Source organism: Melanotaenia boesemani, chromosome 22 (assembly GCF_017639745.1).
Source record: "Melanotaenia boesemani isolate fMelBoe1 chromosome 22, fMelBoe1.pri, whole genome shotgun sequence".
In the NCBI taxonomy this organism is placed as follows: domain Eukaryota; kingdom Metazoa; phylum Chordata; class Actinopteri; order Atheriniformes; family Melanotaeniidae; genus Melanotaenia; species Melanotaenia boesemani.
The window spans coordinates 12,377,330-12,479,499 of NC_055703.1; the positions used below are offsets into that span (position 1 = coordinate 12,377,330).

At 39.0% G+C, this 102,170-nt stretch overlaps 7 protein-coding genes across 13 annotated transcripts; 3 read left to right on the forward strand and 4 right to left on the reverse strand.

Annotated features, from left to right (window-relative positions):
* Positions 1–5,477: 5,477 nt before the first annotated feature.
* snap91b (synaptosome associated protein 91b) lies at positions 5,478–28,426 on the reverse strand. 7 transcript variants are annotated; one of them, XM_041976340.1, is made up of 24 exons: positions 27,770–28,423; positions 27,368–27,655; positions 21,778–21,920; positions 21,344–21,419; positions 20,790–20,892; positions 20,560–20,653; positions 20,360–20,471; positions 20,153–20,259; positions 20,016–20,057; positions 19,459–19,532; positions 18,538–18,543; positions 18,198–18,203; positions 17,643–17,655; positions 17,420–17,553; positions 17,131–17,204; positions 16,986–17,000; positions 16,231–16,401; positions 13,957–14,061; positions 11,227–11,289; positions 8,993–9,064; positions 8,412–8,473; positions 7,426–7,509; positions 7,223–7,333; positions 5,478–6,921 (listed from the first exon to the last, which is right to left on the reverse strand). In XM_041976340.1, exons 2-23 carry the CDS (start codon positions 27,495–27,497, stop codon positions 7,247–7,249), a joined length of 1,773 nt encoding a protein of 590 aa, XP_041832274.1. In that variant the 5' UTR covers positions 27,498–27,655; positions 27,770–28,423; the 3' UTR covers positions 5,478–6,921; positions 7,223–7,246. The 7 variants fall into 7 exon arrangements, 6 of the variants coding, with proteins under 6 accessions (XP_041832274.1, XP_041832275.1, XP_041832271.1 ...); XM_041976341.1 differs by having other exon boundaries at positions 8,442–8,473; positions 8,993–9,079; XM_041976337.1 differs by having other exon boundaries at positions 8,993–9,079.
* Positions 11,296–13,942, reverse strand: LOC121633973 (clathrin coat assembly protein AP180). Its single transcript, XM_041976343.1, has 3 exons — positions 12,658–13,942; positions 12,345–12,419; positions 11,296–12,013 (listed from the first exon to the last, which is right to left on the reverse strand). The coding sequence occupies exons 1-3, from the start codon at positions 12,965–12,967 to the stop codon at positions 11,919–11,921; spliced, it is 480 nt and encodes a 159-aa protein (XP_041832277.1). The 5' UTR covers positions 12,968–13,942; the 3' UTR covers positions 11,296–11,918.
* Positions 28,427–30,194: 1,768 nt separating the features above from the next.
* On the forward strand, positions 30,195–35,276 carry pgm3 (phosphoglucomutase 3). The gene is made up of 13 exons (XM_041976128.1): positions 30,195–30,296; positions 31,764–31,972; positions 32,179–32,363; positions 32,456–32,523; positions 32,612–32,745; positions 32,883–33,078; positions 33,246–33,403; positions 33,478–33,561; positions 33,649–33,747; positions 33,837–33,956; positions 34,048–34,170; positions 34,345–34,518; positions 34,635–35,276. Coding segments are annotated over exons 1-13 (1,641 nt in total). The 5' UTR covers positions 30,195–30,295; the 3' UTR covers positions 34,725–35,276.
* A 163-nt stretch (positions 35,277–35,439) lies between these two features.
* ngs (notochord granular surface) lies at positions 35,440–39,951 on the reverse strand. The gene is made up of 11 exons (XM_041976130.1): positions 39,629–39,951; positions 39,280–39,445; positions 38,934–39,083; positions 38,682–38,801; positions 38,453–38,548; positions 37,913–38,047; positions 37,653–37,763; positions 37,454–37,564; positions 36,181–36,305; positions 35,704–35,988; positions 35,440–35,592 (listed from the first exon to the last, which is right to left on the reverse strand). The coding sequence occupies exons 1-11, from the start codon at positions 39,829–39,831 to the stop codon at positions 35,499–35,501; spliced, it is 1,596 nt and encodes a 531-aa protein (XP_041832064.1). The 5' UTR covers positions 39,832–39,951; the 3' UTR covers positions 35,440–35,498.
* Positions 39,952–41,043: 1,092 nt separating this feature from the next.
* ccnc (cyclin C) lies at positions 41,044–48,639 on the forward strand. The gene is made up of 12 exons (XM_041976129.1): positions 41,044–41,200; positions 41,556–41,662; positions 41,796–41,880; positions 43,764–43,833; positions 44,033–44,084; positions 44,185–44,240; positions 45,407–45,442; positions 45,552–45,643; positions 45,732–45,799; positions 45,903–45,982; positions 46,647–46,765; positions 47,157–48,639. The coding sequence occupies exons 1-12, from the start codon at positions 41,169–41,171 to the stop codon at positions 47,209–47,211; spliced, it is 852 nt and encodes a 283-aa protein (XP_041832063.1). The 5' UTR covers positions 41,044–41,168; the 3' UTR covers positions 47,212–48,639.
* Positions 48,640–49,799: 1,160 nt separating this feature from the next.
* Positions 49,800–61,115, forward strand: faxca (failed axon connections homolog, metaxin like GST domain containing a). The gene is made up of 6 exons (XM_041976466.1): positions 49,800–50,276; positions 52,676–52,811; positions 53,210–53,406; positions 53,680–53,897; positions 54,904–55,020; positions 57,360–61,115. The coding sequence occupies exons 1-6, from the start codon at positions 50,017–50,019 to the stop codon at positions 57,662–57,664; spliced, it is 1,233 nt and encodes a 410-aa protein (XP_041832400.1). The 5' UTR covers positions 49,800–50,016; the 3' UTR covers positions 57,665–61,115.
* A 3,341-nt stretch (positions 61,116–64,456) lies between these two features.
* pou3f2a (POU class 3 homeobox 2a) lies at positions 64,457–66,520 on the reverse strand. Its single transcript, XM_041976465.1, has one exon. The coding sequence runs from the start codon at positions 66,518–66,520 to the stop codon at positions 65,141–65,143; it is 1,380 nt and encodes a 459-aa protein (XP_041832399.1). The 3' UTR covers positions 64,457–65,140.
* Positions 66,521–102,170: the final 35,650 nt, after the last annotated feature.

Below are 102,170 nucleotides of genomic sequence, written 5' to 3' on the forward strand. Positions count from 1 at the left end.
TGCTATTTTGCATAATTTAATGTATAGATTTATGTGTAGGGCATTCGAGTCAGAAAATAACCTAATAGCTATTATGGCTAACCCAGTACGCAATTTTGTTACATGTTGTGGAACTATTGGCTAATTTGTATGTATGTAAGACAGTGAAGATTGTGGAAGACACTGTTTTTTTTTTTTTTTTTTTTTTTTTTTTTTTTTTTTTTCTTCTTCTTTTCTTTGTTTTTTGTTTTTTGCTTCCTGCTTTGCTGCCGTGCGGACGCTTCCTGCTCTGCTCTCCTTTCTGCTTGCATTTTTCTTCTTTTTTTCTTCTTTTTTCTTATCTTTACCGGCAAGAAATTTAGGAACAAGGACTCCTGGTCACTTATAAATCACTGGAACGAATATATTTTTTGATAAATTTAGTTGATTTCCATCGGAGAACTAGTGGAACGATGTCTCCTAACCCTGCAGTATCAGTGAGCTGCACTGAGTGTGAGCAACTTTCTTTGAGGATAACACAGCTGGAGAAGAGGATTGAAACACTGCAAGACATTCGTGTGAATGAAGAATTTATTGACTCTGTAGTAGCTTCTGTACAAGCTACTGAGTTGTCAAATGGATTGAGTCACATCTTCATACGCGAAGGCATGTCGAATGTGGAGCCTCCCGCTACAGACCTGGCTGATACACTTCCCTGGATGTGTTCAAATGACATTGGAATAGCTGAGGAAAATCCCAAACCGGACCATCAGACTGATCTCTCCTTCTGGAACACTGTTGGTGCCAGACCAAAGTCATCAACCCCGGCCAGAACCTGGTCTGATGTTGTTCGTCGCAGAGGTAAATCCAGCAGGAAATTTAAAGCTCCAGCACTCACTCCACCATCTGAAGTCTCACTGCATAATAAATATGATGTGTTGAGTCATATTAAAATGAATGATGATGAATGTAATGCAAGGATTTATCAAAATTCAAGAAATAGCCCTAAAACTCAGCCCAGGGCTAACCAGACCAGGAGGAGAGGCCAAAATCCCACAAACAGGAGGACTAGAGAAGCTATCGGCACCTCCACACAAAAACAAATAGACACAATTCTGATTGGGGACTCCATAACACAGCATGTCAGGATGGCAAAGACGGAAAATTTAACACTTTTTGATACATCAGTCAGGGAACTGACAGAGATGTTGCCGACCATTCTGTCTTCACATCCAGATGGTATGAAGATTATTGTCCACACAGGGTCTTTTGATATTCTGAGGAGGAAAATTGGCTCTGAGATCCTGAAAAAAGACTTTTCTCTGCTGTTGGAGAGACTGTGTCAGTTGGGAGCACACCATGTTTACATTTCAGGACCCATTCCTACAGCGGGTAAAGGAATTGAACTTTTCAGTAGGCTTCTTGGCCTGAACACATGGTTATCAAACGCATGTATCACCCATGGGATAAAGTTCATTGATAACTTCAATATCTTTTGGAACTGTAAGGAGCGATTCAGACCTGATGGTGTGCATCCAAATCTAACTGGATGCAGATTACTTGGTGCACACTTGCGTCATGCTGTTGGGACGGCAAACCCAAACATGAGTGTACAGATAAGAGCGAAGGACACAGCAGAGAAGCGATCAACTGCCAGCTCTCCCCCCTCACCAGACCCTCTTCTCCACATCACCCAAGGTCTTAAAAGGATGTCTCTATCCAGGTCTGAACCCCAGCGACCACCATCTACCAAGAAATACAGGGCTCCCCCCCCTCCCCCTCCTCATCCTCCTATTAGATCATCTGTCCTGACCGAGCAGGGCATGGGAGGAGGTTCCCAGAGCAGCAGAATTCACAACAAAGATAACATGCCATGATGCGTTCAGGGTCCTTGCTGTAGTTTTGCTACTACTGACAGCTGTTCTGAGATCAAGCCTGGACCCAGTAGGATTCCTGTGTTAGTTAGTAAAATAAGGAATCGAACACGGTCAGCTTGTGGGGTGAATCGATCTAATCTGTTAACTGTACCTTGTATAACTCAGAATACAACAGAGACCAGTGTAAACTTCATAAAGCTAGCTGTACTAAATGTTAGATCTCTGTCCAACAAGTCACTGTTAGTTAATGACTTCATCATTTCTCACAGTTTAGATTTTCTTTTTCTGACAGAAACATGGTTAACAGAAGACACAAGTGCTACAGTTCTTAATGAAACAGCACCCCCTCATTTTAGTTTCATGAATAAATGTCGAAACGGGAGGAAAGGGGGAGGAGAAGCTGCCTTATTTAAAGATTCATTCCAGTGTAAAGAAATGTCATTTGGTGATTTTACTTCTTTTGAATATCTTAGTTTTATTTTAAGGGGCATTCCTAAAATCCTATTTCTAATCATCTACAGACGTCCAGGACACTGTGTAAATTTTATTGATGAATTTTCTGAATTATTGTCGGTTATCTCTACTGATTTTAACCATTTCATCTTAACTGGGGATTTTAACATTCACATAGATAACATGACGGATGGTAATGTCAAGGAATTTTGTTCCATATTGGACATGTTTGGTTTGTGGCAACATGTTAAACAACCGACCCACATTCGAGGTCACATTCTGGACCTGGTTATTTCAAAGGGTGTTGATATTTCTTCTGTTGCGGTCACTGACTTGGCCTTGTCTGACCATTTTTGTATTTTGTTTGATTTACTGATCACTCAGAATGTTCAACCAACCTGCTTCTCCGTTAGGAAGAGGTACATTAATGAAAGAACAAGTGCTAAGTTTGTGGAGGCCATAGCTATGTTACCAACAACCAGTGCAGAGTCAGTTGATGGACTCCTGGATAATTTCAATCTGAAAATCTTGAATGTAATGGATGCTGTTGCACCGATAAGAATCAAGAGCAACTTGAGCAAACAGAAAACACCATGGAGAAACACCCCTGTGGTTACCAGCCTAAAAAGAGAATGCAGAAAAACTGAGCGGAAATGGCGGAAAAATAAACTTCAAATTTACTATGAGCTGTACAAACAAAGCCTGCGTAACTATAACAATGAGTTGTGCAAGGCCAGAGAGCTGCATTTATCTGAAATGATTAACAGGAATGTCAACAATTCTCGCACTCTGTTTGCTATGATTGAAAAACTTACAAATCCTCCTAAACAGATAAGCCCAGAGCTCCTTTCCACTGAGAAATGCAACCAATTTGCAAACTTTTTTAGCCAAAAAATTAAAACAATTAGGCAAAATATTAATTCCACACAGTCAAACAAGAAAATTAGTCTGTGTCTAAAACCCGGAAATAATTCTGATGTCATGTCACAATTTAAAATGGTGAATTTAAAAGTCCTACAAGAAACAGTTTGGCATTTGAAATCAACAACATGCACTCTGGACATGATACCATCCGACTTTTTAAAAACAGTTTTTACCTCAGTAGAAAGTGATCTCCTACTGATAGTTAACAGCTCACTGGCATCAGGCATTTTCCCAAGTCACTAAAGATAGCTGCTATTAAGCCACTCCTAAAGAAAAGGACTCTAGACGCCTCTATAATGAACAACTATAGACCTGTCTCTAACCTCTCTTTTATTTCCAAGATTATTGAAAAAGTTGTATTTCACCAGCTTCATGACTTTTTAAATGAAAGTGGAAATCTTGATAAATTTCAGTCCGGCTTCCGACCTCATCACAGCACTGAAACAGCTCTGGTCAAAGTGTTAAATGACATTAGGTTGAATACCGATTCTGGTCAAGTATCAGTCCTGGTTCTGTTGGATCTCAGTGCTGCGTTTGATACTGTAGATCACAGAATCCTGTTGCACAGGCTGGAAAACTGGGTTGGACTTTCTGGAGCGGTCCTTAACTGGTTCAGGTCCTATTTAGAAGGCCGGAGTTATTTTGTTACGATCGGCAGCTATGAATCCGAGCGAGTGGCCATGACTTGTGGAGTCCCCCAGGGGTCAGTCCTTGGACCTCTTCTGTTCAACTTGTATATGCTCCCTTTGGGTAAAATATTACAAAACTATAGCATTAGTTATCAAAGTTATGCAGATGATACACAACTTTATGTGTCTCTGTCACCAGATGACTGCAGTCCAATAGACTTAATGTGTCAGTGTCTGGAGCAAATAAACACCTGGATGAGGGAGAATTTCCTACAATTAAATGAAGATAAAACTGAGATTATTCTGTTTGGTAGCAAAGAGAAGAGGGTCAGCATTGGCAAACACCTGGAGACTCGGGCTCTTAAAATTACCAACCAAGTTCGTAACCTGGGAGTGTTGATAGACTCAGATCTGACTTTCAGCAGCCATATCAAAGCTGTTACTAAGAAGCTTTTTACCAGCTCAGAAACATCAACAGAATTAAAAGTTTAGTCTCCCAGAAAGACCAAGAGAAACTCATCCATGCATTCATCTCCAGTAGACTGGATTACTGTAATGGTCTTTTAACAGGACTTCCTAAAAAGAGCATTAAACATCTGCAGCTCATCCAGAACGCTGCTGCTAGAGTTTTAACCAGGACTAAGAGATCTGAACACATCACACCAGTTTTAAAATCTTTACACTGGCTTCCAGTCAGTCACAGAATAGATTTTAAAACCCTTCTGATCATTTACAAATCCCAGAATGGTTTAGGCCCAGAATACATCTGTGATATGTTCAGAGAATATAAACCTAGCAGAGCTCTTAGATCCAAAGACTCTGGTCAACTAGTCCAGGCCAGAGTCCAGACTAAACATGGAGAAGCAGCATTTAGCTGTTATGCTGCAAACAAATGGAACAAACTGCCAGTGGAGATTAAACTTTCCCCAAATGTAGACATTTTTAAATCCAGGTTAAAAACTTTTCTTTTCTCATGCGCCTATGCATGAAATCTGCACGGTAACTTTTTTTTTTTTAACTTATCTTGCTTTTAATCATTTTAATGTAATTTATTATTTTATTGTGATTATGTGTTGATTATGTGTTGATGCCTTTTACTATTCTAAATATCTGTAATGTCTTTGTTTTATGTAAAGCACTTTGAATTGTCCTGTACATGAAATGTGCTATACAAATAAACTGCCTTGCCTTGCCTTGCCTTTGTTTTAGATTTTTGGGATCTGGACCCCCCTGGGTCAGTAAAGAACTGACTTTGTGCCAAATAATTAGTTGTGAGATGTTCCACCAAGGGGCTTCAGCAATGCACTCTTCATCAAGATGCTGCTGGCATAATATACAAACTGATCAAATACTTTAATTAAATAAAAAACAAACAAACAGGCTAACAAAAGCTGAACAAAAGTTTCAACAATTGATGTTCTGTCTTTGCACTGTTTGTATTTATAAATGCAACTTCTATGAGTTGCAAGACAGTGCATTCTGTTTGTTTACATTTTAAACAGGATCCTGACTTTCTTAAAAATGGGGACTTGCATTTCTCCGATGAGCATGTTTTTATTTTGTTATTGACCTACCAAGCATACATACCAAGCTGACAAAATAGGAAATAAATGTAAGGGATCAACAATTTCAATTAGTGTATTTGTCTTTTATTGCATCTCATTTTGACTCACATGCAGGTGGGAGGGAGGATGATACCATCCATTATAAAAAAAAAAAGAAGAAATAGAAAGAAAAAAGAAACAGCCTTCATATGTATACTTAGCAAACATTACTTATCCACATACTTTTTGTTTGATGAGTCATAGTCATCTTTATTTTTCTTTTAACACATTGTTAATGCCACAATGGATTAAGATACAGTCAATTTTTTTAAAATAAATAATACACAGAAACAATCCAGCTTACACAAGTGCTTTACAGTGAGTCCCTACAATTTCAGGTGCAGCGCATAAGCAAATGTACTGCATCAGAAATGAGCCATAAAGAACTGAGGCCTCATTCAATCACACTTACTTCTATGTCCCTGTCATTGACTCCTCTTGTGGTGAGACCAACACAAGAAAAGAAGCCTTTTTTTAGAGCACTAAAATGCATCCCAGATTGACCTGTGTTGCATGCGATGATGCAGTATCACTCCACACCAGCAAAGGGCGCAACAAAACACACTCTGGGTAACACTTCCAGCCAATACCACTTCTTATTACTGAGAAGTATGTACAAAGAAAGAGGATAAATTTGTCTACTTGCCTTTTTTTTATCATTCAAGGTAACTAAAATATAGGATAATTTTTTCTCAGAATAAAGATTAAAGAAAATATGTGTTTAATTTAAAATAGTCCAAAATGCATATGTCAGTTTGACATACAGTACATAAATTTTTGCATGTTTTATACCATCCCTAAAAAAACATAAGGAAAAACTGAAACTGAACACTGTTCAAGTGCTCAATGATGAGTCCAGATTTCCAGTGCAAGTTGCATTATGGTACATTTGGAATTTGCCAAAAACTTGAAGTAAACAGGTGTGAGGATGAACGGCCAGGTAGATATGGGTACAACCAAGTCCTTGATGACATTAAACACAGCTCATATTAGATTGGACATTAGGGGTAGAAGAGTGGGAGTGGGTCGGCGGGGTAGGGGTGGGGGGAGGGGATGCCAGTGAAGTTACACCGAAAACAGTTCACATTTAACAACACAGTCCTTGTCTGGGAGATGCGCAAAGAAACCAATACATATCCACCATTCCAAGACCAGCTGATATGCCAAAATCCAGGATGAATCTAAATACACATTTACTGTTTTTTTTTTCTTTTCTGTTGTATATTAAGTAAAGTTTAACACTGAATTACACACACACCCACACACACTTTAACGGAATTTAGTTTTCTGTATCTAGGGTTCACATTCACAGTTGTGCTACAACATTAGTTAAGGAGGGCTTTTTTTTAAGGAGGAGTCAAGACTAGAAGGAGGTTAAAGGGCAAAGATAGAAGAGATGATGGCTGACTGGCTGAAGGGGTGGGAGGGGGGAGTGCAGACATCCACATCCACAGAGCTCCAGACACAAAGACAAACCTATAGAGGAGGGAGAGAAAATGAATTATGATTGTGGAATACTCCTAGTGAAAAAAAGGTTTAAACTAAATAAATTAAATTAGGAAATGTATACTGTATGTTGCAGAGGATTTTGTTTTGGAGCTTGTGGTCTATGTGCTTACACAAATCTATAAAATCAATAGCAAAATTCATGAAGATACATTTCAAAATGTGCAATGTCTTTCTATTTAGTTCAGAAAAGGCACATAGGGTGCTCGCAAGCATGCAAATGTTTTAACCTGAATAATTAGTTACAGTTATGATGAAATGGTACATTTACCTTGGGGTTTATAGGTCAGGCAGTCTACATGAAATCCTTGATATTTAGATCATCCAGAGCATTCCTGGGTGGTGGGGGCTTTCTGGGGCTCTGGGCCATTCCAGGAGACATCTGTGGGTACATGTTTTTTAACACTCACTCTCCTTTTCAATGTATAATATTGTTTAATCATATGAAATCCACTTAGGTGTGAATAATATTACCGGAGCTCCTGGGGTCACTCCGGGTGCAGGGAATCCTGGCCTGGCCATGGGCATCATTGGTGCTCCAGTGACTGGAGCCCCGGCCTTTTGTAGACAAAAATGGAGGGATAAAAAGAAAGTAAGGCAAAATGTCTGCCATCGAATGGATGTGTAAGGGTCACCTAAAGGGCTGATTGTCCATCAAGCTCCAGTAATGTCAAGACTGAACATTACTGGACAGGACCGGAGAGGTCATCTTACCATGGTGAAGCTAGGGTGAGTCCCCATAAAAGGAGCGACACCCATGGGTATGGTCTAAAGGTATGGAGGGGAGGGGATGGACAGGAGGAGTTGGGATGTTACTGTACCACATATAACACAGAGTCGATGAAACACAAACACATTAAAAAGGTGCAAAACACATTTGTGTTTTGTGGTAACACACAAATAATGTTGAAGACAACCACAACAACACTACAGACAAGAAACAGCACACAACAAAAACCCTTACTGTAACTATAAAGTCATATTCTTTATTAATACATGCATAAAAATTTAGAGGGCAGGGGAAGCTTGCAGCCTTCAGACTGAGTCTGCTGTTACCAAAAATGCAAGTACTGAAGGTTCTCAACTGAGAAGGGAGAACCACTTGGCTTCTCTGAACTGTCTCCATAGGGATTGAAAGATTATATATTTATTTAAGAGAGTAAGAAGTTGATTTGGCAATAACCTATTATTTGCCACTTCTTTACGCCAATAGAAATTCCAAATTATTGGCTACTTTCAATTGATATAGATACATGTCTTTGTTTGTTTGTATTTGCTATACAATGTAAAACATAACATCTTGTTTACTTGGATTCCTCACTGTCACATCCTCTGAGCTTAACTATTACACCTGGAACCTCTAGAGCCAGATGAAGGCAATGCTTTGAAATTGCTGCTACAGGTATGTTCAGTCTGCCATGCGGCTCCACTCCATGCTATAAGACACAGACAACATTTACCATGGGAGCACCCCAACTGGGGGGAGCTACCTGAGGGGCCGCTGGAGTTCCCATTGTGAGGTCTTAAATAAAGAGATAGAGAGACAAGTACTGCAAAATCACTGCTTTCATTAACATTGGTATTCATTTTTACTGGAAAATTAACTCAAAAGTTGAAAGAAAGGGACAAGGAAAGCATTTGTTTGACATTTTGGAGCATGTTCTGCTTTCTTTTACAAAGGTGAGTAGACTGAGGCTTCAATGAAGGTATGTTCAGTTCTGGTCCTCAAGGGCCGCGATCCTGCAGGTTTTAGTTGTTTCCTGCTTTAAAACACCTGACTTACTTGGACAGAACTTGACAACACACTGTTCAACAAATTCCTTTCATTTTAATCAAGTGTGGCAGAGCAGGGAACCATCTAAAATCTGCAGGACAATGGCTGTCGATGACGAGACAGCGATTAGTTTAGCTTAGCATACATATTCTTAATCTTTATTGAAAGAGTAACTGTAGTATGTATTTAATTTTCTACTTGAAAATATACAACTGTCATCTCGAAATGTCAAACAATTCCTCAGACAAAATCTAAGTTACTACTTACTACTAGCCATATTAGCCATGGAGGTGTCAGCATCACCCGCCTGAGGGGTCACAGTGGGCTTCATTACATCACCTAGACCATCAAATACTACAGCAGGGAGAGGCAGAATAAAGGAAGGAAGAGGACAAGGAAGGGAGATGTTAGCATCCTACAGCGCGAGCTATCCTCACACTCTATCATAACTCAGTAGCAGCCCTCCTCACTACAGGGGATTACCATGACAACCAATAGATGTCTCCATGACAACAGGAAAAGAGAAAAGAATTGGAATGTGGACTTATGTGGAGCAAAGGGATCATCACTACTAAATTGTGAAATGATCAAGTATTGTGTTTTCAGATAATGATAAGTTCTTCTTTGTGTGAAGATTTTCAAATACTGGTGTAATATTGTTGTAATAGTAATGGCAGACAATAGGAAATTTAATCTTTGCAGTATTACATAAGTATGTGGGATAAATATACACATAAATGAAACACAGACTGCCCACTTTGTGCCAGTAAAAATAGTGCTAAAAATGTAAACAGTGTAAAGAAAAGTATTTCAGTGTTTGTGGTCACATATTTATGGTTGCACAGAAATCGCAATGAGGATCAACAGCACTGCAGCTAGAATGAAGGTGTGTCACATGCTAAGGAAGAACTAAATAATGCCATTTCACACAGCTCTTTATAGCTATAAAACATCAATCTTTTGGTGGAGTGGACAGTGCAGCTGAGCTCACGTTGAACCACTGCAATGCAGTGCACTGTGGGAAATTAGTGTTAAAGAGCAACGAAACTCACCCAATCGAATGGCAGGAAGCAAGCAATGAGCCAGCCCAAGAGCCAGATGGAAAAAGAGAGCAGGGAAAATTGAAGCAGAGAAAGAGAGGATAGCAAAAAAATAAAAAAAAAGAAGAAGCATATTTGCCAAGGAGAGATAAAAAAAAAAAAATGCAGGTTTTAGAGATTTAAAGGAGCAAGTGACACAGAGACGATCAGAGGTTATTTAATGAATAGAAAGGGAAGGAAAAGAGTGTTAAGCCTTAAAGCAGTAATATTGCAGACCATAATATAATATGGAACTAGTGGTGAGAAATGAGATGACCAGGTACCCAGGTAAGCAGAGGTCTGTGTTGCCATGGTAACATTTGCATAGTTGAGAATGGCAGCAGAGAAAAATGAAGGAATTCCCCAACTAATGACCTGAGTGGTGGTATGCAAATGAGGGGATCCAATAATGATGTCAGCATGGCCATATATAGACACAATTTAAATCCAACAAATGCAGCAACTTTACGGACACCAAAGAAATAAACAACAAAGTGAAACTTACACTTCATTAAAACACCACTGTAGAGATTGTAAAAGGATAATGTAAATACCATGAAATACCATGTCCAAAGTGATACAGTGATGATAACTGAAGGACAATGATAATGCGTCACACAGCAATGAGACGTATATAGTTATATACAAGGACAAATTATGAGCCTGTGAGCCTGTCAGACCAGATTAAAAGCACCCAATCCTTACCAAAAGTATATAGCAGGTGAGTAACAACTCTCATGTGCTGCTGCTCTTTGAAGAAAAGTGCTATTGATTCTGGTTTAGTTCACTATGAGCATAAAGAGAGACAGACTCCTCTTGTCTCTGACCTTCTGCTACATCTACAGTGAGGTTTTTAAAACCATTTCACTATACAAGAAACTGTAGAAAATTCTCAAATAAAGTCAGAAATGCAAGTTCCTTTAGCTATTTATAATGACTCACAATGACTGTAATACAACAAAATGTTGTTGTCATGAAGTTAATGTGTGTGCAGCTTTAACATGCTGGAGAAAACAAAGGCTACCAGGGACTATCTATAGAAATCATCTCTATGTTTTTAGCTCTGATTAAAAACAAGATTTTTCTGGCTAGTTATGGTCTGCTTGCAGGCTGAATTAAAAATGTAAATGTTCCACACAAACACTGCAAATTATCATATGTACAATGCTTTGATAGAAGATATTGCTACATAATCAACATCTGGGTGAGATATAAACATCCATTTAGCATTTTTCTTAATCTTTAGTAAGGTCTAAATAAAATATAAATATAAAAAAGTAGACCTAAAAGACACCTATTAAAATTATTCTAAATTTTAATATATATTTCCATTTCAGTCACTGAATGGAAATATAGCAGTGAAATGATGGAAACATGTTGGCCTTCGGCAGTACACATGCAGATTTGTGTGTAAGGATTTACCTGACATCAGCTCAGCATCAGAGGCAGCAGGAGCTGCAGATGTGGCATCTCCTCCTGTGGACTCTGCAGCCGGTCAACCAAAACATGACCAAACCATTCCATGCCAGGTCATAAAAGGTTGAGCCGTTTCCATCGCAGCATAAGGGTAAAGAAGGGTAATAATCAGCCCTCGCCTTCAACACTAGTAATTCCAGACAGAATAGTTTGAGTTAGAAATGACAGCTGAAAATATGAACAAACAATCACAAGTTTTTTTCCAGCAAGTGTACATAGAAACAGCCTTTTCGATTGAAAACACATAATCACACTCTCACATATGCTTTAGAGTATCCTCAATCATTTTCAGGTACAAACATTTTAATTTAATCTCTGTTCAGAAACTAGTGTAAGAATTATAAATGGAGTAAACATTTTAGAAAAAAAAGTTTCACTTAGGCCAAAGTCATTACTTTCAGTTTACAAATAAATGGACTATTTCAACATGACCAAGCTTCATTTGAGGTCTCTGCTTGTTATACATCCCAAAGAAAATGTCTAAAAACATTATAAAAGGACAAGGGTAATGTTTCTATAAGTTTAAAGCCTGTATGTATGACCATGAAGGAAAAGAGATGAGAAGGATTTGCACCTTTCTCATCTTCTGTTATTTTAATAAACCAGAGAAACTGAGTGAGGGCAGGCAGTCATATTAGTTACCCACCACCAAACAGGCTCATGATGGCTCCTGTGTCAATTTTGGGTGGGGGTGCTGAGGAGAGGATGGGGGCAGGGGAGCTGAATACATCTGCTAGAGAAGGCAAAGGTGAAGGTGCTGTTTAGACCTCAACACACACTTGAACAAATGCACTCAAACTATGGACAGTGATTCATTATGATGCGCCATCAGTCATGGTTTTAATGCACGCAGGTCATGCAGGAAAAGAAAAGGGAGGTAAGAGTCAATTAGTAAATGTTTTAGACAGCTCAATAGCTTTTAGCTGATCCACGAAAAAGCAATCCATTCTCATCTTTTCTGTTCTCTGATCAAAGCCAAGAATAAAGCTTAAAGTTGAAGACAGTTAAACAGAATAGGAAAATAAGAACGCACACAAGATGGCAGACTGGGTGCAAATGGGTACCTTCTGAAAACAAATCTGCACTGGGAGAGGGATCCACTTTGGGGAAGCTTGAGTCTGGCATGGAGTCAAAAATATCTACAAACACATGCACGCCCAATAAAAAGGATTGGTAAAATGCTCAACCTTTAAAAATGTCAGTGAGGCTCATACATGGGAAAGTTGCAAACATATGCAAACAAATTCAATAAAAAGAGGTGTGAGTACAAGAGAGGAGATACAGGTTGCACCAGACCAAGGAGCTATATAGATGCATGTCAATAAGAAAAAAAAAGAGTGATATGAATACCAAACCACGAGCATCTTTAACATTTACCGCTGAAAAGGTCAGTCACAGGGCTGGTGGCATCTGACGCTGAAATGGTAGCAGTGGTAGTAATGGTGCTGGATGTGGAGGGGAAGAGCGGTGAAGGGGAGGGGGAGGGCTGGGGCACCACAGAGCTAAAACAAGCATCCTGGGAACTGTTATTCTCCACTGTCATCATGCCAAAAAGATCAAGGCCTGAAGATGCAGTGTTGGCACGGCCGTCTGAAGGTGCAAAAGGGTCTTTAAGGAAGATGTGGGTTCGGGGGTTGGGAAAGAAATGTGACAAATGGAAAAGAAGTGGAATGTTAGACACTGACATCAACACAAAACAGATGACTATGATGATTTAAACACTCGCTGAAGTTTGAAGCAATTTTAGATGTCAAGATTCTTATTATCAAAGAGACGTCAAATTGGTTGCTTCCAACTATGGCAGTCAGCCTTAAAGAAGGCTGACTGCAACAACGCTAACACATTATGTTCTTTTAAAGCATTCTCTTTGCACAGCACTGTTATGTATGTTTAATGTAAAAGAAATGCTAATGCTGCAACAGACATAAAAGAAGGAAAGAGGAATGGAAAAGCATAATGAAATGAATGATGGGAAACATGCAGAGCTTCAACACACGCCTGCTGTCAAGTAGAACAGTTATGGCTAAAAATAGCCACTTTGATGGGGGGAAAGGAAGGGAATCAGCTAAGGGCAAATAATAAACATAACTTTAAATCAACGAATCACGACAAACCTGTAAATGACAGACCATAGGTGTCTGCCCCCATGAAATAGAGTTCACTATTTTTCTTCTTCTCTGATAAGAAACTAGCCAAACCTTTCTTCATCTTTTACCATTCCAGACATTAACAACGAACAAAGATATTGCCTTGAAATGTGAACTCCTGATCAACTTAAGACCAGCAATGAATACACGCTTACACACAGATATAAGCTGTCTACATAACCTGTAGGAAACTTCTTTTAGAGGAGAATGTGTAAAACCCTGAAACACAAACACACTGAATCAAGGTAGCCATAGCTAAATAGAAATCCTATCTTCATGATTACATGCTTTAGTTTAATTCACAGCTAATTTGTCATAAGACAAAGGGGTGTATTTTAAGCCAAATCCTCATCTTTTCCATAAGTGGTATTGCTGGCTAATTTTGCAGTCAAAACAAACAGAGATCCAGTTCTTAAAAGCACAAACTAACTCAGTGGTTTGTTACAGTTTACACATGTATACCACTGACTTGAATACAATCACACTCACTCATTTGCACAAACAAATACACAGATTTTCAGTCACCCACCAGCTCCAGTGTTGGCAGCTGGGGTGGATGCAGCGGCAGCACCACCCTCTGTTGCTGCTGCAGAGGCCTCAGTAGCAGGAGCAGAAACAGGTGCTGCAAAGGTCTCTGAAGTTTACACAAACCCGGGATTGGAAATGGCAAGAAAAAGTTGAGGATAAAAAGATTGAAAGAGAGAACAAGTTAAGAAATACTAGAAGGAAAGTATCAAACGAGGATCATGTAATTGAGTAGAAAAAAGCAGCATTTGCTGCATTAAAGGGTTAAAAAAGCAGTAGCTTACAGCATCGTTATATGATATAGATGGCTGACAGGTGAAAAGACAAATGGAAACAGACAGGAGGCACTACAGCAAGGATTAATCTACTGCACAAAGAGCAAAATAAGCCAGCAATCTACGAGTGTTACAGCTGCCATCTGCGACTGTAGCCACGTGGTAGGGTTTGATAGAATTGCTTTTCACTGAGGTCAAAGAAAAGCATGTCCACCTATCAAACAAGATGCATGTGGAGAATGAGTGCAGCGGTATGTCAGCCAAATGGTGAGAGTGCAGAGAGTATTCCTGGAGGAATATTTAAATTAAATGTATGTGAGTAGAAGAAAGAAAATCAGATTGTACTTATAGGATACATCTACTTGGAACAGAGTAAAAAGAATTGTACTATTATTATAAGCTATTGTTATTTTTTTATCTTTTTTTTATTTAGTTAATTCATTCATTTTAGTAAGGGGAATTTCATCCCAAAAGTCCCAGATGAAAAAAAATAATTGTCCAACACAGTTTACAACAGGAACTTGCAGGCTTTTTGAGAGCAGGCTGCACCTTTCTGTGCTTTTAACTACTGAAATTACATAAGCAAAACCACATTTCTACACTTTTTTGTTTTGTTTTGGGTACAAAAATAAGTATAAATCCCAGATAGCTAACTATTAGTGGTCTTGAGTGGCAAAAGTGAAGCCTTTATTGTTGATGCATAAAGTGCTTTGGTGTAATTTTTTTTATGTTTACACTTAGTTTTGCAATCTTTTGCGCATAGCATTTAAAGCAAAATAGATAAGCTGGAGCAAAATACATTACAAACTGCACTGGTGGGTGTGGTAGGAGTAATGCTGGTGTTGTGTTCTTCATACATGCTCAACAGATTTGATACTTGTTCCTATTTCCTGTGGGAAAAGCATGTTTTAGGCATCCGAATGTGCTTGTGATAATTTTTCCCAGTAAAAAATACTGTATGCTCATGACCAACCGTTTGCTAAAGGATCAGTGGTGTGAAAACTATGTGACAAAGATGCAGGAAGTTACTCTTCTTTACAGCTTCTGGCTGTGATAATCAATGCAATGAATCTCTATGCCACATAAGAAATTCCCATATCTCACAAAACTCAAAGAAGGAGCCTGCTACAAGTTTCAACCTGAGGAAGTGCTTGGCATTACAGCGCTGCAGAAACTATCTTGGTTCTCTCCATTGTTTTTGTTGTTTTCGCTCACTCAGAACTGATTGAGGCCTAGAGTGTTGCAAAAAATTACATCTCTCTATAAAACTAATGGTTTTGAAAGAAATCAGAAAGGCTGGAAAGGTCTTGTTAAAAGGTACTGCAAGCCTGCAAGGTTCTGTCACTTAAAAAATATTTATCTTTTTCTTTTGTTCTGTGTTAGTTTTAATTATATCGTGTCACTTTTGATAACATTGATGTATAGTTACCACCCCCTCAACCTTCAGCCAATCAAATGCCCTCTCATTTATTTTGCATCAATCTTTTGCATTAACTCAACTAACGACTGTCACGGAATATCAAGAAGCATGATGTGCTGTTGACAAATTAGCAATGTAACATTTAATGTAGCATTGATGTTACAAATTGGACTTAACTGTGGACATCAAATTCAGAAAATTTTCCCAAAAAACCTACTAAATTAAGTACACATTTTGACTATTTGACATTTTGTCCTGTGCTGTATTATTTTCAGTTAAATATGGGGTTTTGTGTTTCTTTGTTGATCTTTAATTGCACAGCTTTTTAGTTTATTCTTTGTGGTTATTGGATAATTTTATCATTTTTATGGAATATATAGCTGAAGATGAGGGGGAGGGGCATCAATGCAGTAAGAAGCAACGTTTTGATGATTGCTTGCAGTGTACAAACAATATCGGTGCTGCCCACATACTGTGTGTGCTTGAGCATGCAGTCATCTGTGCTATCATGTTGTATAATGGCTTTAGGGTTGAGCTTTCCAGACTGATTCCTTCGTGGAGAATTTTCTGGAAGCCCACTGACCTCCCAACAGGTCCATATTGATGGCACCAGGAGAAGTGGCGGCTGCTGTGCTAGTGGGAGGAGCTAGAGAGACTCCGGGTTCTGCCGCTGCAGGAGTGGGCGTTGCCGCTGCAGGGGAGGGGGCAGGCTCTGCGGTGAGGGTGGGTTCAGATAGCAAAGAATCGCCCATTTCTGCCAATTGGGTGTTTGAAATTCCCAGAGAAAGGCAGAGAAATAAACCAAAAAGGAGGAACCAAAATGACCAGAGGTGTCACCGATGTGACAGTAAAGTAAAAAAAGCCAAAATCAAAGGTCCAATCAAATTAAAGCCATTTAAAACAATTTTGAATTTATCGACAAAACAAAGTCCACATTTTTAACAAATTATAGTCATAAAAGGATTCAACACCGCCCGTTTATAACCAATAAATAAAAAACAACCAACCAAAATAGCCCCCATTATAAACCAAAACAAGACAATGGAGTATGTGGAGGGAGGGGAGAGAAAAGGCAGAGAGAAACAAAGAGAGTACTCAGACTAAAGAGAAAAGTTCGATGAGACAAACAGGGAACTATCCATGTGACATTAGTCTTCTATAGGCTTTTCTAATGTTTAGAATTAAACAGTGATACTCTGTCCAGGTCACTTTGATTTTATGTTAGTGATGATTAGGAACTTTAGGGACATCAAGGCAACCTGGAAGATTATTTAGGACTACACTACTTTGGGTCAGAGCCTACAGGGGTAGTACAGTAAAGATGGAAGTGGTACTCACCTGACCCAAGAAGATCTATGGAAGCAGAATATCAGAGAAAAGAAAAGTCAAATAGTTTCTCAGCATTTTAAAGGTAACATCAGTCAGAAGATGGATGATGTTTATAAAGGTAAATAGATAGATTTGACTGGAAGGAGTCATTTACCCCCCCAAGATGTTGGAGCAGCTGATGGTGCTGAAGGACCAGAGGAGGACAGAGGATCCAGGTCCAACAGAGAACTAGAGTATGAACACAGACAGGTTTTTTATTTTATTTTATATTATATATATACATATATATATATATATATTTATACCAGCACACAATTTAAAGTGCTTCAACTCTTTTAGTATTATGCAATTCATTCTATTTTTTTTTTTTTTTTTTTTGGCTTAATCAGAATCATGGACATCATGAACACATAAAGACAGAAGTGAAGAAACTGAGAACTTACTCTTCAGCTGGTTCAGGAGCAGCTGAAGCTGCTGCACTGGCGGCACCGTCTCCAGGAGGAGGCTGCAGTGTGGGAACAGCATTTGAAGATTTGGCAGGAGTTGACGTTGGAGACACGTTGTTTGTTGGTGACCCCTGGAAGACAGATGGAGATCACTTTTAGTGTTGCATCAGACAGAAAGAGCACAGTGGAAAGTAAGCACAATTTAATATCCGCTTCTTACCTTTGTTGGAGACCTAAAAGTAGAAGAGAGGGAGGGTTGTCAGTGACTTGCTTTAAATTAGCAGTGTTACTGGACTCAGACTTTATTTAAGATTGATCATTTTCCTCAGGAGATCAAACAAATACCTAATAAACAGTTGATGTCATCACATGTGATCATATGAAGGGTTAATTTCCAAAGTGACATGCTGTACTGTAGGTTAAATATGTGTACTGTGCAAGAAAAACAAGACTGGACAAACACTTATTTCTACTAATTATCTTCACTTGGGAAAAAACGCTTCACATATGGATTCACATTGGATATGATAGGACACATGTGGCTTACTAGCTATCCAAACATGTGTCCCTATCAAAAGTCACACAAGAAATCACATCACCAATACACACATTTCCACATGTGAATTAAGATGATTTAGAAATGAATATGCATAATGTGCACCTATATAATTCACATGTGAATAATGTGTAAGATTATCTTGGGCCTGGGTTGTGTGACAGCAAATACATCTAGTCAATTAATAAAATCCAAACAAAAGATGTGGCATATGCTCACCCTTCACTGGTGTTTCCAAATCAACATAAAGGAGAATAGAAGAGAGGAGGGGTTAAGGGAAATGACATTAATAGCTGTTTTTCCTGCTTCATTCATGTTCACATATTGTAGAAAATTGCAAATCCATATTTAATTTTAATTTTTTTTTTAATTTAATTCTATTTAATTGTATTTAATTTATTTATATAAAGTAGTATGTTAATTTAAGTTGCAGTTGCCCGTCTTACTTTAGCTCCTAGCAATGTAACATTAAATGTAGCATTGATGTTACCCGTTGGGCAGTACTATAGCCATCAAATTCAAAAATAAAATCCAAACAAATGATGTGACATATGCTCACCCTTCACTGGTGTTTCCAAATCAACATAAAAGGAGAATAGAAGAGAAGAGGGGTTAAGGGAAATGACAGAAATAGCTATTTTTCCTGTTTCATTCGTGTTTACATATTGTGGAAAATTACAAATCCAAGTATTTAATTTAATTTAATTTAATTTAATTTAATTTAGAATCTCTGTATTATATGTTTTTAGAAGCCCGATCTCATGACAGAATATGTAATATTGATGTTGGTACACATCAAAAAACACTGAATTTTTCTTGATATAAGCTCAAAATATTCAGAAATCCTATGTCTTTCTGACTGTACCTGATAGAGATAAAGCTTAAGTTTTAATTTGTCAACATGACAATGTCCCAATGTCCTTCCTATGTGTCACTAGTGTTAAATTGGCTGCAAACACTCATAACCTAATGGACTAACATGCAAAAAATCATTGCCCCTGATGCTCATCCTGCACAGTGTTTTCCACGGTCACCATAGTTTGATTCTTCCTTTCCACTTGCAATTCAATAGATTTATATTGTGCTCTTGGGATCAAGAAATAAAAGTACATGGTTAGGGTTTGATTTAAGACACATGGTTATGTCTAAATATCCAAATCTGCATTCTTTGTTAACACATTTCTGAACGCTGCCCGACAGACAATAACAGTCCTGGGATAAATCATAATTTCACAATTTACAACTTATACGTTTAGAAGCATTTGCAATAGTACTGGGCTGTTTGAGGTGAAGCTTAGTTTAATATGTTTTTTTTGGTTAAAAAAAAAAAAGAAGAAGAAAATAAGGGAGACAACTTATAAAACTTGAACCAGAGGGAGAGGGGAGTTTCTCAGATCTCTGCTCTGTTTGCTTTGGTTTTTATATAATCCCAATCCTTGTGCTCAAAAAATGAAAATATCTTTCTCAAGCACTGACTTACCCCTTCTTTCCACCTTTTACATCCTCCAGACCGTTCATATGTGTTTCCAGAGACTCCAGGATACTGCTGGGAGCCTAACACAAAAAGAAAAAAAAGTCAAAACTGAGTCACCAAGAAAAAGATTTTCCCGAACCTCTAACTTCTTATTAAACCCAAAGCTTTCTCACCCCACACTGCAAATACACAATCATGCTCATTGGTTTTATCAGATCAAATTATAGGCTCAACATGCTAACACTTCATCCTGTAGTTAAACAGGCACTCAGCAAGGGCACCCTTTGATTCTGTGGTTACCGGGTCCTCGCCTGGTTTAAAGGGGCAGTCTTCATCATCTGAATCAGCTAGATCCACCACAACCCCCGGGTGGAGACACTGAGTGAGGAGACGGTGGCGGATGAGACGTGAGATTCTGTGTATGCATGTGTGTGTGTGTGTGTGTGTGTGTTTGTGTGTTTGTGTGGGAGGGATTGATGCCATTTATGTGCCTCATTTTCTGAATCCCATATCTTCCATGAAATTAAACAATTACCCACGAGCTGCCATGAAATGTAACTTACATAGTTGATGTCAGGAATGTCGTTTTTGTCCACTCCAACTGTCTGTTAAGGTAAAACATAATAAAACCAACTTTTTTACAACTCAGACACTCAATGAAACTCAATAAATGATGTTGAAGAGCAAAGTTTATACCTACCTCAGCCAGCTTCATGAATTCCCCAATTTTTGTCACTCTGGTCAGGAACCTCTTATAAATCTCCAAGGCCTCCTTACATTCATTCTTTTTCATCTTGAAAAATTTCTCTGTGTATAAATAAGGGTTTGAGAACTCAGAAACATGCTAATTTACATTTTTTTTTTTTTTACCTATAACTGCTGTACTGATTGTTTGGAAACTACTGACCTAATAGGTTGATGATTCCATCATTGTAGGAAGCAAACAGTTTGACCAGGTCCTTGAAGAGAAGCATGAATGCAGCATTGATGATCCCATTGTTCAGCTCCTTGGGATGAACCTGAGAGGACACAGGTAGGTAAAATGAGGGTCAAATATTAAAAACAAAAACTTGGGAGAAAAAAAAAGTAAATAAATCAAAGCCGCACATCAAACTCCAGGAGTGTATCAATCTGAGTCTGCAGAACTGGCATTCCTTTCAGCAGCTTCTCAGTGGTCATGGTTCTCATCACTCCCTCAGCCCTGCATGCAACACAGATAACATTTTATACAGAAGGACAGCACAAGTAAACACATTAAAATTGCACTTAAAAAAAAGCGAGACTATATGGAATGACAGACGAGGCATGTGACTGCATGACTTCTGATTTTATCATACCCTTTCTTGACTCTGGTAAAGTCAAAAGCCATCTGGCGGTAAGCGAAGGCTTTCTCATTTAGGTACCGTCCATACCGCCGGATGAACGTAGACATATCGTAGCCTAAACAGAGAAAGAGAGCGAGATTAAAACCAGGAAAATATGACAGTCTTCATTATTTTTGCCTTTTATCTTTAGAAATAAACCCCCTCAAATGTATTGCTGTTTATTTTTTCAATATTAACATATTGGCTAGGGAGGGCTGGTGGTTTTGTATTATTAAGTTTAGACTTATATGTATAAATGTACCCATGAATGAACATGAAAACACATTAATATACTTTATGGAGCAATAAAATTCATTAACAAAAAATAAGACATTATGGTGAAATGTTCGAACACTGGACAGATTAGACAATTAAACAACTTTTTTGCACATATGTATGTGTTTGTATTTGTTTGTGTGTGCATAGGTGTTGCACACTGCAAGTCTTCATGAAAATCCTTCTTGTTTTATTTATTTTGTAGCATCTAGTACATTTATATTTGTACAGCATCAATATTCTATTCATACCATGAGAGCCGGTTTTGTCAATGAAATTGCTGAGGTTGAACAAGGAGGTCCTGGAAGCCAGATACTGAATGAACCTCTGAGAAAGAAAAGCACTGTTAACAGTTCTGTAAGAGCAACATTATATCCACACACTTTTCCAACGTTTAAATTTTGCAGCTTTTTTAAAGTAATATGCCCACATGACACAAACTGCATTTTGGCAGTTATGGTCAAAACCTCTGTTTATCTGTGAAACATTAGCCTCATGAAAGCGACCACAAACTGGCCTCAAAAGACCATTTTCAGCTCTCTTATGTGGTAACTCATACACTATCCATTAGAACATGGTTATCGTTTATTATGACAAAGTAAAAGTCCCCAATTCTCCTTTATTTTATGATGGGAAATGTAAGTGGGTATTTTGCTGTATCTGTAACTGCATGGCGCTCACTAACCTCGTTGCCGTGGACACACATGTGATGAGTAGTAACGAGGGCCTTGAAGACAACCACCCAGCTGGCATTGGTAGCTCGCTCAAACAGTGTGTCAGCCATTTGAGGGATGTTCACGTTGGTGGTATTGGTGGCTGACACCAGATCTGCAACACAGCCACAAAGATACTGAGATGTTTTAATCTGTCAAAGCTTCTCTTTCATTTAGTACCATGTAACACCTGCTCAGATAGCATGCCTTAAAAGGGATACTTTTTTTTATCCCGAGAAAAATCTCTGTACAGCTTGCTGCTTTGATTTAATGGCTCTAATTAAACTTTGATAAAGTGAAAAAAAGCTACGTGTTTGCAGCAGAGCTGCTCTAGACGCCCATGAGAATATTAAGCCAAGAAGAAGACCTGATGCACATACAAAATAATATTGGCACAAGAGCCCTCACACACTTTCACACAAATATTAAGGCGCACATACACTGACAATGCAGAGAAAGAGAGAAAAATGCTTCGTCATCTCCTCTTCTGGTTATCACATCCCTGGTTGACACTGAGACAGACTGAGATGTCTCCAACAGTGAAGTGTTCAGACTGCTGTGTAAATACAAAATGTGTTTGTATTTTCAGCCAGCAAACAGGAAAATATCATGTTTGGGCTTAAAATACAGCTTTTCAAAACCAAGCAATCAACACGTGATAAGTTTGGGAATAGGACCTAGTTCTTTTGGTTTAGTGTTAATATACTACATAACCATTGGTTAAGAAACTGTGTAAAATACCAACATTATAAAAAGGAAACTGGGCTGGTTTTGTGTCATTCAAACCCAGTTTAAGAAATATAATACAAAAGTCATGTTTTGCTGAGTGAGATCAATTATTGTCAGTTATGTTACTGTAATTCAAGAACTGCAACGCAAAAATAAAGTTTCACAAACACAAGTGTGAGGTGTGACTGTCATCTATAATAACATTTTTGCTCTGCAATCAAATAGATTTTGTTAAATGAAGCAACTGTGAGATTTCCTTCCACCTTATGCATGTTCTTTAACCATTCTTACCAGAAATGATTTAATTTTTTTTTTTATTATGATCATCTATGTGATTTTATATGTTCTTTGCTCGATTTAATAAGTTTTTGGGTTATTTTGTCCTGAGACTAAAAGAGCCAGACATACCCATAGAAACAGATCCAATCAAAGCAAGCACACTGATGTCTAATAGTTTTCTAAATTAAGCATATTTTAGGGTGCTGGTCAAGATAAAATACTACATAAAGTATAAATTTATTTTTGGTTTGTCTTGCTGACAGTTAGATCTGAATACAGTAGGAAAGGTAGGACTGTGTCCTTACAGACAGATAGTGCATAAACTATTGGCAGGCATCAGCGCTAATGGAAAAAAGGAAGGCCGTTACACTCAATAAACCTTGAATTGCCTCAATTAGGTGCTCCATAGTAAGTTCAACCAGAACAAAAATACAGCAAGGTGATAAGAGAAGCATGAATAGAAGGAGCAAAGAGAAAAGTAGGGAGTCAGGTGAGTGTGCTAGAAAAGAAGAGACATGAGAGATAGAGCAGTGAAGCTGTTTGAGGTTGCAACATGGCAGCAGGTTGGATGAGGGGGTTGGGGGTTTCTACAGTTAGGGCATGTAAACAGATTAATACTAATCACTGATCCTAGTCTTTCTGTGGTGGATGTCTTACTGCCCACCCCCATCACAGCACACATTCACACCTCACACAACCTGTTCAAACACATTGCACTTATCAGCTTTTTGTTGCAGACTGTAGGGCATTAGATAGTAATGAAAAACTCCCCCTGGCACGAACTGGACAGAAAAATACCAGTTAAAATGATCGAAATGAAGATAAATGATTAACTGATTTAAAACTATGTGAATATTTTACTGTTTTTACATTGATGGTGTAATCTCAGAACTTCTTCAGATGTTTTTGAAGATAATTAGACTTCAATCCGTCTGTGCAGTTTGACCAGATGGTAACAGCCACACAGTAACTGTGCTAATGAAGCCTGATGTTTTTATGTTTAATAAAGGCTGCAGCAACGTTTGTCCTTTTATTTCACCGTCTGCTTCTCTATGACATCTCTCTCTCCCACGTTGGGCTTCTGTATTCTCCAGGAATTTTTTCTTTCTTATTTTGATCTTTTTATCCTTTTTCGCTGTGTTTGATTATATTTCCTTTTCCTAAAATCCCCTGCAGCATTTTTAAATGGCACACATACACAGACATGCTGAAATGTGATTATATAACATTATCATGACACAGGCAACACTACAAGCCAATATATTTACTAGCATCATGAATGCAGAACCATCCCCAGCTCTAAGCAAATGTGTGTGTGGGTCTGTAATTTTATCTTTCTACAAGTGTTAAAAGTTTTTGCCAGATGGGCCGTATCGTGGGCTATAATCCATGCTATCTGTTGTGGTATCATCACCTGAAACGAACACACACATACAACATGTGTGCGTAATGAGGATTGGCAGAGCTAAATAAAGACTCTTATGGTAATCCACAGCCTAGAGCAGGACACAAAGAGTGAACTGTGGGACTTCATGCTGTGCAAGTGTGTGTCTATTTTTTCTACTTTGTGACTGAGTCTGACCAAAACAGTTGTGTTGTACAGTTACACAACCAACCACTCTCCAGAAAAGTCCAGATAAAGGTATTCACAGCACACTTGTCTATATTGTGTACATTTAAATTGTGTTTTTGGGTCCGCCTCAAAAGATCAGACTCACAGGGATTATTTATATTTCCATTTCATGAATTTTAGGACAGAGCTGTGATGTCAAACGCTGCACCCATTTGAACAAAACAGGATAGTTTGCAATTTGGGGTGGTAAACTAAGAGATGAAAGAGATTTAATCAGGATAAAAATCCACTAACTAGCTCTTTTAATGCTTAGTAAGGTTACCTTATGGACACTAAAGACCTCAGCTAGTTAGTGTCCACTGCTAGAAAACCCACAAGTATATTAAAAAATAAACATGCAACAGCAATTTCTTCTTTTTCAATGAAGTGAATGATATGTAACCTGTTAATAACTGATGTTACTAAATATATGTGCACAGCCAACCATGCTGTAAGCAATCCGGGAACCCATTAGCTATAGTTTAATGTCCTCACCTCTGGAAGTAACACAATATTTCTGGATATCTGATAAAGCCCGTAGATATGAGAATAACAGTTTAATGGATACCCAGGTCATGACATTGTGTTTGGTGTATTAGCCACTTAGTTTGTTTGAAAGCAGATTAATTTTTTTAAAAGATGCCAAATCATCTTTAAATGGCTGCTGCTTCTTTTGAGAATCACTTTCAGCCTGTGTTTAATGTCTTTTGAACACTGGAAAATTAAAACCTGGACACAAAACTTTGTCCTAAGCTTATTCGTATGTAAAAATTGTTTGTAGAAATTATGTATGCTTTCCAAGTAAAAGATCATAAACACAACAACTGTACATACATATTCAAACTAAAGATGCCATAAAAAAAGTATTAAAAAATGTTGCATAATGAATTTAAAGGTTTTCTTTTTGTGAACTCACACATAAAACCACTCATTATAACATACTTTTCTTTACCTAGCGTATTTCAGGCACAACCTTATGTTAACTCAGATCAACTGCCTTGAATGAATTTAACATGTTTACTAGAAATTTGCAACATGTGCCCTCCAGAGTCTCTTTTACTATATTTGCTATATCTAATAATGCCAAGTTAAGGAGACACAACTTTGATATGAGTTTCATTCCTGAACCAACGTCCTTGTTATATGATAAATTAAACATAGCTGATAAAGCTCAAGCGGCAAACAGATGTTTTTGCTCCATACAGGAGAAATTCCTGCATGTGTACAACATTTGTTATCATTATTTTGCAGTTGAATTCTGCATCTACATGTACTTGCAATTGCAAAAAAAGAAAAAGAAAAAAAAACATTTAAACACAAGATCAGAGTGGTTATTTGCCACTAAGCCACCATTGTGTATCATTGTTATTGTGTCTTCAATAAGATGGCAAGTATATAATTTGCCTTCTTCCTCCTCAAAGTCCCCCTCTGTCATTACAGTAGCATAACCTGACACTCTCAATCTGTTGCCATTATAACTACACTGCATGAACACCACTGACAACATGGCATGCATGTTCATCCTAAGAGTCACTGCACATATGTCAAATAGCAATAACCAGATAGCTCTTTGATTATATACTGCAATGCAAATCAGTAACTATAACCCATGGCACATTTTAGTTTGGATTTTTCAGTTCTAAGTCAATTATCTTACTATGCTTGCAGTAACCTATTTTAGTTATTAGTAGTTACTTTCACTCTGTTATTTTGAACCTTTAAGTTGGTCCTAATGGTCCTAGAGGGACTATTTGTGTTTGTTTTGAGGTGAGAAATTTGTGTCAGCTGAGACTGCAAAAGAAGCACAGTGGCCTACATACAAGATGCCTGTTGAATTGCCCTAGAAATAGACATAGCATAACCTCATCAATTAAAAATGTAATGAAAAGTATTTTTATGTTGCTTCATTGTGTTAAAAAATCAAATAAGATAAGGTTTGTAGCAACATCAAAATATCCACAGAGATGGAAAAAACAGTAGTCTATATATGACAGTTAAACAGCAATGCAAGTCCAATTTTTTCAGTTTGAAAGATAAAGACAGACAAGAAACAGAGAGAGACAACAAAAATGAGGAACCAATGGTCTCTGCATTCTAGCTTTAGCCTTATCACCTTTGGCTGTGTAAATAATGCAAGGCAGCCATTGGCTCATTATTAAATTATTCAGCAGGGGAGCAGATCACAAGATATAAGGTCCTGGTACAAGATGCAGGAGGACCAGACGTGTCCAGTAATGAAAGAATGAAACAGAGGGACACACATGGAGGAGCAATGCAGAGTCAACCAGATCTCCAGTCATCTGTATGCAGTGCCACACTACTGCTTTGGTTTGACTCAGTATTTGTAGTGGATCACAGTGACTAATCATGATTTGTCATAAAGTGGCTTCTGCAGTCATCTCTAGATGTGTGAATAAAGCTGTGATGGGTTCATTCAGATGTGACTTTACAGTCCTATACTGACCCAAACTTGCTAAGAAACAAGAGTGCATGTTGCTCTGAGAGCATCCTAGCATGATACTTTTACATTTTGTTTAGTAAAGGTTCACAGTTTTTACAGTTTTAAAAGCCTTCATTGCCTGTGTTGGGGTCTGTTTCAGTGTGAAGTTTGGTTAAAGTGATTTTACAGGAAAATAAGATCATCTTGATTGTCAGTCTGTCTTAAATTAGTGCCTCTTCTCCCACCCTGTGGCCCTCTCCTGCTCTCCCTTTCTAGTGTGGGGTTTAAATCATCCTCCCTGACACAAAAGGTCATCAAAGGGGTCATCACCATGGTTTCATTATTTCTTCGTGGCACCACACCCAATTAAGATAAAGAAATTAAATAATTGCTCATAATGGTTTGTGAAGGCCTGTGGCTCATGTGTATAAGCACGCTAGAGCCTAACGTCCTTCAAAGCTACTATATGCATCAGTAAACGAGGGAAAATGACTACACTTACATTCCAGGTGCTTTTTCTTGGGCGCCATCACTTCATGAGTGGTGGCTTTGCAGACAGCCCGGGCCATATCTGATCCCGTTAGCTGGTACTGCGCAGCGGCGATGCGATCCGTGAGCGTTTGCCCCGACATTTTCTCTCCGTTGAATCGACCACCTTAGGATTTTATTTCACCACGGGTCGAAATAAAGAAAATATAGGCTATGTATTAGAATATAACCCAGCGGCTTCCCGTCGGTTCAGTAAGATGAAATCCTGTGCTTTCCTCCTCCCGACTGAAAGGCCTGTGACCTGTGTGGGCGGAAAAAGACAAACAAAACGTACTCAAACCATCATATAATGTTATTTTCGCATTGAATTGCGAGGTCACGTTAATAACGTGCGCTTTTACATGCGTAGACTTACGCGAGGCTTAAAATTCCCCACAGCTCGTCCCGTTAGGTTTCGACCGTTCAGTTCAGCACCTTGGACAGCTAAAGCCACTCGGTTATGTAACACTTAGCGGGCAATGAAAGCTATTTCCTCACCCAGTAGCAATTATTGTAAAAGAGACAGATAGGCCGATGAAAAATGTTACACGATCAAAACCTCTCTAATCGCAAAAAAATGATTGTGAGAAATTAAATAATGCAAATCAGCACTACTCAAAACGGGACATCAGGTTTGACCGCCTTTCCTCCCGCCTCGGTGCTTCGGGATAAAAGAGCTTTGAAAATAAGCGGAAAACCCGCAGTGTCTTTTTCTTCTTCGGCTGTCAGACACGGAGGTTTCGTCCTCTTTTTATGTGTCCGTCGCCTCCGCTGCTGTGGTCTTTCCCTCAGACCGATAGAAAATGTGTACCGCTCCCGGTGGTAACACTGCGCTGCGCACGACGCACTGGAACAGGAAAAAACAGACGGGAATTTCCTTCTTGCCTCTGGATTGTTTATTTATTAGACCTGTATAGACTCTTCTTCCTCACAGGGCTCGCGGTAACTGTTGGATGACACAATCACACAATTCGTCAACTCACAAATATTTCAAGACAATCTTAAAGATGTGTCTACGTGGGGTCACTAGCTGTTATTATATGCACCAAAGGGTTAATATAAGAGCGTGACTATGGTTTGTAGCTGCTGCATGAAGGCAATGCATCAACTAGGTCTGCATGCAGAGCATGCAGTGTGACAGATGATAAAGGTGACGAATTTTCGGGATAACCAAAAGAGACTTTATATTTAAGCTTTTGATTAGCTTAAATGTTAGCAATAACAATGATCATAATAATAGCTTAATAACGTGCACAGGTTCAGCTTTTGAGCACATTTAAACTTCTAGTTTCTTTAAATAAGAAGATGAAAACTATTCTCAGTACAGTTTCTTAATTAATTTAAAGATTAAAATGATAAACTTATATAAAGTGGGGGAAAGATTTAATGCTAATAAACATTATTGTTTGTTTAATTATTTATTATTGTTTGATGTTTTATTTTTTGTATAATGATTTTACCAGTTTAGCACTTTGGGTACCTCTTGGTATGTGAAAGCGCAGTACAAATAAAGTTTGATTTGATTTGATATGATATGGCGATATGATTTGGTGCAAATCAGGCGCGCATCCCTGCATCAGCAGAGACAGAAGAACAACCCTCCGACAAGCACGTTTAGCGTACCGTGTCACGTGATGTCGGCTAATCGTAACTGTGGTTACGTAGGCAACTCAGGGCTGTCACTGTCCCCATCCGGTAGTGAGAATCCAAAATAGGAGGAGACGGATATCCATCTACAACCTGCAAGCCAAGAGCTGGACACCCCTGAGTCAGGGGCCCTGACTTACAGATAATGTTAACCTGCTATAATTTTCACGGTTGCCATTTTTTCTTTTATTCTCCACTTAGGTAATTTCTTGAATGTTTTTCTTCCTTTTTCCCCCATGACACACCACACTAATAATGATAAAAAAAAAAGACCACATTATTAGTAAACAGTTATTTCAAAATCTCCCTGGTGCAATGCAATTTTAATTAAACTTCAATTTTAACTGTGGTAAGTCTCCTTTAAAAAGAGAGAGATAAATTAGGGTGACATTTTTCACCTTGTGGTTAACAGCGTTTTTTAAGGTAAACATAAAATTTTCTTCTGTAATAAATAATAAAGTTTGTTCAGAATAAAGTTTGTTCTGATAAAAGATGACATTTGAAACAGCAATCCTACAAAATGTGAACTGCTGCTTATGCTTTCAAAAGCCAAAACAGATCTATAAATTAACTATACTGGTATGAAATCATGTTAACTACTAATTATCTATTTGCCTCCCCTCAGCACAAATAGCTACTCAAGTCTGCTGAAGTGGGCTCATTATACTTCAGAGTTCAGGTGAAGTGACTGTCCTATTTGTCAGACTTTGATTAGATTTTAGGTAACATTGTTAAATAAATAAATAAATAAACAAACAAACAAACAAACTATGGGCATGGACATTCTTTATGCTTTTGAGAAACCCACAAGCTAAAATAAGTTACATGTTAACTGAGATGAAAAAGTGACTATCTAGTGACTGTCTAGTCTTTGTGAATTTTGTTATCAAGAAGAAACTATAAGACTTACTACACTTTTTGTGGGAAAAATTAAACAGATAGATAGGGCGCAAATATTGTAATGCAGAGAAAAGATTTCAAAACTTCTTTTAAAAGTTCTTTTAAAGAGTTCTTTATAAAAAATAAATTGGACTGTGGCAAATGGAACAAGGAAGAAGTCGCCTTTTTAAACGATTGGTCTGTTCATGTTCCAGCAGGTGGCAGTATCACATCCTTTTGTGAGTAAGCGGACGTGAAATACCAAAGAAGAAGAGAATCGGGGCGTGACTCGTATCAGGTGACAAGAGCCACGGTGTCATACAGAAAGAGAAGCCGGAAGCTGCCACAACTGACTAGAAGCTCCCGAAAATATAAGAGTAAGTTAAGAAGATAAATTAACTACATGCTTCAACAGTTTTCGTTTGGCTTGGAACGCAGTGTCCTTTGCGTTTTAGCGCTATAAACTTATGCTATCTGTTAATGCCACTTCAGCTAATTTGTTCTAGGAAGGTTCAAAATGCAAAGTTGGTGGGTTTACCTGTTTTTCTTTGGCAAAGCTGACTAAAGTTAATTATTCGACGAGTAGTACGTTAGAAGTGCATCTGGTGGGAAGAGGCTTTTTCTTTAAACAATGGAGTAGAGTTGGTTGTGTCAAGTTGGTTTACTGTTGACAAGATTAATGTTTCTACCGATAATCCGCTCACATTAAGCCTGGAATAAAACGTCTTCAGCAGATACGTGGACTTCCTTTATCAATTTCAATTCACATTAATATTTTTGCATCAGAATAGCCTCGTTGTGTTTATATCAGCCACATTGTTGAGATGGGTGTATGCATCTTTTGCTCCGTGGGATTTGACCTGAGCGTCCGGGTGGTGGTATGCCGCTTTGTCGACTCCGCCTACTCTGAGTACCTGCGGTTTACGCTGGTGTAGAAATGCTGTGAACCCAGTTCTTAATTCATTTGATAAGACTCGTCTTATCTATCTTATCTCTGCTGTTAGCTACAAATTGCTGCTGCAATTGACTGTATACTTTGTCCTCTTATGACACTTGAAGAGTTTGGACACTGTGCTCTTCTGAAGATTTTTGCTATATTGTCTCTCTGTTTTTACTAAAAGACCTTCAGAGCATTAATTTTCAGAAGGTAACTACGACGCACTTTTTATTATTTGCTTGTTTTGTACCCCACTTCAGACTGGTGGGATTTATTGGTGCCACCCTTCTTTCCCACACTTTTATTTAATAGCTTTGCACTGATTTTAATTTGTTATAATATTACAACCTACTGGTTTTGGTTTGCTTCTCAGTAGTTCTTTTTTCTCAGAGTGAAGTCTTTGAACATTATCTTAATTCTACTAAAAAGAAAACTCTGGCATTTTCTAGGAATGATTAATAAGAACAAAAATGTTGGTTTAAAGCTGATATTTTGCTGTGCCTGTCATACTGTACTGAGGCCAAGTTAACAAATAATGTACTCTCATATGTCTGCAGCAGCTCTCTTCATCAATTGGTACTGTGTTTTTATATGAGAAAGATGTATTGGTTTAAAACTGCATCTCTTACTTTTCCACCAGTTGTCATCCCAGTTTACAAGGTGCAGGATAAATGCACAAATAAATCCGTGTTGCAAAATTATTCAGATCTTTTTAACCTGTCTCAGGTTAAAAACGTTTCAGACCATAAGTTTTATCACTGTTGTTTTCCTGCAAAAGCTCACATTTCCCCCTCAATTTACACTGATGGGGGGAAATGGGGCCCCAGGTTTACAGTTTCTATAAATTTTTCAGAACTTCCTGGACACTTTCTCCACCATTCACTAGTGTCTTCGGTATGTGTTTCAGTGACTGCCCACTTTGAGGAGGCACTAAAACAGTCCAGCCTGCACCCTAAGCCTGCAGGATTGATTTTGGAGTATGGCACATCTGGCTTTAGGACCAATGCCAAACAGCTGGACCACATCATGTTCAGAATGGGCTTGCTGGCCACGCTCCGCTCCAAGAAGACCAAAGCTACCATTGGAGTCATGGTGACTGCATCACATAACCCAGAGGTCAGGCTCTCTGTAATCTGTATATGACCCCATAATATTTTAAAATTTTAATACTTTCTATGAATTTGGTTAGTTTCACATCTTCCTCTCTACTTTGTCTCACTAATCATTTTATATAATTCCTAAAGTTACAAATCCATCGTGATCCCAGCGCTCTGTTTCAGTCTGTCCTTCTCTATGTCTTTATATTTGGACTTGATATTTAGGAGGACAATGGGGTGAAGCTAATTGATCCAATGGGGGAGATGGTGACACCAGCATGGGAAGGTTACGCAACCCAGTTGGCCAATGCCGAGCAGGAAGATTTGCTCGCAGCCATGAAGGACATAACGGGAAAGGAGGCCATAGACATAACCCAGGAGGCTAGCGTGTTTGTGGGAAAAGACACAAGGTATAAAACACCATAAGAGGAAAGTACATCAGTGCATTAAATGTGAATCTTTTTGTTGTTGGTGTCATTTTGAATGTGGTGTTTGTCTGTAGGGGCAGTAGTGCCAGCCTCTCTCAATCAGTACTGGATGGAGTTAATGCCCTTGGTGGTCACAGCAAAAGTAGTGTTTTCTTAAAACTTTTCTTCACTGTTTTTTGTATCTTCTTGCTGTCTGCCTGCTTTCCTACACTCTCTGTCTGTCTTTTCAGACTATGGCTTGGTGACCACCCCACAGCTTCACTACATGGTTTGCTGTCAAAACACACAGGGTAAATATGGAGAAGCTACAATGGATGGATATTACAGCAAACTTTGCACAGCTTTCCTTCATCTCACTAAGCATGTAAGAGAGCAGGGTGTGTTGTGTGTTACTGAGCCTGCATTCAGTGCTGTGTCTACATAGGTGTTTTTTTTCCACTACATCCTCTCATACACATGTAACTTCTTTCTTCTTCCTACCCATTTTTATCCCTCTGCTAGGCATCCAACCGTACAGATGACCAGAAGCATCTTTGTGTAGATGGTGCTAATGGTATTGGAGCCCTGAAGTTACAAGAGATGGAGAGTCACGTTAAGAAGAACTTGCAGATTTCCATCTTCAACGACGGCAGCAAAGGAAAGCTAAACTTCCAGTGCGGAGCCGACTTTGTCAAAGTGCAGCAAAAACCTCCAGCAGGTGTGGTTGCTAGACACTCTCATTAGAGATTGTTGGAGAATAAGACTGTTATCAGGGATTTGGTATTACTAATGCTAATACTTAAAGCTTTTTAAATATTTTGAGTTTTCAGTTTTAGTTTTTAGTTTACCACCTCCATCTAACATCTTTCTGTTCCCTGTGTGAAGGCATTGAGATAAATCCAGGAGATCGTTGCTGTTCATTCGACGGTGATGCTGACAGAATAGTTTATTACTACACTGACTCTCAGGGATGTTTCCACCTGCTGGACGGAGACAAGATCGCTACTCTCATCTGCACTTATCTGAAAGAGCTGATCAACCAGGTATACTCTCAAATACAAACATGTTAACAAAAGAGAAGCACACACTAGCTAAGTACTCCTCTTTGCACTCACAGGCTGGTCTTGACTTGAAGATAGCAGTGGTGCAAACTGCTTATGCTAATGGGAGCTCAACACGCTACCTGGAGGACACGATGAAGGTGAGAGAAAGGCCGCACAAAGTCCAGTCCTGTTACTTCTGTATTTATGCAGAGGAGTTCATTCTCAAAGATCTGGATGTCACCTAGGTAATAGTGAAATGCACCAAGACTGGAGTAAAACATCTTCATCATGCCGCCTTGGAGTTTGATATTGGTGTGTACTTCGAGGCAAATGGCCATGGGACTGTAAGTAGACACATATTTGTAACCACCAGTCTACCACATAACCAAGTCCAAGTTTTCTGTGTTCATGAGTGTGTTTACGTTGTGGTCAGGTGTTGTTCAGTAAGGCAGCTGAGGAGATGATCCAGAAACTTGCAGAAGACTCCAGCATTAATGATGAGAGGAAGAAAGCAGCTGTCTTGCTGCAGAGCACAATCACTGTCATCAATCAGGTAAAAATACACATCCATGTAAACCTGTCTGTTATGAAGGATTTTGCAAACACTGGAGTTGTTATTAATAATTCCTTTGTTTCATTTAAAGACAGTAGGAGACGCCATTTCTGACATGCTGTTGATTGAAGCCATATTAGCCATTAAAGGGATGACATTACAGCAGTGGGATGCCATCTACAGCGACCTGCCAAACAGGCAGCTTAAAGTCAAGGTACAGATACAGTCATGTTTTGCAAAGTATAGTATTTCAGGTAGTCTTGACTTAACCGAGACATATGGGAACATTAAGCTCTTTTAAAGTTTTTTACAAAATCATAAACTCACTACAGTATCACACAGTTATGTGTGACATCTGTTTTTGTTTATTTTTTTTTTCCTCCTGCAGGTTTCTGACCGCAGGGTGATAGACACGGCCGATGCAGAGAGACGGGCAGTGAGTCCAGCAGGGCTGCAGGAGGCCATTGATACTTTGGTGAAGAAGTACAGACAGGCCCGCTCCTTTGCGAGGCCGTCCGGCACTGAGGATGTAGTGAGAGTTTATGCAGAGGCAGACACACAGGTGAGAATATTTTTTCCGATATCTGACTTTCATTCTTGCCTCGCAGTAAAAACACAAGCGGCTAGGATTGCCTTGGGAATAATTCTGTGGTTCCTTGTGCTGTTTTTCCATTTTAGGAGGATGCAGACGCTCTGGCACATGAAGTCAGCCTTGCGGTGTACCGCCTCGCAGGGGGAGTAGGAGATGAACCCAAACCATTGCACTAAAAGCACATCCACAGACTAAAATTCACACTGCTGAGCAGTAAATGCAACACCAATTAATAACATAGAAGGCAGCAATTTATCATGAATGTCTTTATTTTTTTTTTTTTTTTTTTTTTTTTGCAGGAAGGGTCTAAATTAATTTGATGTTTAAATGCACTTGGTACTCCACTATGCACTTCTTTATGATTGTATATGGTGAACACTAAAGAAGAGATAATAACTGGAAGTAACTGTATTTCAAGAAGGTACATGATTCTGTTTTATGAGGTACTGTACTGTATACATGAACAATGTCATTAAATCATCAGTTGTCGGAACTATTTTTATAAAGTTTTCATACAGTTATCAATCAGATTCTTATTAAATTGTAACTTTTTATATCCACTTGGTGCTGGAAGTCATTTCTTTTCGAAGCAATGAAATCAAAAGTTTACATGTCAGTTAAAGATGTGTGCTTTAATTATGAATAAATGTAAACATTGTAAAAATGAGAAACTTTTTTTAAATGTTGGAGTCAAATCATGCAGATGGTACCTCATTAAATGAAAACTATGACTATGCTTACTTGGTTTTATTTTGTTAGTCAAACATAATCCGCTGTTACACAGGAGGATTACAGAAGCAGGAAAGGCGAGCAGAGCAGAATTACAGGATACATACTGTCTCAGCACAAGTTTGAGCTCTTCTTGCTGCTACTGAAATGCATTTTAAAGTCTCAGGACTTGACTGATAAGACATGAAACTTTGGAGCACAGCATGCGATTCAGGGATGTTTTACTCTTCATCTGTTTCTTCAGCTGCTCCAGAGATGGTGATGGTGCACTGCTGTGTGTTGCTCACATAAGTGTCCTCATCTGTCTTAACTGTTCTGAGAAAATAAAAGACCAGGTTGAAGAATATGTTTGAGAGAGGTAACTGGATTCTTTGACCCATCTATGTGATTAAAAATTACTGTAATATATGTAAAGTCACCATCTACCTGACGAGAACAGTCTTCCTCTCAGACATCTCAGATGCTTGCTGCTCCGAGTTACCATCAGTATAGGTTTCCAGTGAAACCACCTCCAATGAGCCAGCAGCTGGAACCTTCTTAGTCATATTTTCATCTGTCTCACTAGGGCCTTTATCAAGCTCCAAAGTCCCAGAGCTATCAGAGGCTGAGAGTGAGCTGGCAAACTCACAAGAAGGGAGGTGAGGGCCACCAGTCAGCGATAGGTTTCTAACCATGGAGCTTAGACGGCTGTCTTCCCCCTCTATCAGTTTCCTAAACAGAGTGGAAAGAAACTAAAACAAATACCTGCCATATACAATTTGCAGATTGCAGAAGAGGAAAAAATAGTAATGCAAGAGCTGTTTGATGTACACATTGCATAGATCATACTGTAGGAATGGCATGGGGATCCTCTCTGGGACCAAGCTTGTCATAAAACCTTCAGTAGGTTAAAGCTCTGTTCACCTGTAGGTGGTGATTTCTATCTCCAGAGCCATCTTAGCATTCAGAAGTTCCTGATATTCCCGCATCAGCAGAGCCGTCTTCTCCTTGGTCAGCTTCAGATCCACGTTAAGTGCTTCTGAATGCTCCTGTTGAAATAAATTAGAACAAGTTAGATTTTTTTAAGTAACTTCAGGGAATGTGATGAAAATATATGTAAAGAAAAATGACCCATTTGTTTAATATAATTGTAATCTTTTATTTGTTTGTTTTAAAGAAACATGATGCTGTGTAAAATTTAAATAAGGAAAAAAGTTACAATTTCAGCATCTTTTGAACTCTGTATCGAATTACAAATACCACAATTACATTTTGAAATATAGACAATCTGTCCTATTATATATAGATATTTGATTTGATGTCAGCATCACTTTTGAATAGAGTTGGAATACAGTTTGTGTTTGGTTTTTTTAACCACTGTTAAACCAACCAGCAACCAGACTTACTACTGTTGTAATTTGTGCAGAATCTAATATGTCATTGCCCTGTTGAAATGAACACAACCTTCCCTCACAAATGAGCAAATAGTACCATTTACACTGGTGATTGTCCCTGATTAGTTCAGCTTGTATTTGGCGGCAACACACACATACATATGTGTGTGTGTGTTAATTAATTTATTAATAAATTGAAACAGTCTTATCAAGCATTTTCAGGCGAGACTTGTTTCAGTTTTTAAAAATGTTTCTTTTTCTTTTCTTCTTTTTTTTTGTTTGTTTTTAGGTAGAATTGTCTTAACCTTTATTTGTGTATGAAGCATCAAAATGTGTTCACAGACAAAGGTTTTCAGCAGTGTTCCTGAGCTCGTGCAGTGATTAATTCTACATATCTGTGTCTGTTTTTGTTTGCAGTGCTACCTGACAACCTAAAGATCAAAGCCCTTCAGTATAAGTGTTCATCTTTGTCCCATATGTACAGAGATTTCTATAGATTCTTACATTTATGCATGCTCACACTGAGAAACTTTAACTGGTTAACTGTTAAAGTATTTGGCCTCCCTGTTTTACTTTCGACATATTTAGCCACTCTCAAACATTCTTTTTATACCCAGTCCTGTTACAGTTTTTTTTTTTTTTTCTTTCTTCTTTTTTAAATTTACCCAATAATTCAAACAATTTGCATTTTCTCCTTCAGTTAAACATAAGATTATAATTGATCTGTAAATGGCTGAATTCTGTTTTTATTTACATGTTTTTGGAAACTGTATGAAAGTTGTATGTGAGGGTGCATCAGTTACCTGTAAGTCTTCCTCCTCCATCTTGTATTTCTCTGCTACATCATGGATGTAGGCCTCCAGATACTCATTTCTTGTCTTTAGCGACTCTAAGTCACGTTCCTTGTTCAGGATCTAAACATGGACAAATATTAGTGTGCAGCATTTTTAGGCTACCAAGTGGAAAAATACCCATTAAACAAGATGAGAAAACTGCACTCACGTCCTTCCTGTAACGAGCGATTTCCTCTCTCATACTTCGAACACTTTGCACATGTTTGGTGGAGGCATCATTTAGGTCCTGGAACTTTGTTCTGTACCAATCATCCATTTCCTAGACAAGAATAAGTGTGACCAATTCCTGCTTTAAACCAGAATAACTTTGTATAGCCTTGCGTGTTTTCTGCTAGTCTTTAGGTGCAGAGAAATCCTAAAAACGAACAAACTGTCAGAACACACTTGAGCTTCATCGTTGTACAGTACCTGTAGATTTTTAGCAGCAATGCTGTCATACTGAGACTGAATCTGTGTGAGAGCAGAGGAGAGATCTGGGAGGCCAAAGGTCAAGTCTGTCTTGGAGGCTGCCAAATAGATCTGCTGCATCAGCTCCTCGATTTCCTTTCAGCAGATCACAAACGGAAGCAAAACTGCTTGTTGAGAAAGGGGGTGTTAAAACATAACATCTTGTTTCTTTTCATATTAATTGTTGATTTGATAAGACAATAATGCTCAGAAGTACACTGAACTTTATTTAATCCATATGGAGTTATGTTCATTTCACTCCTCCAGGTTTGCCACAACTTGCCCCTTTGAATGAGCCCTTCACACCTTACTGATGATGGTCGTGTTAATGGTTTTACACACTCCATCAATCAACAAGGTCCAGATTTAAGAATAACCACTCAAAGCAATAATTACCAACCCATTACAACATTAATGATAAAATGAATGGAATGCAAGCCACAAGCCACTGACTCATACATGCAGTATGCACTAGACAGGCAGACATACAATATATGTTACCTCCTTGTGAACTCTCTGCAGGAAGGTTTGTTCAACCTCCAGGTTTTCTAGCTGCTTCTCCAGTTTAATTCGGCCTGAAGTTGCTTTGTCCACATCCTAAGGACATAGACACACAAGGCTTGGGTAGCTGGTAAAAATTAAAACCATTTATAAATTAATGTCTTTTGAATTACAGTTCAATGCAGAGATGTAACAAGACTTTTTTTTTTCCTTTTCTCTTGAGTCTTACTGGACGTAGAGCCTCAATGTCAAGCTCCGTCTGCTTTCTGGCCTCCAGTGCTTCATCATATTTGACCTTTAGCATGTCCAGTTGGCCCACAATCACCTCCTTGGCTGCCAATGACAAATCCTGTAAGAACAGAATGACCAAAGTGTTGTTCAATGCAACAAGTAAGTATCTGAAAAAGAAATCCGACCTCTCAAATGGCTACGTAAAATTTGTTTGGTCTAAATACGTTGTGAGATGCAACCTCCTTCTCACCCTCTGCTCTCTCATTTGCTCTGAATCCCTTTTGAGTTCCTTTAGCTGAGATGCATATAGCTGCCTGAGACCTGATGTTCTGTCATAGGAGTCTTTTAAAGCTTCGATCTCAGCCTCCAGCAGCTTGTTTTTTGATTCCAGTGTTCGCACCTATGTGAAGATAAGAGGCAAATGGGCCCACTTAAATAAAAGTGTCAAAATCAAAGAATCTGTGTCACCATTCAATCTCAAAAGTTATGGATGCAAAGAGACTAAATTAAGTAATTACAAAATGAGCATGAGAAACAAGACAGTTTGTCTTGTCTGATAGATAAAATAATTGATCTATGGAGAGATTTACTCTTGCCTTTTCAATATACACTGCCAGGCGATCATTGAGAACAACCATCTCCTGCCTTTCATTGGTGCGAGTCAACTTAAAGGCCTGGTTCTCTGCTGCAGCCACATCCAGGTCCAAATTTGCCCCAATTCCCGTGGACACACCCAAGCACAGCGCTCCCATACTTACACTGCTGCAAGAGCAGAACAGAAGATCGAACAGATTTTTTTTTTTTTTTTTATTTCATGAAATGTTGTTCAGTAACATCATAAAACTGTGATTTTGCTTTAACAAGAGCAGATATGGCTGTTGACACATTAAAATCAGGTGTTAACAAAACTAGGAGCTAGATTTGAACCCTACACTGGTGACTCACCTGCTCAGGCAAGACTTGGTGGTGAGGGCCCTTTGCCCCATCATCTTCCACCCACCACCACGGGTGAAGCTGGCTGAGCGGTGTCGGGTCTCTCTTCGGGTGGGGGATGGACTTGACGCACGGAGATGGCATGAAAAAGTCGATACATCTGTGCCCTCGAAACGGCGGCGATAAGAAGACATCCTCTCTGGGCTTCGGCTCATGCTGATGGTTCTTAAATTGATGCAACTTCAGCTGAAGACAGAAAAAGGATCACTCACTCTTTTTTTCCCAGTATGTGGTGGTGGGTTCTTTATACCCTTCTTAGCCCTTCCCTTAACACTACAGAGGAATGTTGAACCCTCCCAACCCATGGGTGAATGTCCCAACAAACATCTATCAACGTCATGTCAAATAATTCATACAGCCTATAGACTGATGAAAGAATAACACCGTGCTTTCAGGATGATAAATTGTCATACTGGCTTACCTGTAAGTGTTACTTTAGTTTGATTACTCAGAAATGTAGTTAGATTTTTATTCCAAATTGCATGAATTTTATTATTATTATTATTATTTTGCTATAAATATCTTAATCCAATGAATAACAAAAAGTAATTTCATCTAAATACTTGCTTATTTTATCAAATTTTAACACAGAAAATATCCCACTATTGCATTTTAGGTTAAATAAATGCATATATATATATATATATATATATATATATATATATATATATATATATATATGGAATAATTGGTTTCTGCTTTTCTATTTGTGTGTCTGATATTTATTAATTTATTTATTTATTATCAAAGGCCAAATAGAGGACACTGTTTTTTTATTGTACAAATCTCTATGCAATGACAATATTCTGAGAGGAGCACTGTAAACAGAAAAAGAAAATTCATGCGAAATGCTGTACTTCAAACTAAAAAAAAAACAAAACAAAAAAAAAAAAACAAAAAAAAAAAAACCAAACAAACAAACAAGAAAAAAAAATCCCATAAATGCAGGCTGAGTAATTCCAAATTAAAGTAGTATTATGTTTGCTGTGTAACCTTTTTGCATTTTGAAACGTTAAAAACAAATGCTTCTTGCAAATCACATCGCATAAGTGTCTGCTGGTGCACTTTTTATCCCGTTACATATTTTTTTAAGTTACTTATTTTACCTGTTTTTGGAATCTCATTTCATGAATCCACGTAGGCCTAATTCTGTCTATCCATGGATTTAATGTTATTGCGTACACAAACTGAATACAATTGAACGTACTTATTTAGATTGGGTTAGTTGTTTTGGTAAGCAATAATTAATATTAGGCAACAAATAATAAACAATAGGTAATACTCAGTATTAGTATTAAAGTTATTTATTTAATTACTTATTTGTTTATTTCGGAGCGGTACATGAATTCCGGAACTATTATTTTATGTGTTCCGGAAGGTTTTTGATGCTACTCTAGCTTTAGCTAGCATAACTACTTCCCTGTCTTATCCGCTTGTTTGTAGGCAAAATATATAATTTTAAAGTGTACTTTGCTACCTCAACTGCTATAACATGGCAGGGAACTTTTGGCAGAGTTCTCATTAGTAAGTTAATTTAATTTTGTTTTACATATTATGTCTTAATGCTTTAAGCGACCGTCTCTGTTGTGAGGCCTAGCCGTGTATTCAGCTGCATCGAGCAGCAGCAAACGCTTGGTGTTTGCTCCAACTATTATTGCGATATTACATAGTTGGTTAAATAAAGACAAAATCGAAAGGCAGTTTAAAATGAAAAGCTGTCACAGAAGTAGCAAGCTTCACTTTATATTTCTTAGGGGAGCAACACAGCCGGCTAACGCTGCGCTCTATTTTACTGTTGTGTCGTCTATAACTTCGGTTGATCGCAGGTTGACAAGTTGAGCGTATGTATTCAAGTAATACTATTTAATTTGTGTTCAAGTCTGCAGTGGGTCCTGGATAAACAAGACCTCATGAAAGAGCGCCAGAAGGACCTGAAATTCCTCACAGAAGAGGAGTACTGGAAGTTACAGATATTTTTCGCTAATGGTATGTTTTCATTAATTTAATAACTGCAGTTTATTTGTTTATTTCCCCCAGTTTTTGTCAGTTGTTTACTTCAGATTTTCACAACTCCTCTAAGTATAATTTTATTTAAAGTCAGTATTTAACTTTCTTTCAGTGATCCAGTCTTTGGGTGAACACCTGAAGCTGCGGCAGCAGGTCATTGCTACTGCAACTGTGTACTTTAAACGCTTCTATGCCAGGTAAGGTGCTCAGTCAGTTCACTATTGGACATGGAATTAATTGATAAAATTGTAGCAACACTGATTCAGTTATTGATTTTGTTAGTCATTGTGGTCACATTGAAAGAACTGAGTTGAAATAAAGGCGTCTGAACAATATGCATGACTAACAACTCTGACAGTCTTAAAAGGAAGTTTGTAGTAAATGAAAAGAAGCGTTTTCCTTATTCTGTTGTCTAAAAGATGAGTCAGACTGTCTCAAAGATAAACAAATAAATTAGACTACAAAGTGCTTTTAAAAAATATTTTAGAAAAGAACACATTATGTAACTACTTAATCTATAGAAAAATAAAAACTTTAAAAACCTCAAATATTTTTAATGGTTGAAGACCACAAATTATCAGTTACTGTCTAAACGAGAACCTACAAATTCTTAAATGCTTTTATAGCTGCTTAGACACACAAGTGGCTGTGGCTCAAGTTAAAGAACAGGTTCCTTGCTAATGTAATAGTTTGCGGTTAAGTCCACAGTCTTGTCATATATTAGTGTGTTTGAGCAAGCCATTGAACTTCAAGTAGCTCCCAATTGTTTTTTCAACCTGTTGTGTTGTCCTTTGCTGCCATTCACAAGACACTTTCTTGATGGCTGTACTTTCCTGATTTTGAAGCTTAGTCTGTCTTTTATGTACAGTTTATGGTTATTCATGGTGGTTTCAACAGGCAGCCAGTTTCCTGGCTATGGGAAAGAGGTTGGTCAGAGTGGACTAGATTTTGTAGGGTTGTGTTTCTAATTTATGAAAGAGGCTAAAAGAATAAGAAACATGGTGAAGACGGTTTGAGAAATGGAAGTCTGGGAAATTTGAGTCTGGATAAGTATGGAATTTTTAAATGTAAAATGTTTACAAACCTTGAACTCTAGTGCTTGGGTTTCTTTAAAAGAAAATATTTGAATGCATGTTGATGCTGGGTTCCCCTTTCCTTTATTCATCATATCCCTTCTTGTGCAGCAAGCATAAAAGCTTTTGCTGGCCATTTGCTAATGGGCAACATCCCAACAGCAACAGTGTGTCTCATAATCTAGAACTGATGAGTGATTGCTTATTTGTACAGCATGCATTTAGCATAAAACTTGGCCGACCCCTTCTTGTGTCAGCTTTCCAGCTGGTTAGATGCCTCACCATGGCATTGCTTTTTGGCTATTTGTAAATGACAAACAAACATGCTGACAATCATTATGAGTACAGAAACTGATGAATAGGGAAATTTGGAACCCCTTATTACTTTTAATCACATAAATAAAGTGATGCATTCCCTATTGGACTTTGCTTTGACTATTAGGTTGTTACTATTTAAAAGACAGAGCCGTTACAGACCCACTATATTTAGTTGGTGTACTTAAAAGATTTTTTTTCTAAAGAAGTGTCTGTTGAACCATCACATTTACGTGATTGTTTTTTCCCTCCTTTTTCACAAAACCATATCCCCAACTCCAACTTTAGATTTGAGTTTCATGTAAACTTTGTGCTTACGACATATTCTAAATTGCTTAAGTTGTCATTCTGCATGCAAGTTCTGCTAAAATTGAGCAGCTGTCTGCGGTAACCTTGTCAAACAAAATCACTGATGCTGGTGAATGTTGTCCTTAGTCATTATTTTGGATTATTATTATTCATGAGCACAGATTAGGACAGGAGTAAACAAACTTCAGAATATCAGTGTAACAAATCTAAACATTGTACAAGTTTAAACCTTTGCTTTTTTGTCCTTGCATCTACCTGTTGACCTCACTTAGCAGAGCAGTATTGTTAGCTTCCTTTGCAGTTAATCTCCACTGTATTTTTATTGCCCTCATGTGTCATTTGTCCAGCAGAAACATTAATGTGTATTTCTTTCTGGTTTGCAGGTATTCTCTGAAGAGTATAGACCCAGTACTCATGGCTCCCACATGTGTTTTCTTGGCATCAAAAGTTGAGGTGAGGAGTTTTGTACATGAATCGTAATCTGGCAAATTGTACCATTCCAGTTGTTAATGGCAAGCAAAACTATGTATTATTGCACTACTGTCTTAAATCTATGCTTTCAGATTCCCTGTTCCTTCAACATGTTTTCTTTTTTAAATATATATTTAGTTACTGTGTGTGTCTGATCTAAACCAATGATTTGTTACTCCAGGAATTTGGAGTTGTGTCCAACACTAGGCTGATTTCTGCAGCAACATCTGTGTGTAAGCGATCACACTCAGTAACACATTTAGTATCCTAAACTTAAGTTGTTGAGCTCATGCAACAGAGGCTGTATGTTGATGGTCTGTTTCCCTCAAACAGTGAAAACAAGATTTTCTTATGCCTTTCCAAAGGAGTTCCCTTACAGAATGAATCATGTAAGTACGTCTTTTTATTATAACTTCAATTTTATCCCTTGTCACATACACAGAGAGTAACAAACGTGTGTTTGCTTTGAAAGATTGTCAAGCCTCTTATTAGCGTGTGATTCAAACATGAAAAAGGTTGGAGTTCACTGACAGAGGAAGTTTTGAGTAAATTATGCTAATCATATCATAAATAAAATTCACCAATCTAAACCGCTCAAGAAACCACATGGCAAAAGATTGGGTAAGCCAGGCATGACAGTGCTTCCTCTGCAGAGTTATTTATGTACTGCTGTGCTGAATTACATCTTACCAAGAACCCCTTACACTGTGTCGCCACATTACTGTCTATCAGTATGCAAGATTCCTCAGCTAATGTTTGCACTCTTGTGACAAAAACTTAGTTGGTGTGGGAGATGGCTTTGTGCGATGTGCAAAGATCCACGCACCACGAATGCGCTGCCTCTCTGTGCATTTAATTTACCCATCATTTACTCATCACCACAGAGCTGCCAGAACGTCACCAGGTCTTCTCTGACACGCTGCTTTGCAAACTATTAATTACACAGGGGCCACCATGAAGCGACAAAAGGAGGGAGTGGTTCACACAGCAGAGAATGAGTTAGCAAAGTGCTGTGACTCATAAACATGATTTTTCTTGTCCACATTGCAGACATAGTAAAAGAGAGTGATGGTGGTGGTGTAGGGACAGACTGGGGCAACAACAATAGTCCTGGTGTATGAGGTCAATCGCAATAAAATTTAAAAGGGGAGATAAGTTTATTAATTCTAGCGGTTAATAGTGTTTGGCCACTGTCCTCCATGCTTAACACTAAGGCCTGAGGCACAAAATTAATTATAATGCAAATTTTACGTTAAACAACATTTAAATAATCTGTTGGGATTGTGTTAATTTGGTGAAGAAAAGAACATAAAAGTAATGAACTGCATTGAACACTATGAAATAGAAAAAATACTCTTTCAAAATCCAAACTACCAGCATTTGCACTGTTTTGCAGGTTTTTGTGGTATAAAAAACTAAGGTTTTAATTTCTTGGAACTGTACCAAATGCACCATGTTTTTATTTATTTATTTGTTTTTGTTTTTTTTTTTCATTTAAAAATTGTTGAAATAGTTTGTGTGTTTCACACTGAACTCCTGATTTGTTTCTCTACAGATATTAGAATGTGAATTCTACCTTTTGGAGCTGATGGTGAGCAGAGAACAAATGCACTTTTTTAATTTCTTTTTCTTTTTTTTTTTAATACTTGATGTGGAGTGGTTGTCTGGATGACTTATCACTGATGGATTATATGTTTCAGGACTGCTGCCTGATTGTGTACCACCCCTACAGACCACTGCTTCAATATGTGCAGGATATGGGACAGGAGGACATGCTGCTACCTCTAGCCTGGTATGATACTGTGCACTGTGTGTCCAAAAACACATTTGATTAAGCTGTTGTGGGTGTCATCACTCACCCTGTCATCTATCTTTACCAGGCGAATAGTGAATGACACATACAGGACAGATCTGTGTCTGCTTTACCCTCCCTTCATGATTGCCCTAGGTAACAGTTGTCTCCTTGCTTTTCTAATTTGCAGGTATTTAATATATTTGACTGATAAATTTAATTAAATGTGACTTGATCAGTTCTTCCGTTCCTCCTGCAGCCTGTCTACATGTTGCCTGCGTGGTTCAGCAGAAAGATGCGAGGCAGTGGTTTGCAGAGCTCTCTGTGGACATGGACAAAGTAAGATTAATATCTGTTTTAGAGCTTGAGAATAAACACTACAGCATCTGGTTGTTCCTTGTGTTGCATCAACGAACACTAGTGAAAAATGATTAAATTCAACTTTTAAGGCTGCAATATGTAGCATTGGTCATCTAATGCCACAGCTTAAACAGCTGTTCACGTTTACAGGTTCAAGTAGCATCAAGTATGAGGATGGCCTTATAATTAAAATATTGCAGGTTGAAGATCAGTGTGATGGATGCAGACGGGATGTGTTTTTAGTAAATGGAAAATGCTCATGTTTCTTGTCTTTTGCTTGGATAAAGTTTTGATATACCTTTATGGAGTGTGACTGCATTTTGTAGCCACTGTCAAGCTTAATCATGTAAGCCCTGGAATGACACACACACACACCTCCCTTTTGGAGGTTTTATGAGCCTGCCCAGTTTGAACAAGACACTGGGGAAGACACAGAACACGTTAGGAGTATTATATATTCCTTCTGGTCTGGGAATGCATCAGGATCCCCCTGGAGGGGTTAGAGAGTGTTAGGGGGGAGTAAGGGATGTCTTGGTTTCCTTCCTGAATCTGATGCCTCTGAGAACCAATCTTGGATAAGCAGAGGAAAGCGGATGTATAGATAATTCAACTTGTGTGTATTTGTGTTTGTGTGTGTTTTAAGATCCTGGAGATCATCCGTGTTATTCTCAAGCTCTATGACCAGTGGAAAAATTTTGATGACAGGAAAGAGATAGCTGGTGTCCTTAACAAGATGCCAAAACCCAAACCACCTCCTAACAGGTATGTCTGCTGTGTTTTCTCATGGTATGTGGTACATGCAGATTTGAGGATACTGTATTTATGTACAATATCTATACAACACAAGCTGGATTTACCCAGTGTCATGACAAGGCAAACCTACAGGAGTGGGTTTTAGTTTCCAAGCAGATTAATAGCTGTACAAAGCAAAACTACTTTCTGAAAATTATACAGTGTTACAAAGTACATTTTACATATGGGATAAAACATAAAACTTTGCAAACAAAAGTAACTTCTTAGATGCTTTTCTTGAAAGTCCCTTTGCTTGAGCAGTTTCAGGGTTTATGTCGTGCAGCCTGGAACAAGGTGCACACTGGGAAAGCTGACATGCTTCACTTCATCTCAATTATCTGTAATTATTCTCTGCCTGCAGTGAGAGTGATCAGAGCTCCAATGGGAACCAAAGCAACTCCTACAGCCAGTCTTAGTATAGTGTCTGCATGTCCATGGGAAACCATAATCGGAACTGAAAGAAGGATGGAAAATTTGGCGTCACACAACTCAACTTTTCACATGGGGAAAAAAAAAAGCTGATCAAGATGTCTGTTCAATGATGGACGCTGGAACATATTGAGAGCTAAATGTTTTCACCTTTCCCTTCTCTGATCATTATGGGTTCATGGAATGAACAAGCAACTACGGAAAAGCCGACAGTGAACAGCCGACCTGTGACAACACAGTGGCATTGCTTTGATGAATCTCTCTACTTCAACTTGAAATCAACTAAAACTGAGGAACATCTGGGAGGATGAGGAAGAGGGGGGAAAACGGATGAGAATACACACACAAAAAAAAAAAAAAACATCATTTTAATGATCCTGACACCCTTGAACAGCATGGAGGAGCAGGCTGTTTCATGCAAAGCTCTTTGGGATTTGAGATACTTGATTACAAGTACTATGTGCACCTGTGTCTGTGAGTGTGGCATATGTAAGCATTTTGTCTGGTTGGCCTTTGATTCCTCAGGGTTAGACTTACTGCTCTCTGTAAAATGACGTGAATGGCTGTGATTGGATGTTTTTGTGTCTGCTGTGGCAAGATGGGAGACACCTGCCCTTTAAAGGCTCTGTGCTGCTTGACTGAAGCACTTTGGCAGGAAACGTCCCAAGAGGTCCCTCTTCAAGGTAGAATTTAGCTCTTCAGATAAAAGAGTTTACTGTTTGAATCATAACTCACTGCTTCCCTCACATTCCCTCCTCTTGTAAATAGCTTTATTAATATTTGCTTTTATTTGATTTTTTTATTATTATTTTTGATTGAACTGATGTAAATCCAGTGTTGTTTTGGCTTTGTATTTGATATTAAAATGGAAGTGTCCAGTTTTTTTTTCCCCCTGCTGCAAAGCTTTTTCGTTTTTAATTATGTAGAATTATTGTGGCATTTATCCTGCTTTAATTACAGAACAGTGTATCATTTAAAAGCATTTTTAAGGTAAAATATTTTCTTTTAATCCAGCAAGGATAATTTTTTTGAGTAAATATAAATTAAAGTTGTTTCAGATTTGTCTTCAGTTTCCTCTTGACTTTCATTTTCCTTTTGCCATCTAATCAATCACCAAACTGTAGCAGTATGTTTGTGTATGTATCTGTAATGTCTATTTTTTAATGTGTGGCTTTTTTTTTTAAAACAACATGTTCGAAAGTCTTACAAAATATCCTTAATAACACACTGTGTCATTCAGGTGTATTGTACAATCTGTTTAAGCGATTGTTAAATTACTTGGTTGCATCTAATAATTTTTTTTCTCCTTTTTTACTGTGGCAACCTTTTTTAACAACTAAAAGGGTACTAACATTTTATTTAAGGCAACACCTGTATCCTTTCACAACTGATTGAAATAAACAGACATAACTGTTCTGATGTGCCTTCTGGCATTCTCCTCCATCTTGCTTCATATGAACCACTGTGAAGATAAAAGGGTTTCTTCCCACTGAAATCTTTCTACTTTGAGGGAAGAAATTACCCAGTCTTGTTTAATAAGGTTTAGGCTGGCTCATAAGATGCATGGTCTGCAAAATTAAGTGGATCCCCACCTTTATTCGTAGTGTTATGTCTTGTTCGTGTAGTAAACAAAAAAGTGGCGTCCACAGTCTCTTTACCTAACCTAACCTAACTTCAATGTCAGCACAGCAGAGGCTGTGGTAGGGCCCCTAGTGGTGGTTACAAAACAGCTTGAGGATCCCATCAGTAAAGTGCACAAATGAGATAATCCCCGGTCCTGATGTTCATTAACAACCCAGAAAAATTTAGTGATCAGTGCGATTGTGCATTTGCTGATGTTTTTATGTGTAAATTGAGAGTACTGTCATATCCCTTGTCGTCAGACTGCGTGAAGCTTGCTTAGGAAACCGGAAGTAGTACAGCAAACTTCAATGTGTCTCCTTCAGAAAAAAAAAGTTGAAATTGCTTTCAGCTTCTGGTGGAAAGTATTTATGTTAAGCCTAGCAGAAATGTACAGATAATTCCTACCAGCAGCCACCACCCTCTGGAACAAGGCTTGGGCTTTCTTCCTTTCCTTCTTTCTCTTTTAACTACGTTATATTTCCCCATGGAGATTATTAAAGTTGTTATTATTATTATTATCATTATTATTATTATTATTTTGGGTAGGCTGTTGAGAATGAAAATATTGTGTTTAACTGAAGTGTCATTTTGCTTTCTGTTGTTTTAGTTTTAATATAGCTTTTTTATGTTGCCTGTTTTTCTCAAATGTGTTAATTGTGTAGCAACAGACCTCATATTATATGGCTATATTCAGATAAAAAGGAACTGGTTTATCCGACTAAAGAGACTAGAAAATAACTGGTGGCCTCTTTTGAAAGATTTAGCAAGTGGGTTTATAGAAACTTTGTTAAATTAGCTTTGCTTTGAATCGGCTCTATTGGCTTGTAATCTAATCTGTAGTGTGTATTTATAATTAACAAGTTGATATTGTGTAAAAAAAAATGTTGCAAAACCTGACTTTTATTTTTGAAGGTTAAACCGGAAATGTTAGAGGTAATTTTTTTTTCTCCCATGTAACCGTAGAAGAGGGGTCAAATCGGTGAGCTCCGAACGGGCTTCAGATGATGCCCACCCCGCTTCGGGGAGAAGCCTCGGGCGGGATGCCTGTGCCCCCTCGGTTGTTTCTGATCCAGTTCACCTTCGCCTGCCTCCGTGGGCACCCATGAAGCCCCCGCTGATGAAGGCCCGAGCTGCCAAAGTGAGGCGGAAAGTGGCCGGGGACACTGAGCATGTACTGGCGCGTCGGGTTCGCTTGGACGGGGTCGTGTGTGGTTGATCTTGGCCAAAACCAGAGCTTCTCCTCCGGCCTGTTGGGCTCCGATGAGCAGCTCTCGTTTTATGGATACATCATCGCCTACCCTCTGCAGGACTACGGCGGGATAATGTCAGCTTTGGGCTCAGACTCGTGGTGGCGGAAAACGCTGTATTTGACTGGAGGAGCTCTGCTGGCTGCCGCTGCTTATCTGCTGCACGAACTGCTGGCAATCAGGTACCAACAACACAGAGGCTGTCAGGAAGCTGCAGAGCTCAGTAGGCTTCTCAGCCAGCCAGGCCTCTGGGGCCAGACCATAATCAAAGTGAAAACCTCTGTGGATTATAATCTGTATAAATCTCTCAGGTTCGCTGCATTTTGTCTTGGGTGTGATATTACTTAATCTCGTCTGTTTGGGCGGTGTGAGAGCGGAGACAGAGCATAAGGAATCGTGAGTCGTGGGTTGTGATGTAACGGAACCCCCACCCCCTCTATTCCATCCCGACAAAAAACACACACATACATTAGGACATTTCCGCCTTCCCTGATTTATTTTGTTGAGTATTAACATGAATGACTTGCGGCAAGGGACATGGTTTCTATTTGATTATGTTGTTGCTTATTCAATTACGATTACAAAACAATGGTGAGGCTCGTTCATGATGTTGTTTGTCTAAGTTGCTGTTCCTGCCTGCAGGCTAACAGCTCCACTGCCACGCGAATGGACATTTTGGACAATATGTTACTTTGGTATTTCAAGGACAATGAGATTTAATACAGGTCCATCCAGTGTTTGTAATATTGCTCCCACTTTCACTGTGCTGTTCGGCGTCACATTAAAATAATGCAGCTTTTGCAGCCTATTATGTAAACTCAGGAGTCCTTAAATATCGGTTACTGGATCAATCATTGGCAAGCTGACCGAGTGTCCTATCAAAGTCGGTAAGCTGCAGTCTAGGCCCATGACCGTGTTACAGCACAGTTTAGAAGGGCACAAAATATTACATGTCAGCGAAGGCGCTCACCCCTGAAGGATGAGTATGAGGTATTCATGTGATCTAGTCCTGAATGTGGGGTCGATTTCTGCACGTTCAGAGCGTAAACACCAGCTGGACGATGTGCTATTGCAGCGCTTTCTTCCTCCCTGGTACTTGGCTTCATATTACCATCCCATCGGCTTTTGTATCGAATAACAAAGTCCTCTGTAGTTGATTCTGTTAGAAAAAGCCACGGAGGCATTTCAGAACCACACTGAAGAGAACAGCTCCTCAACTTGTCTCATTAGATTTCAGCACTGGACAGCTCCCTGTAATTCTGCAGCGTGTTTAATTGAATTTGTTGCCATTTGTAGGCACGTGATTGTTCAATAGGTAGCTCATATCACCAGAATAATCCGCAGTAATCTCTCACAAAGGGATGCTACATTACACCCGGTTTTCATTGCTACTATAAATGACCCTGGGCTGACAGTCACTAAGAATCAGCTAAAGAGCCTTGATTGGTTTATTCAGTCAGTCAGATGATGAGCCTTGTCCACCCACAAAGGGTCACGCTCACAGTCATGTTTAGTTTAGAAGGCAGAGACTCGGCCTAACCATGGCCACAATTTGCTTAATTTTAATTTAGACATATACAACTAACCAAACATAAACATTCTGTAGCTTCTTGCTTTATCATAAAACTAATCTTTAACTTGTGTCAGAAAGTGTGAATGGCTAAACATGTACTCATCTTCTCAAAATGTCCTTACTCGCTGTATCTGAAACTTTTCCTAAAGCAAACTACAAATTAGCAACACACATCAGATGCACTGGTGCCTTCCTACCACTGCAGAGGACATCTAATATACTTTTATTACACTAGTTAGAGTTTTTTAATTTGTTTTGAAAATATTTTGCTTGTCTGAAACATTCACTGTATAATAAAACAGTGAATTTCATTACGAATTTTATTACTAATCACCTTCCCATAGACCTATGTTAACCACAAGGTTGTCCAACCTCTAACCTGAACTTAAATCTAACCTTACAAAAGAGCTTTAAATAAAGTTTAATCAAGGTTTGCACTTTCTCCCTTACTGGGGACAGAGACAAGATAACCTTTTAACACAGTTTCCAGTTGTAATAAAAACAATTTAATTACATTTAGTAAAGTTGAAGTAAAACTAAATCTTTGTGACTATTTTCAGGTAATGTCATTTTACTTATTTTGTGTTTACTTTGCCCATTTAAACTGGGTTTAATAGAAGTATAAATCTCTATCTCATACCTGAATCATGACCAAGACAACAGTTTTGATCTGACATTTTTGAACAAATTCACAGTTACCCAGATGACATAAAACCAACTGCACCGAGCAAACCAAGGACTTTGAAGGCCTCTTGTGAGGATAAGTGATTTGATCCAGGAAGCTACCTTTCCTTGTTGTTTACCTAACCTATAAACATAGCCTTACCCACAATGCACCCAACCTTAAAAACCTTAAGATTTAACCCTAAAATTGAATTGTTAGTCTTGTGAAGACATCACTTGAGCCCACAGTACACACTGATGCTTAGTTCACAGCCTTTTAGGTCATCACAAAAGTTAAAGTCAGTCTCTCCGTCTCTCTGTGATGTGTTTCTATTGGCTCCACAGGAAGGAGGAGGAGCTGGACTCTAAAGATGCCATCATACTCCATCAGTTCTCCAGGCCCAACTCTGGTGCACCATCCCTGTCTCCTTTCTGCCTTAAGCTGGAGACCTACCTCCGTATGGTTGACCTGCCCTACCAGGTATGTGTCAGCTATAGGTAACCCAAAAAATGAAAAAACAAACAAAAACAAAAACGATAAATAACAAACAAGATCACAACAACTGCATGAGTTTTTTTTTTTTTTTAAACTTGCGATGGATGAGGATGGTCATTTGGCACAACTAGTGCCTAATTATCTATTTTTTTCTCACTTGAAAACAGTAGTGAGTTTCTTTTTGTTTTGTTTTGTTTTTTATTCATATATACTCAAATATTTACTCAGTTTCTATCGCTGCAATGCTTAAAATTTCACTTGAATGTTTGCCTAATCTAATTTTATTTTAAATATATCTGTACCATTTACAAGTTTCTTTCTACCTTGTACCGTTTTTAACATCCTTCCTCCCTCTCTCTTGACTCTTGTGTCCTCTCCTCCAGAACTACTTTGATGGGAGGCTTTCTCCACAGGGAAAGATGCCATGGATTGAGTATAACCAGGAGCATGTGTTTGGCACTGAATTCATCATTGACTTCTTGGAAGAGAGGCTGGGCGTAAGCCTCAATAAGAGTCTAACACCTCAGGAGAGAGCCATGTCTCGTGCCATCACAAAAATGGTTGAGGAGCACTTCTACTGGTGAGTTTAAATTAAAGGTCACAGGCTTTTGTTTTGCGTTATTGCAGTTTACTAATCCAGACAAGGGTTTAAATTAGCAGCATAAGCTCATTGTAGCACCGTCCTGAAGACATAATTCATCAACCAAGCGGTGCTGATGTACTGATGTTATAGCATCATTTAAGTCTTTTTGCAATATTTGTGAAGCTTCTCCTACTTTGTCTTCTCAGCAGCAGTAGTAGCCTTGATTGCAGCTCTGCTCTAGATGCTCATTTGTCTCTATTCATACCCCAGGACCATAGCTTACTGTCAGTGGGTGGACAACTTGGAGGAGACCCAGAAGATGCTGTCGGTGAGCGGACCACTGAGCGACCTGCTCAAGTGGATCTTGAGTCACCTGACCGGTGGAATCGTTAAGCGGGAGATGTATGGCCACGGGATTGGACGGTTTTCTACCGAGGAGGTTTACGCCTTGATGGAGAAAGACATGCGTACACTGGCCACCTTGCTAGGTGAGGGAGTTGTTATTATAAATAATTATAATCATCTTTAGGTAAAAATACAATCTCTGAAATTAAAATATACATTCTAGTGTTCTAAGTCCATTTTTACTGAGAGAAAAATTTAGATTTGGACTCATAAGAACATTTAGTGTGGTGCAGAGTTGAAAAGGAATAATTAAAATATGGTATGAAGGTGCATTTGAGCTCATCAAAGCTAAACTGTAAACTTGGTTTTGGCAGCTAGTGCTGCTATACAAATTCCTTCTTCCTTATTTCAGTAATGCAAAATCCCAGTCTGCATGAATCACAACAGCATGGCTCCATAGTGAAACAGTTTGGGTACAAAATCAACCTGCCTGCTGTCCAGCCTTGTCACCCATGCTGGACTTTGCAACAAAAAAATGGGCATATGAGCAACTAAACTGTTAAACAGATAAAATCGAATATCCAGCATTTCCTTTCAAAGTTACACCAGCCAGTGTCCTCAGGCCCCTAAAACCTACAGAGTTTATGAAAGTAGAGGTGCTGCAGGGCGGTGTCCCAGCAAACATGCTGTTGGTATTAAACTTTTATTAATTTTTTCTAGCATTTTGTATGTTATCTTTAAGGGATTTACAGGTCATTAAAAGTCTGTTTATTCTCTTCAGCTAGTTTATGTCCAGACTTCTTTTTTTGGTTAAAACAGTACATACCTCAGACAGGTAATTATTAGTGTCCTTGTGTGGCAAAATGTTGTCTTCACTGTTGATAGAAAAAGTGTTATGATGTCATTTAAACAAAGCAAACAAAGGAACAAAAAACACTTTTAACTAAATGTGTTTCCTAAATGTTCCCATAGTTCACTTTGGAGAGGAATCAGTGGCTTTGCCATGTTAGGGGTGGATAGCTCAACACTGACCTCATGTGGTAATCTTTAGCATTGCGGTCTGGTATCGAATCCATAGGTGCATAGATTTCAGGACATGTCTGCATTATGTTTAAATTTCTGAATTCTTTTTTTCCTGTGCCATCTAAGGTGATAAGAAGTACCTTATGGGCTCTAAGCTTTCAACAGTAGATGCTGCAGTGTTCAGTCATCTGGCCCCAGCCATGTGGATGCTGCCTGGATCACGGCCGGAGCAGCTAATCAAAGGTGAGTTAACCAGAGAAAACTGTCGTAGGGTTGAACATCTGTGGAACTAAACCTGAGGTCCATAGGTTTTACTTTAGGGAATTAAAGACTTTTTAAATTGAAATGCAGTATTCATTCATTCTCAATGAATATCCCAGAATAAGAAAATCCCAAAACCCTGTATGATACCATCAGCTCTATGGTATCCCCAACTACACCTTAAATCCCTGCGTTTTCTCAGTCACACAGTAATGCATTTCTTCATTTCTTTGTTGATAAGATCTGAGACATCAGGGGAAACATCTCACCATTGACCTTTCCTAAGTCTACCAGTTATTTGTCTCCTCCTCACACCTGGTCCTGCTTTAAACCAGCTGACATTAACTGATATCTCTGTCTTGCTCGATAAGAGGAAACCCTCATCTTGTACGACTGACATTTTTCCGGCTGTGTTATTTAAAGTTTTTGAGTCTATTGTCGTATGAGTCATCAAAGTGTGCAATACTTCTCTTTTAACTGGGGTGGTCTCTTACTGTTTTAAAGATTCTATCAAACCAGTTATCCCAGTTTAGACTCATCACAATCTAAGAATTATCAGCCTATAGCTAAACTTTCATTTATGTCTAAAAAATTTAGGTAGAACAACTTAATGTTTTTACAAAAGATTTTTATCTTGTAGAAAAATTTCAGTCAGGCTTCCACCAAAAACATGCTACTGAAACTGTGTTACTTACAGTCTCCAGTGATGTTACGATGTCAGCTGACGCAGGAGAATGCACCATTTTGGTTTTGTCATTGGCTTTTGACACAGTCGATCATAATATTCTGATCAAGAAACTTCAGGATCTGGTTGGGGTGTCTGGTTTAGTTTTAAAGTAGGTTTTTACCCTTGTTTGGTAGAAGTTTTGTGGTTCGTCCAGGTTATGCCAGATCCACAGGGTTTGGTTCTTAGGGCCCCTTGTACATTCTCCCTTTTTGCTACATAATCAGGCAGTTCACTGATGTATCATATCATTTCTTTGCAAATAATATTCAGTTGTATTGTACATTTAAAGCCTCTGAACTGCATAAACTGTTCTCCGTTTCCAGCTGCTTAACAAGCATCAATAAGTGGTTAAGGGATAAATACCTCCAGCTTAACTCTGGTAAAATGGAAACTTTAATAATTGAACCTGATAGTAAGATTTAAAAAAATCAACCACCTTCAGGCTGTACAGAATGCAGCTGCACAGCTTTTTGCACTCATAAAAGAGTGCATATTACTCTGATTTTTCCATCTCTACACTGGTTACCCATCCATTTTAAAATTAATTTTCAAATTTTGGTCTTTACTTTTAGAGCTCTCTATGGTCAGGCTCCTCTTTACATCTCCTTCTTTATCTCCACTTACTAGCCTGTGATCTGTGGTCTTCTAGTTAGAGGTAGTATTAGTAGTTCTGTGCACACACTTTAGGATGAGAGGTGACTGATCCTTTCAGTAAGTGGCACCCAAACTCTGGGATGCACTTTATATTTCCTTAAGATTCTTAGACTCTGTTGATTCTTTAAGATAAGCACCATGGAACTGAAGCAGATTTTCTCAGGGATGCTTCTCCTAATGATGGATAATTCTGCATCCATCCATCTTACATCCTACCTGTACTGTAGGTAGGAACCCTCTCTCCAGAGAGTAAAAGTGTGTCTGATGTTGACTCTTGTCTTTTCTCTTGCTCTGTCTCTTTTTCTCTTTCTTGCATTTCTTTGCTGAATCAGTGCATTTACCGGTGCAGTCAATGTTTTGATTAATTGCACGTGCAGGCGCGTCTGTGTGATGTTATGTCAGTGTTACGTCTGGGGAGAAGATAAATAAGATCTTGAGTCTCCAATCTCAAATCCGAGTCGAGTCTCAAGTCTTTTGAGTGCGAGTCCAAGTCAAGTTTCAAATCACTGGAAATGTGACTTAAGTGCGACTTGAATCCGAGTCCCAGTCTCGAGTCCCCATCAATGTATTTAACCTGCCATTGGTGCAGAGTTCTTTATCTGCACCGTGTATGGTCATCATCAGGTAGACCATCAGGAGGATGCTTGTTCTTTATTATTCTGACAGGAAGTCACTCAGTTCATCCGTCCTGGTTTGTGGTGATGGCTCACCTCCAGAAATGTGAACCAGATATTAGTGAGCACAACTTACCTGAAGTTGTTGTGCTTACATTTTCATTTGTGTTATTTTCATGACAAAATGTGTAATGTGTGGTTGTATGAGCACACATTTGCAAGTACCCATAGTTACTCACAATCTGTTTTACACATTTGTAACTCATGTCATAGACATTTGGAACCCTTATGAGACTAATTTAACTCCACACCTCGGTCCCTTTCAGGTGACCTGATCAATCTGGCAATGTACTGTGAGCGCATACGCCGCCGATTCTGGCCTGAGTGGTTTGTAGACCTGGAAGACTTCCGCTACGACGACACCACAGAAGGCAGCGACTCACGTTCCAAACTTCCAGATCTGGGCCTCTACTCCTGCACGGACACTTCCGAGGACACCACACACTCACACACTTCACATACACACACGCCACAAGACCCACAGTCACCCATCAGCGACCCTACAGGCCATTCACTGTATGACTCTGACATGGACACTGAGTGCTCTGAAATAGACCCGCCCAAGTGTTGACAAAACATACACTTTTAGTATACACACACCACAGGGGGGAGCTGCATCCCACCTGTGCACATGCCCTCCTACCTCTTTGAGCAGAATAAAAAAAAGTTGGCGACTCTTTCTGCCGTTGCCTGCATCAGCTGAGATGTGGAGGACATGAAACTGCAAACTCTAGTGAAGGAATAATTGCAGTAGAAGGGGAAAAATGCAACACACTTAGGTCAACAGAGAATACACTCAGAAGAAGAATGAGAACATAAATGTTGCAGTGGAGATTTAAAAAAAACTAGAGAGGAGTAAATGATGCTGTTACTGAGAAACTCCTCCACGAGGTTAACATGATCTGCAGTCACAACCTTTTTTCTTATGTTGCATAGTTGTAACCATGGCAACTACATGCTGTGTGCTCCCCCCGTGGTCCCTCGTAGCAATTTGCGCCACCCAGCCTTGTGTGTGTTTTGGTCCGTTAATGCCTTGTACTGAAATTACATCAAGACTTAAGGAGATATACAGGACTCATGTGAATGAATACAATTCAGTGTAAATATATAAAGTAATCAAATTGAATTCTCATATTTATTAGATAGAATATTTGATTATATTGTGAATATAAATTATATATATATAAAGAATCATCCTATTTATGATATAGTGTAAATACTGTTGTTTTTTCTTCTACAAAATCCCTTCTGTGTTGGACACAAACTATCTCCCAGATCCCCACTCTGCTGGTCTAGGATTAGCAAGAGGAGTCCTTGCATCTGTTTACACTTCAGGGATGCTACAGTAATGCCTGCTGCCCATATTTAAGTATTGCTGTAAAATTTCTGAGTGAATAATGGAGCACTTTTCAGCTGTAGTTTGCCTCATATACACAACAATTTGCCAACAAATAATTAGTATCCTCACATTAGAATCATATACACACATCACACTCACAACATACATCCCATATGAATATATGTTTTACATGCAATTAGAGCAAGTCAAACAATCTTTTTAAAAACAGAATAAATTCATGTATTAAGAATTACAGTGCATGGCTGGTATGTGCCAATAAATTCTCCCTTTATACTTTTTATACTTCATGAAGACAAATTTATCTACATTTCTTAGCTGGCCTGCTCAAGTTTGATGTTGTGATGCAGATTTTTCTTTTCTTTTCTTTGTCAGTGCCTCTGGCCAAATCAACCATAAGAAAATGTAGCTGATGGATTTTTTTTTTGTTGTTTGTGTTCTGGTCTGTTTTAAACTGATGCTTTCTCTAGAAAACATTGTGTAAAGCAATAAGAGGGCAGACACTCTGTTTACCTCTACTTTATGCTTAAGTGGACTGTGCAGGATTTTGAGGGGTGTGACGGCATGGTGCAGGCTTTATGTGTGTTTGTCATTCAGCAAATGCTCATACAGCACCATTGTGGTGTGTTAAGGCTGCTTAAGATGTGAGCAAATAGTACAGCTATCCAAGATGCATGTGGAGTCAACGTCTGTGTATAAATGATGACATATTAGTGAAGCTTTTTTCCCTAATGCGCACACCTACACACATATAAAGTATCAACAGTGCTCACTGTTGTTCAGTAAGATTTTTTAAGAAAAAATAAAACAAAACAAATACATCCAGCTATGATAGCATGGTGGTACTGCTTATGTTGCCTTTTAGCAAGTGTCTAGTTTCAATAGAAATCGGATTAGCTATATTAAGGGAATCTTCACAGAAAAAGACTCATCGATCACCCAGGCAAAAACACTTGATGGTATTTGTTTTAAAAAAAATCTGAAGAGGGGAGACAGAGATCCAAAGATCCACTGGATTAGGTGCTTTAAAAATATTTTACAGAAACTCATGTGCTGATCCATTGATTCCTTTTCTAAGTTTACTGTCATTTAATTCTACATCTCTATGCAGTGGCTGTTTATACAGTTGATGCTGCTGTATACCATTAAAACATGATGAAGAAGGGAAGTAAAGCACTGTAAACCATTTAAAGATGCTTTAGAGTTGTTGGATTATTTTCATTATTTGAAATCCAGGTATCAATCTTAATGGAGAAATATTTATGGGGCGTGTCTGAATTTTACAGGAAGGACAGCTCCAAGCAACCGAGACGAATTTTACAGGATCAAAAGCATTTTTTGATAGAATCAGGATTGAAAATACTAATATTTCCACACAAATCTATCTTCATTTGATTGATCGAATATCCTTTAATTAAACATTTCCCTGTAGATGTGTGAAGCATTGTTCCCAGTAGTCTCACATGGGTTTCCTCTTTGGAAGAATGAGCATGAATAGTTAGCAATAAGAAACAGACTTCATTAACAGAATTTAATGAGCAGTTCTGAGATTTTAAGAAATTTTCAATTATATAATTTTAGATAGAAATATTGGGCTTAAAGCAAAACACTTAGGAGAAAGACATCAGAGAAGTGTGTTTATGTGTGTGTGAGATGTTGCTGCTGAATTTCAGTAAAATAACCCACGATAAAACTGAACATTTTAATGGAAAATGTTTGTTTTTGTGTCTTAAAATTGCCCTAACCCTGCCTGCATGCTATTGCCTTCTCTTGACAGTGGTCAGATTTAGTCTTATGGAAACTGAAGCTAAACTGTTTACCTTTTACCAGTGCCAGCCAGTTTTTGTTTTTATATGTTAAAGGTATGTATTGATATTAATTTCAATGTGATTGCTTAATATTGTTCATTATTTTGTATTTTTACTCTTTATGTTTACATGTGTTTTGTTCAATGGAGGAAAATTGTTCCAAAACCAGTTTATTGATTTGAGTGTAAGTGAGAGTCCTGCTGACATCTAACACTAAGCAAACTGCATACTTTCATGCTGTCACTTATTTCATTGCTACATGTGCATCCTCCTTTTCAGATAACTCTTGTTAAGCATTCAAATTCATCATGAAGGAGTATCATTTCTGCTGCTGTTATAAATCTAAAAAAAAGTTGAAAATTTACTCTGAGTTTCCTGTTCTGCTGAAGCCACAACATTGACTTACTGCTTGATCTCAGGTCAGCAGGGTGAGGTGGGCCAACCTGCTGATTATCAGTCTCTTCATCTTTTTGTTTTCACTACAGTTCACCCGTTGTGGGACAAAACTGCAGAAGTCCTTCCTGATCTGTGTCTGTGTCCAGCTCCATTTGTCTCTGCACTCCTCAGCATTTAAAGGTCAGGGGCCGAGGTTTGACCCTACCATTCAAGCTGCTTTCTCATCATAATTCCTGCTTATTGCATTGCCTCTTGATGTTGTGTGTGCTGAAATACTTGTGGAATCTCATCAGTCTGTAAATAAATAAAACCACAAAACACTTAATTAATATACCAACATGACCTAAAAGAAATGCTCTGTAAGGTTAAAAAAATTCTTATGAATGTGTCATAACTAGGGATGAAAAGCTGTATGAAAATGGATTCATTATAGTATTTCATTAAATATAGCTGTGATATTTTCCGTTGGGTTGTTTCAGTTATTCTATGAAGGTGTGTGCACTCTAACATGTCTGTCCCATAATCCCTGTCCCTCTGTGGTTGCTACCATATGACAATACTAAGCCCACCTAACAATGCCAAAGGATTAGCTCTGAACCCTTTTCTTTGTGCTCATGCTGGATCTCTGGAGAAACACAGAAAAAAAGAGGGCAGAGGAGCAGAGAAGGCAAGTTGTGGGAGTTCTGCTAGGGAGACTACAATGTGGGTTTGGGTGGGAAGAAGCATGAAAAGGGGAAGAGACAAACAGCAGGGAACAGATGAATGATATTTGATGGCTTTGGTTGGTCGGATTTCTGCCACCATTGTGCAAAATCCCTGGGAGATCCTTTCTACACAAGACAGAGGAAACGACTGAGGACTGACAATGATAGTGGAGTATGAATCATCTCTAGTGAGATAGCGTACCATGTCAGAGGTGGCAGCTGCGTGTGTGTGTGTGAGCCTTTTTAACGATCACGTGGCTGTATGCATGATATGCGAGGTGAGGTCTTGTGTGCAGTGAGGAAAAAGTGTGTGTTTTTGTGTGTGAAAATATGAATAATGCAGAAGGATGCCTGCAGGAGCATGAGGGCCGGGAGGAGGGCAGATGGTCGTCTGCTGATAGGACAGAATCCAGGCAGCAGGGTCCTCCAGAGAGCTGTGTTTAGATCTGGCTTAAAACACACATGAACACACATAGACATACAGACAGAGAAAACACCACAAATATCCACACATCTCTCTTTTGTCTATGTCAAATTATTTTGACTTAAGATTACACACTGGATCACATTTGAAATGAAAAACCTCAGTATTTGGGGAGATGAACTAAAAATAATTGGACATTACCACATTCCTCTGGTTACTAAGACATTTAAAAGAAATAGAAATCAATTAGATTTGTTAAATAAAATATTCCATTACCAAAGTAAAGCCTACCTCAGAGTCTGGCATAAAAAACACATAAAAATAGTACAAGTATTGTTATTAAAATCAACATTAAAGCTTTTTTAATTTAGATTTTAGTCATAATCAGAATATTGATACAAGAAATCTATTCTTGTTACAATATTGATTCGTGATGCAATGTGAAAGGATGTACTTCACAATGCAATAATATTTGACTTCTGAAAAATGACCCTGCTTTTTGCTGCTGTCACAAACCAAAAAGATCTTAAAAGTACTGCATATATATATATATATATATATATATATATATATATATACACATGGTGAACATACTATATGGTACAACATATAGTCACCGCAATTCTTTATTGCACCACTAGGTGGCACCAGCGTTCTGCGTCTGAGTTAACTATTGACCAATACGGAAGAAATCACACTGCATATTTGACACAAGGTGAACAAAAATAATAATAATAAATAAAATAAAAAAAATAAAAGTTTAAAATTTAAAAATGTCTTAGAATTATGTAAAAAAAAAAAAAAAAAAAAAAATCAAAACTGAAAACAAAGGCCCAGTGTTACTTAACAGTTCACATATGCTGTCACTACTTGTCTGTAACTGTTATAAGAAATAGAAAACAAAACTTGCTTTGTCAGTTTTACCACGATCTTCAGACTCATGGTGGGTGACATCCACTTTTGTTTTAAGTTCACAGCAAACATACATCAAAATAATATATCTGTTTTTTTTTTCTTTTCTTTTTTTACCCATTTTAATGGAGCGGATTTAATTATTCTGATTATGTGATAAACAAAATTACCAACCCTTTGTCCCGCACCTGTACAGAAGGCAATTTGTTTCCTACAATTTTGTTGCCTCCAAGACAATCTTGGACTATCTCTCTCATATATATATATATATATATATATATATATATATATATATATATATATATATATATATATATATATATATATATATATATAAACTAATGTGCATTTCCGTTCTGCTTCACTCTGATCCCCTCTACACGCAGCGGTATCAGTGAACATCAGCGGGAGGAAACACTTTACCGAAGCAGCTGAAGGACACCTCCAAGCAACCGAGACGAATTGATAAAATCCATAATTCTAATACAAGGCCGTGCGCACGATAAAGGAACAGCTTGGTGCCACTTTTTTTTCTTGCTCCTTTTCATCCTGACGCTCAATAACGAGCAAAGACTGCAGTAGAAAACAAATAGGATTTAATGACAAAAAGCATATAGAAATTGTGCAATCGTTGATTTCAGTTCCCTCTTCCGTTTAATCACAGATTTCAGGTCGATGCTATATTGTTTTGGTTTTATTGATTTTTTTTTTTTAACCTCAGAAACTCAAATTCAGATGAAGGATTACATGTAGTGTCACCAAAATTAGATTTACAGAAATACTGGGCCTTATTTTAAACATAAGACGAATTATTATATAACTCCTGTGCTTATAAATAAAGAAAACGGCCCCTGTGCGTATTGCAGATCATTACGTAAAAATATTGCTGATTATTCTTTGATGATTAGCAAGGACAGGTTAGAGCCAATGTCTAAACAATGTCATATTCTCACATGCTAAAACTATCATGAAATTGTCCATCAGTGATAACAGTTCCATCAAAATCTTGCATTTTCATTCCTGTAATGAAATTCTTCAATTGCATTTGAGTTTCTGATTTTTCAACATTGCCATAATTTGGTCAGAGAATTACTCTCCAACTACTTGTTAATTTCCTTACATAAAATCTCATATATCAGATAATTAATCACAGGATAGGTGGCACAAGAACAAGTGCCCATGTTTGTGATTTAGCACAGACTGACTGTAAATAATAATAATAATAATAATAATAATAATAATAATAATAATAATAATAATAATAATAAACAGAACAAGCGAACATACAGAAACGAAAACAATACAAAACCCGAATGGAGATACATCCCACAGATCATCTTCTCTGTGTATGAATAAATCACAGTTACAGCCACTGCATGTGGCCAGAGCTGGTTCCAGGATATAGTCAGTGTCTGTGTGTTTCTTTTCTCTTTTCTTCTTCTTCTTCTTTTATTCTTTTCTCTGTCTTTTTTGTTTAAGGAAAGCAAGGCAAAATAGCTGGATAGCTTTGAGTGTTCCAGCCGGACAGTCTCGGTCTTTCTCGTCACAGCATCTTGGAAAAGTACAGAAATAACAAACAGCAAAAACACACTGTAAACAGGCGCACAGAAATGTCTGCACAGAAAAAAAGCATTATTATTATTATTATTATTATTATTATTATTATTATTATTATTATTATTATTATTGTTATTATTATTAAGGATTATATTAAATATGTATACATTTTAAATAAGTTTATTATATTAAAGCGAGAAGAAATACTGATTATGGGTGCATAATAATAATAATAATAATAATAATAATAATAATAATAATAATAATAATAATAATAATAATAATAATAATAATAGAAGCTATTGGCTGGTATTGGTTTTTAACATTGTGGGCTACAGCAGGTGTCTGCCATTTCAGCCCTGTCTTGCCACAAGCTGCGAGGAACCCCAGTCGCTTTTGTTATGATGGAAAGATGGCGTTTATTTACCCACACTGACTGCGCCTAAATCATCATACCCGAAGCTTGCTTTTTTTAAAATCTTGTGCCCTGTCTGCAGACTCCTACTATCCACACCACCCTCTGTCTTTTTTAAATGACACGTTACATGATGACACAGTGGCTCCTCGGTCAAGATACAGAACAAGAACATCCATGTCGCCTTTTTTCATCCTCTTTTTTTCTTTTTTTTCTCAGTTAGCACACTAGCTCAGTGTGCTTGGCGTGAAAACCTCTCCATACAGCTGTACTATAAGTATTTTTAGGGCTCGGGTGTCACACTCTGTCCCGCTGTGTAACCTATGTCCGTCCAACATCTAACCTGGCTGATGTCCACTACGGAGCGGTCCAGCACAGAGAATGAAACAAATAAGGAGGCATTATACCTCCTTAAGGGGTCCGTGTTTATTTTGTTTTTTATTTTTTTGTTTCTCTCAGAATAATGGACAGGGGTCACGGCACAGGAGTCTGTCCTCCGTGGTGGGGAGGGGTGTCCCCGTACATGTCCTCTCCTGCTACCTGTCCCCCAACGGGCGTCATTCTTTTCTCCTTCTGCCGCCGGTTACAAAACCAAACCCTCACCACCTCCTTCTCCAGCTGCAGGCTGTCCGCTAGGGAGTTGATCTCCGCCGCTCCTGGTTTTGGGCATTTGAGAAAATGGCTCTCCAGAGCGCCTTTGACGCCCACTTCAATGGAGGTCCTCTTTTTTCTTTTCCTACCCTGTGCCGCGATTTTATCCAGGCTAGTGGGGCTCCCCGAGGTGGAGTCCGCCTCCTCCAGCCACTTGTTCAACAACGGTTTGAGTTTACACATGTTTTTGAAGCTGAGCTGAAGCGCCTCGAACCTGCAAATTGTAGTCTGAGAAAAAACGTTTCCATAGAGGGTCCCAAGAGCCAGTCCCACGTCCGCCTGGGTGAAGCCAAGCTTGATTCGCCGCTGTTTGAACTGCTTGGCAAATTGCTCCAACTCGTCAGAGGTCGGTGTGTCCTCGTCCGACTGGTCCTGATGGCTCCCGTGCTGGTGATGGTGGGAGAGAGACTGCTGGTGGGCCCCAGGGCCGCCCCCGTGTTCACTGAGGTGCGGGCTGTGGCTGTGGTGGTCCTCGTCCCGCAGGGGGTGGTGGTGCATTCCTCCTTGTTCTTCACCTGGCATTAGACCGAAGCCGGACTGGGAGTACACAAGGCTTTGGCCCTCAGATGTCGCCATGCCGGAGATGAGCGTTGTGGCTGTGCTGGTTCGCCATGCTCTGGCGTCGTGATGCGCCTGCTGGTGCGCTAGGTGAGGGTGTCGCTGTTGCTGCTGCTGTTGCTGCAGACTGCTGGAGTTCTGCAGCTCCTCTCGGTCACTGTCATGCAGTATGGGCTTCACGTCCTGTTCTCCGAGGGGACTGGATGGCCAGGGCGCCCCGCTGTCACTGTGAGACAGCGCCGTTATCCACTGGTGCGCGTGGCTGAGTGGATGTCCACTGCCAGGTAACGTGCCGTAGTCGTTCTGGAGCAGGGTGTGCGCGTCCCTGTACGCTGCCGCCTGCTGCATGCTCCCGGACTCCGAGTGAGGCGGCGGCGCGCTGCTGGGGGTGGTGAGGACGCTGTAGTGGTTGGACGTAGCGGTCGCCATAACTATCGGAGCCAGAGTGATCGCTGGAGTTAAAAGGAGGCTGCCTTTGACAGTAACTCTTCTGAGCCACGGGGCAGCTACGCGTCTCTCTCCAGCATCTCCCGGGCGCTGTGCCAAGGGGACGCAGAGGCGCGCACCTGTGGTCCGCCTCGCTCCGCTCTTTATTGGCCAAGAACGGTTGACAGATGTGGTTACCCCTGACAGCACCCCGCTCATTGGTCACGGGAGATTGTACAGAAACCCCAATCACTCTGCCCAACAATACTAGCAGTCCTGCAGCATGTTAGAGTACAAAGTGGAGGGAGCTGGGTGCAGCACAGAAAAGGTATAACACAGTTGGATAAGAAAAAAATATGTGTTGCTGAAAGTTTATTGTAATTGATCTGGGTTAGTAGGTCACATTTGTTAGTTTTATGTGTCAAAACGCTGCGTAAAAGTTGAAGATTTTGCACATTAATTGACATAATCGTGCTTTATTCATTTGTTAAGTTTGAGGATGCAAATGCAGAGAAGTGCCTTATATTATTTCTTAGCTATTTTCCAGACATTTAAGTCATATAAGCCAACTTGGGGGATATTTACACACTGAGCAGTGATCATGACGTGAAACTTCCAGCTGCCTCTCTGCCCCCAGGACGCTGTCCAGAAACAGAAAGTGTGTGAGAGAGGGGCCGCGTGCTTCCAGCTTCTGCCCCGTTACCATGGCGAGCGCGGTGAATGGAACAACAACGCCCACGTCACAGCTGCAATTCGCTCCTTCTTTGCGTTCCGTTCCAAAGGGCTCATTGGGGCCGCGCGCTCTTGCCGTCGGGACAAATAATGGGGGGCAAGCGGAGAGGGCAGCTCTGGGCCAAAGAGAGAGAAGGCTGCAAGAATGGACCCCTCAGTCTGCTCTGCACCTACAGTGTCCCCTTCCACCTGCTTGTTGGGTAAACTTTGGGATGGAAGCACTCGTGGCACGCGGGAATTTCTCTCCCTATACAGGGTGAAAAACGCAGCAGACCTGAACCATAAACCTACACTAACAGTTGGCTGACATTTTTTTGTTAATGTTATCTGCCTCCTTATTATACAACAGTGTTAAGTTAATTACCATTTGAGCCACCCGTCACCATTTATCCCACATTTTACTTCTTCTCAACAAGTATTTGAAATCTATAGCTTTTACTCTGCAAGCTGAGCTCTAACTTAATGTGGTGTTATCTGATTACCCAACATAAAATAGTTGGATTTAGCTCCACAATAGTCTTAATTATAACGAATTATAAAGCTTTAAATGGTGTACAACATATGACATGTATGAGTCATTCTGATTTCATACATAAATCAAAGCAGGGTGCCTCACATATTCTTGTTGCTCACATTCTACTAAAGTTTAGGCCTGTATGATTTTATGTTATTTTATAACTTTTAATCTGGCAAGGATGTTATTTAAAAGTTATTGTAGTAGTAAATGAAAGCCAGCTTGATTCCATATTCAAGTTTGAAACAGCTGGAATCCAGCACAGTTAGATCATTTTTAACTTTAGGTGTGAACTCCTTTATGAGTTTATGAAATTAGGAAATCGTGACCTGGTGTCTTGTTAATGACGACTATGATACATCCTTTATTAAGTCATCATGAGTCATGCATTAGTTAAACACTGATTGCATCCTTATTCAAATGTTACCAGTCAAAACATGTTAATGTATTTGCATTTTGCTTTTACATTTGTAATGATTTCACTACATTTTACTGATACAAGCTTTTACTCAGTTTTGAATCACAGAGTTTTACATGTAATAAAACCTATACACTTACACTGCAGCTTCATGAAAGTGATGTCACTGCTGATAAAAGAACAGTAAAGTTAGTAGAAAAAGTCATTAAAGCACTTATTTAGCATTATCAGCTGCTGTTATCTGTAAATTAAGGCAGTGATGCTGAAATTAAACTATTCTTCATTCTGCTGAGTCCCCCTGAAACCATCTTAGACCCCTTGGGGCATCCTTGGACCTACTTTTGGCAAATTTAGGAGATGTGATTTTATTGGCTCAAAGTGGTGTGCTGGCAGTAAAAAAAAAAAAAAAAAAAAAAAAAATCCACCTGTTGGAAAGTTAGAGGAACCTCAAATAACAAAGTACTTCCATGTTTCAGCAGACAAGGATGTAGTGAAGCATCACGTGCAGAATCCCAATGTATGTTCACATGTATTTCAAATTCATTACATACAAAGGCAATACTTATGCAGCTGACTAGAAACCACAGTACAATGAACTTGTACATAGGACCTGACAGGTTATGGATAAATCCTTTGATAAAGATAATGCATAGACATAAACTGACGCACAATGAATTATTGGGATCGAAAGAACACTGGCTTATGATTAGGGTGTAATTCGGAGAATTACCAAATGTGTCGCCAGGGGCTTCGGCAAGCCGTGTGTTGAGAGAGGCAAAACATATTACCCTAACAGACTAATATGCAAACTACTGGCTGCCCAATTACAGGACTTAATAACGCATAAACGATGCAAGTCCTGTTCTTACAAGTCGAAGAGGTCGCTGTTAATTCAGTCAAAGGCCTGGGTATGCTGTCAACACACACAGCAGTTTAACACTGTCTCACTTTCTCGTTCTGTATTCAAGAGTGAGGGTTAATGATGAAGATTGTGAGCGTTAAATTAACAGTAATTATATGTCCCCACTGCTGTAAAGATTCAATTTGTTCGCAAGTCTAATGGGCCAAAGTGTCCCTATGTGCAGGCAGAACTCTGTATGAGACATTTATGATTAAAAGCACACAGACATAACAAACATAACCACAGAAGAAAGCCACCTGTGCCTACATACAGATTTAATGAAATTTTATCTTGGGCAGAAGGGCAGCTTGAACTCTGCGCTACTCCAGTCCAGATGTGAAAAGCCATTTCTGTTTGTTGCTCTTGTGTAAATAGTGCCACCTGCTCTTCCTCATTGCTATGGGAAAGAATGGTTCAAGTGCGAGGTGAAGCCATTTCTGTGGGTGAACCAGTGCTTTAGTTGCTTGCACTTTCTCCAGACCAGTATGTGACCCACTCATGTCCCTCCCCCTGTGGGAACCCTAACATAGGAGGGGGGGACTCTTTATGCTGCCGGACACAGGGAGATAATGGCCATTCCTCCACAGCTGGCCCTCACAATCAAGGAAGAGGGAGCTCTGAGGATTCCAGCTTTAACCAGGCCATTGTCTGGACTAATTACATCTGAATGCAAGACCCCGAGAACCCACCTCCCCCCTGAGCAAAACCTTCACACAATACCCCAAACAACTCTTCAGAGATGAAGGATAGTGCACAGACACACAGAAAGAGGGCACACAGAAATATATAAACTCTAGACTAATTCATTACTCTTAAATGATAATACACAAATGTGCAAACACACACACACACACACACACACACACACACACACACCCACACACACACACACACACACACACACACACACACACACACACACACACACTGAACTTGTTCATTACCCATATACACATTCCCATCCCCAGCAGGCTCTCATCAAAGTGTTGTGGCTCACTTGCACACACTCGCATGTGGCACTCGGCATTAGATCAGATCTCAGTTTGCTGCTCTCAGAAGAGATGAGGAGGTCTTAGAGGACTTAGCTTGAATGGAGAACACAGTGAAGAGCTTTCCTCCGACGCACCCCCATGATCCCAATCTACACTCTCCCTCTGGTCTCCAACTTCCAGTGCTCGACTCCATCTGTGGCCTGAACTACACAACTTGAGCTCCACATCATGTTTGCAAAAACTCCCCACTGATGCCCAGAGTTATAGATAACACATCACCCTGTTGTAACAAGTACTGTAACATATTAGTTTTGCAATTCAAGTATTTGGTTATTTACTTACTTTTTTCAAAGTATGTAACTACTGAGAAAAATAAACAAATCTTTCCTGTTCTTCTCACTGTTCCCCAATCCTTGTAAGGTAGCTGCATGCTAACAAAAGCATCCAACCCCGCAGTTGTGTCAATGTGAATGTGTTGCTCAGTTCAGAAAGTGGACAGAGAGGGCAGCTTTTATCTTGTGAAAGTGTTTGCATTGTTTTGAATTTTTGGATGAAAAGGACAAGGGCAAAAAAAATGGTAAAACGGAAATTGTGCCTGGGTCATAGTGTCAGCTTCAAAGCGCTCTACTTCAAATTTGGGAGTGCTTTCAGTCATAGTACAGCAACACAACCCTACTGTTGAGATCTCTCGAGGTGAATGATGAAAACTAGCAATATCCAGCTTTGAGTGGGACTAAAGTGTGATATCAGAGTATAAATACTGGAAGTGTGGACCAGATATTATTGACTTACATGAAGTGGTTGTGGTTGCATTTTCATTTGTGTTGTATTCATGACAAATTTCCAGCTGTTTTTTTCCCTCCAGTTGTAGTTTTGTGGTTTTTATATAATTACATAGTTTGGCAAAACTTATTTAAATAACATCTTTTTATATATTTTTCTTGAATGACATTTTTTTTTTTTTACCTCTGCCATTGTTTTATTCTCAGATTCACACTAGTACATGATATTTTTTTGACTCCATTGCTATTTTTAATTTGTGAACGTAAAGACTTAAAGACGTAAAGAACAAAAACAGATAAAGAGTTACAGAAGAAAGCAGGTGAAACTCCTGCTACATAAGCACACTGTAAATAGCTGAAGTGCCCAGACGTGCAGAAGAGTAAAAACTGCAGGGCTTAGTTAAAGTTTTACTGATTGTTTGGGTAAGTTCAAGAGTTACAACGTGACTTGCTGCAGGTCTGAACCCATTCATCCAGCCAGTCACTTTCTCTTCTCTCAGCTTGTATATGTGGGGTTTGCATAGCTGTTATGGATGTATACTTCAGTTTCTATGGACACATTTCACATTTAGTAATGTGTGTGTATTCGTGAGTGACAGCGTGAGGGTTAGAAGGTCTTAGTTTAGCATTGATTTATTATTTCCCCTTTGCCTGATCTGCCTCTGAGAGGACAAATGGAGGAGAAACACCAAGCACAATAACTATCCCTACTATCCCTAGCACAGAAACACTGGCAAGTATGTCTACAACAGAAATGAACTTAAATATTTCTGCACAGCGCTTGCAAGCATACTCATGCTCTAACATCTCTAAAATGCTGGTCTCCATTTCCAGTGTTACTGTTTTGTACCAATAAGAGTGGTGACAATTCTGTACAACTATAAATTCACCACACTCCCCAACTCCCTAGGCACCAGAGCTCCTATAAGACTTCCCATGTTGTCCCATATAACTGTCTTCAGAGAAGCCATAAAGACATAAAGGGACGCTCCTACCTCGAGCTGAGTGGTCATAATTCAGCAGCAGGTATTTTTATCGTGACATTGCTGTCGGGGTGCACAGATTCATCTCGTCCCCTGCTTTATAATGTCCTACACTAACTCCAGATATAGGAGAAGCATGAGTGCAGTCATATTTTACTGGCAGCTTGTTGTCACATGCTTCTGTAATGATTTGGAGCTGGACTGTTGTAGTGCAAGAGGATGCACTAAAAAAAAGACAATAGTTGATCCAACTTAAATTAACTATTTCAATTGGTAACTACTGATTTAAGTTTAACTTAAAAAATTAAGTTGTATTAATTTAATTTAATTACTTGCTACCAGTTGAAGCATTTAATTTAAGCTGGATCAGCTATTTTCTTTTTCGGTGTGTATGTGGATACAAACCTAACGCCTCACGCATCATTTCTGCTGTGGGATGTGATACTGAACCTCACCCTTTTGCTTTCAAGCAGGAAAAGAGCACATATGAAAAAGGGGGTGCAGAGATGGGAGAAGGGGGCAGGTAGGTTGTTAAACCCACTTGAAAGCTCAGCGCCCTGATCGATAGTCTCGGGCCAAGCAGGGATTAAAATCAGGCTAAGTCTGTTCCAATCAATACTGATGGCTAACCCTGGGGTTAAAACAGGAGTAAATCTCCATACATGCCCATACACAGGTCTGCACTGTGGCCTATAGTACAGATAAATCCACAGCTATCCATGCAAATGGATACACAATGGGTTAATGTGCAAGTGCAGTCAGTATGAATGAGCGGTGTACAGGCCTTCAGCAGCGACATATCTGGTTGTATCTGTGTGGATACACACTATGTTTGGTCAGAAGGCTGAGGCCATAAATTTGGATTTGTCAATGCAGCTGCACAGAGTGAATAAAGCTCCCATAAAAGTGTTTGAGGTGCAGAATATGTGCATTTCTTTTCCATGTTTGCATATATACACAATAACAAAGCTGTAATAGAGGTGAGAATGACTTATAGACAAACAGCTCGCATGCATGATTGACTGTTTCAGCAGCTAATGGAAGGTGAACATCACTGCTCAGATTGATCGAACAAGCACAGGTCTGCTTATCAATTACCAATACTGATCAGGGCTCATACAGGCAGATAACACATAGAAAAGCTGTTACACATCTTTATTTTTTAAGCTGATATTTTAAACGGACATTTCTTACTGACATGCTTGGATGTTATCTACATTAAAAAAAAAAAAAGTGCTTCCTTTATTGTTTCTTTAAACCTTACTATTTTATTTTAACATTTAGTATTTGCTTTGTAGAATAATGTGCTGTCACACATCTTTTTACTACATGTTTTTTATACTGTCACCTGAATCTGAACAAACTAACAAAAATCTGACAGCCCTGTCCCAAGCACTTGAAGCCAGCTCTTTTTTTTTTTAAACTTTCTCCACATTTCACTGGGATGTCTGTTGCAACTATCACAATTTTTTTCCCACCACACATAATTGACCACATTTGGCACAGATTTTATAACTCCTGTGCTGTTGTGGATGACAATGTCTTTCAAAATGCTGAAGTGATCAGTTGGCTGCTGACAACTCGCAGGTGCAAACACTACTGTAGTTACTAAATTGGTCAATTACACATCAAAGGGGGAGACGAATGTTAGTCCTCCCCCTTTTTATGGGAGACATATGCCATATTTGACAATTTACATTTTATTTGCTGTTGTACACTTCTTTATTTATTGATTTATACCTAAATGCTTAGCAAAAGAGCTGTAGAAGTGAAATGTGGCAAAAGAAACAAAGTAAATCCTTATCCACATACATCATTGTCTTAACAGTTAAAAAATTGCACAAAATATAAGGAAATTTGTGTTTAGTAAATAATTTTTCCCCTTTAATACCAACTGGTGGGTAATTTGTAAGAATTGTGCTTTGGTTGAATGAGCAACACAGCTAAACATGCCCCCAACAATGTGCCAAAATCTCCAGCAATATTCTCCTGATGGTGTTCACTCTTGTTATGAGTTGCTTGGCAGATTGGATGATTGCACTCGTCTACAGCAACAAGGAAAAAAACAAACAAACAAAAAAACAATAACGTATGTTGGCTATTTATTTTACACTGTCAGGGACCTCAGTAGCATGTAGAAGATCCACAAAAAACCACAACAGTTCCTCCATCCGATGCTGGTCACTGTTCGCCAACCTGGAGTTGTTAAAGGTCAAACAGTGTGTTTGTGATGGTCCCTCTAGCCCGAACAGCACATCCCAGAAATTTTCAGTTGGGTTGAGGTCTGGACTCTTGGCAAGCTATTCGGTCTTTTCCATCCCCAAATTCCCAGATTCTCTGTGATGACCTTGCTCTGTAGAGGAAAGTGTTGTCATCCTGGAGGATGGGGTTACCCCTCAGATTTTGGATATATGGGATCACCACTGGCTCCAGAATCTCATTCCAATATATGTTTATCCATTAGTTACCAGTCCTAGAGCACATTTGCCATCACTTGAATGTCAAAACAAGAGTGACTACCAAAAGGAGAATATTGCAGGGAATTTTGGCTCGTTTTTTTGGGCACTACCCACACATTTAGCTGTGTTGCTCAACCCACAAACACACAATCATTACAAGTAATAACTTGTTTTGAAGGTGACTAATCAGGTTTCCAATGATGCGTAAAGCAGCATCAATTGATATTATTATAGGGGAGAAATAACTGACCAAACACAAATGTCCTCACTTTTTGTACTATGTTTACACCTTCAGCTAAATATAAAAGCTGTATTCTAAATTTTATTTAAATATAAGATATGTTTCTTTAACGATTGCAGCTGAAATAGTTAAATCATGTACTTTGCAGAAAAAAATACATTTAAATTTCAGGCCCTGATGTTGGATATCAGATTGAAATTTCACTTAGAAATTTAATTTTCATTTGTTTGCTCTTAATCAGTTTATCTCTTGTGAGCTTGCTTCTTAATCTTTTTTTTTTTTCTACCAAAACCCCAGCTGTTCACGCATCTCTGTTGCACCCCCACAATCCTCCATTACTGCTGTGTTTTGGGGGGTAGGGCAGAAGGGAGCCTATTCAGCAGACTCCTTACTTTTGTGTCACCAAGATATAAACCCCTCCCTTTTAAACTCACAAGCCTCCTCCACTGCAAAATCCATGGCAGTCCCAAATGCAAAGGTTGGGAGTTTGGATTAGGCAGTGTGCTCTCTGAATTAATAAGAATAAAACACTCTTACAAGACTAATTTCCTTGACGGCTTTATAATCTCCTGTGCTGAAAAATATTTACAGCTTTATAAAAACTCTCTAGCATTTTACATAGTAAAAATAATTTAAGATTCAATAACTATCAGAATAAAAACTTAAACCGTGATTAAGTTTAAAGGTCTCGTCTTGTATCTCAGCCAAAGTGTAAGTCCAGGAATCGAACCAAGATGGATAGGAGAGTGACGTCAGGGAGCAATAATGCTTGTTCTCTGTGTGGTAATCAAACTAATCACCTTGTTCTCTCAATTGTTTTCTGTCTGTAACACACTAGAGAAATACAAGCAGCTCTCATTTTAATCAGGATGTTTTCCCTCCTTTCTAAATGTGCCATTTTTATAGAAGTAACAACTTCTCTGCTGATCAAACATTTGAATGAATGAATTATTAGCCCCCCCCCCCCCCACCCCCCCACCCCCAGATGTGCTCCAGGTCATTACAGTATCTATCAGCATGTGGAAATTGGGGCTCCTAATGAACAAGAAAAATTCACCTTCAACCAATTGCAAAGTAGTGCAATGTGCGCCAAAAAATATATATATATATATATTTTCATTGAAGTACTAATGCTTACTCCAATTTCTTACTTGCTCATATGTGGAGACAATTAGTCTTCCACAATTCCCTTTATACAAGTGACAGATGCACAAAACGGAAGAAATGAGAGCAAGTGTTACTTTGGTAAAAGAACACTGCTTTGCACGCTTTTCTCCCCCATGCATATCAAATATGTTTCATCAATTGAAAAGCATAATCCAGGGTGGAGGAAAAACAGAGGAGCTACTCTTGGAGGCAACCTCGCCAATTAATTTGTAGCTCAAATCTCAAAGCCTCACTGGAGAGGTGCAAGGCTACATACCACTGGGCTAATTTGTGTTGCAGGTCTGTATTAAATATATGCATGAGGCTAATTCAGTTAGTGTCGTAGGCCTGTAGCTGTGGTGAGTGCGGCACTAGCTCCCATTAGCGATGTTTCTGCCTCCGGTGGAAATCAACAAAAGTCAAAGTCAATGGCTTTTTTTCTTTTTTCTTTCTTTCTTTTTTTTTTTTTTTTTTTTTTTGCATAAAGCAAACAAAATTAAATTTGCTCTGCTAAATCAAAGTACCAAATGTGGGACTCTCTCTCTCTTTCTCTCCGTATCTCTCTCTCTCTCTCTCTAAGGGATAAATTACTCCAAAAACATAAAAACAAAAAACACGGAAAGGAAAAGAGAAATTTTAGTCAAGTGGGAATCCCACTCCCAAACAATCCCAGCATGCTTTTGCTTTCTGAGATGCTAGCTTATGTGACTGCAGCATGTGGTAAAAAGTTTCTAGGATTTAATCTGTCTTCTCTGGCATGTTTCCCTCTGCAATTTTTGGTTGCTCGGTGCAAAATGTTGTGTGTCCATTGTCAGCCTGATCTCACAGGAAAATTCACACACATTAGAATAAAAATTTGTAATTTTTTGTATGCAAATAGGAACAGATCCTCTGGGAATTTTTTAGCTTTTTGTTTTATTTACATAATTAAAGGCATGATCAAAACCATATATGAACCCAATATTTTCATGTTATTATTTGAAAGAAAGCCTTAGGCCAAGACAACCTGCAGCTCAGTCTATAACAACATGAAACAAATTTCTGAATTTGTCATTTAAATTTAACTAAATCAGCTCTAAGATTCAGGTGATTTTGCTGCTGGCTCCAATATGCGTACATGTTGTTTTATCTGTTTTACTTTGGGCTTTATGGATCGCTAAAAGGAAGTACCTGTTGTAAACCAAAGCAATAAATTCCCAAAAATGTTCAAAGATAAAGATAAAGAAATGTAAGACCGGGGTAGCTTAAAAATAGCTTTGTGGATAGAAAGGGGAACAATTACTGATGGTTGAAGGCAAAGCTTCCACCCTGAGGTGGAGTGATGAGTTGTAAAGTTTATGATAAAACCCCAGTGCTCAGCACTTGGTGTTGGACAGTATGCAATGCAAGTAAGCATTGTAAAGATGCATGCATGTAAATGAGATTTCTTCACCTGTTCTCATTCACAAGGTGTAAAAGAGCACAACTTTGATGTCTCTGAGATATGCACAAGAGGTCAGTTGCATGAATTATGCATACCCAGAGAGGTTATAAAAAAAAAAAGAATATGTGGTCAGATGTGTGTTCACCTTTTTCAGACCAGGTGTATACTTGGTTTTAGAGAAATGTGTGTCTCTGATATACATAAGTACATATATTTAATTACTGGTGCTAAAACAACTGCTGGTGTGTAACAGTATCTAATCCCACTATTTCTTTTATTTCGTCTGCAGGGTCCTTTCCTCTGAACTCGCAGTCTTGATACTTTCTGTGACTGTTTTCCTCCCTGCAGTTTTTGTTCATAACACCAGAAAGGAAACACAAAACTCAGCCACTTTGCTGTACTGATCGATGTTTCAGTTTAACATTTGGAAAACTGGAGCTTCTTCTTTGGCACTGCTTTGATTGCCATTTGTAAAATGGAAATAAAATTCAGCTTAGTGCACATGTATAGTTTCATAATAGGGATTTATAAAAACATAACCACACTTAATAAATGTGGCCCAAAGGACGGATATGTACATTTAAGCTATTTTCCATACTTGCGATCTTAGTCATAAGTCTACACTCAGTGTTAAACATCTGGCCCAAATGTTCTTCAGTGTCTGTGTCTTGATGCAACAGTCTGAGGCACCAGGATCAAACAAAGCAAATATCAGGATCCTGTTTTAGTTCACTTGTTTCATTCAGTGATAAGGGTTAAGCAACATATTATCATGAGCTAGAAAACGTGCTTAGCTTAGTTCAAGATAAAGTTGCAGTCAAGTTTAAAATGCATGTCATGTGATATTAATTCCAGTGCACTAGATTCACAGATTAAAAGTACTGGTGTCTTCTTAATGTCGACAAGGGGACTCAAGACTGGTTTCTAAAGCTTAACTCAATTTCAGTTTCAGAGTTTTCATCATCTGCTGAATCGGAGTCAAAAATAATTTAATTAGAGAATAAATTGATCATAATTGAGTCCGATCAGTTCTCTGACTTGATCTCAAAGCTTTGTAATGGATGTTGGAAGTATGACTAGCTTCGGTTTTGTATAGAATTGTGGGCAAAGTTTTGTTCATGTTCAGAATAACAAAAGTTAGTTGTATCTGTCAGAAGGCATGGTTAGGTGTTAATCACTGTTTTACAACATAGCAAGCATGATCCTGATGATCTGTGCCCTTATAATATCTAAGAAGCCCTTTATAGCTCTCTTAAAAATGCTTTATACTGTTTACATTTATAAATCAACTGCTGCATGTGTATCGCCAGTCTTCATTCTTCAGTTTAACTACATTCACATATGCTATTGTCTTTTTATGGATCAAGAGTGGACAACAAATGAGTCAATAACCTATTAAAATTCATCCTGCTCACCAACATCTGCTGTTTATCTACATAAATTTGCAGTTTATGCAAGTGCTATGTTGTTCTGTTGCATATACACGGAACCAGCTGTAAATTAACTTCTTGAGGACTGGTGCATCAAACAACCAATGAAGCCCCTGAAAATTAAGATAAATAATTTTCATGTGTAACTTTACATGTCTATGGAAAACAAAGCCCAGCATTAAAAGCAGCAACCAGTCTTCTGTGTATTCTGTGCATATAGAAGAATATGTGTTCTGATTTTTATTCTTATTATTTTCTTTTAGAGTTTTTGAGGTTTAAATGTGGCACATCAACAGCTAAACTAAATCTATACTTTATGATAAATTACATAAACATCATTTCTACGGACAGAGTAGTGCCATATCTTGAAGACACACCTTTAAAAAACTAGTTTTGGTAGATGTTTGTGCCATTGTTATCAATTTCTGCCATCAGGCTGTGGTTTGATCTTATTGTCCAAGCGCACAGCTCTTAATCATCTTCAAGCTGTTTACAAAAAACAGAAGCTTTGTCATTTGGCGTCATTACAAGCCAACTGTGTTTTTCTTCACTCAGGGACAAAGCTGTTAAGGATGTGAAAAATTATATTCCTACAGAATTTCTGGTCTGGCCATGAGAATGACATAATGCCATGAAGAGAAATGCAAATAGTGCAAAAAGCTTTGATGCAGCAGGTGTTACATGACTTCCTGTGTGAGATTTCAGATCATCTCTAACTTCTTTCAGTCAATTCAGAATAATGTGACTTGGCAGTCTATAACATATTCTAATAATATTTTTTTCTAGGCTGTAGAATAAATTTGTACAATTAAAGAATTTCTTCCTTCACGCACTTTCTCCTCCCACCTCCTTGGCACAGCAACAACTCCTGCCATGCCATGTATCTGCTACACAGATGCTTTTTGTCAGCAACACGTATGGAAGCTAATGGCAGTCATTCATGGCAAACATTTGTAAATACACCATAGTGATTTATTTAAATACTTTCCTCCCCTGTTTTCTTTCTTTTTGTTTTTGTTCTGCAAAAGGAAAGTGCTATAAATACATGTACAACAGGATCAGGACCAAAATGGCTTTGTGACAGATGCAAAGCATTAGGTATGTATGTATGATCCTATGCTGCTTTTAATTGGTAGAGAAAATGTTCGAGATGTGACTCCTGTTATTTTCTATGTGCTGTTTAATCATTAGATTCAGGTGCCCAGTCAGTGTGCATAAAAAATAAGAAATAGTCTGAGATTGTATAATATTGTGTGTTTGTATGAGAGCAAGACAGATAAGGAGTGAGAGCATCTTGCAATATACTGCAGAACTAGTCAGTGAAAAAAGGGGGAAAAAGGACGCTTGGCTGTTCCTATTGAACTTGACCTGCGGGCTGGATCAATGTATATGTGTGTGTGTGTGTGTGTGTGTGTGTGTGTGTGTGTGTGTGTACATGTAAGACAGTCGCTGTGTATGTGTATGTAAGTGCATTTCCATGAACATGAGTGTGTATTGCCAGATCAATGTGTCTCCGTGTGCCACAGAATGAGAGAGCACACTGATTACCCAGGGGTGGCGCGAAGGAGAGGAGGAGGAGGAGGTGGGCGAGGGGGTGTTGGAGGGGTGAGAGGATGGAGGATGATGATACAGAGGGGAGGTGGGGGTGGTGGTAGGAGGGGGCGATGAGATTGAGCAGAGGACGGAGCGGAGACCAGGATCAGGAGAGAAACTCGGCTCATTTCATTTTCATTTTCCCTTCATTTCACCATGAGCTGAGCTGTGTGTCAGGGCATTCCACACGGATGGGGTGCCAAAATTTAGATCCAGAACCAGATGGTGTAGATCAGTCGGGAAATAGCAACACAATCTGAATGAAATGGGATAGTTGGAGGTCAGTGATCCTGGCTCATTTTGCTTCCCTCCTTACTCATTTTTTCTCTTATTCTTTTTTTTCCCCCCTTTTCTGTAAAGCAACTTTACATGCATAAACTCAAAACTGACATGACCACAGAGATTTTCTTCTGGTTAACAAGGTGGCCATAAGCCTCCACCAAGCTCAATGCCATTGATGGTATTTCTTTATGTGTGTATCAAGACGTTTGCAGTGTATGTCCTCGCCTTATGCCTTGTCTTGTTTCCTGATGTTTTCATCGTTAAGAGTATAAAGGATTGCGGACCAATCCTCAGCACTGCAGGGGCTCCTCTCATTTCTCACTGTGTAGTTCCCATCTGCAGCACTTCTGTTTGTGAACCCCTGCCACCATCCAATCAGCACATAGCCAGACTGAGTATATCTGACTGTTCACACTATTCATATGTGTGTAAGAGAGTGGAAAAGGGCCATGAGAGAGTGTTAGAGGTGATCCTCTACCTTCTTTTTGAAGGGCTAAATTTCTTCTGGGATGAATTTTGTATGTGAATATACAACTCATGGAAAATGTACAGCATGTGTGTGCATATAAAACCTCTGGAAAATAGGAATTCCCATGCTTTATTTTTGATTAAAATAACTGTACATCTGAGTGTAACACTGCTTATTACAAAGTTTGTGTTTTCAATAAAGACTGCTGCTACTCAACTGAATTAATTTTGGATGGCTTTGATGGTATTATCCAACATCACTCTAGTAATCACAGGTATGTCTGATTTTCCTATGGGTAAAGATGAAGGAGATATTTAATTACTGAAGTCCACACTCCATTTAATACTTACATTTCTGTAAAAGATAAAAAAAAAGTTGGATTTACTATGCCGTATAAATTTAAAGATATAACTATGTACATATCAGGAGTAGCTCTTGAGATCAAACCAGAATAAATAATAAATAATAATATTATATATATATATATATCTATATATATATATACATATATATAATACTTATTATCTTTCAAATAAAGAAAAACACAAAACACACAACCTCAGTCAATCAGGATAAGGAAAATTGTACAGTGTAAGTAACAAATATATTTTTGGTTGCTTTTTAAAACCAGCCTTTCCATGAATTACCTTAACATCACATGAAAGAATGTTCCACAACACAATTGACCTATTAAATACTGACCTCTTCATCGCATGAGTCTTCGATTAGGGGTAAGGTAATCCATCCACTATTCATACCTCGAGTAAAATATAAATGAGTTTTTGTGTGGTGAATTATGTTATTATAAAGACATTTAGGAGTCTGAGTGTTAATTATTCTATGAATGTATGTAAGTACATTAGTAGAAAGTCTATTGTTGACCTTGAGACATTCATGCATTTCTGCAACAATGAACAATCAAGAACCAGTCTTGCAAGTCTAATGCAGCAGACCATACAACTGAACAGTAGGCCTAATCCAAATGACACAAAACCAATCAACGAACCACTTGATAAAGCAACTGTGAATTTTGAAATGGTACACATTTTTGCGTTATGGCTATAGCTCAACCAATTTTTGCAAAAATTTTGTTGATCTGACCATGATTCAAGGATTCAAGGAACTTTATTGTCATACCAGCTCACATTTACATGTTTATGGTACGAAATTAGAGCTGAGGTCCTGGTTTGAGCCATAAGAAGGAGGGCAATAAGTGAAATAAAATAAGACATGAAAAAAAATAGAAATATAGGCTAAATATAAATAGAATATAAGCTAAATACAATAGAATATAAACAGCAAAATTTTAAATAAAAATAACAGTAAACACTAAAGAGCCCAGTTTGCATGTGCAGCCTAGATAAATATGTGCAAGTATGTACAGTCATGGACAAAATTGTTGGTACCCTTCGGTTAATGAAAGAAAATATCACAATGGTCACAGAAATAACTTGAATCTGACAAAAGTAATAATAAATAAAAATTCTATGAAATTTAACCAATGAAAGTCAGACATTGCTTTTCAACCATGTTTCAACAGAATTATTTAAAAAAATAAACTCATGAAACAGGCCTGGACAAAAATGATGGTACCCCTACAAAAGACTGAAAATAATGTGACCAAAGGGACGTGTTAATCCAAGGTGTGTCCACTAATTAGCATTACAGGTGTCTACGATCTTGTAACCAGTCAATGGGCCTATATATAAGCTACAGGTAGTCACTGTGCTGTTTGGTGACATGGTGTGTACCACACTCAATATGGACCAGAGGAAGCAAAGGAAAGAGTTGTCTCAGGAGATTAGAAAGAAAATTATAGACAAGCATGTTAAAGGTAAAGGCCATAAGACCATCTCCAAGCAGTTTGATGTTCCTGTGACTACAGTTGCACATATTATTCAGAAATTTAAGATCCATGGGACTGTAGCCAACCTCCCTGGACGTGGCCGCAGGAGGAAAACTGATGACAAATCAAACAGACGGATAATACGAACGGTAACAAAAGAGCCCAGAAAAACTTCTGAAGAGATTAAAGGTGAACTTCAAGCTCAAGGAACATCAGTGTCAGATCGCACCATCCGTCGTCGTTTGAGCCAAAGTGGACTTAATGGGAGACGACCAAGGAGGACACCATTGTTGAAAACAAATCATAAAAAAGCCAAACTACATGTTGACAAGCCACAAAGCTTCTGGGAGAATGTCCTATGGACAGATGAGACAAAAATGGAACTTTTTGCCAAGGCTCATCAGCTCTATGTTTACAGATGGAAAAATGAAGCATATGAAGAAAAGAACACCGTCCCTACTTTGAAACATGGAGGAGGCTCTGTTATGTTCTGGGGCTGCTTTGCTGCATCTGGCACAGGGTGTCTTGAATCTGTGCCGGTACAATGAAATCTCAAGACTATCAAGAGATTCTAGAGAGAAATGTGCTGGCCAGTGTCAGAAAGCTTGGTCTCAGTCGCAGGTTATGGGTCTTGCAACAGGACAATGACCCAAAACACAGCTAAAATCACCCAAGAATGGCTAAGAACGAAACATTGGACTATTCTAAAGTGGCCTTCTATGAGCCCTGACCTAAATCGTATTGAGCATCTTTGGGAGGAGCTGAAACATGCCGTCTGGAAAAGGCTTCCTTCAAACCTGAGACAACTGGAGCAGTTTGCTTATGAGGAGTGGACCAAAATACCTGCTGAGAGGTGCAGAAGTCTCACTGACAGTTACAGGAATTGTTTGATTGCAGTGGTTGCCTCAAAAGGTTGTGCAACAAAATATTAAGTTAAGGGTACCATCATTTTTGTCCAGGCCTGTTTCATGAGTTTATTTTTTTAAATAATTCTGTTGAAGCATGGTTGAAAAGCAGTGCCTGATTTTCATTGGTTAAATTTCATAGAATTTTTATTTATTATTACTTTTGTCAGATTCAAGTTATTTCTGTGACCATTGTGATATTTTCTTTCATTAACCGAAGGGTACCAACAATTTTGTCCATGACTGTATGTGCATGAGGTAGTGATAGTCCAAGGTATAACATTTCTGATATTAATATTAATGATATTGCACTTGTATGGACAGCAGGTAAACATGTAAACATGTGGACAGGTAAAGTGTTTGCAGTGCAGGTCTGTTTGTCGGAGTGGGGGGGTGGATTCAGTTGGGGTGGGGATGGGGGGGTGGGGGCAGGGCAGCAGGGTTTGGGCTGGTGTTCAGAGGTGGGGAAGTGGGGTGGGGAAGGGTGGGGAGGAGTCTACAAGGCATGGCAAGAGTTCAGCAGTCTGACAGCTTCAGGGAAGAAGCTGTTCCTGAACCTGGTGGTCTTGCTCCTTATGCATCTTGGCCGCCTGCCTGAGGGGAGGGGTTGGAAAAGTCCATGTGCTGGATGGGTGGAGTCCTTCATGATGCGGAGGGCCCTCCCCCTGCATCGTGCTGTGTAGAGGTCTGAGGTGGTGGGAAGGCTGCTCCCCATAGTCCTCTGTGCAGCCTTTACCACCCTCTGCAGAGCCCTCCTCTCAGCGGCGGTGCAGTTGCCGTGCCACACGGTGATGCAGGTGCAGAGGACGCTCTCCACCCCACAGCGGTAGAAGCTCCTCTGGACAGAGCTCCCTAGTCCGGCTCGCCGCAGCTTCCTAAGGAAGTAGAGGCGCTGGTGTGCTTTCCTGACCAGCTGGGAAGTGTTGGTGTTCCAGGTGAGGTCCTCGGTTATGTGCACACCCAGGTACCTGTAGCTGGAGACCACCTCCACAGCTACTCCTCCGATGTGCAGGGGAGGAGTAGGGTGCTTATCCTTCCTGAAGTCCACCACCATCTCCTTGGTCTTCTTCACATTGATGCAGAGGTTGTTTTCTCTGCACCACTGCACCAGGTGTTCCACCTCCTCTCTGTATTCCGACTCATCGCTGTTGTTGATGCGTCCCACAATCGCTGTATCATCTGCAAACTTCACTATATGACAGCTGGGATGTCTCGCCGAGCAGTCATATGTCAGTAGAGTGAACAGGAGGGGGCTCAGCACACAGCCCTGAGGAGAGCCGGTGCTGAGGGTGATGGAGGAGGAGGTGGAGTTATGGATCCTGACAGTCTGAGGTCTGTTGGTCAGAAAGTCCAGGACCCAGTTCCCCAGTGTGTTACTCAGACCAAGGGTGGAGAGCTTCTGGACCAGTGTCTGTGGGATGATGGTGTTGAAGGCGGAGGAGAAGTCCAGGAAGAGCAGGCAGGCGTATGAGTTTCTGCTCTCCAGGTGGGTGAGGGTTGTGTGGACCACTGATGAGATGGCGTCATCAGTGGAGCGGTTCTTTCTGTATGCATACTGATGTGGGTCCACGGTGACGTTGATGGAGTCTTTGATGTGGTCCATGACCAGCCTTCGAAGCACTTCATGACTACCGGGGTCAGGGCTATGGGTCGGTAGTCATTCAGGCCTGTCACTGTGGGACACTTTGGGACGGGGACAATGGTTGCAGTCTTTAGACAGGTGGGAACAGATGCCAGCGACAGTGAGGTGTTGAAGATGTCCGTCAGCACCTCAGCCAGCTGGTGTGCGCAGTCTTTCAGTACACGCCCTGGGATGTTGTCTGGGCCAGCAGCTTTGCGGGGGTTAATTCCTTTAAGGGTCTTCCTCACATCAGCAGTGGACACACAGAGGGGCGTGTCACCAGGTGGTGGTGTTAGTCTATTGCAGGGAGGGGGGGAGTCAGGGTCCTCAAAGCGAGCTCAAAACCTGTTTAAGCGAGCTTAAAACCTGTTTATGACAATGTGCAATTAAGCCAAAGTCCAAGAAGCTTCACAGTGGTCACATTTACATGAGAGTTTTAATTCAGAATAAAAAGTATATCCTTTTTAAAGAGATTTAAAATGTCCTTGTAAAAACCTAATTCCAATTGAAAATGACCATTCCGAATTAAACATAAATGCAAAGTAAGTGGCTGGTTTATTCTGATTTTAAATCCAAATTGAATAATTCCTCGATCATGTACATTCATTCCACTTTAAATTAATTCTGGTTGTTCTGTGCATGCTTGTTCACTTGTCCTGTCCATATGACGCACATACGGTACTCTCCCTTGTCCTCCTCAGCTGACAAAAGTGAAATAATATGCTAGTATCAAGCTGCTGCTTCAAAACTATAATCAAAATCAAAGTGAAAATGGTACTTATTATGTGGTCTTACATGTTGTAGCTGAAAAAAAAAAGCAGAAACTGGAGTGTGTTTTCTTCCAGCAGATATGAATATGTCATATCTGCCCCCTGTCCAATCAGAATCCTTCCCAACCCCCAAATCTTAAGTGGAATTAAATAAAGGCAAACATGTTTTCTATGTAAACCTCAATTCATAATCACTATTTCCATGTGAACACGAAGGGGAACACTTTAATTCAGAATTATTTAACTGAATAAAAAATAAAAAATATAATTTGACTATCTATATGTATATTCATTTACGGATTCTCTGCTAACCTATGCTTAGATCCAAACATACTCGTTTTTTATATATTTAGGATAAGTTTATTTGTCTGCTATGGACCTGTTCAGGGTGTACCCTGCTTCTCACCTGTTAATTGTTGGAATAGGCTGCAGCTTTCCTGCAACCCTGAATTGGACAAAGCGATATAGATAATGGCATAATAATTATTTAATATGCTAAGCTCACAGAACCTAATTAAGCTCTGAACATGAGGGAGCAGCATAATAAAAAGTAGTATCATCAGCAAACGTAGTGATATGCACTTTTACTGAGTACATATGGTAAATTGTCTGTATTTATATAGCGCTTTTACTGAACCAGCAATGATACCCAAAGCGCTTTACAATAAAAATCACATTCAGCCATTCACACTCTGATGGCGGAAGCTGCCAAGCAAGGCATTCAACCACGACCCATCAGGAGCAATTTGGGGTTTGGTGTCTTTCTCACGGACACCTCAACATGAGCTCCACAGGCCGAGGATCGAAACCAGCAACTCTCAGGTCACAAGACGACCACTGCACCCACTGAGCCACGCCGCCAGATATCATATGACATATCAGTAGTAAAGATTGAAAATAACAGAGGTCCAAAACAGCTTCCTTGAAGGATTCCACAGTCAAGGGACTTACTGCCAGATAATGCACCATTAAAATAAACTCTTTGGGATCTATCAAGCTGTAATCCTCTCAATGTTTTATGTAAAGCACTTCAAATTTTCTTGTGCATGAAATGTGCTATACAGATAAACTTGTCTTGCGTTGTTATTGATTTGTGGCTGAAACTCTAGAAGACAGTTTCTACCTGTTGAAATGTACAAAAAATATCAAATTACAAAACAGTGTAAATCTATATAATTTGCTCAGGTGCTGACTGAAAATGAGTGATATGCACTTTTACTGAGTACATACATTTAATTAATTAATTAAATAAGTCATGAATGTGGTAATGTACAATTATATAGTCCCATATTGCTTCTTTCCCACTCATGATTCCTTTCTTCTCTACTATGCTTTCACTTAGAAATAGCTAGTGTTAGGTGTTAAATTGACACTACAGAACTCTGGCAGATTTTTGCACTTTGGCACCCTCTAACAAAGGCTAATTCAGCATCTATTTGCATCCTGTCCCTTCTCAAAGGTCTCTCCTGTGAGTAAAAGTCAGTCCAATTTCCTTGTCTTATGTCTTGCTCTGTTACTTTCTTTCTTTTCCTTGCTTCATCTGATAATGTCCTCTTGTCCTCTTGGTTTTTTTTTTTTGTTGTTGTTGTTGTTGCTTTTTGTGCTGAATCAACCATGATGTGCATACAAAATGGCCAGTATTTTGATATCCAGTTGCTGGCATGTAAGAGGGTGCAAAAAAACCAAAATGGCCAGTATTTTGATATCCAGTTGCTGGCATGTAAGAGGGTGCAAAAAAAGCAAAAGACTGCTGTTGTGTGATGCCCCAGGCTGGGAAAAAAGTTGCTAAAGAAAAATGACAGCCCCAGATCATCATGAATGTCAGTGTGCCATCAAAACAAGTTGTATTGCTTTATAAGTAACCGACATGTTACAACAATGCAAGGTCAGACAGAAAAGTCTTCAGGTGAACATATTTAATCATTCATAGGTTGTAGTTCATGCCATGTTGGAAACTTAAATGGCATATGGACATGTTGTTCCTGCGACCCATGTCGGTTTCAGACACAGTTTGGTGATGGTAATGTACCAGAATTAAGTTGTCTCCAACCACCCAACACGCCCTAAACATTTACATTTCCTTTCTTCAAAAGCTTGTACAAGTTCTACAGTTGTTGTCGTCGTCTTCATTCTTCTGCTCCCCCCCCCTTCTGACCCTCTTCTTCTTCTCTGGTTTGTTTTTCTTTTACTTTTTGTATGTCACTTATTCTGAGCAGCACTGCCCCTGCGATTTCCGGTGGTATTGCTCCGTCTTCTACATCAAGCAAAGTATAGCTATGCTCCCTGAAAACCACTGCAGGAGACAGATGAAACTGTTCGTCCATCTGCTTATCCATTCACTTGTATATCTGTCTTCTGTGTTAAGTATAAATGGGCTTTCAAGGTGAAGAAGAAAGGTCATGTAACCCAATTGACTTCAATGACTACAGTTGATAGAATATGATTTTAAAATTCACATTCTTCCTTTTACTGGCCAAGAATCACCAGTGGCAGTAGTATCTGAAAGAGAAAATCTCCCGTTGTGTGCTACATGAGATCCTGAGATCATGTGGGAAAACATCTATAAACCTGACATGTTTGGGGATAACAGTGCAACCTGACAATACCTCTACAATTAAAGATGAAATCAGATCATGGCCTCATATTTTTTCAGCAGCAGATTACCAAGCACATTATTACAGAAAATGAAATACTCCTATTTGTATTCCCAGACTGACATTGATGAAACACAAAAAGACAAATATTATCATTAAAGAAGCAAATACAAAACACTGGCAGCAATGTGCAAGCTGTTAAACCCACAACTTAAGTTAGAAGCTATGGTAGTTTTTGAAAATATTTTAATATATATCCAACAATATGTTATTTTTACAGAATGTAAAATATAAAAACTATGAGTCACTTACTGGCGACTATAGAAGTTTTACTATAACTATATTATCTGTTTTACCATGGCAGGCTCTCACTGTCTAATCTAAGCATATCCCAAATGTTCATTGAGAACACACAGACACACACACAGACACACACAAACACACACACACACACACACACACACACACGCACACACACACACACACACACACACACACACACACACACACACACACACACACACCTTCTGCTCCCTCCAACCCCTGTCTGTGTAGCTCTACCTCAGGAGGAAATTGAATTGGAGAGTTGACCCAGCCTGATACAAGGCAAGCACCATTGATTTTTATTGAAACATGAGCCATCGATACTGAAATTGCTTTTGATTCACAGGGTCTCTGCCTCTGTGCGTCTGTTTCACAACTGAAATGTGCAATCTATATTTGATTGTTGTTTAAGTCATCTAGTTGTAATTTGACATAATTTGCCACAAAAGAGCCCCTCACCTCATGAAATATGTTAGAAAAATATTTAATTATATACAAATCAATATTACATCTTTTTTTATTAACTAGTTTCTGGTTTCAGTAATAAAAATAATCTTATTAAAAAAACAAAAGGAGTAGAAATTATATTGCAGATTAACAATTTAAGCCATTGCTTTATATTAAATATTTATACAAAGACATGAAAAATGGAAAATATGAAGTTGAACATTTTTATCAAGATTTCTTCAGTTAATCTAACTATATCAGCCAGAAAGTGAGATGTCAGATCTTAGAGTTGAAAGCTGAATGTGCCAAGTGGAAAAAATACTCAAGTATGAGGATCCAAATGACTTTACAAGGAGCAGATATACTAGATTAGTGATCAATTATAAATCTGTTGTTCAAGGAAGGGCAACAAATGAACAAGGGCCATGCACATGGTGGATAAAGCCTGCCCAATGCTGTCCTATCCTACAGTAGACCTACTGTCAAAATCTTCATGCTCTGCACAATTTTCCCAGCTCCTGGGATTCATGTTGGTTATTACTTTGACATCTATTGTCCACACTGTTGTAGACCGTGTTCACAGCAACAGTATTCTCTGAGGGCAGTGGCATCTTTCAGAGGAATAATGTGCTGTGTAACACATCAAAAATTGTTCAGGAATTGTTCAGGGGAAATGACAACAAAAGCTCAGAGTGTTGGGTTTGCTTCCAAAGTTTCCAGATCTCTATTGGTTTCTGTGAGATTCATGCTTTGACAGACTGAAAGTACAAATAAGCAGGTTGTTTAGTATGTTTATTACACTGCAGCTACATCGTGTAGAACTTTGGTTAAAGTACAGTTATTAAATACTTTTGTTACAGGTGTTGTTAAGATATAACATGGTTGCAGGAGTCGTGTGACTGGACTTCTAGACCATCATATAATTATTATTTTTCATCTCTTTTTGTTGATTTTTATTTTTCTTCTGGTCATCTAATACTAGACTTCTGTCTGGATCATTTTGCAATGGGATGACTATACAAAAAACTGAACAGGATTTATGCCTGTGGAGGTTGTGACTGCTCTCATCTGACCATTAAACACTGTCACAGTTCCAAACACGGAGCATCAGTCTGACTCTTTCAACCTTCATCATGGTTATGACTAAACAGCACTCAGACTTAATGAGCCTCTCAGAGACAAATTCACCTGCAGATTTATAGGTATACAGACATGAAAATACACACTAATGCTTTTTGCATGAAATACTTACAAACAGGTACAGCGTGTGCTTGATACTTACCAAAACACACTTGCTCATACACACTTGACAGATGAAAGCCGGTGAAGGGAGGCTGTTGTGGTGCATACTGATGCCTAGCCAAGAGCTCCCTTCTGGGCTTAACTTGATCCTAGTGTGCCCCTTTGCATTTCAGAAGACCCACTTTATAGCTATGCTGCAACACACACACACATTCACACAGTACCAACACATACTTCCAATAGCTCTGTGTGAAGCTTGAGCTTTGGTATGCTTTATGAGCCTGAATTTGTCTTTGAGCGCAATGCCACAATTTACTGTCAGTAACAAACAAAACAGTGACCCGTGTGTGTGAGTGTGCTGTATGTGTATGAAGCTTTAGTGTTGCACCAAGCTATAGGACTCTGACTCTTTTTCTCACTAACACATGCTGATAGACACTCATATTTCCTGCGGTAACAAGCGTGAAAATGGCCTCATAAATCCAAAGTGGTTTTACGGGGACCACATCAGCAGCATAAAAGAGATGTATTATGTAAATAAAACAACACGCCATCAGTAATTCTGGCTTGTTGCAACCACGAGATCATAATGACTCAGTGGGAGACTTTTAGTTGAATGCAGCAACAGCACGATTAGGTGTGTTGTCGTGCATATGCTAGTGTGTTTGTGTGTGCAGGCAAGCCCCCACGCAGACACACTCCTGCACCACATAATTTGATGTTTCATCATAAGTCTCTATCCCAGCATGGTGTGGGTCTTTGCAGCTCGCTACGGTCCAACAATCTGTCAGCAGAGTACAGAGAAGGCAGGACCAGTCTACTTCCTCCGTGTTACACACAAACACATACACACCACTCACACTGTTTATTAAAGGTGAAAGAGCGAGGAAAGGTGTGTGAGTCCCTGTGTACAAAAACTTGCATATAAACATAAAGCTCAGCTGCACGTCCGGTGTCTGCAATATAGTGGTGCTTACACAGACACTGCTCTGACTCACATATTCAGTCATTCGTACACACGCACTCGCCCTAACGGCTCGCCCAGCTCCGACCCGTGATGGATTGGCTGCACTGCTGCCGTGACAGACGAGCGATGGATGGAGAGCTGAGAAGATGAAGGGAAGAAAGGCACAGAGAGGGGAGTGAGGGTACGTGTGTGCTTGTGTGTGTGAGGGTGTGTTGGATGAGAGAAAAGAGCTGAGTGCAGTGGTCTTGGTGCCAGGGAGGATCTTGCATGGGGCCAAGCAGATCATTTCCTCCTCGGCAAGCACGTGTCATTTCCTCAAAACAAACAGCCCTTCTGTGGACAGGAGGGAGGATGAAGGCCTGCCCTGTCAATCTTTTCTCTTCCTCCCTGTGTCTCCTCTATGAGTCTGTGAGGAGATGTGCATCTTTTGTGTATGATAGAGCAAGTAAAATATTAGCTTTGTCACATCAGTGAAAACTGCTGTGCACAGTTTTTATCTTTGATGAGACCTTTCTGGATGTATTTCATTTTCCTATTGGTCAAATATGTAAGATGTAGAGCAAATAAGTACAACATCAACTACATTAGTTGTCAGTAATTTGTTTGATTATACCCTTGTTTAAAAGCAGGTTTAAGTAAATTCAGTTTGAATAAAAACTGCAAATGTCTGTCCATCAAAGTGTTCACACCTCCTGTTGTTTCTGCAGTGAAAAGCTATGTTAGGCATGGTATCAGGCATTATTTGTTTTCTGTTCAGAGCTGTGTTATGGGTTAAAATTGCACCCTTAAAAACGGAATTGGGTCTATTTGCTGCATTGCTGAATTTTCCTGAAGCAAACCACAGAAAGCATTTGGTAGAAAGAGAAATTTGTGCTAAATCTGATTTAGCACATGGAAAATACTGTTGAAAAAATGCTCTGGCCTGTTGATACAAATTAATGACCAACATTAAAATTGGTAAACACATTCATATGACATCTACTCTGTTGACCCCACTTGTACCCACTTGGCCCTACCTTAATTCAGCCGACACCACACCACCCTGGTTTCGATTGTTCCCATTAAAATAGAGGGCAATTGAGTATGGGCCGGGTTGTCTTAGCAAGGTGGCTAATAAGTGAAGTCACAAATGAAACAACAATGGAGGATGTTGAGCTTGTGATTTTCGTGCTGATTAGTTTAATTTCTCATAATCCAAAAACGGTTAATTGAGTAAAGCCAGAAAAGGCTATTGGCTGCAAGATGCAACACTCAGGCTCAGGATCGGCAAACTGCCGCCGCTGCAAATGTTGTTTTCTACAGTTACCAACTGTGGCCTGCTATCTCAACACGTCACAAGTTTTGGCCTGGTTCTACACCTTCAGAACCTTAATGTAGTAGATGCTAAAAATGTATCTACTTATCTCGGGAAAATCCTGATGGGAACACCTACAAATCAGATGTGGTGATGTCGGGCTGGGGTAAGTGGATACTAGTGGGAAAGGGCCATAAATGATATAGAGACAGGAGATGTGTGGAAGTTGACCACTCATTAGCAATGCTGGAAAATGCACTCATAAGATTTCAGATTAAACTTACTGACCAATCTATTTTTTTTGTAATTTACCATTCAGGGAGATATTTTAATTGAAATCTTTTTTTCCTGGGGGATAGGGGTTGTGTTAAGTGTTTATTCCTTGATGTAGAGGCTCACAAATTGGCTGTTTTGGATGCAACCATCGCAACTGGAATGCCAAATACCTGGTAATGATGTCACCTATACCGCTCGGATTTCCGAGACAGCTGAACCACACCATAACAGAAGATGAAAAAAAATTGCCAGCTAACCTGTGGAAGTTTTTTGAAGAACAGTTAAAGCTGGGTGTTAACTTTAGGATCTACAGGCTCCACCTTATGCAGTACAGGCAGAAACCTGATGAAAGTTTTTATGCTTTTGTGACCAAAGCAAGAATTCTTGCTCTAAAATGCTAATTGACAGACCAAGAGCTGAATGGACATCTGATCGAGCTTATCATAGCCAGCGCACAACATGAAGCTTTCAGTAATGACCTTTACAGCAAGCCCCGAGGTTGCTCTCTAGCTGAAGTGTTGACAGAGGGATAAAAGCATGAAGCTCTAACAGCAGGAAACATTGAACTGCACCAACTTGCGGTATCCAAAACTGGAAACTCTGAGAGAGTGAATGCCATAAGCACAGGTAGATGACGAACGTCAAAAATGTGGTACAGACCATGTCAATGCCCAGGATTTAATGTTGAGTGTCACATATGTGGTATCAAAAAACACTGGGCAAAATGCTGCAGGAGAGGGAGGCAACAACTAAAACAAAAACACCACAGCCAGCATCATATAAACAACCTGGCTGTGGGCACACATTTCAGCTAAAGATTGATACAAGTGCATCAGGAAAAAATGTACCTTTCTACTGCGTACATACACACAATGTATAGTAGAGGTCACCAAGCCATGAACAGACTACAAAAGAGCCATGCAAAACTCTCACCTATGGGAACCTAGACATCCCATGCCAGTGGAAAGACTCCAAGTTGGTCAATGCCAAGTTTTATTTTGTGGATGTACCAGGACCAGCAATAGCGGGGCTACCTACAAGTGAAGAACTAAAACGTGTCACTGTGAATGTGGACTCAGTAACTATCTATGCCAATACAGCAGCCAATAAAGAAACTGATAGGCAGGCCATAACAAAGTCAAAGAAGACCAACTCACCAAAACACATAGCCACAATAAAAGATTTAAAGTGAGCATACCCAGACTAGTTTGACAAAACTGGGAACTTTATTGGAACTGCAAATCGTCTGCCAAAAGAAGGAGCTGAAACATTACAAGACCCACCACCCAAATGCAGTATCCACATCAAAGACAAACACCGAACAGAAATGAGAGTCTTGTGTCTTGTGGAACAAGATGTGCTACATAAAGTGGAAGATCACACAGATTGGTGCTCTAGTCTTGACCCTTAAAAACTGAAAACAGTTTAAGAGATGCTAACACAAGAGTCCAACTGTGGAGAAACTCAACCCAAAGTTTACAGATGCAAAAATATTCAGCAAACTTGATGCAAACTTGAAAGCAGGACAATTGTCAATACATTTTGACTAAGACTCACAACTTTTGACCACACTTCATTTAGGCAGGTACTGCTGCAAACACTTGCTATTTGGTATGTGTCTCAAGATATATTTTTCAGGCCAAGATGGACCAGATCTTGGAAGGGTTACAAGGTGTGGTCAGCATAGCCAATGATATTGCTGTCTGCAGAGAGAATGAGGAAGAACACAACAGAAACCTAACCAACCTGATGGAATGTGCAGCAAAAGCAGGTTTGGTGTTCAACAGCGACAAATACACCAAAAGCCATAAGACAAAATCAAATCTGATTCTTTGGCAATCAATGCACTGCCAATGGCATCAGAGCAAGACCCAGTTAAAATTCAGAACATTCAGAAAATGCCAACTCCCCAAAACAAAGATGAGCTTCACAGATTTATTGGGATGCTGTCGTTCTTGTTTCCCTACATACCATAGTTTGCAGACAAAGTGCATACTTTAATATGTCTGCTGAAAAATTATGTGCCATGGTCCTGAGACACCAGCTACTAAAATTGTTTTGATGACATAAAAGCAAAAGTTACTGAAGATACATGCTTAAAATATTATGATCCTACAATGACTAATTCTTGAAGAAGAAGCATCACAGAAAGACTTAGGCATAGCTCCTGTGCAAAATAACCAGCCCATAGCTTTTGGCTCAAAAACACGCAACCTAATCAAGATACAGCAATATAGAGTGAGAAATGCGTGCCATTGTCTATGGCATACAGTGTTATCACACCTATCTGTACGGAAAACATTCATAGTGATCACAGATCACAAACCATTAGTCACCATATATGAAAAAAAACAGTGCATGCTGCTCCACCTAGGTTACAGTGTATGCTAGAACAGGTACAGGGATATAACTTTGAGGTTATGTGCAGACATGGGCTACAGATGAGTCTTGCAGACACTCTCAGTCATTTAGCTAACCCTGAAAACATCAGTGAAATTGAGTTAGATAAGCATGTAGATGGAATAGCTCTCGAAATAGAAGATCTTAAAATGGACAATGGAGGACTCAAAAACTTCCCACCTGAGAAACAGAACACCCTCCATGTGGAAACTACCAAGCATCCCAAACTCAGTGCACTGAAGGTGGTGATTCACCAAGGATGGCCAGAAAAAATATGTGAACTGCCAAAGAATCTGCATGCTTACTGGTCCTTCAGGGATTAATTAGCAATACAGGCAGGAGTCATATTCAAAGGCAGACAGGTACTCATTCCTGATTCCATGACCAACACCATGTTAGAACAGCTACACACAAGCCATCAAGGAATTGAGAAATCATATCAACTTGCAAGAGAAAATGTGTACTGGAAAAAAATGAAGCAGGACATTGAACGGATGTGCAGATCCTGAAGTGTATGTATAGAATACCAGGATGCAAACCCAAAAGAACCTCTCCACCCATATAAGGTATCAACAAAGCTGTGGCAGTTACTCGATTCTGATCTGTTTAAAGTAAATGGTCACCATTATTCACTGACTGTGGACAGATATTCTAAATTTTCTGTGGTGGATGAAGTACACATAGCATCTAGTCATGCAGTAGCACAAAAGACGCAAATGTACATGTCACTGTTTGGATGTCCTGATGAAATATTAACATACAATGGACTACAGCATACAGGAGAAGCTTTCAAAATATTAATAACTGACTGAATATTGTGGATTTGTTGAAAGACATGTACAACACATTAAATCAACTGTTACAAAAACCCTAAAACATGGTGGGAATATACAGGTGGTACTACTACAGATCAGAACAACATCGATCAAAAGTAAACTGCCATCACCTGCAAAACTGTTCTTTGGCAGACCTGTCAGCACCCTGCTGCCAACTCGAACAGACCCTGGCAAGGAGGAGAGACTGCACCTGGGATAATGAACAATAAACATGAAGGTTCATCTTGACAAAAACAGCCACAGAGAACAACCATCACTCCATCCTGGACAACATGCAACTGTGTTAAACAAGGAAAGGGGATCACGGCACCCAGCAACGTAGTGTAAAAGAGCAGTGAGCCAACGAGCTACATTGTACAAACAAAATAGTCTGCCAACAACATGCATAAGATCTGGCATCGCTGTAAACAAACCAGTTCACTACAAAGACTTTGTCTAAAAATATCCAAAAGGTACTATAATCTTTTGTTTATTTACCTTTCTTTTATTATTTTATTTTTCATTTTTACATTCAAGTAGGGAAAAAAAGGTTTGATTTAAACTGGAATATAAATAAGTGATCTTTAATTAATACAGCTAAAAGGTGAAGATATTTTTTCTTTTGCATTGGTGTGCTACATAAGACTCCTAACCTGTGATTTATTCATGTATGTTTATGAAGTGCTCTTGCTTAACAGAGGGCATGTTGTAATATGTCTACATGAATTTATATAGTGCGCTACATGGAGTGATATCACTGCAATCTCCATTACTACTGTTATACTGTAACTGTCTGAGATTCACCTGAAGTGAAGACAGTAAAGAAGGGTGTTCCCTCTGCTCATTGGTTTCATTCTTTCCTCACCCAATAATACTTAAGTCAATGTCTTACCTGCATCAGAAAGCTGCCAGATCACTCTTTGAATGGAGAATCAGGAAAGGAAGTGATGGGGAAGCAAAGGTAACAGCTGTTCGACCAGGCCATTGAGTTTGTGTGTTCTGCACATGTGGGTTCTCTCCAGGTACTCCGGCTTCCTCCCACAGTCCTGCATGTTAGGTTAAACGATGTCTCTAAATTCTCCCCAGAAGTGAGTGTGAGCATGAATTTGTAAGCCTGTGTTGGCCCTGTCATGGACTGGCAACCTGTCCAAGGTGTACCCTGCCTCTCTCTCTCTTACTAGCTGTTGGGATAGGCAACCCTGCAATGGAATAAGCAGATATAGAAAATAGATGGATATTTCATAGTGGTTTAAAGGAAACTATACTTAGTGAATTTATCAGTGTATCATTTTTGCCTTGGATGGTTATTTACTTTGCTTCCACTTTGTCAACTGAAGAACATCTGTGTTGCTATGTCTTGTTGCATGTGGCATCAGGTGATCTCTCAGGAATTGTGTGACTGCTGGGTCACTTTTAGCCCATTGTTAATAGTTTCTTTTTGGTATATTAACATCATTAGGCCTATTTTAGAGGGTCTGGCGTCACCCTAAAAAAATCATAAATTTGTTTATTTTATTATTGACTTTAATGATTGAGATGTCGGTGATTGTTTGAGCTGTGTTTAGAAATGTGTGGAACACAGTGCATTGAAGTTTCCCATTTGAAATCCCGGCAGCCAAATCCGGTTTGTTTCTTTCACTGCTCAAGGTTTTCTTTCCCAACTGGATGGCAGCTGCAGGTGACATCATCAGCCTGTGATCAAAATGGTTACGGGGTGTTTTTTTTGGTTTTTTTTAAAAAAAAGATGAAAGTATGAAGTAGTCACTAACTCAAGCTAGTTAACAGCAAAAACTTAGTATTTATTGATAAAGTATGTACTTCCTGTTTTACAAATAAAACAGTTGCTATTTAGTTAAAATCTTAGCATGATGCTGGGTTCTGTTATTGTTTGGTTAGCTCTAAAAAAATAGAGAATTCAGTTTTTCTCTAGCTGTCACCATCAATGAAAAAGAAAAAAATAAATAATGATTATCACTCTGTCATTTCACTCCCCTGTATACAGACTGAGACAGGACAGGGACATAGAGGACAAAGATATCTGTTGAGAAGGTGAGTCTGAAGGATTAAACAGGAAGTCTGACCCTCAAAAATGTGGAGTTCCATTACTATATTCAAGTAATGTAAATGGCTACAAAAATGTTAACATGCCCATTAAAGAGGGATCAGAGATGCAGAGACAGAGAAGGTGAAGCAGATGTATAGAGAAAGACACCAAACAGAACCAGAGATAGAAGAAGTAACTCATTCCACTAGTGGGGTTTATTCAGGTACCAAAGTGACAGGACCAGACAGATGGCACTAAACAGCTGCCTACAAGACAGTTTTGGTTCACAGAACAGTGCGATTTATCCTTGTCTGTGCAATAATGATGGTAAAAACAGCCCAGATAAGTTTGGCATTTATAAGGAGTAAATAAAAAGTTTGATCCTTTCTTACACACCCATCTGGTCAAATTTCACTGTGAGCTGTAAATTCTCTCTTGGGTTATTGTCCTCAATTGAAAGTAAAACTACAGAGTAAAATTATATCCTGGTTGATGGTGACCAGTGACAGGATTCCTGGGTCAGTCTTGGCTGGGACCTTTTTATGTGGATTGCGTGTTCTGCCTATGTATGGATGACTTCCCACTGTCCAAAAAAAAAAAAAAAAAAAAAAAAAACTAAAAAAACAAAAAAACGCATGTTGATTGGTTTATATATATATTGATACTAAAAGTGATTGTAAGTGACCCCAACTGGCCTGCAAGTTATCTAATAGAAAATTAAATTAAGTAAAAAAAACATTTAGCATTTATGTCATTCTATCTAGCAGAACTTGGCAGGGACGCAAGGTCCTACACCCGTCTTTAAATCTTAGAGACGTCCTAGAATATGCCACCAGGTTGCCAGTCCAATACAGGACCCTGAAAGGATACCCTTCTGAATAAATAGAGTCCACAGTAACAACACAGTTTATCACTGTTTATTTTACTAAACCTTCACAAGAAACTTGATTTGTTTAAATAGCAAATTCTACCTGGCAAAGCTGTTCTCCTTTTCACCCTACAACCCTTCTTGGTTATGTTTAGCCCCCCCCCCCCCAAAAAAAAAAAACCTATTTGGTTAGATTAAAGAAAATATAATGGCTCAGCTTTGAAATACAACCTTTTACACTTAACAACCTACAGGTAAAAAACAAAACAAAACAGAAAACTGAAATATTTGCATGAGGTTCTGACAAAGCTGTCAAAGATGATGTAGTGAGAGTGGGATCCATAATGTCTTTATTAAGTTGTAAAACAAGTATTTAGTAATTACTAAGTTTATTTAGAGTCATTATTCTTTCTTTACCAGAAAAGGGCAGGACACAGCCAGCTCTGGCAATGATGCTAACAAGAACATTATTATACCGAGGCAAAGAGTTAAATTGTTGACTCTAAAGTTTAATAAAAGATGCAAACCGAGGAAACATGCAGATTGTAATGATGATAAATCTTTTCTCTTTTGGTATCATAACTATGGTTAGTCACGTCGTAAAGTCATTTCATACATTGTAAATCTAGAAATATTGATCAAAGCAAATCTGAAATACAGTTGTCCTTTCATTGACTCATTTAAACTCTTGTCAGTCCTTCTTTTACCCAAAATTCCCTCATTCAAAGTCATCTAATAAAAACCTTGCCAATAAAAATGCAATTCCCTTAAAATTAGGCAAAAGGAAGTCAATAATGTGAATATATAGATATTACATTCTGGGAAATCACTGTCATAACTGCACTTGATTATAACTGCAACAAGCATGATGGGGCTCCAGCACTGAGCTACAGGAGAAATAAGCTGAACCGTGAGATATATATAAGCACAGTTCTACGTGTGTGTGTGTGTGTGTGTGTGTGTGTGTGTGTGTGTGTGTGTGTGTGTGTGTGTGTGTGTGTGTGTGTGTGTGTGTGAGTGAGAGAATGTGTGAGAGAGAGTGTATTTAGCAGTCCTCACTCTCTAGCTGGCTGCTTAAGAATCCAGTCACATCTCTTGCTGGCAGGCAGGCAGTAAGGCGCTTTCACGCTCACAGGTTTGCTTTGGTTGGGTCTAATATCCCTTTCTCACTCTGTGTGTGTGTGTTTCAGTGTGTACGTGTGTTTGTGTGCACGTGAGCATATGCCTTAATCTGACAGCATGTGTGCTATATACACCCCGCTTCTTTGTTTCTTTACTTCTGTTGATGCACGACAGTTGTGTGCTGAAGTTTATGATGTGTGTGTGTGTTGGCTCTCAGCGGCACTGATAAACCCACTTAGACTCTCCCCTGATCTGTTCGCTCTGGGCTGGCAGCCCCCTGCCTTGGCTGACACACACACACGCACACAAGCACGCACACACACACAGCCTTCTGCTTTAGCTGCTAGCTGATCTGTGACGGCCTGCCACTCAAACACAGCTCCACTGAGACGCTGCACAAAGAAGAAGAGGAGGCTGAGAGTGTGGAGAGGAAGGGATGAAGGGGAGGAGGTGATGGTGGGATAAGAAAGAGGGAGAGAGAGGGTATCAGTGTCTTTCTTTTGGGTGCCTGCTAGCTCCCACTCTCTGGCTGGCTCCTTATCTCCCTACTCCTCACTCTCCTCCAACTGACTGGCTTTGGCAGCTGCTCCTCACTCCTGAACTCCCCTCCCCTTTCCTCTACCTCTATTCCCCCCTGTCCTCTCTCCCATTTCCATTTTCCTCCTATCTTTATTCTCCTACCTGACCAAATGTCAGTTCATTTCCCCTCTCATTTGCTTCCCGAAACAGAAAGACTTGGCAAAACATGAAAGAGTGAAAACAGAAAGAATGACAGAAGGGAAGAGTGCATCAAGGAGAAAAACTATAAAAGCATTTTGCCAAAAAAAAAAAAACAAGAAAGGAAAAAAAGTATTGTATGGAATAGCATTTCTTTTTGAGAAAACATAGATGAAAAGAAAAGCAGAGTGGAGAGGAGGTGAAGACAGCAGATAAAAAAGTACTCCTTGTAGCTGTTCATGTTTTGTGTGTCTAGGATGTATCAGTGGAATACAGCTAACATACAGTAATAATCCATTTCAAGCAGCTCAACTTCAGCTCCCTGAGTTTGGATTTCTATGGCAACCACATACACCATACTACAAAACCCAGACAAATAAATTAAACTACATTCATGACTTAATAAAGGTTTGAGGTGTGTGTTATATTTCTCACTAGAGTGATCACAACATGCATATTTGTACCAGAGCATTTGTATCAGAGCTGCACTGCTTACTATTTTATGTAAACAATTAATCAAACAATGTCCAACAGAGCCTATGATGACTTCTCTGTGGAGTTGCCAACTGGCCAGAATCATATTAATATCTTATTTAGTCATTTCAGTTCAGTAGTAGTAGTAGTAGTAGCAATATATCACAAGCAAAACAAGTGAAATACTGTTTCCCTATAGCTGTACTTTTTTTTTTTATTGCTTTATTGAGTAGTTATTCTTTATAAGATAATAGGGGGTTCTGTGACAAACAAATGTTATTGGCTAGGGAAAAAGCAAAAATGATATGGAAAAACTAACATTTTTTTTTTACTGTAGCCACATGTTCAAAGAACAATTTGCATGTAAACAATGTAAATATCTACAGAAATGTGTGAAAAAATAACTAGTTTACTTCTCACTGTCTCATTGTGCTTAACTTATTCATGCTTCAATTTATTTATTTTTTTTATTTATTATTTTATTATATACAGATATTTTCTTGATTTATTCTTTTTTGCAGCTCCTTTATCTGGTTGGTGGCCCTCCAAGAGAAAATCTTTAATATAAACTGCCAGGTTGTCATGAGAGTGATGTGTGGATTAAGCAAAACCCAAGTGCAGATTCGGAAGCAGGTGGCTGGGAAGTAAACTGAAACTTACTTTATTAACCAGTTTAAAAAAAAAAAAACTCATAGCAGTCCCAGGCAGGATTTCCAAACATCCAAAAATAAAATACAATAGCAGGGTGGTAAACAGAACACCCCAAATTCATATAACT

Excerpts from the sequence above, each read along its gene's own strand:
- LOC121633973 (XM_041976343.1), bottom strand. The coding sequence starts at position 12,967 with ATGTCAGTGTCTAACATTCCACTTCTTTTCCATTTGTCACATTTCTTT. Across the intron at positions 12,420-12,657 it reads TGTGACTGACCTTTTCAGCG|ATATTTTTGACTCCATGCCA; the intron begins GTAAATGTTAAA and ends ATGTGTTTGTAG. Across the intron at positions 12,014-12,344 it reads TGCAGATTTGTTTTCAGAAG|CAGATGTATTCAGCTCCCCT; the intron begins GTACCCATTTGC and ends TGCCTTCTCTAG.
- snap91b (XM_041976337.1), bottom strand. The coding sequence starts at position 27,497 with ATGTCGGGGCAAACGCTCACGGATCGCATCGCCGCTGCGCAGTACCAG. Across the intron at positions 19,533-20,015 it reads ACATTCCTGACATCAACTAT|GCTCCCAGCAGTATCCTGGA; the intron begins GTAAGTTACATT and ends TTTTTGTGTTAG. Across the intron at positions 7,510-8,411 it reads CCAGTTGGGGTGCTCCCATG|GCCGGGGCTCCAGTCACTGG; the intron begins GTAAATGTTGTC and ends TGTCTACAAAAG.
- pgm3 (XM_041976128.1), top strand. Across the intron at positions 31,973-32,178 it reads CTGCATCACATAACCCAGAG|GAGGACAATGGGGTGAAGCT; the intron begins GTCAGGCTCTCT and ends CTTGATATTTAG. Across the intron at positions 33,748-33,836 it reads AGGCAAATGGCCATGGGACT|GTGTTGTTCAGTAAGGCAGC; the intron begins GTAAGTAGACAC and ends CGTTGTGGTCAG.
- ngs (XM_041976130.1), bottom strand. The coding sequence starts at position 39,831 with ATGAGCCGAAGCCCAGAGAGGATGTCTTCTTATCGCCGCCGTTTCGAG. Across the intron at positions 36,306-37,453 it reads TGGAGGAGGAAGACTTACAG|GAGCATTCAGAAGCACTTAA; the intron begins GTAACTGATGCA and ends TTATTTCAACAG. Across the intron at positions 35,593-35,703 it reads AGGAAGACTGTTCTCGTCAG|AACAGTTAAGACAGATGAGG; the intron begins GTAGATGGTGAC and ends TTATTTTCTCAG.
- ccnc (XM_041976129.1), top strand. The coding sequence starts at position 41,169 with ATGGCAGGGAACTTTTGGCAGAGTTCTCATTA. Across the intron at positions 43,834-44,032 it reads TCTTGGCATCAAAAGTTGAG|GAATTTGGAGTTGTGTCCAA; the intron begins GTGAGGAGTTTT and ends TTGTTACTCCAG. Across the intron at positions 46,766-47,156 it reads CCCAAACCACCTCCTAACAG|TGAGAGTGATCAGAGCTCCA; the intron begins GTATGTCTGCTG and ends CTCTGCCTGCAG.
- faxca (XM_041976466.1), top strand. The coding sequence starts at position 50,017 with ATGTACTGGCGCGTCGGGTTCGCTTGGACGGGGTCGTGTGTGGTTGAT. Across the intron at positions 52,812-53,209 it reads TGGTTGACCTGCCCTACCAG|AACTACTTTGATGGGAGGCT; the intron begins GTATGTGTCAGC and ends CCTCTCCTCCAG. Across the intron at positions 55,021-57,359 it reads GCCGGAGCAGCTAATCAAAG|GTGACCTGATCAATCTGGCA; the intron begins GTGAGTTAACCA and ends GGTCCCTTTCAG.
- pou3f2a (XM_041976465.1), bottom strand. The coding sequence starts at position 66,520 with ATGAGCGGGGTGCTGTCAGGGGTAACCACATCTGTCAACCGTTCTTGG.